The 144,179-nt window shown below is 44.0% G+C and overlaps 2 protein-coding genes and 1 pseudogene across 9 annotated transcripts; 1 reads left to right on the forward strand and 2 right to left on the reverse strand.

The window, feature by feature from the left end:
* Window positions 1-20,285: 20,285 nt before the first annotated feature.
* On the reverse strand, window positions 20,286-25,544 carry JMJD4 (jumonji domain containing 4). 4 transcript variants are annotated; one of them, XM_027096470.1, is made up of 6 exons: window positions 25,122-25,544; window positions 24,701-24,866; window positions 22,506-22,631; window positions 21,889-22,120; window positions 21,165-21,311; window positions 20,286-20,714 (listed from the first exon to the last, which is right to left on the reverse strand). In XM_027096470.1, exons 1-6 carry the CDS (start codon window positions 25,384-25,386, stop codon window positions 20,412-20,414), a joined length of 1,239 nt encoding a protein of 412 aa, XP_026952271.1. In that variant the 5' UTR covers window positions 25,387-25,544; the 3' UTR covers window positions 20,286-20,411. The 4 variants fall into 4 exon arrangements, with proteins under 4 accessions (XP_026952271.1, XP_026952272.1, XP_026952270.1 ...); XM_027096471.1 differs by having other exon boundaries at window positions 20,286-20,657; window positions 21,889-22,156; XM_027096469.1 differs by having other exon boundaries at window positions 21,889-22,156.
* On the forward strand, window positions 24,995-89,909 carry SNAP47 (synaptosome associated protein 47). Of its 5 annotated transcripts, none has more exons than XM_027096464.1 (6): window positions 25,114-25,223; window positions 25,630-25,998; window positions 36,397-36,941; window positions 60,535-61,025; window positions 68,237-68,361; window positions 85,919-89,900. In XM_027096464.1, the coding sequence occupies exons 2-6, from the start codon at window positions 25,840-25,842 to the stop codon at window positions 86,063-86,065; spliced, it is 1,467 nt and encodes a 488-aa protein (XP_026952265.1). In that variant the 5' UTR covers window positions 25,114-25,223; window positions 25,630-25,839; the 3' UTR covers window positions 86,066-89,900. The 5 variants fall into 5 exon arrangements, with proteins under 5 accessions (XP_026952268.1, XP_026952265.1, XP_026952267.1 ...); XM_027096466.1 differs by lacking the exon at window positions 85,919-89,900 and adding an exon at window positions 77,631-77,681; XM_027096465.1 differs by lacking the exon at window positions 85,919-89,900 and adding an exon at window positions 71,188-74,967.
* A 52,672-nt stretch (window positions 89,910-142,581) lies between these two features.
* On the reverse strand, window positions 142,582-143,736 carry LOC113614719 (RNA-binding motif, single-stranded-interacting protein 2 pseudogene; annotated as a pseudogene).
* Between the last annotated feature and the right edge of the window lie 443 nt (window positions 143,737-144,179).

Here is a 144,179-nt window from a genome sequence, read left to right on the forward strand (position 1 = left end):
TGTAAAAGCTTATAAGTTTGATTAGGTCCCATTTGTTTATTTTTTATTTTATTTCTATTGCCTTGGGAGACTGACCCAAGAAACTATTTGTACTATTTATGTCAGAGAATGTTTTGCCTGTGTTCTCATCTAGGAGTTTTATGGTGTCATGTCTTATATTTAAGTCTTTAAGCCATTTTGAATTTATTTTTGTATATGGTGTTAGGGAGTGTTCTACCTTCATTGATTTACATGTGGCTCTCCAGCTTTCCCAGCACCACTTGCTGAAGAGACTTTTCTCCTTTTATATTTTTGCCTCCTTTGTTGAAGATTAATTGACCATAGGTGTGTGGGTAATTGAGCATTATATATGGTTTCATTTTCTCGTTTCATAGCATTTCAGTAATACTTCTTTTTTTTTTTTTTTGTGCCGTATGCGGGCCTCTCACTGTTGTGGCCCTCCCATTGCAGAGCACAGGCTCCAGATGCGCAGGCTCAGCAGCCATGGCTCATGGGCCCAGCCGCTCTGCGGCATGTGGGATCTTCCCGGACTGGGGCACGAACCTGTGTTCCCTGCATCGGCAGGCGGACTCTCAACCACTGTGCCACCAGGGAAGCCCCGTAATACTTCTTTTATTATTTTCTTTAGTGGTTGCCCTGGAGTTTGCAATATACATTTACAACTAATACATGTCCACTTTCAAATAACACTTTCAAATAACCACTTCATAGGTTGTGTGAGTACCTTATAACAATAGCAAAATAATTCTAATTCCTCCCTCCTGTTCCATGTATCATTGCTGTCATTCATTTCACTTATATATAAGCATACAGAAGCATCTATCTGTCTTTTTATCTACCTATCTATATTATGTACACAAGCATACAAAATCAAATACATTGTTAATATTATTGTTTTGAAAAAGCTGTTATCTATTAGATCAATTAAGAATTAAAAAAACAAAAGTTTTAGTTTTATCTCTGCTTAATCCTTCTTCAATGCTTTTCCTTTCTTTATGTAGATCTGAGTTTTTGACTTATATTATTTTCCTTCTCTCTAAAGAAGTTCTTTTAACATTTCTTGAAAGACAGGTGTCCTGACAGCAAATTTTCTTAGTTTTGTTTGTCTGATAAAGTCTTTATTTCTCTTTCACTTCTTAAGGCTAGTTTGCAGGGCACAGAATTCTAGGTTGGTGGGTTTTTTCCTCAACACTCTAAATATTTCACTCTTCTCTCTTTTTGCCTGCATGGTTTCTGAAAATATGCTGTATGTATTCTTTGTTCCTCTAGGTAAGGTGTTTTTTCACCATGAAAGTTGCAGGGGCTCAGCTCTATTTGTAAAAGCTGGTTGATGTGAAAGCTTCTTCCCACAGAAGGGTAAAGACTGTTTCCCATAGAGAAAATGTATTTGTCTTACAGAGTGGTAAGACAAAAGTTTATACAGATTGTACTTTCATGGTACGGAACACGTCCATAGGATTTGGAGTAGCTAGGGCCATGTTTGAGACACCTGAAAACCAACATTTTGAAACATGGCATCAAAAGTGGCGAGATGGTCTGAGATTGTAGGCAAGATAAGAGTGAAATCTTTGCCGATTTCATGCCAAGGCCTGCTTAACCCTTAGTAAGAGTATTTGTTTTAAAAGACGGATGCAAAAATTTTTAGGGCACAGTGCTTTTTCAGGATGTGGAATGTACATCAAGTGAGTGAAGTGGGTAGTGATTTATTTCACAGTTGTCTATCACCACTGTTTCCAGGCTACTTTGAGTCTCTGCAAAACAGGTGTGAGAATGTAATCAATGGCCTTGTCAAGCTGCAAACCAAGAAGAGGCTCCTGAGCAACCGGAAGCCTTTTGGATCAGGCTACCAGCACAGAGTTTTTCCAGCAGTGTCTTCCCATCAAGGAGAGTTCTACCTTGTATGTGATAGAGGCAGACATGTGTCCCTGGAACTTGTAAATCTAGCCACTGTAATTGCTGAGTGAGGTTGCGCTCAGTTTAGAAGGTGGCTTCTAAAGCTGCAAGATGCTCAGTGGTCCTAGGCGGAATGAGAGTGAAATCCTTGCAGACTGCGTGCCTAGGCTTGTTTCACCTGTAGTAAAAGCATTTGTTTTCACAAGATAGATGCAAGAATTTTTAGGGACAGTGGTCTTTTGGTGTATGGAAGGTAACCGAAGTGACTGAAGAAGGTAGTGATTTATTTCACAGACTTACAAGATGAGTGTTTTTTTACAGACTACTTTGAGTCTTCCTCAAAACAGGTTTACTACCTGAGAATATAAGCAATGGCATCCTCAACCTGCATCCGATGAAGAGTTTCCCATGGTAACTATAATACTTCTTTTTGAGATATCCTTTAAAACTGTGCTCAGCTCTGAGTGTAAAGCACGTAAGTGTGAAGTAAGGAAAGTCCTGTTTCCCATAGAGATAATGTACATATCATACAGAGTAAAAGGAGCTGCTAGAGGCTCTGTGTTCAGAGGCAAAATGAGAGTGAAATTCTTCCAGACTTCATATGAGGGCTTGTTTCCTCCATAGTAAAAGTATGTGTTTTTCACAAGGTAGACGAAAGAATTTTTAGGCACAGTGTTCTTTCATTGTTCATAACTGACCTCGAGTGACTGAAGCAGGTAGTGTTTTATTTCACAGATAAGAATGCACTGTGTTTTTTTTATTGAGTGGAAGTTATATTTGTTTATGATGCATGAAGTATGTTGTTAAGAGATCTGTAATACTTCTCTTTGGAGAGGTACTTTAAAGCTGCTCTCAGCTCTCTGTGTAAACCCCAATAGGTGTGAAGTCCTTTCACACTGTGGAATTGTCCAGATTTCCATAAGAAAATGTACTTGTCATACACGTATGAGGACTAAGTTTTATACATATTTTTCTTCCAGTGTATGGAATTTTTACCCATGATTTGGAGTAGCTAGTGAAATGTTTCAGAGACTGACAAACCAATCCTTTGTATAGTTGCATGGAAAGCTGAGAGAAGCTCTGTGTTCAGAGGCGAAATGAGAGTGAAATTCTTGCAGATTACATGTCAAGGCTTCTTCCCCCTTCTACCCCCTTGTGTGATTTTCACAAGATGGACTAAGGAATTTTTGGCACACTGTTCTTACACTGTATGGAACTTACTGCAAGTGACTGAAGACAGTGGTAATTTAATTCTGAGACATATATAACAAGTGTTTTCCAGGGCACTTTGAGTCTTTCCTCAAAACAGGTTACTAACTGAGAATATAATCACTGGCCTTGTCAACCCACATGCAATGAAGAGTCTCCCATCACAACCAGAACTGCTTTGCACCAGGCTACCATACCAGTACAAAGTTTCTCCAACAGTGTTGTTTCCATGAAGGAAAATTATACCTTGTATGTGATACGGGCAGAGGTGTGTTCCCTGAACGTGTAAATTGGCAACTGTAATTGCTAAGTGAGGTTGAGCTCAACTAAGTGTGCTCAGTGCAATTGGAAGGTCAGGCCTTTCAGATGGCATAAACATGATTCTCACAGAAGGAATGTAGCCAATTGTTTCTGTTAAACTTCTATGCACTGTGGGTTTTTTTTTTTAAGAGAGTAGAAGATGTATTTGAAGTGTGATGCATGAATTGTATTGTTTAAGAGATGTAATACAGGTCTTTCGAGGGGTCATTTAAAGCTGCATTCAGCTTTGTTTTTATGCCAATAGCTGTGAAGGCCTTTCCCACGTAAGGAAAAGGACTGTTTCCCATAGAGAAAATATACGTGTCCTACAGTGTAGAAGGATGAAGTTTTATACACATTGATCTTTCAGTGTATGGAACATGTACCCAGGATTTGGAGTGAAATGTTTGAGAGACCTCAAACCACCCCTATGAAAAGTGGCATCAAAAACTGCAAGAAGCTCAGGGTTCAGAGGCAAAATGAGAGTGAAATCCTTGCAGACTGCATGCCAAGCCTTGTTTCTCTCATTGTAAAATATGTGTTTTTCACAAGATAGGTGAAAGAACTTTTAGGCACAGTGCCCTTTCAGTGTTTGCACCTTACCTCAAGTGCCCGAATCAGGTAGTGTTTTATTTCACAGCTGTCTTTAACACTATGGTTTTACAGGCTACCTTGAGTCTTTCCTCACAACAGGCTACTAAATGAGAATGTGATCAAGGGCCTCGTCAACCCTAATACAATGAAGAGTCTCCAGTTGCGACCAGAAGCATTTTGTGCCAGGCTACCAATACAGAGTTTCTCCAACAGTGTTCTTTCTCTAAAGTAAAGTTATACCTTGTATGTGATAGAGGCAGAGATGTGTTCCCTAAACCTGTAAATCTAGCAAATGTAGTTGCTAAGTGAGGTTGAGCTCAACTAAGTGTGCTCAATGCGATTGGAAGGTAAAGCCTTTCTTCAGAAGCCATAGTTAAACATGATTCTCATGGAAGGAATGTAGCCAACCGGTTTTTTACCATAAGAAAGAAATCCTATGCACTCCATTCTTTCATTGTGTGGAAGATATATATGAATTGTCATGCATGAAGTATATTGTTTAAGAGATCTGTAATACTGGTCTTTGGAGAGGTACTTTAAAGCTGTGGCAATTGGTGTGAAGGTCTTTCACACTGTGGAACAGGCCTGGTTTCTATATAGAAAATATATGTATCATACAGAGTAGAAGGACAAGGTTTTATACAGATTGTTCTTTCAGTGTTTGGAAATTGTTCTCAGGATTTGGAGTAGCTAGTTAAATGTTTGAGAGACCTGTAAACCAACCCTTTGAAAATTGGCATCAAAAGCTGCGAGATGCTCCATGTTCAGAGGCCAAATGAGAGTGAGACTGTATACCAAGGCCTCTTTCCCCCATAGTAAAAGTATGTGTTTTTCACAAGATAGAGGAAAGAACTCTTAGGCACAGTGTTCTTTCAGTGTTGGGAACTGACCCCAAGTGACTGAAGTAGGTAGTGTTTTATTTCATAGCTGTCTAACACTATTGTTTTACAGGTAATTTGAGCCTTTTCTCAATACAGGTTACTAACTGAGAATATAATCAATGGCCTTGTCAACATGCATACAAGGAAGAGCCTCCCATCACAACCAGAAGAACTTTGTACCTGGCTACCAGTATAAAATTTCTCTGACAGTGTTCTTTTCATGAAGGAACGTTATACCTTGTATGTGATAGAGGCAGAGATGTGTTCCCTAAACTTGTAAATCTAGCAACTTTATTTGCTAAGTCCTGTTGACCTCAACTAAGTGTGCTCAATATGATTGGAAGGTAAAGGCTTTCAGAGGGCAGAATTAAACGTGATTCTCACAGAAGGAATGTAGCCAATGTTTCTTACCATAGGAAGGAACTTCTGTGCATTGCATTCTTTTATTGAGTGGAAGATGTTTTTGAAGTGTGACGTATGAATTATATTGTTTAAGAGATCTATAATACTGCTCTTTTGAGATGTACTTTAAAGTTTTGCTCAGCTCTATGTGTATACGTCAATAGGTGTGATAACCTACAGTGGAAGAGAATGTAAAAAAATATGTGTGTGTGTAACTGAATCACTTTGCTGTACACCTGAAACTAACACAATATTGTAAATCAACTATATTTCAATAACTATTAAGCTAATAATAAAAACTAAAAAAATATAAAAGGATTAATAAAGAGTCAATACCTGTCCTTCTCAAACTATTCTTAAAAAATTGGAAAGAACATTTCCAAACTCATTCTATGAGGCCAACATTACGCTGATATCAAAACCCAAAACACTTCAAAAAAAGAAAATTACAGGTCAAACATAAATATAAAAATCCTCGACAAAATATTAACGATCTGAATTCAACAATATATTAAATGGATCTTACATCATGATTAAGTGGGATTTATTTCAGGATGCAAGGAAGGTGCAGTATCCTCAAATCAATCAATGTGATACACCACATTAGCACCCTGAAGCATGAAAATCATATCATCATCTAAATAGAAGCAGAAAACTATTTGATAAAGTTCAATATCCATTTATGGTAAAACCTATCAACAAAATGGGTATAGAGGGAACATAATAAGGGCCATTTGTGGCAAACCCAGAGCCAACATTATACTCAATAGTGAAAATCTGAAAAATATCCTGTAATGTCAGGAACAAGACAAGGATGTCCACTCCTATTTAACATAGTATTGGAAGACCTAGCCACAGCAATTAGACAAGAAAAAGAAATAAAAGGCATCCAAGTAGGAAGGGAAGAAGTAAAAATGTTACTGTTTGCAGATGCATAGGAAAAGAATAAAATGCATAGGAATAAATTTAACCAAGGAGGTGAAAGTACTGTTCTCTGAAAAATATAAGACACTGAAGCAAATTGAAGATGATACAAATAAATGGAAAGATATCTGTGTTCATGGATTGTAGGAATTAACATAGTTAAAATGTCCATACTATCCAAAGCAATCTACAAATTTAATGCATTTCCTATCAAAATACCCATGACATTTTTCTCAGAACTAGAACGAACAATCCAAAAATTTGTACCTAAATACAAAAGACCCCAGATAACCAAAGCAATCTTGAAAAAAGAATGCTCCCTGGCTTCAAACTATACTACAAAGCTAAGTAATCAAAATAGTATGGTACTGGCACACACACACACACACACACACACACACACACACACACACAACACACACACAGATCAGTGAAACAAAATAAACAACCTAGAAATAAACCCATGCATATATTGTCAGTTAATCTATGACAAAGGAGGCAAAAATATATAGTGAGGAAGAGACAGCCTCTTCAATAAATGTTGTTGGGAAAACCAGACAGCTACATGTAAAAGAATCAAACTGGACTACTTTCTCACATCATACACAAAAATAAACTCAAAATGAATGGAAGACTTAAATGTATGACCTGAAGCTCCAAGAAAAAAACATGGGCAATAATCTCTTTGACACTGGTCTTAGCAACATTTTTTGGATATGTCTCCTCAGGCTAGGACAACAAAAGCAAAAAAACAGGTGGGACCAAATCTAACTAAAAATGTTTTGCACAGTGAAGAAAACCATCAACAATTTGAAAAGTCAACCTATTGAATGGGAGAAGATATTTGCAAATGATATGTCAGATGAGGAATTAATATTCCAAAATATATAAAGAACTCATACAACTCAATATAAAAAAATCTGATTAAAAAATTGGGAAGATGACCTGAATAGGCATATTTTCAAAGAAGACCTACAGATGGCCAACAGGCACATGAAAAGATGATCAACATTTTACTGAACTTAGATTGGGTCTGCTCACCAAATGCACAGCAAAGCCAGTCTGCTGACACTGAGTTGTATTAAAGGAAGGTACAGCTTTTATTGTAAGGTGCCAAGCAAGGAGTTCAGGTCTTTTTTGAGCATGAGCTGCTGATTCTCCTTGCTTGGTTCCTTGCAATAAATGCTTTACTTTCCTTAACCACAACCCAGTGTCATAAGACTGACTTTGCTGAGTGTCAGGTGAGTGGACCCAAGTCCAGGTTCAGTAACAAATATCACTACTCATTAGGGAAATGCAAATCAAAACCACGGGATAGCACCTCATACCTGGTAGAATGTTATTGTCAAAAAAACTACAAGGGCTTCCCTGGTGGCGCAGTGGTTGAGAGTCCGCCTGCCGATGCAGGGGACATGGGTTCGTGCCCCGGTCTGGGAGGATCCCACATGCTGCAGAGTGGCTGGACCCGTGAGTCATGGCCGCTGAGCCTGTGCATCCGGCGCCTGTGCTCCACAACGGGAGAGGCCACAACAGTGAGAGGCCCACGTACTGCAAAACAACAACAACAACAACAAAAACAAAACAAAACAAAAACTACAAATAACAAGTGTTGAAGTGGATGTGGAGAAAAGGCACCCTAGTACACTGCGATGGGAATGTAAATTGGTACAGCCAATATGGAAAACTTCATGGCAGTTCCTCAAAAAATTAAAAATAGAACTACCATACAATCCAGCAATTACACTCCTGGGTATTTATTTGAAGAAAATGAAAACACTATTTCAAAAAGATATATGCACCTGAATGTTTACAGCAGTACAATACTCAAGATGTGGAAGCATCCTAAGTGTTCATCAACAGATAAATGGATAAAGAAAATGTGGTATGTATACACAATGGAATATTACTCAGCCTTAAAAAAGAATGAAATCTTGCCGTTTGTGACAACATGGATGAACCTGGAGGGTATAAGTCTTAGCGAAATAAATCAAAGACAAATACTGTATATTTTCACTTATATGTGGAATTTTAAAAAACCAAAGCAAATGAACAAATATAACAAGAGAGAAAATTACTCAGATATAGATAATAAACTACTGGTTGCCAGAGAGGAGGAGTGGGGGAAGAGGTAAAGTAGGTGAAGGGAATTAAGAAGTACAAACTACAAGTTATAAAGTAAATAAGTCAGTGGAATGTAATGTACAGCACAGGGACTATAGTCAATATTTTATAATAATTTTGTATGGTTCATAATCTATAAAAATATTGAATCACTGTGTTGTACACCTGAAACTAATATAATATTTTCGTGAACTACACTTCAATTTTAAAAAATTAAGTGAAATGGTAAGATACTTGTAATAAAAGGTGTTTCTAACAACCTGCTTGCCAGATGCATTCAGTAGAGTATTCTTTCAGTGAATGGAAATGATTCCTGTTCACTAAGGCATGTAGTGATATGGTTAGAATCTTGTAATAAAGGTATTTCTAACAAGCTACTTTGCATTATGCATTAAGTACAGAGTTCTTTCAGTGAAAGAAAGTGAAACCCACTATATAATGACTGTAAAGAATTGTGTCAAAAATTGAACTAAAGATTTTTCTATAGAGGTGTTCACAGGTGTGTTAACCATGGTACTCTTTCAGTATATGCAAGTGAAATCCATTCTTTAATTCATGTAGTATAGTGTTACCAAGACTTGTCATAGTTTCTAACAAGTTAATTGCAAGATGTGTTTGATACAGTGTTCTTTCCGTGATTGGAAGTGATAGTCATTCTGTAACGCATATACTGAATTGTTTACAATACTTGAAGTAAAGATGGTTATAACAAGCCACTTGCAAGTTGCACCACAAGCACAATTTGTTTTTCAGTTCATGGAAGTGATACTCATTCTGTAATGCATATCATGATTATTTAAGAGACATAATAAAAGTGTTCCTAAAAAGGTATTTGCATGCGATATTCAGCACAGTATTCATTCATTGAATAAATTGATATTCTTCCATAATGCATGGAGTGAAGTGTTTAAGAAACTTGTAGTCAAGGAGTTTCTAACAAGCTGCTTGCAAAATGCATTTGCTACGGTGTTTTTTCAGTGAATGAAACTGATACCTGTTGTGTATTGCATTTGAGAACTGTTTAGAGGACGTATAATAAAACTGTTTCTGAAAACACTTGCAAGCTGTGTTCAGTGCAGTTTCTTTCACTGAATGGACGTGATACTTATTCTGTAACACATGTAGTAAAGTGTTTATTTTTAAAAGTAATAAAGATGTTCCTTTCAGCCTACTAGCAAGCTTTGTTCAGCAGTTTCTTTCAGTGAATGGAAGTGATACCCATTCACTAAGGCATGCTGTGTGTGTTTTAAGTTCTTGTAAGAAAGGTGTTTCTAACAAGACACTTGCAAACCATGTTTATCACAGAGTTTATTCATTGGATAGGAGTGATATTTATTCTGTGATGCATTTAGTGAGGTGTTTAAGCGACTAGTAATGAAAGTTTTTCTAACAAACTATTTGCAAGCTGCTTTCAGCATGGTATTCTTTCAGGGATGGAAATGGATCCTGTAGTGCATGTAGTGAAGTATTTATGTGACTTGTAATAAAATTGTTTCTAACAAGGACTTGTAACAACAGTGTTTCTTAAAAGCCACTTGCAATATGTGTTCTGCATAATGTTCTCTTAATGAATGGAAATGATGTCCTTTCTGTAATACATGTACTAAAGTGTTTAATAAACCGTAATAAACGTGTTTCTAGCAAACTACTTGCAAGATGTGTTCAGTTTAGTTTTCTTTCAGTGAATGGAAGGGAATCCCATTCTTTACTGCATATTGTAAAGTGTTTAAGAGACTAATAACAGTGTTTCTAATAAGCCACTTAAAAACTGCATTCAGCAAGTGATACTATTCTGTAATGCATGTAGCAAAGTGTTTAAGAAATTTGTGGTTTCTAACAAGCTTCATGCAAGCTATATTTAGCACATTATTCAGTGAATTGATGTGATACCCATTCTGTAATGCATGTAATGAAATGTTTAAAGTCTTGTATAAAGGCATTTTTCTAACAGCAAGATATTTTCAGTAGTGTTCTTCAGTGAATGAAAGTGATACCCCATGTGTAATGCATGTTGTAATATGTATAAGAGACTTGTAAGAAATTATTTTCTAAAACACCACTTACAAGCTGCATACTGCACATTGTTCTTTCAGTGAATAAGACTGATAACCATTCTGTAATACATGTAGTAAAGTTTTTAACTTTACAGGCATGGGCTGTTTGGTTAACCAGCTCTTTGCCCTAGGCATTTGGACTTTCCCTCAGCACTGGACTGGTAAACCAGTTGTCCATCTGAAGCTTCCAGATCACCAAATTATTTGCCTTGAGTGCCAGGCTGCCTGGGTGACCAGCTTTTCTTCCAAGCCATCCCAAAGTTGACCATGGACTCCAGGGTGCCAGATGACCAGCAGTTCTTCCCAAGCATCCCAGACTTAGAGTTGACCAGCTGTCTGTCCCTGGTGTCATGTACTTGGCCTCAGATGCTATGCTTTTGAGTCGACCAATTGTCCATCCCAGTCTTGGCCTTCAATGTAGGATCACCAATTCAACCAGATGTCAATCTTGGGCATCCCTGAGTTGGCCTCAGTTGCCAGGCTGCTGTGTTGACGAGCCTACCATTTGGGGTGTCCTGGATTTGGCCTCAGAGAGTGCTGCTGGATTGACCAAGTGTCCATCCCTAGCATCCTGGACTTGAGCTGTGGCACCACGCTGCCGAGTAGACCACTTGTCCATCTTGGACTTGACCTCCAGTGTTGGGCTGCCAGGTCAACAGGGTGTCCTAGACTTGGCCTCCAGATTCAGGCTAATGAGTTGACCAACTGTCTATCTGAGGCATCCTGAGCTTGGCCTCAGAAGCCAGGAAGTCAGGCCAACCAGCTGTCCATCTTAGGTGTCCTGGAATTGGCCTCCAGTGTCAGGCTGCAATGTCAAATAGCTGTCTTTCCCAGGCTTCCCAGGCATCCAACACTTGGTCTTGAGCTCTGGACTTTTGGATCAACCAGCTGTCCATCCTGGAATCCTGGACTTGGTCTTAGGTGCCTGTTTCCAGGTTGACCAGCTGTCATTCTGGTACATCCTAGACTTGGCCTAATGTGCTAGGCTGCTGGATTGTCCATCTTGGATGTCCCAAACTTGGTTTCAGGTGTTGGGCTGGTAAGTCAACCAACTGTCTATCCCAAGTGTCCTGGTTTTGGCCATGTAAGCCAAGCTTCCAGGTCAACCAACTCTTTGTCTGATGCATTCTAATTTGGCCTTGTGCACTGGCTTTCTGGGTTAATGAGCTGTCCTTCCTCTCTGCCCCAGAATTGGCCTTCCTTAAGTGCCAAGCTGCTGCGTTGACCAGCTATCCATCCTGTTTCCTGGTCTTGGCCTCAGGAACCATGCTTCTGGGTTAACAAGCTGTTTGTCCCAGCTGTCAAAATCCTGGCCTCAGACATCATGCTTCCAAGTCAACCAGCTTTTTGTTCATCTCACATCTGGTCTCAGTGTTGGGATGCTGGGTTGACCTGGTGTCAATCTCAGGTGTCCTGGGCATCCCAGACTTGGCCTTGGGTGCCAGGATACTGGGACAACTTTGGGCACCAAGCTGCTGGGTAGTTCAGCTTTTTTTCAGGCATCCTGAACTTGGCCTCAGGCAGCAGGTCTGAGGTTGCCCAGCTTGGGCATTCCATAGTTGACCTCACCACCAGGTTACCAGGTAAACCAACTGTCTGTCCCAGCCTTCCTGGAAGTCTTGGACTTGGTCTATAGTGCCAGGCAGCTAAGCTCTCCAGCTCTGTGTCTCAAACATCCCCGGCTTGGCCTTTGGTGACAAGCTTGGGTTGACCAGCAGTTTGTCTCATGCATTTTGGAAATCCCAAACTTTGCCTCAGGCACCAGGCTGCCAGGCCAATGAGCTGTCCATTCTGGTGGTCCTACACTTGGCCTCTGCCTTCAGGCTGCTGGGTTGGACAGCTGTCTATCCTGGGCATCCTGGACAACTCTGAGTGGGCCTTAGGTGCCAGAGTGCCAGCATGACCAGATATCTTTCCTGGGCCTCCCAGACGTGGCCTCTGGCACTGAGCTACTGGGTCAGCAAGCACACAATACTGGGTATCCTGTGCGTCTGAGACTTGGCATCAGGTCAGGCTACTGGATTGACCAGCTGTCCTTTCAGGATGTCCTGGACTGTTTGAGAGTCCCAGACTTGGCCTTGAATGCTGAGCTGCCAGGTTGATCATCTGTGCATCCCATGGCATTCCAGACTTGGCCTCAGACCCTGGGCTGCCAAGTTGACCAGCTGTCCCTCAGAAGCATCACAGTCTTGGACTCCTGTATCGAGCTGCATTGACCAGTAGTCTGAGGTGCCCCGGACTGGGCCTCTGGTGCTGTTCTGTGGGGTTGATGAACTGTGAATTCTGTGGCATAGGGAACTTGGTCTCAGACACCCAGCTACCAGGTGAAACCAAGTTGTTTGTCCCAAGCATCACACACGTGGTACAGTGTTGGGCTGCTGGGTCAACCCGGTATCTATCTGGGGTGTCTCAGACGTGGCCTCAGATGTTGTGAAGAGTTGACCAGCTGTCAATTTGAAGTATCCCAGACTTGGCCTCCAGTGTTAGGCTGCCAGGTCGACAAGCTGTCCTTCCTGAGCACCCTAGTGTCCTGGATTTGGTTGGCAGTTTCACCAGCTCTTTGACCTGGGCATCCCAAACTTGGCCTCAGGTGCTGGTCTGCCAGGTAACTAGCTGTCCTGTTTGGGCATACTGGATTTGGCTTTAAGTGTCAAGTTTCTGGATCAACCACATGTCAATCCTGGGCATCCCTTGTATCCCTGACTTGGCGTTGGGTGCTAGACTGTCAGGTAAACCAGCTGACAATCCTAGGAGTCCTAGACTTGGCATCAGGCACTGGGCTGCTGGGTTGACTTGGGTGTCCTGTGTGTCTTGGAGGATCCCAGACTTGGCCTTGGGCACTGAGCTGCCAGATCGAGTTATCACTGGCATCTCAGGCTTCCTGAACTTGGCCTTGGATACTGTACTACTGGGTCAACCAGCCGTCCATCCCAAGTGTCCTGGACTTGGCCTCTAGTGCCTGACTTTAGTTGACCACCTGTATGTCCTGGGCCTCCCAGACTTAATCTTGGGTGCTGGGATACTGAATCATCCAGCTCTTTGTCCCATATGTCCTAGACTTGGCCTTGGGCACTGAGCTGCTGTGTCTACCAGCTGTTTTCCCTAGGCCTCCCAGACTTGGACTTGGGCGTTGGTCTTCTGGGTTGAAGAGCTGTTTGTCCTGGGCATCCCAGACTTGGCCTTGGTCACCACATTGCTGGGTCGGCCAGCTGTCTTTCCAGGGTGTCCCAGACTTGGCCTTTTGTGCCAGGCTGCCATGTCAACCAGCTGTCTGTCCCAGGCATCCTGGACTTGACCTCTAGTGCCAATGTGTGAGGAGACCACTGTCCTTTCTGGGAATCCTGGAGTTGGCCTCAGGCTTTAAGCTGTCGTGTTGACTTGTCTGACCCAATCATCCTAGATTTGGCCTCTAGCACCTGGCTGCCAGGTCAATCACCCATCTTTCCAAGGTGTCCCAGCCTTGGCCTTGGCCCTGGGCTGCCTGCTCAACCAACTTTTTGTCCCAGACTTGCCCTCTGGAATCAGGCTGCTGTTTTGACCAGTAGTTTGTCCCAGGCATCCCATATCTGGCATCAGGTGATGAGCATCCAGGTCAACCAGCTGCCTGGCACCCTGAACTTGCCTTAGGTAACAGGCTGCTGAATCAAACAGCTGTCTGTCCCAGGCATTCTGGATGTCTTGGACTTAGCCTCAGGCATGGGGCTGCCCAGTCAAACAGATATGTATCCTGGTCATTCAAAACTTTCCTTGGGTGAGTGTCTGCTGGGTAGACCACCTTTCTGGTCCCAGGAGTCACGAACTGGCCTCAGGCACTGAGATACCAGATGGACCAGCCATTCATTCTGATCTTGGACTTGGCCTGGGGCACTGGGTTGGCCAGTTGCCTGTTCTGAGTGTCCCTGTCTTGGCACTGGCACCAGACTGGGGGGCCAACAGTCATCCTGGAATTGGCCTCACAAGACAGGTTGCTGGTTTAACCAGCTGCTCATCCTGGGCATCCTAAAATTGACCTCAGGTGCTGGACTGCTGGGTTGAACACCTGTCCATTTGGGCATCCTGGACTTGGCCTTGGGCACCAGGATACCGGCCTGTCTAACCATCAATCTTGGGCATCCCAAACTTAGCCTCTGGATTCAGGTTGCCATGTCAACTAGTAGTTTGCTTTAGACATTCCATACTTGGCCTGGGGCTCTGGGTAACCAAGTCAACCAGCTGTCCATCCTGGGCCTTCTGAACTTTATGTCAAGTGCCAGGCTGCCAGGTCTACCAGCTGTTTGTTCTGGGTATCCTGGACTTGGCCAGAGTTTCCAGGCTGCTGAATAGACTGGGCTATTCATTCTGAGCCTCCTGGGTGTCCAAGACTTGGCCTTAGACTTCAGAGTCCTGGGTCAGCCAGCTGTCCACCCAGAGGATCCCACCTAGGGTGCTGGGCTGCTGGGTCAATCAGTTGTTTGTACCAGTTTTCCCAGACTTGGTCTTGGGCACTAGGCTGCTGGGTTGGCGAGTTATCCATCCTGAGCTCGGCCCTGGGTGCCAGGTTCCAAGTGACCAGCAGTCTGACGTGGGCTCCTGAGCATCCAAGACTTGGCCTCAGGCACTGGGCTGCCAGGTCAATCAGCTGTTTGTCTTGGACATCCTGGACTTGGCCTTGGGCACTGGTCTGCTGGGTTGACTAGCTGTATATCAGTCCAATTGCCTTCCAATTTTGATGAAGTCCATTTGTTTTATATTTTGTTGCTTGTACCTTTGGTGTCATGTTTAAGAAACCATTGCTAAATCAAAGGGCATAAAGATTGGCCTCTATGTTTGTTTGTTTGTTTTCTTTCCCCTAAGGGTTTTGGAATTTTAGCTCTTGGATCCATTTTGAGTTAATTTTTGCATATGGTGTGAGATAAGGTTCCAACTCCACTTGTTTGCATGTTGAAAACTGGGATATCCAGTTTTCCCAATGCTATTTGTAGAAAGACTGTTTTTCCTTCATTGGATGGTCTTAATGCCTTTGTTGAAAAATCCACTGGCATGGGTTTAATTTTTAAGTCTCAATTTCTATTCCATTGATCCTGCAGCTTGACTGAATTCGTTTGCTAGCTCTAACAGTTGTGTGTATGTGTGTGAATTTTTTAGGATTTTCTACATATAAACTTTTGTCATCTGTAAATAATTTTACCCCCTACTTTCCAATTTGGATGCTTTTTGCTTTGCTTGCCTAATTGCTCTGGCCAGAGCCTCCAATGAAATGAATGTTGAATAGAAGTGGTAAAGGTGGATGTCTTTGTCTTGTTTCTGATTTTAGGAAGAAAGCTTTCAGTCTTCCAAAACTGAACATGATGCTAGTTGTGGGGTTTTATACATGTCCTCTATCATGTTGAGGATGTTCCCTTTTATTTCTACTTATTGAGTTCTCTTATTCTGAAAGCGTGTTGGCTTTTGTCAAATGCCTTTTCTTCATCAGTTGAGATGATCGTGTGGATTTTTCCCCCCTTCATTTTACTAATGTGGTATAGATTGCATTTCATATATCGAGCAGTACTTTAACCCCTGGGATAAATCCCACTTGACCATGATGCATAATCCTTTAATATGCTGCTGGATTCTGTTTGCTAGTATTTATCAAGGATTTTTGCATCTATACTCAAGGGGGATATTGGTCTCTAGATTTTTCTTGTGAGATCTTTGTCTAGCTTTTGTATTAGTGTAATGTTGCTCTCACAGAAACCCTAAGTGTTCCCTCCTCTTTTACTTATTGGAAGAGTTTAAGAATTGGTGTTAGTTTTTAAATGTTTGGTAGGATTCACCGGTTTTGTAATTTGTGTGCTTGTTAGAATTTTCCCATTTCATCTAGAGTATGCAATTTGTAGGTGTATAATTGTTCACAGTTTCTTATAAACCCTTTTATTCCTGTGGGGTTGGTAGTGTTGTCCCAACTTTGTTTCTGACTTTAGTTACTTGAGTCTTCTCTACTTTTTTCTTAATCAGTCTAGCTAAAGGTTCATCAATTTTTTCATTTTTTCAGAGAAAAAACTTTTAGTTTGTTGATTTTCTCTATTGCTGTGTTGTTCCCTATTCTATTCATCTCGGCTCTAATATTTATTTTTTAGGTTTACTTTGCTCTTTTTCTGGTTCACAAAGGGCATCTTCTAACTGACTCCTGGCACTAGCTAGCCTCAGGATCACCCTCTCCAGGGTGAGCTAAAAACTTACAGACTGGAGTGGCCCAGGCCAGACAGGCACCGTGCTCCCAACGTGACAGCCCAGGCCACCTCCAGGCTTATTTCACCACTGAACCTCTTCTGGCTGGGTATGACACCTAACAGTTGACAGGCTGACCTGGACTCCTGTGGACCTTCTTACTGCCTTAGTTGCCTTCTGCTCTCTGGGAACCAGAAGGCTAGTTAAGTTTAGCTGAGGAGCACTACCAATGGGCACAGTGCCCTGCCTGCTGCCAGATATTGCCCTCTGTACACTTCTCTCATTGCTTCACAGGTACCAGTCGTTGTCATCTGTGCCCACAGGCATCCCAGAGCACTCACCCACCCAATGGGTCTGACAACTTCAGTTCTATCTTCATGACTTACAGCACCTGCCTGTTACCCTCCCAGGGGTCCTGGCCCTGCCTCCCACCGCGTTCTCAGGCTAGATTCCATCAAGGCCAACTGAGAGTGATGGACTTACCTACCCCCCTCCCCCAGTAGAGGAGAGACCCCACTTCACATACCTTGCTCTTCACCAGGTGAGGGGCAGCTGAGTTCCACTGATGTTGTCTGGTGTCACTGCAAGTGCCAGACACCAAGGACTTTATGAGACCACAGGAGATGGGGTCAGTGGGAAGGGAATAGTTCAGAGGAGGTGAGAGGGTGATTGATTTTTTTGTATAAAAGGTAAAAAAAAGGTTTACTATAGTTGTAAATAGCAAAAGCTGTACTGGAATATTATATTAAAATCCCATTTCTACTATAGCCTGGGAGTTGTGGTTTTGTTCTTTCATTTCTTGTGTTTCAAAAGAGATAGATACTCTCACTCTTCATTCAATAAGTCTTTAGGGCCATCAGTTTATTGTATGTGGGAGAAGTAGGAAGGGCCAGCTACCCTTCTCTGAAGGACATGCCCAAGTCCATCTTTCACAGAGATGTTTGTTTCAGTATCATTAAACTGGGCAAGGAGCTAAGAAAGCCCCTCAGAACTCAGGGGGCTTGGAGGGAGGTTGAAGGTACTTTCACAGGCATAGCAACAACCACTGAAAACTGGGCATCTTTAAAAGTAACTCTTGCCAGGACCATTTCCTGTCCCAGGACAATGGCTGCTTTTCTACACTCTAGCGAGAGCTTTTTGCTTCTCTCGCTGAGGTATCTTTTGACCACCAATTAGGAAACTGTAGGTCAAACTCTGGAATTCTATAAGCCCTAAGTGGGGAAAATGGTAAAAAAAAAAAAAAAAAAAAAAAAAAAAACATGGAAAGGAAAAAGCCAGAGGAAGATTATTTGCAAACAGACTGAGGGAGGCAGGATTTTTCATCATCCCTCCCCACCAAGGTCAGCACTTTACCTAAATTTGAATACTCCTCTGACTTCAGAATTCCTTTTCCTGCTTATTTCTTATCCAGGGGAAAGATTTGTGATGCAGAGTTTAGGCCTATAGCTGGGTGTCATTCTATAAGCATCCCTGCAATGCCCTGTATAATTGTTTTAACCCAGAAATGCCCTAGATGGCCCCCAGTCCACCATCAGGTACACTGATCAGTTACATCAGGTCACTCTTCTCTGGCTGGAGCCTGATGAATGTACTTTGGTTATGTCAAGGGGCTGTCAACCTTTCATGTCGTAAGGGCTAAAAGATGCAGCCTGATAAGCAAGTGACTGTTGAATGCAAGTGGGAGTGCAAGAAGCGGACACAGAATAGAGCAAAATGGAGCAAATGGTTGTTGAACTATAGATAGCGATTGCAAAGTTGATTATTGATGGCTTAGTGGAATTTGGATGGTGCAGAATGTGCAAGGAAAGATTGATAAGTTGACAGAAACATGCAAAATAGTTGTTTTGCAGTGAGTGCACAAGCACTGACTTAAATGGCACACAGTGGCTGTACAGGAGGGGAAGCTGGAAGAATAGTGAAGAGTAGTTGATAACATGGCCCCAGGGAGTATTCAGTGACTCTTGCAGTGGGTGCAACAAGACTTTGTTGAATAGCACACAGTGGGTGTGTGAGAATAGAAAATTTGATGGTGAGCATGGGAGGAGCAATTGTTAAATGCTGCAAGAGTGTGCTGGAGTGAAAGTGGGATGCACATGCATAGATTGGCTGTTGAACTGCACATGGCGAGTGTGTAAACACTGAATGGCAGAGGTGTGCAAAGTGTGAAGTCAAATGGAAATGACAGTCATTGGCTTTTGAATTGCACAGTGAGTGAGCAAGGAGACACTGGTCAATATCATAAGAAGTGGGCACTGGATGAAGCAGAGTGACCAGTGAATACGCGGGGAGTGATTACAATGGTGCATTTTATGTGCCAGTGTGGTCAGGTCATGGGGCACAGTTGTTTGACTAAATGCCAGTGTCTAGATGTTGCTGTGAACTCAACAGACTTTAAGCAGATTACCTTCCATAATGTGGGTGGGCCTCATGGAATCAGTTGAAGATCTTAAGAGCAAGGGACCTAGGTTTCCCAAAGAAGCACTTCTGCCTCTAGACTGCAACACAGAAACCATGCCTGAGTTTCCAGCCTTCAGACTCAAGACCGCAAGGTCAACTCTTCCCTGGGTCTCCAGCCTATCCTGCAGATTTAACCATCAACAGCCCTTAACCCCTCTCTTTCTACACATACCCTATTGGTTCCATTTCTCTGGAGAATCCTGAAACTCTGACTATTGGGTGTAATATAGGTGTGCAAGAAGTGGAAACTGGATAGTACATACAAGTGTAAAGAGTCTGCGATGACAAAAAATTCTGGACAGGGCAGAATGAGTGCACAAAGAGTCGTCGTTGAATCAAACACTGTTTGCAAAGTGACTTTAGATGGCGGATAGTGGGTGTTCAATGAGTTGAAGTAGTATGGTGCAGAACAGGTGTATGAAGTGTGGAAGAGGCCCAGGTTCCAGCTGGCCTTTTGGGCCCTACCTGGCCTGCAGGGAGACCTTGGGCAAGGCCCTCTCCCTCATTGGGTATGCAGCTGCTAGGGTTGGCTTAGTCTCTGAAGGGGAAAGGTGGTGCTGTAGCATGCAGGAGGGGGATGAACTCACTGGTGCTTTGCCTTGCCCTACTGGCAGCAGGGCCCAAGCGGCACGTCAGTGATGTACCTATGACACTTGGGGGGCTTGCATGAAGGACAGCACACGAGGCCTAGAGCCCTGACCAACAGACATCTTTGGCTCAGGATCCTGCTGGGGAGGAGGTGGGCACAGGTGGTTCTAGTGTGGGATAGAGACACAGGCCTTTGGTCTTGGGGCTGCCTTGGGGCCCAGACCCTCCCACTGATGGTCTTGCTCCAGTGGGAGATGTGTGGACTCATGCAGGGATGTGGTGCTACTGCAGAGGGGGCCCTGCCAGATGAGCCAGCTGCCCTGCACTGCTGAGGATGGGAGGCCTGTCAGCTTGGATGCTGGCCTTTGCTGAGGGAAGGCTGGGGGGTGGGGGAGAAGAAAACCTAGCCACATGCCACCCCCACTCCTGAGTCCCCAGCACATTTCCAGCCTCCTTGCTGTGGGTCCAAATGACCAACACCTCCCCATGCACCCCCCCTCACCGGATCCAGTTCCCAGTCCTGGCTGGGCCTCACGAGGACAAGGAGCCTGGACCCTCTGGACAGGCATTGGGGCCCCAGGGATGCCAAGAGACAGCCAGGACATATCAGACCCCAAAGAGCAGGAATTGTGCCTGGGACGCCGAGGTGACAGTTCAACAGGGAGGTGACACATCCCAGGCCACAAAGGAGGACAGAGCTTTATTTCCAGAAGGGACCCTTGCACAGGGTGACTGCCTTCCACACTGGTGCCTCCAGGGTCCCCCAAGGATGTGCTGCACCCGATCCTTGCAGCATGCACTAAAGGGATGTGGTGGTGGCCACGGCCTCCTCCAGCTGCTGTAGGAGCTCCTCTGGCCGTGGTGAGAATGCACTGGTGTCCACTCTCTGGAAGTCAGGGTGGGCCACGACGGACTCCAGCACCTCAGCTATGCGGCAAATGTCAAAAGCGGCCTGCTGGGGGCCCAGCCTGGTGCCCTTGTCGCCCTCCACCTTGCCAGGACCCATCCCCTTCGCCAGGAGGAGAAGCCTCCTTTCAGCAACGACCTTGAGGAAGTGATAAAATTCCTCGAAATTAATCCCGGAGCAGGACTTCATGATGACCTGGGCCAGAAAGAACAACCAGTGAGCTGCTGCTCACTCACAGCTCTAGGCAAGTTCTGCTGACCCTGCATCGAGTCTAGGCTACAAAGGGCCCTGAGACACAGTCCAGTCCTCGAGGATGGAGACACCTGGGGGCCAGCCAGTGATCAAATGGGTCTGAGTCCTGCAGCCTGAAAGCCCCAGAACCCTCACTCAAATAGGTAGGCCTGGTTGCCACCAGGCCCCCAAGACTACAGATCTGACCTTAGAGACCACACCCTCCCTTAAGACTGCAGGCTGTCCTGGGGCTTTTCCATACCCTCCCCACACTGACGCCCTGGGCCAGGTGAGCACCCTCTTGCCCTTGACTGTGGTCCTGGTTCAGGTGAGCCCCCTACCAATCCTCCCACTATAGATAGCCCTGGTGAGCCTCATCCTGTGCCCCCCTCCTGCTCAGACCCGTTGTCCCACCTGGCAGTGGTGGTGCCAGTCGGGCATGCTGTCCCTCCACTCAATGATCTCCTGCTGCACAGCACAGAGCTCCTGCTGCAGGAAGTGCCACATGTTGGCCAGGTTACAGCCGTTGACCCAGTTGTGGTTGATGGAGATGGTGTCCTCCTGGAAGGGGTAGGGCACAGGCTGTCCCCGTGAGCCCACAGGGGGCACCATCCCCTCCCCGTCCTGAGGTCCGCTCAGCTTTCCTCCGCTGGGAGGAGTTGCTTCCATCTCCCAATGGGAGCCAGCAGAGAAGAGGGAGCTGGGATCATTTGAATCCACAATTAGCCCAGAATGGGGCTCCGTAAGGGCTGGGACACCACAGTGTGTGGACCCCTTGCCCACTGTTGCCCAGGAAAGCAACATGGGAGGGAGGGAAAGAGGCTGGGGGCCCTCAGCAGTGCTGCGTGCAGGGAACCAATATAGCCACACGCAGTACCAGCCTTGCCCATGGCCTGCCCCATCCCATACCCAGGCTCTCCCAGAGGGACAGCCTGCCCACTCTATGGGATCAGGGCGGGTGGGCTCAGCCCTCTCTCTGCAGGAACGCATTTAGGAAGGTGCCGAGGGCAAGAAGAGCTGCTGAGCAGGCCAAGGGGCACAGGTGAACGGGGGTAAGAGTCAGCTCAGTGGAGCCCTGTGGCCTGTCTCCCTGACCCATCTGGGCCACAGCACATGGGGTAGGGAGTGCCCAGCATACCAGGTTGTGGACTTGATGGTGCCACCCACTGGGCACAAACACCATCTCGCCTGCCTCCTGTGTGACCTCCAGTGGGGGGCTACAGTGATCTCGCATGGGGTGTAGGCGGCTATCCAGGAGTGTGGGGGAGGTCACGTCGTAGGGCAGGCTACCGTGGCAATCCCGCAGGGCTTCTTCTTGCCCCGGTGGGAAGAAGAACCACTTTTTCCTCCCGCAGATGTTGACAGACCAGCTGAAGGAGCGGAAAATGTCAGCATGGAACGGCGACCTGTGCGAGAGCTTCTGTTGGTGCTGCGTGGCTTGGATGTGGGCTTTGCCTCTTCTGAGTAGACTGGCCAGGCTCAGTGGTCCCCAGCTCTCACACCTGGCCTGTGAGCCAGGTGGGAGGGCCAAGCCTCCCCCACCCCAGAACATCACACAGGAGGTGCACGAGCTCTTTCCACAGAGGAAAGAGGTAAGTGGGCTTAGAAATGCCAGACCTGGCAGCCGACTCCATTACGTGGCTAACAGGAATCTCTGAGAGGCTCTGGGCAAGAGCTGACACACCAGCAGGAAGGTTCAGGAGAGTGACCAGGGACGGGGTGTAGGATGGTGGGTGGGAGCAGACAGGCGGTTACCAGGTGCCGGTGGGCCCCATGTAGATGAAGCGGTAGTCATCCACGTCCAGGGCATCCCAGTACTCGTTGAGCCAGTCAGATGAGAAGTATATGGGCAGGGTGAACACGCCCTCCGCCGAGGAGTCCCTTTAGAAAGTGGCATGAAGCTACAGAAGTGGCTACAAGCCAACCTCCCGGCACCCACGTCCTGAGTGCATGAAATATCATGAGAGCTTTGAAATTATGTGAATGACCCCTGACCTGCCTTCTGGAGTCAGCACCAACCACCAGAAGTGGGGCCACCTCAGACCACCCAGCCATAGACCCGCCACCAGATGACCACAGCCCCAAGTAGCCCTAGCTGATCCCTGCCCAAATGACTGAACCAGAGTTGTAAGCAGATGAAATGGTTTTGGGGGTGCTGTGACACAGCCTAGACAACTTGTACAGGCAGTGACTAGATGTTCCTGGCCACTCCCACACCCATTCCAGGATTTCAGCTTCGGGCTGAGCTGGGGTTTAAATGCATCATCTGCATCATGCTGGTTTCCAGAATTTGGGGGCCTCCTCCACTCTTTTAACCACACCAGTGACCTTGATTCTGCTGAGAAGATTCAAAGCCACAGGCCCAGGCGTGAGGACAGCCCAGGTACACGGAGGTCCTTTTCAACCCCTCACTTCCCTGGATCCATCCCCACAACCCAACCAATGGGGTCCCAAACAGAGGAGCATTCTAAACCAGCCCAAGGGAGAGTGCAGTTCTACCAACAACATGGTCACACAACACTCTCGGTCAGAGCCCATGACAGGGGAGAGCCTTAGTAGTACCAAACCACCAGTAGTTCCCCAGAACACCATGCAGGTCCCTCCGCTGCCATGCCTTTGTACAGTGACAGTCTCCTGCTTATCGTTCAAAACCCTGCTCAGATATCACCTCCCATGTGGCTACCCCTGCGTGCCTGATCCAGGCCTTCCTTTGTTCTTTTTATTTTTGGGTTGCCAAGGAAAACGCAAGACACTTCCTCAAGACTGAATTTCAAATAAACAGTGAACAAGTTTCTAGGATAAGTATGCCCCTTGTAATACCTGGGACATACTTATACCCAAAAAACTACTCGTTGCTTATCTGAAGCACAAATTCACAGTGCACGAGTGTCTGAATCTATAAGTCCATCTGTGCTGTTGGAATATGAGTCCATGAAGTCTAGGACCAGAGTCTGGTTGCATCTTAGTGACTGTCTGCCGGGCCAGGTCTCTCTGACAAGTAAGAAGCTGTGTGGCAGACAGTACCAAGGGCAAACTTTGAGCAGGATGCTCGTGCCCTTCATGTACTCTTGGATTGCTCTTGGGAATCACAAGGGCCTGAATTTTTTTTTTCTTTTTTGAGTCTTAGTTCCTGCATCAGCAAAACAAGAATTCCACTGTTCACTCATTCATTAAATGAGCACCTGATCGGTGCCAGGGCCCTGTGCTAGATGGCGGGGGTCTGACTAGGACCTCCTCTCTGCTTGTGAAAAGCATACCCCTGGCAGGGGAAATGGCTACAAAACCTAAGGACCACCTCAGAGAGTGGGAAGGCCAGCAGAAGGGGTGGGGCTGCCTTCAAGAGCGAGGCGTTTCTCAGAGCACATCCTTTGAGCTCCCCAGGTGGAAGAAGCATATGGTAGTGGCAACAGATCTCGGAAGGCCTTGTTAAAGAGTTGGCATTGCTTGTTAGTGATGGAGATTTTAAATGGTTGGGGCACAGTCCTGCTTGAAAGCTCACTTGGACTTTAGCAGTGGGGTGCAGGACTTGAGGCGGGGCAGCTAGTCTGGAGACTGGCAACAGCCAAGGTGGATGATAACAGGCCTGACTTGGAGAAGTAGGTCTGGACAGGGGAGGCTGGTCCCAGGGGCATCTGAGAGAACAGGCAAAGGCTGGATGCTGCCAGTTAGATGGAGGTGAAGCTGACAAGCATGGTTCTGGGCAAATGTGACAAAGAAGAGGTGAGTAACCATAGCCCATCTGTGCCTCTGCCAGGCCCACATTCCTCATAGCAACCAAGCCTGTGCAGGCATGGTGAGATGGCCATGATTGGAGAGAATGACACTTCCAACCAGGCCGAGGAAAGTGGGTTAAATTCCCAACTGGGGAAAAGATGAGTTCCTCCGTGTGCAGCCAGGGCTCACTCAGAACTGAAAAGCAGTGCTGTGGCCAGTGCTCCAGGCTCCTTTACCTGCACAGATGCCAGTCTTTGAGATAGAGACAGCCCCGTGAAGAGGAGTAGTTTCCCTGAATGTACTCTTTCCAGTAGCTGATGTAGTCCCTGAGGGTCATGTGTTCTTTGGGGTTGGAGTTGTATTCCCGGACCCCACAATTTGCAACAGGTACAACCACGTCTCCTGAAAGAAAGGGTCAGGGACAAGACTTTTCTGAGTCCTCCAGCCTGTCAATCCTCCCTGACCCTGTCTGCCCTCCAACTCATTGCTACACCGTCTCCAGGTGAATTCTTCTGGGGAGTGACTCATGCCTTGCCTCCCTCAAGCCCTCTGTGGCTGTCCTCATTTGCGCCCTCCCTCACAGTCCGACCTAAGAGTCTAGTCCTGTGTTTGCACTCCATGCTGTTCTTGCCCGGGGCACTCGCGCTCAGTCCTTACCATAGTTCTGAAGCAGATAATCGAAGTTGGGCTTTCCACTGGGTGTCACCCAGAGCCTCCTGCTGCCCCAGCCCTCGGTGAAGGCGCTGGAGAAAACACAGGGTAAGTTAGGGAGCAGGTAACCCTTGAAAAAGTCGGCGTAGGAAAAGGAGTCCGGCTTCTCAATGAAGTCCACGCGGTCCAGTTTCGGGCAGACCCTGCGGGGGAGACACCCCTCAAGGCCTCGGAAGTGGCTCTCGGCGAACACGCGCGCCTCCCTGTCCATCCCGGGCCAGGTTCGCCGTCCCTGGCGTGCGGGATGAGTGGGGTGGGAGTCTGCCGGGGGGATCTGGAGGGCTGCCGGGAACAGGGCGGGGCTCGGGGGGGTGTCGGAGGAGCTGCAGGGCACAAGGAGGGCTGCGGGGCGGTCACAGAGGCTGCGCGGAGTCGGAGGAGCTGCTGGGGACGGAGTGCTCCTGGAGGCCCAGAATCCGGCTTCCGGCTTCCCACTTCTCTGCTCTTTAAACAGGGAGGTGAAAAAGGAAGTATTTGTTAAACCTGCTTCCGGAGTACACGCTCTGAGCACCCGCGCCTCACAGCCCCGCGCCGGCCAGAGCGAAAGCGGCGAGGTACAGACACTCATAGGCCGCGGTCGTCCCGGAGCACTCGAGCGGAACCTAGAGCCCGCGGTCTAAGTTCCTGGCCGAGCCTGAAACACGGCGAGCCAGTTCTTGGGCGCATGCTCGCTGCATTCTACGGCCCTCACCCGGCGCAGGCACAGGAGCGGCCCACAGCACGATCCTCCCAGCTCCAGGTTCCCCCGCCCCCGCGGCTTCAGAGATTGTTGAACGGTGTCGGCCCCCAGTCTTGTCGACTTCGCGCCTCCCCCGCGACTCAGGTAAGGCGTGTCTCCAGTCTGCAGCTGGGCCTGTGCTCTTCCGTCAGGGTCCCTCCTAACGCTACCGCCGAAGTGAGGACTCCTCCTCTTTTCAATGCTCCAAGGACTACGGAAGGTGGTGGGATGTGGGCTGGGCTACCAGAGAGGCACAAGGGCCAAAGGTAGTGTCCTGAGGGATGCTGGGTGTCTAAGGGGATGCTGGGGACCTGGAGGGGATGCTGGGGGACTAGGGCGATGATGGAGGCCTAGGGGGCTGATGGGGACTTGGAAGGAATGCTGTAACTTGCCGGTGATGGTGGGACCTGGTGGGGATGCTGGGAGACTAGGGAGGTTCTGAGGGCCTAGGGCGATGCTGGGGACCCGGAGGAAATGCTGTGGACCCGGAAGAAATGCTGTGGACTAGGAGAGGATGGTGGGACCTGAAGGGCATGGTGGGGACCTGGAGGCATGCTGGGGGACTAGGGCAATGGTGGGGACCCGGAGGGGTTGCTGGGGGAATAGGGTGGGTCTGAAGTGAAGGTGTGGGGGCATCAAGGGTGGGGATATGAGGCTGTGCACACCAGCAGACCTGAAATGGGGGACATCAAAGAGGAACTTGGGTGGGGGTGACACGTCAGGGTCTCAGCATGTTGGAGAAATAGATGTCTTTCCTACCCATATCAATATGGAAAGGAAGAAAACAGTTTCATTACTGTATGAGCAGATTACATGCATGTAAGGCATCTTCAAGAGAGTACAGAGCTGGGCAGAACGTCACACATTTTATACACAAGGAAGTAGAAGAATGAACTGTTAAGACCTCTCTCATCTCCTTGAGAGAAAAATAGATGCACCAGTGTAGTCTGCAGCTGATGAGTGACTCCTGCCTCAGTTCTGGAGGTCCGTGTTTACTGCTCTGAGTCAGCAGGTGGTGACTGTGCCCTGTAAAATCTGAACACTGAGTTTGTTTCATTCTTGACTAAAGGAAACACTCAAAGGGCAGGGAAGGGGCAACTTCTTCCCCTTTGTTAAACAGTGAAGATGTAATCTTGTTTATTTACCCTTATAGATGGCATAAGTGAGATTCTGGGGATATGAGGGCTCTGAGCTTTGGAGCGGGGCTTGAGGGGGGACTCTTTCCAAGGAGTATGAAGCTTATGCAGAAGGTGAACAGCGAGGACCAGAAGTGGGGAAAGGCAGAGAAGGGGAGGACTAGGAAAAAGTGAGTTAGGGAGAGTCTGAAGTCCAGGTATAGGAGGGGTCTAAAGTGGGAGCTGAGAACATGGGCAAGATGTTGGAGTGGAGAGTTCGTTGCAACCAGAGCAGTGTGAGGGGTTGTGTGATTCTGTGTGCACTGTGCTCCCTTCCCAGTCTGTCTCATTGTACCTCACATGGTCAAGCTGTGGAATTCTTCATTGGGCCAGTGTTGGGCAGAAAGTTAGAATGCACTGGGAAGTTAAAATGGAGAAAAAGAGTCACCCTTAATTCCATCCAGAGATGAGCAGCTTTTGTTTCTTGATATAGAGTTATCCTTCCAGGCATGCACTCATTCATTCATTTTTTTTCTCTTTGTCCCTCCCTGTACACACACACACACACACACGCACACACACGCGCGTGCGCACGCGCGCGCACATACACAAAGACACAGTCTCTCTTTCTATTTTATATGTATGTAAGTTTATATATATAAGCTTTTGCTGCTTTTAACTTTTTTAAAAAGATTAACAGATGTCAATTTCTTGCCACATATTGACCAGATGTTCCTTAATTATTTGGTTTTAGTTGTGGTGAGTGCAGATCATGGAAGGCAAATAGAAAAAGTGTGGGAAGCAGAATGTTCATAATTGTCTAAAGAACTGAGAAATATGGCTCAAAGTTTGCCTCACAGGGGAAATATGAAATTCAGATAGACATTGCCTGGGAAGAATCCCAGGATTCTAGCTTCTGAAGCTCTGTGGTTGAGACTAAGTTTCATGAGAAAGGGGACGCTTTAGGCCAGCAGGTCCACATGCTCCCCAGGATTGTTGGGGCAACTGAACCAGTAACTCAGGGTAGGAAAGAAGGTCTCCTTTCTTGAGCATTTGCCCTGGGCCAGGCATTTTGTCCTGTATTTCCCCTAGTTCACATGATGGCTCGCTGGTGTTGACAGTATTATCACAACTATACGCATGAGGCCCTGACATAACTAGTGAGAACAGGGGACTGGAACACAGGTCTGTGTCCCTCCAAGGCCACTAGACGGCAGCCCTGGCATCACCTGGGAACTGGTGGGAAATGCACATTCTTGGGCCCCACCCAGACCTGACTCAGAATCTGGGAGCAGGGTACTGCTCTAAGCCTTGTCACATCTCAGTGACACACCCCACAGAGGGCCAGAAAGAAAAATGGCAGGAGTGGAGTTTAAAAGTTAGCATTTTGTAGGAGATGCAGTGGGAATAACATAAAATCCTAGTTGTCTGCTCTGAGAGGTTAGAAAGATAGCACGTACCATGTGAATAGGCTATGTTATTGTAATGAAACGAACACCTGCAAACCTCCCCGGTTGAAAGTGAGAGCCTCTGAGGAGCAGGAGGTGAAGGTAATGGAAAAGACTGGCCACTGGTGCCTGGAGACACTGCTCCCAGTGTTCTGACTCTAAGCCTTCTTGTGGTCAGGAGTTATTGGAAGGTGTATAAAATGTTGCTTAGTCTGTTACTTTGGAAATTAACTAAAAATAGGATGTTTACTTGATACTGAGTCTACTCCAGAACACAGGTCTGATGGAAGTGCTAAGAGAGATCCATTATACTAATTGCAGTGTGTTAATTAGTTCAGTCCCTGTGACCATTCATTTCTTCCCCAGGAGCATCACTGTGTGGATTAGTCTCAAAGACTCTTGAGGTACCTTGCCATGACCTCTTCTCCCTAATTCAGCAGGCATGTTGTGTTTTCACTGGAAGATGTGGGTTCCAGTTTACAGCAGGTGAGGACCAAATAAGGACTCTGTGAACTTAGCATAGAGTGAAGACCTAGTTCAGCAGATAGATGGAAGAAAACTGTCCACAGTGGACACAGTTAATGTTTTCACATCATATGATTTGTGGTTCACTCAACACGTATTTAATGGGTTCCTATGATGCACCAGCATTGTGCACAAGGCACCCTCCTTGTAATGTTTGCCTTCTCCATTGTTTTGACTGAGTTGGTCAACGTGTAAGCACATTCACAGGCTTTTTGGAATTATGGTGAGTACTGTGGTTGGTGAGTGCTGTGGTTGGTGAAGGGGCAAGGATGCCACTGGAGCAGAGGCCTGGAGAGTGAGGTAGAGTTGGCTGTTCAGAGTCCCAGGAGCAGCAGGTGGGGAGCCTGAGACAGGAACAGAGCAGAGCAGAGAGAGGGTACGGGCTGGTCGGTGAGGCTGTAGTTAGTAAAGCCTACATGACTTGGGTGGCGACTTTGGACTTTACTCGAGGTACATGGGGAAGGGTTTCAGCAGAAGAATGATATTTTCTAATTTTGTTTTATGACTGTCACATTGGCTGCTGGCTAGAGAACCGGTAGTGGGAGGCAGAGTGAAACAAGGAGGTCAGGTGGGAAGTTGTCCAGGAGAGTAATGACAGTGTTGCATAGTCGTGTGGCTGTGGGGATGGGGGGCGGTGCAGACGGCAGATGTGAGATACAACTGCCAAAACTTGCTGACAGATTGAGAGGGATGAGGAAGAGGGGATCCAGGAGAACTCACCTGGCAGTGCCTTCACTGAAATGCAGGAGCAGAAGGAGGGGCTTGCTAAATTGCAGATGCCTGTTAGATGGTCATGTGGAGACGCCCAGGCAATACTCAAGTCTCAGAGAGTCTGGGCTGGAGAGGAAAGTTTGGCAGGCCAGGCAACAGCTGGAAGGTGATATTTAATGCTGTGAAACTGTGTTGACTCACTTAGAGAGTATTGATTAAGAGGACCAAGGTTGTGACCTGGTCATTCCAGCATTTAGCAGTCAGGTGGAAGAGGAAGAATCAGCAGAGGAGACTGAAGACAGGCCCCAGGGAGTGGGAGACCAGGGGAGCATGGTATCCGGGAAACCAAGACGTGATGTGTCTCAGGAGATGGGCAGGTGTGTTGGACAGAGGTTAGAACAGATGTGGGCATTGGATTTGGCCACCTGGAGGCCTGGACAGAGAAGTGTCAGCTAGTGGCGGGGACAGGAGCCTGTCTGGAGGGGGAGATTCCTGGCTGGTGGCTGGGGGGCAAGCACAGGGAAGCATTTGGAGTCTCTTGGAGGAGCAGTAAGTGGAGAGGACTGCGGGGATGTGGGGAGGGTGTCTGTTTTAAGATGGTCTTAGAGCGTGAGTGTAAACTGATGAGATGATCTAGGACAGGTTGGTAAACTATGGCCCATGGGCCAAGTCTGGCTGCCACCTGTTTTATAAGTGAAGTTTTATTGGAACAGCCACACCCCTTTGTTTCTGTATTGTCGCTGGCTGCTTCTACTCTACAATGGCAGAATAGTTTAAGGGAGACCATGTGCTCACAAAGCCTAAAATATTTACTACCTGGCCTTTAGGGGAAAAAAAGCATGCCCTTTCCTAGTGTCGAAGGGATGGAGACCAGACTAGAATCTGGTCTTTGAGGGAGGGAGCGGGGACACTGCTTCCCGCAAACTGTGCATGGAGACCAGAGGAAAGGCAGGACACCCAGGAACAGGTGTGGTATCAGAATCCTCAGCTGAGGGAGAGGGAGGGTGTGGGTGGGGTCATTCTAATGCACACGGGAATGTTGTTCTCACTTTGGCCCTTCCACTTAATCCTCATTTATTTTGGTCTGTTGGGAAAGCTGCCATGGAAATCTGTGGTAGGAAAAGTTGTGGCCACAGGTTTTTCCTTTTGCTTTTTCCTTGGTATTTGTCAAACCTGAGTACTTTTCTCATATTTCTTGTATTAGTACAATCATGAGAAGTGTTTCTGTTCTTCTCTTAAATTTTCTTTCCTCTAACTTTTCTCTCTTTTTGAATTTTAGAATAATTTAGAGCTGATATTGCCCTTAGGTCTTTTAGTTATTTTCATGGTTAAACAGAGGCCCAGAAGATGAAATAGCTTTTCCACAGTCATAAAGTTTGTGGCAGAGCTGGAGTTGGAACTACAGCATGGTTCCTTGGATGCTGCAATGCCAGACTCAGTAATTCTTTGGGGAATTTGTGCATAATCTCACTCAGTGCTTAGGGAATACCTCTCAGAGTACACACTCAGGAATGACAGCTCGGGTCAGGCAATTGTTAATATAAATTCAATTTTCATGCTAAATCAAAGTCTCAAAGTATAGGGAATAGCGGTAAACAAGATATGGCCCCTCCTCGACTCTCTTGGGGGTGGTTTATGGCAGACAGGGGGTGGCCAAGTGGCAGGAGGCTCTTTTCAGCCAGGAGGACCAGAGTCTAGCTGGTTTCAGGGGCTGACCCGAGCTGTGAGCACATTGCAGTGACTGAGGCCAGAGGTACCTTGCCTCTGACATTTGTTTTGGACGTGGAAACACTGAAAACCATGGTTGATGGGGTTAGTAGTCCCTAATGCTGAGAGTAAAAACTTTTCTATTATTCACATCTGAATAACTGCCGAGTGGCCTCATGGCAGGACAGTGCTAGCAGGTTGTGCCGGTGGCTCGCCGGGGACCTCACAGCTCATGGGGGACTGTAGGTGTGTCAGTCACAAAAGCTGAAGGTCTACACACCCTTGCTTCCCTGTCCTGTGAGAAGCCCTAGTCCAGTGACACTCTGTAGTCTGTTTTATGTCTGTTTCAGAGTGCTCAGGTGAGTGTCCTTCTTACTAGGGAGAAAGGTCTGATGAAGACACTTTGGCTTTACAGTTCCTTTTGTCCAGAGTGAACCACTGTTAAAGAGGAAAGGCACCCTCCCAGCTGCTCTGCCCCACGCAGGGAGCTTCCACACAGTCCCACTGTGTGCAGGGAGCTCACAGATAAAGCCCCTAAAGAAGACACCAGTCTTCTGTACAGGAGGTCAGGAGTTTTAAACACCTGAGATCTTCGTTAGCTTTCCAGCGACATAAGAGCATGGGTTTCCTGGATCCTTTACAGAGCCCTGCTGAGTTGGGAGTATGAGATTGTTTGTAGTGTGGAGATTCCCCTTGGTCTGGCATTCATCATCATGTTGCCTAAGAAGATGGATTCTTGGGTTTGTGTCTCCTTGGGGAAGTTTCTGACCCCATAAGCCTCAGGCTCCTCTGTGTCTCAGAATGGTCATTCCTACTGACGCACAAGAAGGTGGCACCAGACCTGAGAGTGGAAAGTCTCTGCTTCTTCCTGCTCCAGCCCTGCTACATTCTTCAAGTAGGAGGCTTGCCTTCCTTATAGTCTTAATCTGCAGTAGTCTCTTCTAGAACGTTCTTTACCACTTACTGTTTTTGCAGTTCAGTGCAAGTATCTGCAGTCTAATTGTTGCTTATCTTTAACTGTATATGTTCTGTCTCCTTACCCCTGTACCCTCTGGTCCCTGCACTGTATTGTATCTCCTTAAATATGTAGGTCCTAAGGCTATTGCTTTTTCAGAATTGACACTCAGAGAAAACACTTGAAGATGCTAATACTCCTGAAAGAGTATTAGCCAAGCTATCAGTGGACTTTTGGAGCTTCTGCCATGATAGAGTTGTGCTCATTCATTTGTTGAATGAAGTGAGTTGGAGATGATCTCTGTGGTCCCTCCAGCCCTGACATCATTTTGTCGTGATGACAAAATTCTCATGCTTAATATGGCAGCTTTCTTTTAGATTTGTCCTAATTTCAGGTATTAGTAATTAGCAGAGCTGGTAGACTGGACTGATTTGTAGTACTGAGTAACAGGGGTTGATTGGCACATACGCATATCTGGGAAGTTTGGGTCAGCCCTTGCTACTGTGATTAAGAGAAGTTCTAGAGTATACTTGGGAAGTACTTCAATCTGATTAACATAGGAGTTAAATTTATTTCTCTTATAATGGAATCAAGTTGTTTGGCACTTTAATTTTGTGTACACTAGGCACATTCTTCCTTCTTTCTTTCTCCTCTTTTTCACTGTCATGTTTGTTTTTGTGGCCAGGTGCTGTCTATAGCCAACTCTGATCAGGTGGTGAAAACTAATGAGACCAAATAACAGATTCTGGGTATGGTGATGTTTTAGCAGTCATTAAAGAAATGGAATCAAGAGTAGACTCTTCACATTCCTAATAGATGAGCTGAGTTAGTTCTGTAGATACTTTGTAGTATTCACAATGATTGTAATAACACCTATAGCATATATTAGGTGCCAAGTACTCTTCTAAGCACCTTTCACATTATCAGTTCAGTTAAGCCTTACAGCTGCAGTGTGGGATAGGTACAATTATTATCCCATTGACAGATCAGGAAGTGGAGGCAGCGGGGCTGAGTAGCCAGGGGTCACACACAGATGAGTGGGAATACCTGCCATTGTCCATATGAAAGGTTTGTGCTGTAGTCTTCCAGCTGTGCTGCTACCTAAGGCAGTGATTTCAGATGTTTTTGAAATTGTAATGCCCAGCTGAAATTTAGTTTTGGTATATCTTTCATATGTACATTTATTATTAATTTTTAATAAAATTTTATATTATTACTAAATATTTAGTAAATCCTTCATTGAAGTATTAATGAAGAAAAGTGAACAAATCATAAGAACCGAAAATGCACAAATCTTGAATTATCAGAAAATTAATACACCCAGGGCAAGAAATAGAACATTACCAGCACCACAGAGTCAAGGCCTCCTTTCTCCCCAGTTATAACCACCATTCTGACTCCTGTTTCTGAACTTTTCATGTACTTATTTTTAAAATGAATTAAAGGTTGGGGAAAGTTTTAATTCCCATAAGTCAAATAAAAACATCCTAGGGTGTTATGAATCGATAGAGTCGATTTGTAGAGTTTGCTTCCTAAATATTTAGCTTAATAGAGATTCTCATATGAAGAACCCATACCCAAAGTAGAATGATCTTTGTGTTGCACATTACTGTTGGGGATTGTGAAGGGTCTGAGACTTTATTGCGGGTTGAAGAGTGAGCCTGCCATAGTTTTGTAGATGTGGCAGAAGAGAGGAGGCCCTCTGTCAGAAAGGGCCTGTTACGCATGGCACAGCAGGATTCATGTGTGCATCTGTTCCCCTTGCCCCCTACATTCTGAGGGTACAGGTGGATGCTGCATATACCATGGGTTTGTGTCACAGCTTATGAGGGGGCTGCTAGCAAATCTGCCCAACACTTGCCTCCAAGGGGAAACTGACCTATTATCCTGGTCAGGAAACAGATCTTCTTTCAACCAGCAGGGAGACACTGTCCACAGTTACAAGGAAGATAGCCTGGGACAGTTTTTGGTACATAAAATTTTATGTCAGTTTTTGACATAAAATGTGGAGAAGCACCGTGAAGAATTGCCTCCATAATGTCCATACCTTGTATGTGCAGTATTTAATTAAGCAGTAGGATGAGACCAGCCTGAGCATTGACCTCAGCTATGCTGAGAGTCACAGATGGACAGATACCATAAACCACGAGTGTCAGTTCCATTTATTCAGTCACAAATTGTTTCCTGAGTTAGGATTATGAATAAAATATGGTCATTGCCCTTTGAGAGCTTGCAGTCAAATAACAAGTGGTCATCCTACCATTTAACAGGTACAGTAAGTGTGCGTAAGTTCCATACAGCCCCACAAGGGAGAGGGAGGGTGGGAGAGGCCGAGGGCTGGATGGGGCCTCTCTTACTGTGGAAAGAAAATTGCAGTGGCAGTGGGGGGGGGGTATTTTGGAGTACCAAAGGCAGGAGACCAATTAGACTGCCACTGTAGTCCACTTAAGACTTCCTTACATTCCGTATCATGCCTACAACCCTATGAGCTTTGGGGTTTTGTTTACATTAACATATTTCATATTTCAAATATTTCATATTTGATGATACATTGCCTAATCTCAAATCACTTGATTTCTTCATAATTAGGAATCTCAATTCAATTCAGTTTCTTCAGGTGCAGGTACTGCCTTTTTCTTTTGCTGTCCAGGCTTGTGCTGCTTGATGTGGAGTCTAGTACAGTAATTTCATTGAAGAGTCTGAGTCTTTAGAATATAACTCAATGAGGAAGTTTATAGAATTCCAGTGGACTCTAAGCTCCATGAACCAAGGACTTTGTCATTGTTGTTTCTTTTGTACTTGCAGCCCAGCATGGCATGGTGGGGGCTTAAAACTTGTTAACCAAATGCAGAGTATCCCTGTACCATTCTGTAAAAGTCCACACGTTTCAACATTTTTAGGGATAATATTATGTCTTCTCCTGTTTTTATAAGTGAAATCATGTCATAATTAAACTCGTGTGTGTGTGTGTGCGCACGTGCGCGTGCGTGCGTGCATGCAAGAGAGAGAGAACGAGGATTTGAGGAAGGAGGGAAGGAAGGAAAGAAAGAAGGAAAGAAGGAGGAGAAAGGAAAGAAGAAACGCCATATTACAGGTGGACCTCTAATTGGAAGAGCATTGGACTAGGCATTACCCTGCCTAGTTCTAGCCATGTTAATATCATGAACTTGTGGTTTGACCTTGTACAAAGTCCTCATCTTTTCTTGGCCTTATATTCTTTATCTGTACAATGAGAAGGTTGGACTAAGTGTTCTACAAGGGTTGTTTCAAATCTGTCATTCATGACTTTAAAATGCATCCACAGGGAATTCCATGGCAGTCCAGTGGTTAGGACTCCACACTCTCACTGCCGAGGGCCTGGGTTCAGTCTCTGGTCGGGGAACTAAGATCACACAAGCCGTGCAGCGTGTCAAAAAAAAAAAAAATGTATTGATAAGTGCAAATGGTGAATAGTACACCTTTGTTATGTATAACTATATATAAAATATATACATATAATTATATAATTATGTAGAACCCTATAAAATTAGTTGGGATTACAAGAATGGAAACGGTTGTCTGTAAGATTATTTTCTATATGAAACTAAGTAAATTTATAAAAATTTCAAAAGGAGAATGTTAGTTTGGAAACTTGTAGAGTGTGTAGTTGATAGGGGTCATCACAGCTGATGGTGTTCCTATGAAGAATCCTTGGGTGGTCTTTTCCAGTGATTTTCTTCTTTTGGTCACATCAGCTGTGGACCCTGGTCCCAATGTGGGTGCTCTGGTGAGTGAAGAGCCCCTGGGGACCTTGATGCTTTGGGTCAAGCACAAGTCTGGCCCCAGCCCTTACCTCTCTGCTGAGTAGGGCAAGGTCTTCATCCTGCCTATCACAGGTAGTGTGAGAGTCCTTGCTAGGTGAGGGCTTGGCCATGTGCTGGAGTCTCCAGTGTGCTTGGAATCCAGACCATATCCTTGCTGTCAGTGTCCTAGTATCTCTAGTCCAAGTGTGATGTCCTATTTTAGGCTCATCTATCCACTAATTTGTCCCCCTCTCCTTCAGAGGCAGAGTGATCTTGGCCGTAGTACAAACCGACCTAGGAACCAGATGAGCAGAGACATCTGCGTCCACACCTGGCCATGCTCCTATTATTTAGAACTTGAGAAGCAATGGGTCCCTGGAAAACTTTCATTAACTTCTCTCTCACTAAAATTTATGACTGATAAAACTAGAGAAATTCTTGTCAACTTTCCTCTTTCTAGTATAATTGAGATCAAGAAAGAAGCTTCTTATTTTATCTTCAGTTCTATTACCATCCTGGAAAAGGACCACAACAAGCACTGGTTCAGTTCCTTGCAGCCTAGTCGAAATGTCGTTTTCAGCATCATCGAGCATTTCTGGAGAGAGATGCTGTTTTCCCAGTCAGGAGCTGCTGTTGAGGAATCATCCTCCCCCATGACCAAGGGGAAGGAGTTGACTGGTCTGATGGCCTGTACCCAGAAGCGTCTGGAAGACACAGCCAGAGTCCTTCACCATCAGGGCGAGCAGCTTGACAGTATCTCGAGAGGCCTGGACAAGATGGAATCTGACCTGGATGTGGCTGACAGGTAAACAAACACTGTAATCATAACCTGACCTTTGGATGGCTGAGGTATGGTATCTTTTCCATCATCCCGTGTTTATTACACATTCAGCCTTCTGAAAACACATGCTGTGCCCCTGTTGTGGACAGTTACACTGGGCTGACTGCTGTGGGCATGCAAGTAATGAGGGCCAGTGTTCACTAAGTGTGCAGTATGTGCCAAGGACAGTTTCAAGTGTTGAAGGGGGATTACCTCACTGAATCAGCAGACAAGTCAAGAAGAGTGTGTTGTTCTTCATTTTACCCATGGGGAAACTGACGCTGAGAGGCCGGGTAATTTGTTCAAGATCACACACACTAAGTTCGTTAGTGTAGTTTATCTTAATTTCTTTTCCATAGCTGTAGAGCAGCAAGGTTTGAGCCAAAGCATTTTGGCTTCAGAAGCTGCCATCTTAGCCACTGCACTAGCCACTCTCAAACCTTCAGTCTTGGGGGCCACTCCACCCACCTTAAAAACTGAGGACCCAAAGAACTTTTGTTGATGTGGGTTATATATACCGATATGTACCATATTTTTTTAAAACTAAAATTAAATAATTATTTATTTAAAAAGTACAATGATAAATCCATGACCTAGTAACATAAATAACATTTTTTTAATGAAAAATAACTTTTATAAAGCAAAACATGTAGTGAGAAGAGTGGCACTGTTTGAGATTTTTGTACCTCTCTTTAAAGTAAAGCTTAGCAGAAAACAGCTGGATTCTCATGCCTGCTTCTGCAGTCAGTCTGCTGTGATTATCACAGGTCACATGGTCTCTGGAAACTCCACTCTACACTCATGAGAGAATGAGAGTAAAAAGCCAAATAGCCAATTAGTGTTGTGGTATTGTATGAGGTGACTTTGATCTCCCAGACTCCTTTGGAGGGTCTCAAAGACCACACTTTGAGAAGCACTGCACTGACTATAAGACATATAAGGTAAGTCAGGGATCTTAGAGTCTAGTAGGAATAACCTCTCCCCCATGTCTGGAATGGTTGCTTGAGAGCTCAGGATGAGGTGGCAGCCTCTCAGTGATGGGCCCTGAGTGTGGGCCCCCTGTCTCAGACCAGGGCTGCATGGCTGCTGTTTGTGAGACCCCTTGCCTCTGAGTGACCCCACTCTACAGTTACCACCTGTTGCTATTTCTAAGCACTATGTGGTTAAGGGCATCGTGCTAGAGCTACAGGGAACAGGGCCCTGCATCTTATTCTTAGAAGGGGTGCTTATGGTGGTTGAGATGTAAGATCACCAGACCTTTGTGAGTTTTCCTCATGGGAACATGGCTAGACATTTTTCCACCCTCCCTTGCAGTTTGGGGTTTATATGACTGAGTTGTGGCAGAAGTGATGTAGGTCACTTGCAGGCCTAGTCTCTAAAAGCCCTGCTACCCAATCTCTAGTACTGTCTTCCCCTTTACCTGCTGGAATCCTCCAGGACTCGAAGGCCCTAGGACAGAAACATTAGTTAGACAGAGTTTAGGGCCTCAAATGGCTTCCCAGAGCAGAACGCTGACCCCAGCCCTCAATTGGACTACAGTGTGAACAGGAAATAATCCTCTATTGGGGCTAGGCCCTTAAGATTTCGGGAGTTGTTATAGCAGTCAGCCCTCGCAGAATAACACAAAATTCCTGTAGGAAATTGAGACACCTATTAAATATCTTCAATACATAACAGGACATAGAGACCAGAGATTTAGAAGAATGTTCATTTGCACTGGAAATCAAAGAAATGCACACTAAAATAATGGAAATCTAGGTTTTAATGATCAAATTAGTAACAATTAAAAGTAAGAATACACCATACCAACTGAGGATAGTGAATAAGCATTTTCATACACTGCTTATTAGGAATGACAATTGGTATAATCCTTTTGGAGAACAATTGGGTGGTTTGTAAATCATCTTTTGACAAACAACAAAGTGAAAGGATGAACCTGAGGCTGGGAGAAAGTATTTGTGATACCTACCCATATCCCAACAAAGGATTAATACCCAGCTAGTTAAAGGCAAAATGAGAAAAAGGCAATTCAGCAGAAAAGTTAGTAAAGGCCGTTGACTGGAGTTTAGGCTAAGAAGCTACTATAACAGAGATCCAAAAATATTGTGGTTGAAATAAGCTAGACCTCCATATAATGATCCAGAGGAAGGTAGTTATCCCAGGCAGATAGAAAACTCTGCTTTAGGCCTTCACCTCTGGCTGCATGTTGGCTAGAAGGTCTCCTGTCTTATCACATGGCACCATCACTACATCAAAAGTTGCTGGTATCACTCATTCGCAGCCAATGGGAAAGGGGAACAAAGAGGGAGGCCAGGGAACACAGGCTTGTCTTTAAGAACGTGACCCCAAAGTTGCACATATTACTTCTGCTCATATCCTACTGGTAGGACTTAATCTCATAGTTACACCTAGGAACAAAGAAGCAGGGTAGTTGTGAGAGATTACTCAGGTATTCCATTATGGAAGGAAGAACAGGCAAATGGGTACTAGGGATCATTAGTTGTCTCTGCCACAGTGTCTCACAAATGAGAAATCCCAGAAGACAAATGAAAAGGGAGTTTAGCATCCCTAGTGATTAGGGAAAGGTAAATTAAACCAACACATGTATTAGTTGGGTAGCACCAGCTGTTGGTTAAGATGTGGGGTGATAAGAACTCTAATGTTTTTGTCAATAATATGAAATGGTTCAGCCACTTAGGAGAGCAGTTGTCAATACCTAGTGAAGCCAGAGGTGCACAGACCCCATGACTGTGACCTTGCTCTTTCAGATGTGTATCTTAGGGAAACATTGGCACTTGTGCACAGCATGTGTGGACATGAACTTTCATTAAAGGATTGTGGATGGAAGCGAGCGATTGCAGTCAGTTGCTTCTCAAGGGGGATTGGGTATATAAGCTATGTTTTAGTCACAAAATAGACTAATTATTTCATGGTAACTGTTATATGTTAGATCTATACATATCAGCTTGAATAAATCCCAAAGCAGTATTAAAAAAACAAAGCAAGTTGCAGAGAGATGTGTACAGCAGGATACCATTTATAAGGCTTTTTTTTTTTTTTTTTTTTTGTGGTACGCGGGCCTCTCACTTTTGTGGTCTCTCCCGTTGTGGAGCACAGGCTCCAGACACGCAGGCTCAGCAGCCATGGCTCACGGGCCCAGCCGCTCTGCGGCATGTGGGATCTTCCCGGACCGGGACACGAACCCGTGTCCCCTGCATTGGCAGGCGGACTCTCAACCACTGCGCCACCAGGGAAGCCCTATAAGGTTTTTTTTTTTAATATGCCAAATAATACTACAGGAAAAACATTGAGTTAATATATGAAAACCTGAACAGGAAGGGTGCATGCAGGGCACCATACTGTGTAGCTCTGTGGTTAGTTATCCAGAGAGCAGCTGACTGGTGTTCCTGGAGTGGTCTTGGGGTTCACGATGCTCTTTGGCGTGGGTCCTTTCAAGCCGATTGTGGTAGGCCCTCAGTGAGCTCTCTAATTTGTCCATCAGAGCTGGGGAAATTTCCTGTATTATTTCTTTGATAATTTTTCCCCCTCAGTTTTTAAAATGTGTTCCTTTTGGAACTTCTCCTTTTTTTGTTATCTGACTTCCTGAACTGATCTTCTAATATTGTTCTCATTTTTCATTCTCCTCATCCTTTTGTTCTGCTTTTATTTCTTGAATTTTATCTTCCTACCTTCTATTTCTGTTATCATGTTTGTAATTTCCAAGACTTATTTTTTGTTTTCCAATGTTCCTTTTGAATAGCAGCCTATTATTGTTTCATGGACGCCCTATTCTCTTATCTCTTGGGTTGTTATGGATAGCCTTGTCTTAGTATGTTATGTCTTGCATGGGAAGGCCTGGGTGGACTGTGAAATTTTTGGTTCTGCTGAAAAGGGCTGTGGTCACCGTGTTTGAGAGCAGTGTTCTGTGGTCTGAGAATATCTGGTCTCTCTTCCCATGACAGTCCTAGATTTATGCAGTTACAGTGTTTTCAGTAGTCTTCACAAAATGTGGTCTCTTCTCTTTCTCTCTCTCTCTCTGTTTCTCTGTCCCTATGTCCCTCCTTCCCTCTCTGTCTCCCTTTCTATCTCCCTGGCCCCCTCCCTCTTTCTCTTTCTGTACTGAAGGGTGAGTTTTATGAATTCTAAGGTTTTTGGAATCTCTAATCTGATTAGATTTAAAGCGACTAATAACTCTTATTTCAAGTGGTATAGAAGGCACTGATGATGTGGCAATGGTGATATGTAAAATAATCATCATGGGATACTCGTAATCAAATATTTTAAAAAGGCTCTGAGTGACCATGTATTTGATACCTAATAACATTTTTGTCAAGCTAATGAGTAATGAGATTGGCTGGCTGCTCTAACTCTACTGGACAAAGTGTGGAAAGGAAAGGATGAGTTCAGAGTAACCAATAATGACCTGAACATTTCTATATCTGCCTTGAAAGAAAACCTTAGGTCCCGTAGCAGCAGCACTGAGATTTCTGAAATTCAGATCCGGAGTGTCATCCTGTGAGTGACTAAATTACAATGTAAATTGAAATCTCAACTTTGCATGGTGTCTGCTGTTAAACTGAGGGTATTGATAGGGGAGAAATGGGATCCTGAAAATTGGAATGTAGACATATGGGAAGATCCTGATGAAACTGAGAAAATAGAACCCCTAAATTCTGATGAGTCTTCTTTGCCAGTAGAAGCAGCCCTTCCTCCCCTATCTGAGGTGATTAACCACACTTTGCCTGAGGAAGCTGTAATGGCCTCCCCTGAGATAATTGCTTTGCAAGACGGTGCAGATTTCTTTCAAGACCCACCCCCACCACCCCCCTTTGCTTCCAGGTATATTGTTAGAGTTAAGTCTCAGCACAGCCCAGAAGATGAGGCATAAAGTGTGGCCCATGAAGAGGTGCACTGCACTCTGAAAGAACTGCATGATTTTTCCAATTTATACAGACAGAAATCCTGTGGGAATGGATATCTTGGGTGTGGGGTGATGGTGAGAGGAATATGAAGTTGGATGGGGTTGACTTTACTGAAATGGACCCACTAAGCAGAGATCATGGATTTGGTACCATGGCTCGAGGAGTTAGAAGGGCTCTAACAGTTTGGTTGGTTGGCTGAGATGTGGACTAAAAGGTGGCTTACTCTAAATGGAGTCTGAAATGTCAGAACTGCCTTGGTATACTCCAGAGGAAGGATCCAAGACTGAGGAAGATTGGAATGGTAGAATAGATTTATTATGTGAGATCTCCTCACCCATCCTGGCAGGGTCCAAGAAGACATACTTTTTACCATGACAGTGAGAAATAAATTTTTAAGGGGAGCCCCAGCATCCTTGAGCTGTGTGGTTGCTCTTCTCTGTAGGCCAGAAATTACAGTGGGAAGTGGCTGGGATCTGAGCTGGGAAGCCACTGAGCTGGGATCCTTAAATGCAGCAGGGATAGTTGGATCCTGGGGTGGTAGGGCTAAGTGGTAGCACTTAATCACCAAAGACAATTGGGGTTGGTTACCGTAATGGACAGCAGAGTCAAAGCAGCAATCAGAATAGTCTGACTCCCAGAGACCTATGGCATTAGCTAGTTGGTCATGTGCCCCTAGAAGAGAAATAGTTGGGCAGTCTGCTCAATTCTTACTTGATCTGTTAAGCAGAAGAGTTCTAGGTCATGTGAACAAGCATCTAACCTGAATTTTTTAAAAAAAGTCACGGTTCCTTAATTGATTTCTAGATTTGACCCGGTTTACACACCCAGAACACCTTGAATGACGGGGAAGGTGGGTCCCCTTGTGGAAGGACCTCAGTATGCTACCAAATTTTGTACTGTTAATCTTTCTCCCAGCCTTTCCCAGAGAGACATACGGCATTTTACCAGGGTGACTGTGCATTGGGGAAAAGGAAATCAGATTTTTCAGGGACTACTGGACACTGGCTCCAAACTGACACTGATTCTAGGAGACCCAAAACATCACTGTGGCTCACCTAGGGGCTTATGGAGGTCGTGATCAGTAGAGTTTTAGCTCAGGTTCATCTCACAGTGAGATGGCCCCTGAACCCATCGTATGGTAATTTTTCCTAATTCTGGAGCATATAATTGGAATAGACATACTCAGTAACTGGCAGAATCCCCACACTGGTTCCCTGACCTCTGGAATGAGAGAGATTCTGGTGGGAAAGACCAAGTATAAGTCACTAGAACTGCTTCTACCTAGAAAAATAGTATACCAAAAGCAATTTTGCATTCCTGGAGGGATTATAGAGATTAGTACCACCTTCAAGGACTTGAAGGATGCATGGATAGTGAGTCCTACCCCATCTCCATTCAGCTCACTTATTTGTGCAGAAAAAAGATGGATCTTTCAGGACAGTGGATTATCTTAAACTTAACCAGGTGGTGACTATAATTGCAGTTGCTATTCCAGATGTAGTTTTACTGCTTGAGCAAATTAACACATCCTCTGGTACCTGGTATGCAGCACCTGCTCTGGTAAATGCTTTTTTTTCCATCCCTGTTAGTAAAGACCACCAGAAGCAGTTTCTATCAGCTGACAAGGCCAGCAATACACCTTCACTGTCCTACTTCAAGGGTATACCAACTTTTCAGCCCTATGTCATAATATAGTTCACAAAGATCTTGATGCCTTTCTCTTCCACAAGATAGCATGCTATTAATGCTGATTGGACTGAGTAAGAAGTAGCAACTACTCTAGACTCATAAGACATTTGCATGTCAGAGGATGGGAAATCTGACAAATTCAAGGGCCTTCTACTTCAGTGAAATTTTTAGAAGTCCAATGGTGTATGGCTCATTGGAGTATCTCTTCTATAGTGAAGGTTAAGTTGTTGCATCTGGCTCTTCCTACAACCAGAAAGGAGGCACAATGCTTCTTAGTGTTTTGGAAGCAACATATTCCTCATTTGGGTGTGTTACTCTGGCACATTTACCAAGTGACTCGAAAGCTGCCAGTTTTGAGTAGGGCCTAGAGCAAGAGAAGGCTCTGAAACAGGTCCAGATTGCCACAGAGCTGCTCTGTCACTTGGGCCGTATGATCCAGTGGTATATGATGGGTCAGTGGCAGATAGGGGTGCTCTTTGGAGCCTTTTGCAGACCTCTATAGGGAATCACAGTGCTCACCCTTAGGATTTTGGAGCAAAGCCCTGCTATCCTCTGCAGATAACTACTTTCCTTTTGAGAAACAGTTCTTGGCCTGCTACTAGGCCTTAGTAGAGACTGAACACTTTGGACTTTTCAGCTTCCAGAACTGTAAGAAATATTTGTTGCTTAAGCTACCCAGTCTGTGGCAGCCCAAGCTGACTGATAATACTCTGGAAATCTAATTCTCCTATGCCTCAGGGGTTGCTGGGTTTTGCTTGCTGAGGGTTGGAACTGACTTTTTGTGACTTTTCCAAATTATTTTTTCAAAGCGTGTATTCCTTGTTAAGTGTGGTCACAATTTCCGAAGAAGGAAAAAGTAAATAGGTCTTGTTTCTCTCAATTCCCTCCTGGCTGGGAAGCCACTTCAGCTCATGGTGGTAGAAAACTCTGTGCCAACCTCTCAGCAATCAGAAGCCCCAATCAGACTCACAGTCCCAGTTTTTGGAGGAAAGGTCTTTATTGCCCACCCTGGCTTCAACAGGCCATACTAAGAGTACTTGCGGCTGTCCCACAGCTGCCAGTTATGGATTTGTGGGATGGGGGTTGGTAGCTGCTACTGCTTGAAAGCAGAAGTTGATTGAAATTTATTGGTCTCTCCATCAAACTCACTGCTGGATGCTGCAGATGTTCTCCTTGACCTAGAGTTCCAAAATAGTTGCTTCAGGCAGTTCTGCCAGTTCCTTCATTTTGCTGGAGGGACAGATTCCTGCAGCTTCCTATTCCACCATCTTCCCTGCTGCCACTACCTATATGGCTTTCATGAATAGATGCCGCCCTTCATGTACCATTTCATTCTGGGGCAGATTTCATGGAGGTTTGCTGTTTTTCTGTATTTAGCAGTTTTCAAGGTAATGACTTTGTTCTTTATCCTCAAAAGATGTTCAGTTATTATTTTTAAAATCCTTTTGAATCCCTGGATTTAAAAATATTTGAGTTTCAATCCGTTGCAATTAGTATCTTATTGAACTTTAAACTTCCATCTTTGAGCATGTTGTGACATTTTTAATCCAATAATTTAGCAAGGAGTAATGTCTAGGATTGTAAACCTTAAATTATATAATATCATGGGTTCCTGGACAGTTCCTGTGACCATTTTTTACACTTTAAATATAACTATGTTGGGTGAATGGGCAGACAAATACCAGGTAAAGTCCACATTACAGAGCAGAAGCAAGGGGTGGCACAGAACGTCAGAGTGACTGGAGCAAGTCTTGTCAGTGAGGTTGGCATCCAGAGGCTTTATTTGCAGCTGCCTCTTGGGAGGGAGTTAAGAGCCCTGGTTCCCTAATGCTCATTCAACAGCCATGCCATTCTTTAATCAGATCTTCACCACTTCTTCACATTCTGTGGTAAAATAAGGACTACATAGTGAATTTTTAGAAAACAAAGTTTATTTACATATATTAAAATTCTGGATTAGACACTTCCTACTTTTTGGTATTATGTATGTCAACCGAGAAAAGAGGCACAGCTAAAATAAAAGAATTTATTTGGTGTCTTAGAACCATCACCTCAGTTGTTTGTCAAGAATTGTGATTGGAAGATATAATTACAATTTACATTTCATTGGGTTTCTAAGCACTTTGCATAGGATACTAGGAAATCTATTGTTGGAGTGTCCAGATTTTATCTTGGAAATGTGGCCATAGCAGTCATGTGGTCAACCATCTGCCTTTGCCCAGTACAAGAGTAAAATTTGGTTCATGCTATATCAGCATAAGGTGGAGGTCAAATCCAAAATGCAGTCTGTTCTGTTCAGTTAAGCACACAGGTTCACACATGTCTCTTTAAATGAAACGAGGACGTGTTACTAACGCAGACTTGATCGCAGTTTGCTGGAATCTACTTGGTGAAATAATTGGTCTGATTCTGTTTTCACTGGGGTTTGTGAGTAAGTAGTATTGTCCCAGTCTTTATATGTTGGAAAATGCCTTTATTTTACTGACACTCTGAATGATAATTTGGCTCTTCACAGTTGAGCCAAATTTAGCTCAACGTTTTGAAGATGTTTTTCCATTGTCCTCTTTGCGTATGTTATTGCTAAAGAGAATTTACTGTTTCTTTGTGACTAATGTTTTTTTTTCCCTATTTTAGATGTTTTTTTACTCCATTGTGTCTGTGTAGATATTTTAGAACAGCTTTCTAATTTACATACCACAAAATTCACTCATTTTATATGAACAATGATTTTTAATAAATTTACAGAGTTGGACAAACATCACTATAGTTCAATTTTAGGACATTTCCATCACTCCCAAAAGTTGCCTCAAGCCCATTTGCTGTCACTCTCTGTTCTCACCCTAGCCCAGGTCACCACTAATCTATCTATTCTCTTTTCTCTATTGTATAGGGTATTATCTTATGGGACTCTGGACATTATATTCTGTTTTAGCAGATCTTTCTTTGACACATTGCCCCGGGGAGCAAGAAGCTGATTCTTCTTACTGCCATGTGGGGATGAGAGTCCAGATTCTTCTCTTGGCCCTAGTTTATGCCTTGGGATGGAAAAGGACACCTGTTGCTACTGACTGGGAGTGGAATTTCAGGTTTCCCCATAGACCTCTGCTAATACCACCCTGATTGGGAGAATGAGGGCTGTCTTGTTACCCCCTCCTGGCCTATGTTGACCTGTAAGGTTTCCCTCATTACTGCTGGCTCCTCACATGGCCTTCTCTGACACTACCCCAGTTAGGAAGAACTACCCCTCAGTGCAGGTAGGAGAGGGTTCATGTCTAGGCTCCTCATGTGGTGTTTGCTAATGAGGGTGGGAGTGGGCTGCACTTCTTTCTGGGGAGTTTGGCTGGAGTAGAGCTGTTATTGACTAAAAGTTCTCTGTCTTGTCAGCTTCCCCTTTTCTATAGGGTAGGGAGAGTAGGCTTTCTTTTATTTATTTATTTATTGTCTGTTTATCCAGGTTTCTGGCTTCTTCAGGACTCAGTTCAGAATATAGTAAATAAAAAGAAAACTCGCTTCCTCAGAGTTTCTGAAGTCCTGAGACCTACCAGCCTGACTTTTTCTCTCCACTCTCCATAATCTTATGTGTGTTTCATATATAATATCCAGGGTTTTAAGCTGTATTTAGTGGGGAGAACAGGGAGAAGCGTATCTACTCTATCTAGTCCTTGAATTGGAAGGCCTTCAATAGATCTTGTCTTGTATCCAGCCAACTTTCTGAATTCGTTTATTAGTCCTAGTGGCTTCTGTGTGGATCTGTAGGATTTTCCACCTGCAGAATCATGTCTTCTGTGAATAAAGATTGTTTTACTTTTTTGCTTCTAATCTTGATGCCTTTTATTTCTATTTCTTACCTAATTGTACTATCTAGAATTTGTAATACAGTGTTGGCTGGAAGTGGTGAGTGCAGACATCCTTTACTTGTTCCCAGTATTAGGGGAGAAAGCATTCAGTCTTTCACTGTTAAGTTTGATGTTGCCTGTAGGTTTCTGATATCAGATTGAGGAAGTTCACTTCTATATCTGGTTCATTTAGTGTTTTTGTTAAGAATGAATATTGGGTTTTATCAAAAGCATTTTCACCATCTATTGAGATGGTCATGTGGTTTTTGTCCTTGATTCTGTTAATACAGTGTAGTATCTTAATTGATTTTTAGATACTAAACATTTCAGATATTTTTGTTCTTGTGATAAGTCCCACTTGGTCATGGTACATAGTCCTTTTGGGTTTGGTTTGGTAACTTTGTTGGGGATTTTGTGTCTGTAGTCATGAGGTTTATTGGTCTGTAGTTCTCTTTCTTGTGATGTGTTTATCTAAATTTGGTTTGGGTAATACTGTCCCTCATCTGTAGTTTCTGGAGAAATTTGTGAAGGATTGGTATTATTTCTTCTTTAAATCTTAATAGAATTTACCACTGATGCCAACTGGGCCTGAGTTTTTTATGTGTGTGGAATATAATTACCAATTCATTTCTTTACTTGAATAGGTATATTCAAATTTTCCTTTTCTTCTTGAGTCAGTTTAGTAGTTTGTGTTGTTCTAGGAATTTTAAAATGTTATCTAAATTGTCTAATGTTGTAGCGTAAAGTTGCTTGTGGCTTCCTTTATAATCCCTTTCATTTATGTAAGGTCTGTATTAATGTTCTGCTTTCATTCCCAATTTTAGTAATTTTTTAAAAGATTATTTATTTATTTTGGCTGTGCTGGGTCTTAGTTGTGGCATGCAGGATCTTCATTGTGGCGTGTGGGATCTTTTAGTTGCGGCATGAGGGCTTCTTGTTGCCACATGTGAACTCTTAGTTGTGGCATGCATGTGGAATCTAGTCCCCCAACCAGGGGTCAAACCTGGGGCCTCTGCATTGGGAGCGTGGAGTCTTACCTACAGGACCACCAGGGAAGTCCTGATTTTAGTAATTTTTGTGTTCTTTCTTCTTAGTTGGTCCAACTGAACAGTTTGTCAATTTTGTTGATATTTTCTAATAATTAATTTTTGTTTAAAATGATTTTTCTTTTATATTTCTCTTTTCCATTTCATTGATTTCCTCCCCTCTTTAATTTGCTCTTCTATTTTCTTGTTTCTTAATGTGAAAGCTTATGGTTTTGATTTGAGATCTTCTTTTGTAATACAGGTTTTATGGTTATAAATTTCCCTCTAATTACTGCTTTAGCTGCATCCCATAAACTTTGGTATGCAGTATTTTTATTTTTATGTAGCTCAGACCATTTTCTAATTGTCCTCAGGATTCTTTCTTTAACCTATTGGTTATTTGGAAGTGGGTTAATTTCCAAATATTTGTGGTCTTCTGAAATTCCGTTCTGTTGATTTCTATTTCATTCCATCATGGTCAGGGAACAAAGATACTTTGCATTATCTAAATCTTTTTGAATTTATTGAGACCTGTTTTATGACTTAGCAAGGAGCTGGCAAATGACAGCGGACTAAATTCATCCCACCTCCTATTTTTACAAATGAAGTTTTATTGGGACACAGCCATGCCCATTCATTTGTGGTTGTTTTCCTGGTCTAATGGAAGAGTTGAATATTTGTAACAGAGACAGTTGGTCCTCAAAGCCTAAAATATTTATTGTTTGGCCCTTTGTATAAAAAGTTTTCTGACCCATGGTCTAGCATAGCATCTATGTGGGAGAATGTTCCATTTATACTTGAGAAGAGTGTACATCCCAGTGTTGTCGGATGAAGCGTTACTTAGATACCAGTTAGATGGAATTGGTTGATAATGTTCAAGTGTTCTGTATCTTTGATGGTTTTTTCAGTCCATTTTGAGAGTAGGGCATTGAAGTCTCCAACTATTATTGTTGAATTGTCTATTTCTCCTTCAATTCTGTCAATGTTTTCATAATGTCTTTTGTGATTCTATTGTTAGGTATGTATATATTCATAATTATTGTTTCTTCATAATGAATTGACCCTTTTATCATTATAAAATGACTCTCTTCATCTGTGTTAATTTTTAAAAAATTTTTATTTTGTCTAATAACAATAGTATAACTCTATACCTCCCTTAGGATCACTGTTTGTGTGGTGTATCTTTTCTCTTTTTACTTGCAGTCTATATCTTTGAATTTAAAATGTGTCACTTATGAACAACATATAGTCTGATCTTTTTTTTTAATCCAGAGTGACAACTTCTGCCTTTTGATTACAGTGTTATTCATTTACATTTATTCTAATTATTGGTATGGTTGGATTTACTTCTGTGACTTTGCTATGTGTTTTTGCTATGTGTTTTCTACTTCTGTGACTTTGCTATGTGTTTTTCTTTCTGTTTCTCCTTTACCACCTCTGTGTGTGCATTCGATTTTTTTCTAGTGTACTATTTAAATTATTTCATTAGTATTTTAAAAATTATTTTCTTAATTGTTATGTTAGATATTACAATGTACATCTTATGATCTATTTCAGATTAATGCCAATTTAATGTACTCCATTATAGCTTCATTCCCTCCCCTACCTTTGTGCCATTGTCATATATAGTACATCTATATATATTTTAAATGCAATAAAGCAGTACTATAATTATTACTTTGTACAGTCTTGTATATTTTAAAGAAATTAAGAGAAGAAAGAAAAATATAGAATATTTTATTCTAATACAAAAACTGCTTTCAGTACACATCATTTCTACCTGTGGACCTGAGTTACAATCTGTTGTCACACTCCTAACCCCCTTTTATGCCATTATTTTTCATATATATTATATCTTTATATGTTATAAGCCTCAGTATAATTTAAAATTATTATTTTATGCAATTATCTTTTAAATCAGTTAGGAAAAGTAAACAAAATACTTATATTCTCTAATTACCTGCATGATCTCATTACCAGTGCTTTTTGTTTCTTGTGTGGATTTGAGTTTCCTTCTGGGGGTGTCTTTTATTTTCAGCCCAAGGAACATCCTTTAGTCTTTTTTTCAGGAAACAGGCTTGCTAGCAGTGAAGTTTCTCAGCATTTATGTGTTTGGTAATGTATTTTCCCTGATAGTTTTGCTGTTGTAGAATTCTCTACTGGCAGTTTTATTTCTCTCAGAACTTGGCTTTTGTCATCCCATTACCTTCTGGTGCTCATTGTTTATGATAGAGGTCAACCGTTAATATTATTATGATTCCCTTATTAATGATAAATCATTTTTCTGTTGCTGCTTTCACAGTTTTCTCTCTGTCTTTGGTTTTCAGTGGTTTAACTAGGATGTATCTTACTATTGTTTTAATTTAAGAAATTCCATTTGGTTCTTTTTTATATAATTTCTCTCTCTGATTTGATAGTCTCTGATGAATCATTGTCACTATACTTTTCTTTACTCTTCTTAACATGGTTTTCTTTAACTCTTGAACATTTATAATTACTTCTTTGACATCTTCACCTCTTAAGTCCAGTATATGAGTGCTCTCAGAAATGGATTCTGTTGACTTTTTTTTCTACTCCTGTGTATGAGTCACAATTTTCTGTTTCCTTGCATATCTAATACTTCTTTGTAGAAAACTTGGCATTTTAAATAATACATTGTTGCAACTCTGGATTCTGATCTCCCTCCTTGCCACAGGATGGTGGTGTTTGTGGTTGTTTTTATTTGTTTACTCATTTTAGTAATTTGCCTGAACTAACTCTGTGGAGTGTGTTTCCACTGTCATGTGCAGCTTTTTTATTTTTGTTTTTTTTTATGTTTTAATTTTTAAGCATGGCTTGGTTCCTGGTGGTTGTCCCTGCATCAGCATAGCTTAGTGGTCAGCCATTGATTAGTCAGAGGTTATGTTTAAGTGCCTTGTGCTGACAAGGCTCTACCCTTTGCCATTGGATCTCTGTGTAGATTTGGGGAATACTTTCAAAATTCAGATACTTTAGAAGTCTGCCCATTTTTTAAAATTTGTTTCTGATCTTAAACAGAAGACATTGATTTTTTCAACATGAGGCATACAGTTACATGTACGTTTTTTTATAGATACATACATGTATGCTTTTATAGATGTCCTTTATCAGATTGAAGAAATTTCCTTCTAGCTTGCTGGGGTTTTAACATGAATGAGTACTGAATTGCATCAGAATCTGTTTTTGCATCTTTTGTGATGATCATACAGTTTTCCTTTTGTTTTTCTACAAAATGAAATAAGTTGCGGTGATTAATTTTCAAATGTTAAACCAACTTCAGCTTCCTGGGATTAATATCACTTAATCATGATATTATATTCTTTTTTTTATATATTATTAGATTTGACTTAATATTTTCACGGAACTCTATCTGTGTTACTGAAGGATATTGTTATGTACGTATTTCCTTGTAATGTCCTCATCAGGTTTACGTATAGGAGTTATATTGGTCTTGTGAACTAAATGGGCAAAACATTCACTCTTGTTCTATTCTTTGAAAGAGTTGGTATACAGTTATGATGATTTCCTCTCTATATATTTGGCAGAATTCATCAGTGAAGCCACTTGGACCACAGTTTTCTCTATGGCAAGATTTTAAATTACAGATTCAATTTCCTTGTGAGGCTATTCTTATTATTAAACTATTTCTTGCCTCAGTTTTGAAATTTTGGGTTTTTCAAGTGTTTTGTGTATTTCATGTAAGTTGTCCCATTTATAGGTATAGAGTTGAGTATAAAATTCCCCATAAACCTTTCAAAGGCTAAATGATCTGTGGTGATGCCCCTTTTTTTATTCCTGATATTGGTAATTTGCATTTTCTTTATTTTTTTCTTTATTATTTCTTGCTAGGTGTTTAATTTTTAAAATTACTTCAAAGAAGCAGCTTCTGGCTTTGTTAATATTTTGTATTTTTTCTGTTTTCCATTTCATTGAGTTTTTAAAAAATAAATTTATTTATTTATTTATTTTTGGCTGCATTGGGTCTTTGTTGCTGCACACGGGCTTTCTCTAGTTGCAGCGAATGGGAGCTACTCTTCATTGCGGTGTGTGGGCTTCTCATTGTGGTGGCTTGTCTTGTTGCGGAGCATGGGCTCTAGGTGCGTGGGCTTCAGTAGTTGTGGCACATGGGCTCAGTAGTTGTGGCTCATGAGCTCCAGAGCGCAGGCTCAGTAGTTGTGGCGCACGCAGGCATAGTTGCTCCGTGGCATGTGGGATATTCCCAGACCAGGGTTCAAACCCGTGTCCCCTGCCTTGGCAGGCAGATTCTTAACCACTGTGCCACCAGGGAAGCCCCCATTTCATTGATTCCTACTTTTCCTTTCTTCTACTTACTCTGGGTATAATCTGTAACTTTTTGAGGTAGAGACTTAGATCACTGATTTTAAACCTTCCTAAGAAGTTTTCAAATATATGCCTTGAGAGATATGAGTTTCCCTCTTATGACTGCTCTATTTGCATCCCCCTGTTTTTTTGTGTATCATGTTTTTAGTTTCATTCACTTCAAATATTTTCTAATTTCCTTTATTTTAGAATTGTGTTTAGTTTCCAAATATTTGAGGATTTTCTAGTTAACTTTTTGTTATTGATTTCTAGTTTCATTTCTTTGAGGACAAAGGATGTGCTCTATATAATTTCAATACTTGAAATTTATTGAGACTTGTTATACTCTTTTTTTTTTCTTACAGTGTTATTGAGATATAACTGCCCTACCATACAGTGTAAGTTTGATGTCCAGTATAATGATTTGACTTACATACATTATGAAATGATTACCACAGTAAGTTTAGTGAACATCCATTGTCTCTGATAGATACAAAATAGAACAGAAATTTTTTTTTTCCCTTGGGATAAGAACTTAACAGGATTTACTCTCTTATCAACTTTCATGTATAACATACATCAGTGTTAATTAAATTAATCATGTTGTATACATTACATTCCTAGTACTTAATCTTATTATTGGAAGTTTGTACCTTTTGACTACCTTCATCCAATTTCCCCTTCCCCCAGTCTCCACCTCCAGTAACCACGAAACTGATCTCCTTTTTTATTAGTTTGTTTCTGTTTTTTTTCTTTTTAAAGATTTTTATTTATTTTAATTGAAGTATAATTGATTTACAATGTTTCAGGTGTATAGCAAAGTGATTCAGTTATACATATATATGTGTATGTATATTCTTTTTCAGATTCTTTTCCATTACAGATTATTACAAGATACTGAATATAGTTCCCTGTGCTATACAGTAGGTCCTTGTTGGTTATCTGTTTTATATATGGTAGTGTGTATCTTTTAATCCCAAATTCCTAATCTTTCCGCTCCACCTTCCCCTTAGGTAACCAAAAATTTGTTCTCTTTTGTCTGTGATGCTGTTTCTGTTTTGTAAATAAGTTCATCTGTATCATTTTTTGAAGTGTAATTTACCTACAGCACTATATTAGTTCCAGGTGCACAACATAAGTGTTTTGAAATTTCTGTACATTACAAAACAATCGCCATGATAAGTCTAGTTACTGTCTGTCACCATTCAAAGATATTACATTATTACTGACTATATTCCCCATGCTGAATTCATCCCTTTGACTCATTTATTTTGTGCCTGGAACTTTGTACCTCTTAATCTTCCTCACCTGTTTACTCATCCTCCTCTCCCTTCTGGCAACCACCTGCGTGTTCTCTGTATCTTTGACTCTGTTTCTGATTTGTTATGTTTGTTCATTTGTTTTGTTTTAGATTCCACATATAAGTGAAATCATACAGTATTTGTCTTTCTCTGACTTATTTCACATTGCATAGTACCCTTCAAGTCCATCCATGTTGTTGAAAATGGCAAGATTTCAATCTTTTTTTATGGTTTCCATTCTATATATATACCACATATTTATGCATTCATCTGTCAATGGGCACTTAGGTTGCTTCTGTAATTTGGCTATTGTGATTAATGCTTCATTGAAAATAGAGGTGCATATATCTTTTTGAATTAGTGGTTTTGTTTTCCTCAGAAAAATACCCAGGAGTGGAGTTGCTGGAACGCATGGTAGTTCTAGTTTTAATTTTTTGAGGAATTTCCATAATGTTTTCCATAGTTTTCTGTAGCTGTACCAATTTACATTCCCGCCAACAGTGTTCCAGAGTTCCCCTTTATCCATTTCTTTGCCAGCATTTCCTATTTGTTGTCTTTTTGATAATAGCCAACTGACAGATGTGAAGTGATATCTCATTGTAATTTTGATTTGCATTTCCCTGATAATTAGTGATATTGAGCATCTTTTCATGTGTACGTTGGCCATCTGTATGTCTTCTTTGGAAAAAATGCCTGTTCAGGTCCTCTGCCCATTTTTTTAATTGGGTTGTTTAGTTTTTTTTGATGTTGAGTTGTATGAGGTCTTTGTATATTTTAGATAGTAACCCTGTACATGTATATTGTTTGCAAGTGTCTTATTTTTCTTATGTTTCCCTTGCCTGCGGAGACATATCCAAAAAATATTGCTAAGACTGATGTCAAAGGGCGTACTGCCTGTGTTTTCTTATAGGAGTTTTATGGTTTCAGATCTTAAATTTAACTCTTTAATCCATTTTGCGTCTATTTTTGTGTATGGTGTGAGAAAGTAGTCCAGTTTGATTCTTTTGCATGTAGCTGTCCAGTTTTCCCAACACTATTTATTGAAGAGGCTGTCTTTTCCGGGTTGTATATTCTTACCTTCTTTATTGTAGATTAATGGACCATATAAGTGTGACTTCATTTCTGGGCTATCTGTTCTGTTCCATTGATCTTTGTGTCTGTTTTTGTGCCAGTAGCTTACTTTTTTGATTACTGTAGCTTTGTAGTATAGTTTGAAATCAGAGCATGATACCTCCCGCTTTGTTCTTCTTTCTCAGGATTGCTTTAGCTATTTCTGCGTCTTTTGTGTTTCCATACAAATTTTAGGATTTTTTTTTCTAGTTTTGCGAAAAATGCCATTGGTATTTTGATAAGAATTGCTTTGAATCTGTAGATTGCCTTGGATAGTATGGTCATTTTAATAATATTAATTCTTCCAATCCATAAGCATGGTATCTTTCGATTTGTTTTTGTCACCTTTGATTTCTTTCATCAGTGTCTTATAGTTTTCCAAATATAGGTCTTTAACTGCCTTAGTTAGATTTATTCCTAGGTATTTCATTCTTTTTGATGTAATTGTTAATGGGATTATTTTTTAATTTCTCTGATAGTTTGTTATTAGTGTATAGAAATGCAACATTTCTATACACTAATAACAAACTATCAGAGAAATTAAAAAATAATCCCATTAACAATTAATGCAATGTATCCTGAAATTTTACTGAATTCATTGATGAGTCCTAGTAGTTTTTTGGTGGCATCTTTTGGATTTTCTACATATAGTATCGTGACATTTACAAACAGTGGCAGTTTTAATTTTTCCTTTCCAATCTGGATTCCTCTTATTTCTCTTTCTTGTCTAATTGCTATGAGTTGGACTTCCAATACTATGTTGCATAAAAGTGGTAAGAGTGGGCATTTTTGTCTTATTCCTGATTTTAAAGAAAATGCTTTCAGCTTTTCACTGTTGAGTATGATGTTGGCTGTAGGTTTGTCATGTGTGGTGTTTATTATGTTGAGGTATGTTCCCTCTAGACCCAATGTTGAACATTTTTATCATAAATCGATGTTGAATTTTATCAGAAGCTTTTTCTGCATCTTTTGAGATCATATAATTCTTATTCTTCAGTTTGTTAATGTGGTGTATCACATTGATTGCTATGCAGATATTGAGCCATTCTTGCATCCCTGGGATAGATCCCACCTGATCATGGTGTGTGGTCCTTTTAATGTATTGTTGAATTTGCTTTGCAGATATTTTGTGGAGGAGTTTTGCTTCTGTGTTCATCAGTGATGTTTGCCTGTAATTTTCTTTTTTTGTAGTGTCTGTCTGGTTTGGTATCAAGGTGATGCTGGCCTTGTAGAATGAGTTGGGAAGCATTCTTTCCTGTTTAATTTTTTGGAATACTTTGAGAAGGATAGGCATTAGTTCCTTTTTAAATGTTCTGTGGAATTCACCTGTGAAGCCCACTCGTCCTGGAATTTTGTTTGTTGGGAGTTTTTAAATTAATAAAATTAGTCTGTTCGTATTTCTTCCTGACTCAATCTTGGTAGATTGTACATTTCTAGGAATTTATCCATTTCTTCTAGATTGTCCGTCTTATTGGCATGTAATTGTTTGTAGTAATCTCTTACAGTCCTCTGTATTTCTGAGGTTTCATTTGTAACTTCCTTTTCATTTCTGATTTTGTGTATTTGGCTCCTCTCTCTTTTTTTCCTTGATGAGTCTGGCTAAAGATTTATCTTTTCAAAGAACCAGCTCTAAGTTTCATCGATCTTTTCTATTTTTTTTTTAGTCTCTATTTCATTAATTTCCACTCTGATCTTTATGACTTCTTTCCTTCTAACTTTGGGTTTTGTTTGTTTTTCATTTTCTACTTCCTTCAGGTGTAAGGTTAGGTTGTTTATTTGAGATTTTTCTTGTTTCCTGAGGTAGGCATATATCACTATAAATTTCCTTCTTAGCACTGCTTTTGCTGTGTCTTACAGATTTTGGATTGTATGTTTCCATTTTCTTTTGTCTCCAAGTATTTTTTTATTTCCTCTTTGATTTCTTCTATGACCCCATTGGGTTTTACTAGCATATTGTTTAGCCTCCATGTGTTTGTGTTTTTTGCAGTTTTTTTCTTATAGCTGATTTCTTGTCTCATAGTACTGTGATATAAGACTAGAGTTATCTTAAACTGTCCTCATTTTAAAAAATTTCTCTTTCTTTTTTCTGTTCAACTTGGGTGATTTCAACTACTCTGTCTTCCAGATCACCTGTCTGTTCCTCTGTATCATCTAATCTATTGATTCCTTCTAGTGTATTTTTTAGTTTCAGTTACTATTTGGTTCTTCTTTATATTTTCTATCTCTTCTTAAACTTCTCACTGTGGCCATTCATTCTTTCCCTAAGTTTGTTGAGCTTCTTTATGATCATTACCTTGAACCCTACTGGGTACGTTGCTTATCTCCACTTCAGTTAGTTCTCCTGGGATTTTATCTTTTCCTTCGTTTGGAACATGCTTCTTTGTCACCTCCTTTTGTTTACCTAATTTTCTGTGTTTATTTCTATGAATTAGGTAGGTTGGTTATGTTTTTGATCTTGGAGAAGTAGGCTTGTGTAGGAGACATCCTATGGTGCCCAGCAGCACCAGAGTTATATGATCTAGGGATGCCCCTGTGGGCATGTTGGTAGGCAGGGCTGTCCCTGTCCCAGTTGGCTACCAGGCCTTGCTTCATGCAGAGGCTGTTGGCCACTGGTGGGCAAGGCTAGGTCCCAGAGCGGCCAACTGAGTGGCCCTGGGGTTTCCTGAGGCATATCTCAGCCTGCTGGTGGGTGGTGCCTGGTCCCAGTGCAGTTGACTTTGGGGCCTGGGGGGCCTTGGACTTCTGTCTGCAGGTGCTGACAAGTCCCGGTACTGGTACCGGCTTGCTAGTATGTGGAGCAAGGGCCTTGAAACTCCTGGGGCTGGTGCCAGCCTGCTTGTGGGCAGAGCTGTGTCCCAGTATGGTCGGCTATAGGGCCTGAGGTCCTGGGGCTGGCTCCAGTCTATTGGTGGGTGGTGCCAGGTCCTTGTGTGGCTGACTACAGGGCCGTGGGTCCAGGACTGGTCTCAGCCTGCTGGTAGTCAGGGTCATTTCCTCATGTAACTGGCTTGTCAGTGTGGGAGGTCCCAGGACTGTGGCCAACCTGCTGGTGGGTGGGACCATGTCCTGGTGCAGATAGTCTAGACACCAAAATGGCCCTTGCCAGCACCAGTGTCCTCATGGTAGAACCTAAATGGCCCCCATAAATGGCTGCCACCAGCATCTATGTCCCCAGGGGGAGTTCTGGTGGCCTCCTCCCTCTCTGGCAGCCTTCTCCAAGTTCAACAAGTGGGACTGACCTAGGCTTCTTTCAGATTACTCCCTCTGTGGTGGGTCTAAGAGCATGTGAGATTTTGCTTGTGGTTTTTTTTTTTTTTTTTTTTTTGCGGTACGCGGACCCCTCACTGTTGTGGCCTCTCCCGTTGTGGAGCACAGGCTCCGGACACGCAGGCTCAGCGGCCATGGCTCACGGGCCCAGGCTCTCCGCGGCATGTGGGATCTTCCTGGACTGGGGCACGAACCCGCGTCCCCTGCATCGGCAGGCGGACACTCAACCACTGCGCCACCAGGGAAGCCTGCTTGTGTTGTTTAAGAGCAGAGTTTCTGTTTTCTACAGCCCTCTAGCTCTGTCTTATGTAAGTCCCACTGGCCTTCAAAGTCAGATGTTATGGGGGCTTATCTTCTGTGTAATACTGGGCTGGGGAGCCCAGTGTGAGGCTTGGACCCATCACTCCTTGGGGAGAACCTCTGCAATTGTGATTGTCCTCCCTTTTGTATGTCACCTACCTGGGGATGTGGGTCTTAACTATACTGTGTCTCTGCCCCTTCTACCCATCTCATTGTAGTTCCTTCTTGATAACTTTAGTTGTGGAAAATTTTTTCTTTCTAGTCTTCAGGTCCTTCTCATCGTTAGTTCCTCTGTAAGTAGTTGTAAGTTTGGTATACCTGTGGGAGGAGGTGAGCTCCAGGTGTTTCTTCTCTGCCATGTTGACCACTCTGTTATATATAATCTTTTTGTTGTTATTGTTTATATTCTGAATATACTTAACAGAGTGCATTCAGCATTTGGATGATGTTTCTGTAAATATCAGGTTTGAGATGGTTGAATAGTGTTGTTCAAAATGTCTATATTCTTATTAATTACTTTTGTCTTCTTGCTGTATCAGTTGTGGAGAGCAGTTTGTTAAAATCTACAACTACAGGTATGATTGTCTATTTCTTCTTTTAGTTTTGCCAGTTTTTGCTTAATGAATTTTGAAGTTCCGTTATTAGATGCACACATATTTACTATCATTAAGTCTCTCTTTTGGATTGATCCTCTTATTATTATGCATTGTCCCTCTTTTTCCCCAGTAACACTCCTTGTCTTAAAGTTTACTTTTGGCATGATTCTTTTTACTTTACTTTTCCAATCCCTTTACTTTCAGTGTATCTGTATCTTTATATTTCACATTGCTTCTTGTCGACAAGATATAACTGTGTCTTGTTATAGACTGACCCTCTGCCTTTAAAGGCTGACAATCTGCCTTTTAATTAGAGAATTTAGTCCACTTACATTTAGTATGATTACTAATATGGTTGTGATAATTCCACCATCTTGTTATTTGTTTTCTGTTTATTCCATTTGATCTTTGTTCCTTTGCTTTTCCTTTCCTGCTTCTACTGTTTTCCTCTCTTATTGTCTTTTTAGATATATCTCTGGATATTATTAGTGGTTAATTTAGAGTTGTCCAATATGGTAGCCACTAGCCACATTAAAATTAAGTTTAGGGCTTCCCTGGTGGCTCAGTGGTTGAGAGTCCGCCTGCCGATGCAGGGGACACAGGTTCGTGCCCCGGTCTGGGAAGATCCCACATGCCGCGGAGCGGCTGGGCCCGTAAGCCATGGCTGCTGAGTCTGCACGTCCGGACCCTGTGCTCCACAACGGGAGAGGCCACAACAGTGAGAGGCCCGCGTACCGCAAAAAAAAAAAAAAAAGTTTAAAATTCAATTCATCATTGCATTAGCTGCATTTCAGGTGCCCAGTAGCCACATGTCCCCATTACTGGATTAGGCAATACAGATTACTGAAGAAAGTTCTATTAGACAGCTCTCTAGAGATTATGATCAGGATTTATTTTGGTCAAAATTACACCAGGTCAAGTGTGAAAAGAGCAATATTCTAGTCACAAGATGTGTGTTTTTGTTGTGTGTCTACTTCTGGTTAGTTTTGTATCTGTAGGCAAATGTCCCACTGCTCTTAGCCTCAGTTTTCTTTTCTAAAATGTGGGGATAATAATGCCTGCTTTTTCTGCTTCATGGAGTGCTTGTGGAAAAGAAAACTATAAAATGGTAACATTCTTTATAAAAGTCAAAACAGTTTTCAAAAAAAAAAATTAACTCATTGACTACTTTCTGTGTTGTGTTTGCTTTTTTAGGCTGCTGACAGAACTGGAGTCTCCTTCTTGGTGGCCCTTTAGCTTCAAGCTTTGGAAGATGCCATCAGAAACAAAGCCCAAGTGGGATGCCTCAATGGCTAGTTCCAAAGCTTTTGGAAAAGAAGGGATAGTGATCAAAATTCCTGCTGTTATTTCCCAAAAAACAGAATCTCATGTTAAACCAGGAAGGCTCACCGTCTTTGTTTCTGGGTTGGAAATCCACAACTCAGATTCTTTGCTCATGCACAGATTTGAAAGAGAAGAAGTAGATGACATCAAGGTTCATACACCTTATGAAATTAGCATCCGCCAGCGGTTCATTGGGAAGCCAGATATAGCTTATCGTTTGATATCTGCCAAGATGCCAGAGGTTATCCCCATTTTGGAAGTGCAGTTCAGCAAGAAGATCGAGTTTTTAGAAGATGCCTTGATGCTCAGAAGCACTAGAACCTCTCCCCTAGCAGAGAAGGGCTACTCAGTCTGGCATGCAGGTGAGTGATCATCAAAACAATCCGTGCGCAAGACCTCTAAAGTCACAGTCAAACTCAACACACCCATGGTGCGTTGCCGTGATGCATCACATAGAGCAACTGCCAGTTTCAGCTCATTAGTGACTACCTATTTGTTTGTAAATAAAAATAATTTCAGACCATTTTCCTTAGTACTTGCCACCTGAATCTCAAATCACTCAGGTTTATCATGTACTTGAGAGCTGTGCCTTTTCAAATAGGTCAGAAATGGTTTTGGTGATGCTTTCAGAACAAAGGAAAACTCCAAGTTAGATGTTTTCACCTCTTTCCTCTGTTTGATTTGAGAACCAACACTTTAGGGTCTTAACTAGCATCATCCCCACCTGCTCTGGTGTGTCTCCAGTCCCTTCCCCTGACCCAGCATCACACTCGGTTTTCTTGGCACTTAATTGAGGTATTCCCAGCCCACCTTCCAGATGGGCATTTGGATATCAGAATTTTTGAAAATTACGCAGCGTAGTTTCTGTGTGTTTTTTTTTTTTTAGCATCCCAGAAGTATTGTGAAACCCTTGCTTTTCTTGGCATTATGGCTGCAGTATCCTCTTTTAGGTCTCTGTGGGGCATAGAGGGTATAGCTGAGTTTGGCCTGAGGTTCTACTGTGGGTGGCAGGACATGTGGATATGTCCCCAGGTCCCAGCCTCCTCCCTAGCATAGAATAACTTGGTGGTATCTGACTTCTCGGTTTTGCCATTCTGACTGATGTCAGGTGGTATCTTAAAGGTTATTTTTATTTTTTTGATTGATTGTGAGGTGGAGCATCTGATGCCTTTTAGTTGCTTTTTGGTCCCACAGATTTTGCTCTGTGGGTTGCTTGTTCTGGTTTTTTTTTTTTTTTTTTTTTTTCCCTACTGGACTTTTTTTTTTCCCTCTCTGATTTGCAGTAGTTCATTATTCATTCTAGATATTCATCCCTTGTTGACTTTAGAAGCTACCAATACTTCTCCTAGATTGTCATCTTCCATTACGGAAATCTTTAATTTTGCTATGGTCCGATTTACCATTTTTCCCCTTAAGTTTATTTTTGAGCCCTGCTTAAGGAATCCCAAAGTCATAAAATATTCTAATACTAGCATTATAGGTGACATTACTTCTATGTTATAGTGATTTTTCTAACAAGTAATAGTCTTTTCTTATTAACTTCGATTGCTAGAGTTTGTTTAAAGTAAGAGATATGGGCTTCCCTCGTGGCGCAGTGGTTGAGAGTCCGCCTGCCAATGCAGGGGACATGGGTTCGTGCCCCAGTCCGGGAAGATCCCACATGCCGCGGAGCGCCTGGGCCCGTGCGTCCGGAGCCTGTGCTCTGCAGCGGGAGAGGCCACAACAGTGAGAGGCCCGCGTACCACAAAGAAAAACCAAAACCAAAAACAAAAAATAAAGTAAGAGATATGTTTGTTACTATTCCAGTTCCTTTTCTTTTTTCCTCTTAAGTGATTGATTTCAGTTCCAATATGTAATGTTTCCCTAACATATGAATATTTTGATGTTATTCTAGATGACTTCAAGTTTCAAAAAGAAATTGCTTGATAATAGATCTGGTCCCATAAGTATCAAAATGTTGGAAATGTTAATGTAAAAACTTAATTTAGAAACTTACTTTCCTCAGCAGTGAGAGGAGGGAGGAGGCCCTGGCTGGTGGGACCAGATGCAGAGCACCGTGGGCTGTTGGTTCTGACAGTGCTGTTGGAGAATCCCTCTGTGCCAGGCATGGTGCCAGGTACCTACAGTCCTGAAAACAATCCTTCTTCTTATGGAGCTCTACCATATTCGTGGGTTTTATGTTAGGCATGGTGGCTTCAGAGAGAGAACACAACATAGAATGTTACAAATGAGATGGCAGATGCGAGCATGTCACGTGTGTCACAGAAAGTCACACTGTACAAGTGAGAAGGGTGCAAGCTTGCTGTGCCTTGCTGTCATGGAGGGTGGGTCCCGAGGAAGATGGGATGGTAAGCTCTGACTCCAAGCATACAGGTGGCAGATGGGCCTAGAGAGGAGGGAGTGAGTGCCAGGGCCTCTGCAGCCATAATCAGACTGCAGGAAGCTGAGTGAGTGCAAATTCTGCAGGGCCACCCATCAGGAAGGGGAAAATGAACCTCTTGTGCACAAGCTGAGGCTGCTGACCAGAGGCTGAACGTCTTTCTCCTCAAGGAAGCTGCAGATATACTTTTAAGGTTTTTCAGCTGATTGAACCAGGCCCACCAGATTGTCTAGGACAGGCTCCCTTCACTAAAGTCAACTGACTGAGAGCCTTCACCACATCTACAAATACCTTCCCAGTAACACCTAGATTAGGGTTGGATTGAATAACTGGGGACTATGGCCTCACCCATCACAGTAACGGATTGTATATGTATGGAATGAGCTGAGCCGCATCCACGGTGACAGATGGGTTTTCATCTCAGTGCTAACTTTAGCCTGTGGGTAGGATCCCTACAGTGTGTCTGAGTCTGGACTGAGCATGAAGTCCCATCCTCCCCTGGTGAAGCCTCCCTGCGTAGGTGAGGCAGGTGTACCTTACAGCTGTGGATTTGGAGAGGTACAGGTGACAAGGAGTTATGTTTGGAAGAAGCCGGCATGCTGAGTTCAATAAGCAAGATGGTATCTCATTTGCTTGGAACTTCACAGTAATCCTGCGCAAGCCCAGCAATGAGAACTTACTTCTCATTGTTACCTCTCTTGTTGTTGCATCTGTCAGCACCTCTGTTTTTACTGTTCTGCACTGGAAACTACAGAAACAGTGGAGGTAGAAACCATGACTTTGACCTCTCAGAAACAATTTCTCTCCTCGATGAGCTATTTTGGTAAATTGTGTGTGGCCAGAAGGTGGCGGTCTAGTAACAGGGCACCAGTGTCCTAGAAGAACTTTCCAGAGACCTCTGTAGTAATGTATAGAGTAGACAGGTTGAGGGCCTGGGGTGGCCAGGCCAGGACTGGGGGAGGAAGAGAGTTTCCTGGGCTTCAAGGGCTGGAAATGATACAGGTGGGCAGATCCCACCTTAAGGAAGAGCAGTTGCAAATTGCTGTTTTTCTGCATAGTATCTTTAAAATAATCTTTTAAATTTTAGAATAGTTTCAGACTTGAGAAAAAGTTGTGAGGATAGTACAGAGAGTTCCCATGTCTCCCACACCCAGTTTTCCCTATTCTTGTCATCTTACATTAGTATCGTTCATTGTCACAACTAATGAGCCTGTACTGATACACCTTTATTCACTAAAGTCCATATTTTATTCAGATTTCCTTATGTTTTACTGTTCCAGAATCCCATCCAGGATCCCACATGATATTTCGGCATTTCATCTCCTTGGACTCTTCTTGACTGTTACAGTTTCTCAGACTCTCTTTGCTTTGATGATCTTGATGGTCTTCAGGAGTAGTGGTCAGGTTTTTGTAGACTCCCCTAGTTGGACTTTGTGTCATTGTTGTCTCATGATCCACTGGGGTGATGGGTTTTTGGAGGAAGCCCACAAAGCTCTTATCATATAAGAGCAAGGTCCGTGCATAGCATTTTTAAAGAGTTTTTTTGGTACTGATTTTTGTTTTCACTGTTTGCGAACTGTTGCCTTCTGAGAGGGACCTTCTCTGACCACCTAATTTAAGAGGACTAGTTTCCCATTCACTGATCCTATAGAAATCTTGCCTAGCACTTGCCCTCTGGTGCTGGTACCCTCTGGTTTGCTGTTCAACTTCCCACACTGGGATGTGTGCTCCAGAATCAGACACAAGTCTGTCTTTTCTCACCCCATCTCCAGCACCCAGGACAGGCCCAGGTAACCAGAAGGCACACGCATCTCTGTGTAATGATAAATGAACTTCTGAGGCATTGAAGTCTCTGCATAGGGTCATTAATTTAAGATCATCTTTTGAAATAGTAAAGTTCTGACCCTGGGACACAGCACCATGCTGACCACCAACAGACCCCTCCATGTGGTCACTAGGACACAAGCACTGCACTGACTTCAGACAAGCCCCATGTTATTAGTTTATTAGGACATGGTGACCCCCTGACTATCGACAGACCCCCGGAGAGCTGCTTGGCCCTCACCCACTTGATCCCTTCCAAGGACCCATGAGTCAGTTGAGACTGCTGTCTCTCCATTTCAGTTTTCTCTCTGTTACACTTCCTGTTGTATTGAGGACATGGGGCGTTTTGTGTTTTTTTTCTGAAAGGGCTTCCCACCCCAGTTATATAAGCTGCTGTATCCATCCCTGGGTAGAGTAGGCATTTTCCTGTGTCATCAGTGAGGCGTATGGGGCCCAGAGACAGGGAGAAAGATTTGCTCAAGGCTGGACAGGCTTGGAGCGGTTTTTCTGCTCCCAGGTCAGGCCCTGGTAGTCTTTGGTCTGAACTTGCAATGAGGTCAGGAGTCTATGTCTGATGCACAAAGGAGACTGGCGTCCCAGTGCTGCCCCTGCCAGCGCAGTCCTTACTCAGGGTTTCCCTCGATGCCTCCTTGTTCTTGGAAAGTGGAATCATCTGTAAGGTAGCATGTAGCTTGAACAATTTGTGATTATTTTGTTTAACTGAGATAACTAATGACTTTTGAGACAAAAACCATCTTATACTGAACTAAATTAATTTTTTCAGAAGATATTTCAAAGCATTGAAGTAACTGAGTCAGCAACCCAAGTCTCAACACAAAGTTCACGGGGGTGGCCGAGTTTTGTATTAGGCAGGATCCTGCTGATCCCACAGCTCGTTGTGAAAAACATCTCTTATTAGTATGTTCCAGGAAGAAAAATCCTCAGTTTTGGTTTTCTGGTTGTTTAAGTAATCCCATTTGTTAAACATTCAAAAATAGTATGTCTCTAACTGTAATATAGCTGTAGGTGTTGAAATGGAAACCAGAGTGACAGTGCAGGAGCACAGTGCTGGGCACAAGTGTGAATTAGACATGGGCCGTGCTCTCAGAGAAGCTAGCTGGGGAGATCCCAGTTTGAAAAGATGCTGAAAAAGATAAATAGCAGTGCAGTACCAAGCAAGTGACTGTCAAAGGTGTGTAAACTGAATGGTACCAGGACAGATGAGGGAAGATTGCTGCTAAAGGAAGGGCTGAGTGGAGAACATGTCTCCATACTTGGGCTAGGGGACATCTGTCTGCATGACATGTGCAGAGCGGGGGCAAGGTGGGCAGGAATAGCATGCTGGGGCCAGGGTGCCGGGGTGGCTGGAACAGGAGTCTGCAGGATCAGGAGCAGACTAGGAAGGAGGAGGGTGTAGGCTGAATGGGGAGTTTGCTTCCACCCATTAGGCCATAGAACCACTGTTAACATAGACAAGTGAAGTGCGCTTTGCCATCATGTTATCACTGATAATGTTTTAACGTCAGGTGTGTTAGTTGGCCTTTCCTTTAGGCTAATAGTATCTAGTAAAACATGTCCTCTGTTGTCTAGTTTAGCTCTGATGGTGTTCTATTGCTGTTTTAGAAAAGTGCTTTTCATTATGTAACATGTTAGTGACATTTAGATCATGCAAGACCAACCGACAGTGAGTTGTATGCTATGGAAAGTTCTGTGCTAATTAATAAGCCCTTAGGATGTTGAAGTAGTGGCACTTTGGAGATTCCAGGACACAGGTTGTAAAATCAATTTGGTTGGTTGCAACCAGCTTTTATATGAAGAATAGAATAGAAAAGCACATCTGAGTACATGGTGTGTACTAAGGTTTTTGTCTTGTGAAACTTTTTCAGACCTCCAAGGTGCTTGTACGGGTGTTGCAGTTCTGTGTAGGAAGCACTTCGCACAGTGGTGCACAGTTAAAGGGCACGAAGACTCTCACAAAGGGCCTCCTTCCCAGTGGAGATGGGCCCGGGGAGAGCTCAGGCCCACAGTGTGGAACCCTTGGGTCTTGCCTTCATGCAGGTTTTGCTTCGCATCAACTGGTTCCTGAACTCACTCCATCTGGCCAAGACCCTTTTCCTCTCTAGGATCCCAAGAAACATGCTTTCTTGTCATCATGTCTTCTTTGCTCAGCTAGGTAATCTCAGGGAGTGTTAATTTGTAAGAAATTTTTTGAGAAATAAGAATACGGGGATGTTTGTGTACCTGTTGGAGGTGGCTGGTCTCTCCCTGGGGAGGAGGGGCTTGTGCAGTTGGTGTGTCCTGGATTCACCACCTGGGTTCCTGCTGTTCAGGCCCAGCAAGACCTTTACCCCAAGATGGATTTCCTTTCCTAACAATGCATTTATCAGTTGCTCCAGGCTGCTGGGATGAAAGGCAGCTCTGCTGACTGCCACTAGGGTCCTAGGAAGGAAGTGGGGTGTCCTGCTTTTGCCCTCCCATTTTGCTGAAGCAGAGAAATCTGCTCAAAGGAGTTGGTGCTGGAATCCACACTGCTGGTTCTCACCCCAGAATGCTTTCCAGCATCCTAATAAATAAACATGGCTATATTGACACATCTGAGGTGGTCTGTATTATGGAGAAAAGCAGGTGACAGACTCTAAGCTATGCTCTTATCTGGGCCTTACAGTGCCAGGGTTGCAGATGGAGGCAGCTCTTTAAATAAAGGATTTTCACTGTTCCTTGCCAAGCTGCTCTTCTGCTTCTTAGCAAGACTACCCAGGCATAGATGTGTGAATGGAAACACCCCTGAGCAATGCCTTGCCACGTGCAGCAGTCTGGCTCACCCCTACCTCAGTACAGCTCCACATTCAACTTTGCTTGACCTGACTAGCTGACCATTTCATGTGCTCTCTAGAACCACAGTGTTTTGTGGGGTAATCAGATGGTAATGCAGTTCCTAGTAGTGTATTTCATGTACATTTCACCAGGGCTCAACAAGTATTATGTTTCATACTCCAATCTATTGTCCTCTCAAAAAGAAAAAAATCACTCCTGGATAAAGCATCTTTCTTCTAAAAGCCAGTTATAGAACTAGATCCTGAGTATTTACAGTGTTGCACACTCTGATCAGTGTGGGGTAAGGAAGCAGCCCTGGATTGGGTAGAAGGCAAGGCTCAGGTGGGTCCCATATTCAGTCAGCTCAGCAGAGGTTCAGAGAGGTGGACTCACCGCTCCCGCAAACACAGAAGCTCTAAACAGTAAATGCCTGGGAAAACACTTCGTCAACCGAAAGAGCTCTGACGGTCTTAAACACTTTTTGTAAAGTTCTGAATGCCCTTGCGTTGTTCACACCTTCTAGAAGATGCCACTCTGTTTGACTTTCCATTTCAGCATCTGGGCTTTTGGACCGAGCCATGCACTGTGAGCCCTCCTCAGGGAACCAGGAAGGGAGGCCACTTCAGCTACAGATGAGCGAACCGTTAATTTCCGAGGGGGACAGCCAGGAACTGAGACAGGTAACATGCATTCGTAGTGTCATGTCCTCCCCTGCAGGCAACTCACTTCTCTTTCTTGCCTAAAAACAACTCTCCACTGATTTATGCTTGTCTGTCACCTGCACGGAAATGCTGGGACATCCACCTGATTTGCTCAGCTCCCTATAGCTTGAGGAAGGGCGGTGCCCATTCTGAGTCCTTGCGTTTTGTGGCATGCAGACACACATAGCATTCCTGTGCACACACAGTGGTCTTGGCAGCTGCCTATGTCTGTTGTATGTGTGTGTATGTCTGTATATGTGGGCTCAGATGCACATGTAGGCTGTGTATGTGCACGATGTGTGTGTCCAGGTGGGCTCTGTACACGTACGTGTATGCATGTGTGGCGTGTGTACTGTGTGCACACGTGTGCAGCACCTGTATGTGTGTGCCATCTGTGTGTGCGCTACCTGGGCATGTACAGTTGAGGGCACTTGCTCTCAAGTGCTCAACACAGGTTCTTGCGGAGGCTTGCCACTTTTTGTCCAGGAAGTTGAAATTTAAACAATGTTTGATAGAAATACTTGCAACTTATCTTCCTGTGTTAATGCTGGACAACACAGTGGCCTTTTCTTTTTCCTTTTTTAATAATTATGTAGCAAATACCTAGACGTTATATCATTTCATTCATAAATATTTCAGTATGTAGCTTTAAAAGATAAGAACCGTTTTAAAAAATCAGCACAATACCATACTCACCTTAAAAAAGTAAAAAGTAAATTCCTTGGTATCATCAGACATCAAGCCAGTGCTCACACTTCCCTAGTTACCTCATTTAGGAAAATGTGTTACATGTTTATTCAGATCAGGATCCTCATGAGGCCCGTGTGTTGCATTTAGTGAAGTGCCTTTAATGCATAGCTTTCTTTCCTCTGTCATCTTTTTCCTTTGAAGTTTATTTGATGAAAAAACTAAATTGTTCCTCTGTCAAGATTTTGCAGCTTGTATCTTCCTGACTTGGTTTCCCCAGCTCCCAGCAGGTGGTGAACTGCCTGCTCTCTGCCCTGGTACTCTTGTAGGTCGGTTTGTACCTCTAGAGGCTCCACCAGATTCAGGCTCCATTTTGGAGAGACTGTTTCATTGGTGGCATCCCACACTTAACATCAAGGCATACAAGAGACTGTATGTCTTTTAAACCTGTTTTTAAATAATTTTGTTCTGTGTGTCTACATAGGCATAGACTCCTTTAAGCTCAGCCTTTTCCATTTTGGGAAAAAAGTGTTCATCTTTTGCTATGGGATATTTTAAATATACATGATTTGTCACTTTTTCCTTCTGGTCTAACTTTTAATACCTTTAAGTAATGACACAGAGACATGCCACTTTCTAGCTGCAACTAGGAAATTCTGCAGGTTACTAATCACTTCTTTTGATAGGCTTAGTGACTCCAGAACACTGCAGATCTTGTCTGCCTTGGGGCTTGAGAAACCCTCATACTATAAAGGCAAACTTAACCTGTTCTCATGAAAGTGGGTAAGATTGCATATAGGCCTCAGGATCAGTAGGATCTGAGACCCTCCTCTCCCATCCTCCAATGAAGGTGTCTGTGGCTGAGATGAGCTCTTCTATGTCCCACAGTTGTGCTGAGGCTGAAGCAAGAACATGGGTTTTGTAGGACATGGGAAATGTAGGAATTTTATCTGTTAATTCTAGTGGTGGCCATGTAGTTTGAGAGGGCCCTTGCAATTTCAAATAACCAATCGCTACTACCATGTATATACAACGTGCCCTTCCCCTAAAAGCTGTGATAGAATGGGAGAGGTCAGGATGAATGCACCAACAGCTGTGAGTAGAATAAAATTCCTCAGTGACCACTGAGGTCACCATTCTTTCCCATGAAAGTGTGTTTCTTATGTGGTTGGTCCTGACTGTCATCAACAAGTCTTAGTGAGCCCTGTGGCGTCCATGCTGGGAACAGCAGATGCCATGGTCATGAATCAGGAGGCTGGCTTGGGGGCAGAGGACACGGTGATCCCTGAGCAGTTAGGCTGGGAAGACCCACCCACAGGAGGGGCAGGGCTTTGTGCTAGTTAGCTGCCTCATTCTCCTTCCCTGCAGGGAGAACCTAATTTCATAAGAGATTGTCCTTTTGAGGTAAAACACATGTTTCATATTTAGAGAAGAATTCTGAGCTGTGTAGTTGAAGCTCAAGCATAGGTAGGAATGAGTTAAATTTCTGGGGAAAACGAAAATGCAAGAAAATCTCCCTCCATTCATCTGTGGTTTCTGTTGCAGATGCTATTAAAGTCATTACGTGGAAATGGGTTTTGGTGACTTAAACTGCAGTTGGGGTGCTAGAGAGAGGATTTGCCGTGATTTCCTCAGGGAGCAGCCGTGCTTAGTGCAGTGTGCCAGCTCCCTCTGTACTGGGCCCCTGGAGCGGGCATGTGGGCTGCGGTTAGGCCCCATCTGCTGCGTAGCTGTGGCCGTCCACCATCCGCTGTGGGAGGGCACGTGGTGGAGGAGGCTGGGAGAGGAATCAGAGTCCCTCAGATGGGTTTGGCAGAGTCCCTCAAATCATTTCCAGTGTCTGATGTGCTAACCTTTCCTGCCTCAGAACTCCTGCTCTTTCGTTACTAAGTCTGTGGCTACCATATATTTGATACAACATTTGGAAGTGATAAAACAAAAAGCAGCATGGCTCTGTCCTGAGGACATTGCAGTTTTACATAAAGTTTCTTCATAACTTCTTAATCTGCACTTCTCTGTCTTGTCCTGCGTTTGGTGTTTTTTCATCCCGCCTCCCTCTTTCACCAAGAAGGAATCAGAATGAAAAGCTGACCCAGGTCTGGTCTCATGGTTTATCAGGCTCTGCAACAGCCCTGGCACTGGGAACAGCAGTGAAGGAAGACTTGCACTGGATGTTCTCATCATTTCCAATAAAGAGGGATGCACAGAGTGTGGATTCATGGCAAGTTTTTAGGTCATAGTTTTGAACTTTCTGTTTGATTATATTCGGCATTTAGTCTGCCTACTGTATGTGGTATCTTTATAAACAGTAAATGCAAAACACGAAAATTAAAAACTGAGGTGATTAATTCAGTTCAGTCAGAAAGTTCGTTTACTGGAAAACCTAGCTAGTCAGCTGGCGTGAGGAGAAGAGTTTATTGAAAAGGCAGCCCTGCGGATGCCTGTGCTGGGGAGATGAGTGAGGCCCAGGGCTTTTGTCTCTGTGTTGCTTAGCAGAGCCAAGTTCCACATGTATCTGCACTGGCAATTCACTGGATCTTTCCTGAAATAATTCTAGGCCGGAAAGGATGCTGTGGTTCTCTACTTGCTGTGAAACTATCTTAAGAAATTAATGTCCTTCTTTTCTTTTTTTTTTTTTTAACAGATACATATATTCATTTTTACATTCTTTTCCATTATGGTTTATTATAAAATAATCTTATTTTCTTTTTTTAGAAATTATAGAATACATTTCATCTTCAGTAACTCCACCATTCTGGTCTTTTCCCCTGTACTTTGTTCCCAGTTATTTAAATTTGTCCCAATTCATCTGTCTCCTCTCCTACTAGTCAGGGGAAAAAAAAAAAAAAAAATCTCATTTCTTGCATACCTAATCTATGTAAAAGAATTGTGTTTAGCAAGTGTTCTTCAGCCTAAATTAAATGTCTGAATCAGTGAATTATTTAGCTGTGGCTTCAGTGAGTTATTTGGAGAAGACAACAGATCTGGGTTTCCTTGGATAATTGTCAGGACAAAGTCATGAGATAATGAGCAAGGGGTGATATCCATGATGCTTCTCATCAGTTGTGGCAATGGACTAGACCACACTTCTGGAATGCAGATTCCAGAACTGATACTGCTTAGGAAGGAGGGGATGGCTAAACTGGTGGGCCCTCAAAAGTAGAAAGGCAAGGGCAATGCACTCCAGCTATAGGACCACCGAACAGTGCTGGGACGGTGTGCAGACACCTTTGTTGGAGTGAGCTCTGTGGAGGGGTCTGGGGACAGAGAGCTGGACATGTCCACTTATCAATACCTTCATTTGGTCTGGGTTTTGTCCTGTAAGCAGTTTGGAATCACTGAAGATTTTTAAGCAAGGAGTCATGAGATAATTTCAGATTTTTACCCATTCTCCTCAGGTTCTCCTATTGTCCTCTGCTGCCTTCTGAATCTTTCAGACTGTATCATTTCATTCGTTAATTATGGGGCACAGTTAGATGGTTAGTGTTTTTATTTGTGGCTTTGATACCAGCCTGGATATTAGCAATGAGCTAGGCCGTTTATTTAAATATGTGTTACTCTAATTGTGACTTATTAATAAATGTTTCTGACATCATATCCTATGTCACTTCTAAACGTTAAACCATAAGAAGAGCCTTGGTAACCAGGAAAACATACCTAGTAACTTTTGATGTCCACACACAGTGGACATTTCAATAAGAGGTCATATGTCTTAGGATGAGCCCTGGCCTAGGAACCTGGCATCCTGGCGCTGGTCCCAGCCCCTCCCTGTCAGCTCTGTAGTCCTGGGAAGGCTGGTTTGCTTCCCTGTCCTCAGTCTCCAGCTCTGAAAAGGGCACTGACTTGTAGCGTATTCCAGTATCTACCGTCTAATGTAGAATCCACCGCAATGAAATGAAAGCTGAGTTACAGAAAAATGTCACGCCTTACTTTTAAATATTCGTTCATGGTTTTCCTGTCTGCTCTGTTGGTTAACTAGGTCACTGGTAACGATGAGCATTACTTTGACAGACAGGAGACAGACACGCGGTGCCCCCACCGCTAGCCCAGCCCTGCCTGCTGTGGTTTCATGTGCCTCCCACTGCTGCCTTCTGTAATTGCCTGGGACAACCAGCTCTTCTCCACAGCAGCCTTCAGAACTCCCATTATGTTGGATGTGGTCACCACTCTAGCAGAGGCCCATGTTGTCTGTGGCAGTGGTTGTTCGGAGTGGGAGGACCTGTCAAAGCGTGTGGCTGTGTGTCCTCTGCAGTTGACAGAGAAGGCTATGTGGGCACACCGGACCTCCCTCACATAGAGGCCATGGTGTAAACGTGAGCTGCATGGAGGTGGCATCTGCCCTTCAGGTCCAAATACCCATGCAGATGAATCTTGGGGGTGTATTCTGTCCCTTCCACTGCCCCTGGGAACTGTGGACAGGGAGGAAGCTGCCAAATAAGGAACTCTAAGATACTGTGCCAAGGGCAGGATTCCAGAATGTACCAGCATCTCAGCGAACAAATTCTAGAGCAGCTGCTTGGCTGTGCAGAAGGTAGAATGCCAAGGAGCAAGAAACAGATGCTCAGGCATTTAGACTGGGAGGATGACTTGTTCCCCCTTTGGAACATTTTCCTGTGCTCTTGGTCAGCTTTCAAATGAACCTCAAGTCTTAAAATCAAGTGTTTGATTATATTGTTATTGAGTGCTTGGCTATGGAAGGTTTCATATATTATAACCATGTTTTTTATTGTGGTAAAATATATAGAATAAAATCTTGCCATTTTAACTATTTTAAGTGTATAATTTAATATCATTAATTACATTCAAAATATTGTGCAACCATCACTGCTATCTATTTTATTTTCAAAGCTCATTTATCACCCCAACAGAAACTCTGTTACCATGAAGCAGTAACTTCACATTTTGCCTCCCCCCAGTCCCTGGTAACCTCTAATCTTCTCTCTGTCTCTATGAATTTGCCTATTCTGGGAACCTCCTATAAGTGTAATCCTTTTGCATCTGGCTTTTTTCACTTAGCATAATGTTTTCAAGGCTGATCCATCTTGTAGCATGAATTGGTACTTCTTTCCTTTTTATAGGTGAATAATATTCTGTTGTATGGTTAAAACATACTTGGTTTATCCATTCATCACCGATGGACACTTGGATTATTTCCACCTTTCAGTTCTTTTGGACATATACCTAAGAGTAGAATTGCTTGGTTATAGGATAATTCTGTGTTTAACTTTTTGATGAGCTGCCAAATTATCTCCTTAGCAGCTACACCATTTTACACTCTCACCAGCAATGTATGAGGATTCCAGTTTTTCCACATCCCTGCCAACACTTATATTCTTTTTTGAAAATTTTAAAATTATTCTAACTATCAAATAGAATAGATAAGGAGGTAAGTGTTGGAGGTAAGGGTCCAACTTCATTCTTTTGCATGTGGCTGTCTAGTTGTCCCAGCACCACTTGTTGAACAGACTATCCTTTCTCCATTGAGTAGACTTGGCACCCTTGTCAAAAATCTGTTGATCTGAGGACTCTTTATTCCATTAGTCTATTCTTATGCCAGTACCAAGCTGTTTTTATTACTATAACTTTGGTTTTAAAATCGGGAAGTGTGAGTTTAATTTCATTCTTCTTTTTCAACTTGTTTTTACTATTCAGGGTTCCTTGCAATTCTATATGAATTTGAGGATTAGCTTTTCCATTTCCGAGTAGGGGGGCTGTTGGAAATTTGATAGGGATTACATTGAATCTGTATATCAGTTTGAGGAGTATTGCCCTCTTGCCAATATTGTCTTCCAGTCTAGGAACACAAGATGTCTTTTATTTATTTAGGTAGTCTTTATTCCAGCATGATTTTATAATTTTTAGTCTTTCACCTGCATGGTTCTTTTTTCCTAGGTATTTTATTCTTTTGGATGCTATTATAAATGGGATTATTTTCTTAATTTCTTTTTCTGATTCTTCATTGCTGCTGTATAGAAACAACTGATTTTTGTGTGTTGCTCTTATATACCGTAACTTTGCTAAATTTGTTAATTAGTTCTTCTAGTTTTCTTGTGGATTCTTTGGGATATTCTATATATATAGGGTCATGTCATATGAAAATAGAGATAGTTTTACTTCTTCTTTTCCAGTTTGGATACCTTTTATTTCTTTTTCTTGCCTACTTGCTCTGTCTAGGACTTCCAGTGCATAGCAGTACTGTGTAGCAGTGGTGAAAGTAGGCATTCTTATCTTTTTCTGATCTTAGGGCTTTCAGTCTTTCCCCATTGAGTATCCTATTAGCTGAATTTTTCATAAGTCCCCCCCTTTTTTTAAAAGTGTTTTAAGTTTTTACTTTATTACAGGCTTTTCTATTTCTAATCATTACAAATGTTTTCAACATTTCATTTATCTGCTCCATTGTATTCCATTTATATTTCTTTATGATTCCCATCTGTCTATCAAATATTCAAGTTATGTCTACTATTTTCTTTTTTTTTAATTTTTATTTTATACTGGAGCATAGTTGATTAATAATATTGTATTAGTCTCAGGTGTACAGCAAAGTGATTCAGTTATACATATACATGTATCTATTCTTTTATAAATTCTTTTCCCATTTAGGTTATTAGAGAATTTTGAGCAGCGTTCCCTGTGCTATATAGTAGGGGTTTGTTGGTTATTTTAAATATAGTAGTGTGTACATGTCAATCCCAAACTCCCAGTCTATCCCTCCCTCCCACCCTTCCCCTCTGGTAACTATAAGTTCATTCTCTAAGTGTGTGAGTCTGTTTCTGTTTTGTAAAAAGTTCCTTTTATCATTTGGGGGGGGGGTTCTGCATATAAGCGATATCGTATGATATTTGTCTTTCTCTGTCTGACTTACTTCACTTAGTATGATAATCTCCAGGTTCATCCATTTTGCTGCAAATGGCATTATTTCATTCTTTGCAATGGCTGAGTAATATTTCATTGTATTATTTCATAGTAATATTTCATTTCATTGTACCACATCTTCTTTATCCATTCCTCTGTCGATGGACATTTAGGTTGCTTCCACATCCTGACTATTGTAAATAGTTCTGCAATGAATGGTGTGCATGTATCTTTTAAATTATGGTTTTTTCCGGATATATGCCCAGGAGTGAGATTGCTGGATCATATGGTAGCTCTATTTTTAGTTTTTTAAGGAACCTCCATACTGTTCTCCATAGTGGTTGTAGCAATTTACGTTCCCACTAACAGTGCAGGAGGGTTCCCTTTTCTCCACACACTCTCCAGCATTATTGTTTGTAGATTTTTTAATGATGGCCATTCTGACCAGTGTGAGGTGATATCTCACTGTAGTTTTGATTTACATTTCTCTAATAAATAGTGATGTTGAGCATCTTTTCATGTGCCTCTTGGCCATCTGTATGTCTTCTTTGGGAAATGTCTATTTAGGTCTTCCGTCCATTTTTGGGTTGGGTTTTTGATTTTTTTTTTTTGATATTGAGCCACATGAGCTGTTGTTTGTAAATTTTGGAGACTAATTCCTTGTCAGTCACATTGTTTGCAAATATTTTCTCCTATTCTATGGGTTTTTTTCGTTTTGTCTATGGTTTCCTTTGTTGTGCAAAACTTTTGAGTTTCATTAGGTCCCATTTGTTTATTTTTGGTTTTTTTCCCATTATTCTAGGAGACGGCTCAAAAAAGATATTGCTGCAATTTATGTCAAACAGTGTTTTGCCTATGTTTTCTGAGTTATTTTTGTGTATGGTGTTAAATAATGTTCTAATTTCACATGTAGCTGACCAGTTTTCCCAGCACCATTTACTGAAGAGACTCTCTTCTCTGCATTGTAGAGTCCTGCTTCCTTTGTCATAGATTAATTGACCATAGGTGTGTGGGTTTAGTTCTGGGTTTTCTATCCTGTTCACGCATCGGTCTATATTTCTCTTTTTGTGCCAGTACCATACTGTTTTGATGACTGTAGCTTTGTAGTATAGTCTGAAGTCAGGGAGCCTGATTCCTCCAGCTCCATCTTTCTTTCTCAGGATTGCTTTTGCTATTTGGGGTCTTTTGTGTTTCCATACAAATTGTAAAATATTTTGTTCTAGTTCTGTGAAAAATGCCGTTGGTAATTTGATAGGGATTGCATTGAATCTGCAGGTTGCCTAGGGTAGTATAGTCATTTTGACAATATTGATTCTTCCAATCCAAGAACATGGTATATCTTTCTGTTTGTATCATCTTTGATTTCTTTCATCAGTGTTGTATAGTTTTCAGAGTACAGGTCTTTTGTCTCCTTAGGTAGGTTTATTCCTAGGTATTTTATTCTTTTTGATGTGATGATAAATGGGATTGTTTCCTTAATTTCTCTTTCTGATATTTCGTTGTTAGTGTATAGGAATGTGAGAGATTTTCGTGTATTTTATAACCTGAAACTTTACCAAATTCATTGATGAGCACTAGTAATTTTCTGGTAGCTGTTTAGGATTTGTTATGTATAGTATTATCTCATCTGCAAACAGTGACAGTTTTACTTATTCTTTTCTAATTTGGATTCCTTCTATTTCTTTTTTTTTTTTCTTTGCGGTACGCAGGCCTCTCACTGATGTGACCTCTCCTGTTGCGGAGCACAGGCTCCGGACACGCAGGCCCAGCGGCCATGGCTCACGGGCCCAGCCACTCCGCGGCACGCGGGATCCTCCCGGACCGGGGCATGAACCCACATCCCCTGCATTGGCAGGCGGACTCTCAACCACTGCGCCACCAGGGAAGCCCGATTCCTTCTATTTCTTTTTCTTCTTTGATTGCTGTGGCTAGGACTTCCAAAACTATGTTCAGTTAAGAGTGGCGAGAGTGGACATCTTTGTCTTTTTCCTGATCTTAGAGAAAATGCTTTCAGCTTTTCACTGTTGTGTATGATGTTAGCTGTAGGTTTGTCATATATAGCCTCTATTATGTTGAGGTTTGTTCCCTCTATGCCCACTTCCTGGAGAGTTTTATCATGAATGCGTGTTGAATTTTGTCAAAAACTTTTTCTGCATCTATTGAGATGATCATATGGTTTTTATTCTTCAATTTGTTGATATGGTGTATCACACTGATTGATTTGAGGCAGTGAAAAATCCTTGCATCCCTGGGATAAATTCCACTTGATCATGGTGCATGATCCTTTTAATGTATTGTTGGATTCAGTTTGCTAGTATTTTGTTGAGGGTTTTTGCGTCTATGTTCATCAGTGATATTGGTCTGTAATTTTCTTTTGTGGTATCTTTGTCTGGTTTTGGTATCAGGGTGATGGTGGCCTCATAGAATTAGTTTGGGGATATTCCTACCTCTGCAGTTTTTTGGAATAGTTTCAGAAGGATAGGTTAGGTGCCTTTTATCATGTTGAAGAAGTTCTCTTCTAGTCCCAGTTTTCTGAATTTTTATCGTGAAAGAGTGTTGGGTTTGTCGTTGCCATTTCTCCATCAATTGAGTTGATTGTGTTTTTTTCCTCTCTGTTCTAATAATGTGGTATATTGCATTAACTGATTTTCTAAGGGTGAACCACCCTTGTATTCTGAGATAAATCCTTCTTGGATTCAGTTTGCTAGTATTTTAGTATGTTGTGGTTTTGTTTTCATTTGTCTCAAAGAATTTACTAATTTCCCTCTTTGACCCACTGGTTGTTTAAGTGTGTTGTTTGATTTCTACATACTTGTGACTTTTTTAGTTGTCCAGATTTCCAGTTTCATTTCACTGTGAAGGTACTTTCTATTACTTCAATCTTAAGTTTGAGGTTTATTTTGAGGCCTACCATGTGGTCTGTCCTGGAGGATGTTCTGTGTGCACTTGAGAAGAATGTGGGTTCTGCTGATTCGGATGGAGTATTTCGTGTATGTCTGTTGGGTCCAGATGTTCTATAGTGTTGTTCAAGTCTTCTGTTTCCTTATTGATCTTCTATCTGGGTGCCTTATCCATTACCAACATCTTTTTATTAACTTTTAAAAATAGTTAACAAGTATTAGACGGTTTTTGGGTTCAGCCTGGGAAGTTGGTTTTGTGCAGTTTTTAAATGTGAAATTGGACTGTATGCATGAACACAGTGTTGAGTAGGCTGTGTGGCCTTGGGCAGCATATGTCTGTCCATCCCATCTGTGGCATAGGGCTGGGGACTGATTGTTGGAAACATGGTTTCTCGTAGCCAATAAGTACCTTTGCCATGTTAGCCATGTGGCCTTCAGCAGGCTTCACATTTCCCTGAAAAAGTACTATTATCACTTTTTACACAACAGGGTCCTGCCTTAAGGCTTGCATGGGTTTGAAGTGAGGATGAGGCCTGTACTATATGAAGCAGAATTCTAGCACACATTGAGTTCTAAATAAATGTATCAGTGGGACCCCAACTGTCTTTGACCTAGTCAACTCTGAAGAGCCCCAAACTTAATGCATTTTCTGTCTGTTTCATATTCTGAGAATGTCCCTGCTGAGGCATTTACTTCCGCATGTAAGATGAACCTTCAGTTTATTGAGCATTTCACTTGGTAGGGATTCCATTGCTCTCTTAAAAACGTGGTTCTCATCATGGGAAGCTCTGATAGCAGCTTGGCTCTCAGGACCCCTCTCTAGTCCTGGGAAGTGCTTTCCCTGCCCAGACCTTGAGTTACAGGGGCCATCTTTGCTGTGGGCCATTGGGGCCATTTGTAACTGGAGGCCAGTCAGCAGACTTCAAGTGAGGGCTAATAGATCCCTGAAGACTCAGCTCTGAGTCTTGCTACACAGACACAGCCATGGTGCCTAAGGCAGGTTTGTGCTCCTCCACCCTCTGCACTGAGAGGGGGTCGTGAGGAAGGGAGCACCGTGGTGGGGGAGCTCCTTAAAAGAGAACCCTGTGCTGCCCCTGTTCATCCACAGAGCATCCTCAGGTCCTCAAGGAATGCAGCGCAGAGGACAGGGTGGGATGCGGGGGGTGGTCTGTGAGTGCTGAATGTGACAGGTTGCAGCTTAGGGTATTCTTTACAGCCTCCAGAGCTTTGGCTGAGAGGGAGCCAATTTTTCCCTCTTTACCTTCTTTACAGCATGTTCTACCCCAACTGGTAGAATTGCAGACAACTTGATTTATCCCAGCTCTATTCTTAAATGGTTGCTAGTTTCTCACTGCAAGAAAATTCAGTTTTTCAGTGGTTCAGTTTAATAACAAGATCAAGGCAAACAGTCTAGCTAATACTAACTCACTTTAGGTGCTTAATATTAATATACTAATACTCTAAATCCTGGAGTTCTGTCATGAGGTAGAGCAAAACATTTTTTTTCAGACTATAAGTTGAAGGCAACAACTAGCATATTGTAGACATTTTAGAAATATTAAGGCCCATACTTGTATGTACCATGTCCTTACACAGTGAAAGCACAAGCTTGGTTGTTTCAGGACCCCCTTGGGGGCACAGCTTACAGCAGAGCTTGGGGCCTCTGATTCCCAGACTTGCACACCTTGATAGCTGGCATGAGGCATACAGTTAAATACATCTGTTTTGATAAGTGAACCTCCTCTACTGGATGAGCTATTTTTCCATAATTTATTTTCTGTTTTTATAAACAAAATGGAAATGGTTGGAAGGCTAAAATGTCTCCATATCAGCTCTTATATCAACCCAGACGGTGTCTGTGCCACCTTTCTGAGGTCTGTGGTATTGCAGAGATGGAGGTCACTGTAGCATGTGACCAAAGCAGAAGGTCTTCCTCTTCCAGAGAGGACAATAACTTCTTCTCTGCCCTGGGGACCATGTGGTGCCTCCCACTTCCTGCCTGAGTCATCTCGGCTATCCCCCTTGCCGGTTACTGACGCTGTGAGTGAGCCCAGCATCCTGCCTGTGGGAACCAAGCCTCCTGCTCTGGCTTTGTTGAGCGCCTGTGACCCCTGAGCTGAAGAGCACTGAGTGTTTCTCTGGGCTTTATTTCCAAGATACTGCTCCCAGAGGTATTGGCATGTATGTTTTTATGTCTTAACTTGTGGTTATGTGCATTATATATTTCTTTGGAGTTAGTTTCTCCTACAACTCAATGTACTATTAATCAGGTAATTTCTGTGTAGGTACAAATGTGGCTGGAAAGATGGCTGGCTGCTGGGTTTATTTATTAGTGGAGCAGAAACTTGGGGAAAAGTCCATTTTGACCCTGGTCTTTGACTCAGAGCCCAGCGAAGTCTCATCTGAGAGGCCAGTTGATATTCCAGAGGCTGGCAACATCATACATTGATGACTAGACAGCTTGTCATCCTGGGCCACAGAAGTAACAACTGTTTTTAAGGTTTGGCCAGACTTCATATTCTCCATTCTTTCCATCCCATGTTATATGGAATGCACACGATGCCATTTAATTACTTCAGTCCCTTTCTTAAAGGAAAAAGACACTGGACCAATATTCCAGCGGTACTAGTAGTTTGAAAGTTTACTCAGTAATTTTCTTTGCAGACTTAGTAGCTGTAAAGATCTCGTTTATATTTTTGTGGTATTAATTAATTTCAAGTGCAGTTTTGGCAGACCAACCAAGGGTCTCAACAGGCTGCATAGAATGGGTGCTATTTTTAAGGCCATCATCTCAGTGAAGCTTTTTCCAAATGAAATTCAACAGGAACCAGCCTTTATTTGGACTGTACACTCAGTAAAATGCTCAACGTTTGTAGGCATGTCAGCAGTTCTTACAAAATAAGTTGTATGTGCCTTTTATTACTGTGCTTATTAAGTGTAGACTCAGGAATGTAGGTGTTCTTGCTTTTGCCACTGTTTCATTTTGGAAAGAGGCAGTTGATTCATTCTCTAGAGAAAGATGGCCATGGAAACGTAGGACACATAAGGTCAGTCACACAAAGTGGCCCTTGGTGGAAGTGCTATCATGTGGTGATGTGGTCCTGTGCTACCTGGCACAGTAGCCACTGGCTACTAAGCACTTAAAAAGCAGTTGGTCCATGATTTCCCTGGTGGCACAGTGGTTAAGAATCTGCCTGCTAATGCAGGGGACACAGGTTCGAGCCCTGGTCCGGGAGGATCCCACATGCTGCAGAGCAACTAAGCCCGTGCACCACAACTACTGAGCCTGTACTCTAGAGCCCATGAGCCACAGCTACTGAGCCTGCCTGCCACAACTACTGAAGCCCACGTACCTAGAACCTGTGCTCTGCAACGAGAGAAGCGACCGCAGTGAGAAGCCCGCACACCACAATGAAGAGTAGTCCCCACTTGCTACAACTAGAGAAAGCCTGTGTGCAGCAATGAAGACCCAACACAACCAAAAATAAATAAATAAATAAAATACATTTATTTAAAAAAAGCAGTTGGGGCTTCCCTGGTGGCGCAGTGGTTGAGAGTCCGCCTGCCGATGCAGGGGACGCGGGTTCGTGCCCCGGACCGGGAAGATCCCACATGCCGCAGAGCGGCTGGGCCCGTGAGCCATGGCCGCTGAGCCTGCGCGTCTGGAGCCTGTGCTCCGCAACGGGAGAGGCCACAACTGAGAGGCCCGCGTACCGCAAAAAAAAAAAAAAAAGCAGTTGGTCCAAGTTCATACTAGCTTGCTAGGACTTCATATAAAAAAAGAATATAAAATATCTCATTAATAATTGTTTATATTGACTTCATGTTGAAATGATAATGTTTGGGGTTGATGGGTTTAAATAAAATATATTATTAAAATTAATTACTATTTACTTTTTATTAGAAAATTTGAAATTACAGGTATGGCTCTCCCCTAACTGGACATCTTGCCACAGTTGCTCAGGGCTCTAAGAGCTGGCACAGGTTCTGGGGTGTGTGAATGGACTGCCTATTCCTGGTGGGAGCCCTTTTGCCATTTTTTAAGGGTCTTAGGCAATTTCTTTCAGTGTCTCGGTGATGTGACCTCTGAGTCATGGCCATGACATCTATTGTCCACTCAACGGTCATGTCAGGGCTGCTCCGGGAGCTGGACCCCAAGAGCTTGAGCAAGTCACCCACCCTTCTCAACCTCATCTGTGAAACAGAGTTAGATCGAGGATCAACAGGGAATAATTAGGGCACATTGCAGGGGTCTCATATCTCCTATCCTTATTTAGGATAACTGGAGGATGAGGAAACAGAAAACAAAACCATGTATATATATATATACTTTAGTCCCCAGTTTTTCTTTTCTCTGAAAGTGTACGGATGTTGGGATGAGAAAGCAAGATGAAAAGGCCACACAATATTATCAGCAGTGCTTATCTGATAGGCAGTAATTTGCGTTTGAATTTTGGAGGAATTTTATTTTCTCCTCTAAGTTCTGTTTCCTGGTTTTCTATGTGCACTGTAATTATCGGAACAGAACAGGACAGTTGACTATCTGTGTGCACTAAAGGGAATACATGGCTGCCTTGCTGAAAGCCCATCTCCTGCCATCAGTGCACGTGCAAACACTGATTGTTTACAGTTCAGAATCTGGTGGTCCTGAAAGACAGTTCAATTGAAAATAAACTTGACCACATTTTGATATGATTGACAAGGATGTAGAGGTAGCAAAGAGAGCCGCAAGGTCTGTGCGGGCTGATCACTCAACATAGGAGAGAGATTTGACACCCTCCTCGAGGGTGTCAAATCGGATGCAGGTGTGTGACAAAGGGGACATTTTATGCAAGTTCCTGGTAGAACGGCCTTATTATCACACTAAAATGGAGGTAATGAGGAAGGAATAGTTGACCAGAGAGAACAGCATGGAAGGACCTGCCTAACATAGTGATGAGTGGTGACTTTTTTATTATGCTCTCTGGGCCTCAGCCATATGAGATCATAGAAATGAGAGATGGAAAAGACCTCCTGTATTAGGTCATCCAGCCCATCCCCTCCAGAGCTGACTGACCCCACAGTGTACTTTCCAGAGCTCCGTCCAGTTTTTCAAGTGACTCAACTGATGGAGTTTCCACCAGCTCCCAGAAGGTGCAGAAAGGTGGTGTCTGAGACAGCTAACTTGGATCTGGATTTATTCTTTCTCATGACGAAGATCCCAGCGATGATGCTTTGTTCAAAGAGAGATGTGGGGGTGAATCCCACCTCTGTCACTAACTTGCGGATGACTGCGGATGACCCCTGCTCACCTCATCTCCACATCCCCCTCCAAAAGTGGGGGTGCTTTGCTGGGCTCCTTCAGTCTGAGTGTTCTAAGACTTGGCGGCGGCACCTTACATAGCACTTCATGGTTTTCACAGCTTGTTCACATTTGTGATCTCATTTGAGCCTCACCATTCTTAGGGCAGGAGTTGATCTTATTATCCTCCTGGCCATCGCCCTGCCTTTATGGTTTCTTGTTAATCAGATGAAGCAGTTCTCCCAGGCAGTGGGTGCTGGGCCAGGTGGTCAGGAATTCCTTTTGATTCTAAGCACAGAGCTGCTTCCATTTGACCTCACGGGTACCATTATACCTTCTGAGACACCACACGGGTACAGTTTACTCTCCTTGAGGTGTGGCCTCCTTTCTCGGCAGTAGCACTGCTCAGGATTGTCCCAGGCCTCCTGTGGAACCTAGAGCTTTCTTGCCTGTGTCACCTGGTGGGACCTCTGGGAGCAGGGGGCAGGATTTCAGTGTGGAGTATGATATAGTATCAATAGATTGCACTTGGGGTCCTCTGAGGTGGTCACCCAGGCTGTTCACTAGTAACATCCATCCCTGTGTGATAAAGGACTTTGAATGGATCTGTAGGCAGGTTCATCCACTGGGAGTTAGTAAGCAGGGCACCAAGGGCTCATCTTAATAATTCAGATTTCTGCAGTTCCTTTTTCTTGACCTAACCAATGATCTGAAACTTTCCCTAAAAGAAAAGAGGTATTAACATTTACTGCAAGTAGTTGGTCATTAAGATTTCTCTTAAAATCATTACTTTTTGTTTCGGCTTGGGGATATTAAATTTTTAAACCAAGGTTCAGTAAGTATGTAATTAAAGTACATTTCACAATGCAACTAGTCCCAATAGAATTGTAATACAGTGCTGCTCTTAACTAGTTTATGAAACTGTATGAAGTATGACATGAGTCACAGAAATGGGGACGAGGAGCTGCCATCCAGCCTGGTCGACTCCCTTGGTCTAGCCATGCTGGAGCAGCCCTCCACGCTGTGGGCGCCATCCTCACCTGTGGCATCACTGTGTGTTTATGGCATTTCTGAGTGTCCTCCACGTGTCTGCGCCCACAGATATCCTTTTTGCCTCTCCACAGAACCCTGCCATCTCCCAGTTTTTCTCAGTAGGCCCACGGGGTTATGTTGTGTAACTGCTTCATCACCTTGGGTTATTTGTGCTGTGTTTTGTTCTGCCTTTTGTATTTGTATGTGAAATATTTCAAACATATAGACAAAGTGTTTTGCCTTTCTTCTTAAATTTTGTTTTTCCAGCTTCAGTCTGCAGTTAGGCACTTGGATGCAGAAAGGTAATGAAAACAATGATTGGGTGAGAGCTGGAACTCAGATCTGAGTTGTAGGATCCAGATCCCTGGTTCTGCCCTGTGCTGCTACTGTTTGCAGGAATTCCACGTGGATGTGGTAACATTCCCAGCAAGGCTGTCAGGGTTGGTGAAACAGCAAACCGTGGGTTGGAAACAGCAGTGCCGCAGGGGTGCATCTCCTGGGGCTGTGTGGTCAATCTCCTTGCTTATGGCTTGGAGCAGGGCCAGAGAGCAAATACATCATCTTCCAACAGCTCTACCTCGCTGAAGGTCAGTGCCAGAAAGTGGCAGAGCTGAGACCCAAACCCAGGGTCAGAGCTGCAAGCTCTGGCTCTGCTCAGAGTGTTCATCATTCCCATTGACTTACAAATTTTCTTAAGTACTGTAAAAATAACAGAAAGAAATATTGTCTGTTTTTGAGAGTATAAGAAAAGGCACCCCTCCTATCATTTGTGCTTCCCTTGCAGATCCTGAGGAAACTAAAAGATCTCGCGTTGGATGCCGAATCAGAGCTGGAGAGACAGGATGAGGCCTTGGATGGCATCACTGCAGCTGTGGACCGGACAACCTTAACCATTGACAAGCATAATCGACGAGTGAAAAAACTGACCTAGAAGGACAAGAAAGCATAGAGGTGACTGCTTTTGTTGAGAATCACTTCTCTGAGTACGTTGTTCTCAACTCCTGCATGCTTCTTTTGAGATGAAGACCCCAGGAAGTCATTCCAAGAGCCCTGCCCCAGGAGGTGCACAGCTGCCTCAGGGTGAAGGGCTGCTGTTGACAGCTGTGAGCAGCTTAGCTTGGGGTGATTGTGGCTTCCACCAAGGGATTCCCTTGCAAGGAGCTGAAAGTGCAGCTGAAGGAGAGGAGTTCTGCCTGCAAATACAGCGAGCCGCTTCCTCCCAAGGCCCTCTCGGGCTGCTTGTGGAGTCAGGAGCACACACGCATTCAAACATGGGCTGAGCCCTATTGAGGTGGCCACGACAGCAAGGCGGCTCTTCATTCTGAGGGTGGGCTGCACCCAGCACTCAGGGACCACTTTGCTTGGCCACAATCCCAGGTCTCCAGTGGCACAACTAGCTGCATTTTCATCCTTTCTCCATTCTTGATAAGCATAAAAAGGTTGGTTTAAGTCTCTGTGAAAGAAATCTACTTATTTCTAACCCTCTGCCTATCTGAACACTCTAGGCATATCCTATGTCAGCAAAATCTCTTCTCCAGGATCACATTCAGGTCTGAGCCTGCCTCTCCTACATGGGCTGCTCAGCACAGACCCCACTGCCTTCACTTTGTTCCATTTTTCTTTGGTGAACAGGTCAGTTTCTTTTTGGTTGTATTATAATTTCGAACCAAAGCTGAGTCTAGTATACCTCAAGGTCATCCTATAAGCACCTGAAATATTTTCACTGCTCAGTTTTTAGTCAAACATGAAAATAGTACATACTGCACCTATTTTAAAAAGTGTTAATTTTTGCTTTTTTGCCCCATTTCTACCCGGAAACAAAAGAGAAATGCTTGCTTTAGAATATTTTTTGAAGCTATGCATTGATGCTGCTTTTTGCTTGGTTTTGGGTATCTTAGTGTGTCCCTGGGAGAGCCCCTCATGGGGAGACAAGAGGAAAGTAGAGAAGTGGGTGACCTCCCCCGATTCTCACAACAAGCCACCTCCAGACTGCTTTGAAATAGCATCCCAAAGAACCTTGCACAGAGAGGCTCATTTAGACCTTGTAGAGATGTTACTTTGAAGCGCCTTTCCTACAGCCCTCCTGGGATGGCGCTCGCAAGCCCTGTGCTGCCTTGCTGCACCACTCCACTTGCATACTAAGTCCTGGATCGTTTTAAGAATTAATTCACAGAGGCAGTGTAAGTTTTCTGGGGCTGCCCCAACAAAGTACCACAAACAAGAGGCTTACAACAATAGGAATGCACTTCCGGAGGCCAGAAGTCCAGGATCGAGGTGTAGGCAGGCTGTGCTCCTTCTGGAGACTCTAGGAGAGGATCATTCCTGCCACTTCTAGTTGCTGGTACCTCCATGTATCCCTGAGCTTATGGCCACATCACCCCAGTCTCTGCCTCCATCGTCATGTGGCCATCTTCCTGTGTTTCTGTGTCTCAAATCTCCCTCTCCTCTCTCTTATAAGGATCCATCCTAATCCAAGGTCATCTTATCTTGAGATCCTTACCTTGATGACATCTACAGAGACCGCATTTCCAGATAAGGTCACATTCAGAGGTTCCCAGTGAGTATGAATTTCGGGTCACCTAGGGATGCCCAGCCTTGTCATAGCTGACCCATTCCAAAAAGACATGGAAAGTAGCACTTTTAGAAAGTAATGTTCATAGGGGTCTTTCAGTTCTTTACTGTTTTGCAATTTGGTGTATTATATTCCTAGTCTCTGTTTGTCTTACTTGGTTAGTACTTACTAACCTCCAAAATGACAGGTGGACCTGTTCTGTCAAGGTTTCTCACGCTAATGCAGCATGTGAGCAGTTTGCTCTTGACCTTTCCTGGCACATCAAGTGATGGAGCTCTTGGAGCTCATGGTCATTCCAGGGGGTCTGAGCCCCATGCAGCCCCTTCTAGTGCTTGATGACAGGGAGGTCGGGGAGGACACGGCAGGTGTGAAGATGTGTCAACAAGGACAGTTATTGAGAGCTCATGCCTAGAGGCAGCGGCAGCTGGATCACGTCCCTAGGGAACTTGGAGGAATGCTGGAGGAAAGGCAGCTCGTGCCCTGGGCACAGGGCAAGTGCAGGTGTGCAGGCTGCGCCCAAATACTGTAGCTTCTCACAGCAGCCCATGAAGAGGGAGTTCCCCTGAGGTAGAGTATGTGGTTCTCACCGTGGCCACACACTAGGCTCATGCCAGGAACTCAGAAGATACAAACACACGCACACACGCGTGCACTGACCCCAGACCCCTCAGTCAGAATCTCTGAGGGTATATACATTACCCAGATGTTTCTAATGAGCAGAAGGGGAAGATCCACAGGCCAGGTGACTTACTGCCACTAGACCTGCTCTCTCTCTACATCTAGCTCTAGAGAGCCCTGAACAGCTGAAATGAAAACGAATCTGTCCCACTCATGATGCTCTTCTGAATCCAGGTGGGCACTGCTCAAGAGTTCCCAGTGCAGCCTCCAGCGGCCAGCCAGCCTCTGCTTGTCCTGAATACAGATACCACCCAGCACTCATGTGGCATCAGGGCTGTACACACCTCGGCTGCTAACAGGCCTCTGGAAAGCAGGGGGCCAGGACTCCTGGTGATCCCTCGCCAGGAGCAAGCCCTGAGCTCTCTGGGCCTCACGCTCTCCTAATCCATCACCTGGGGATGCCTAAAGCCCAGACACTCTGGGCATGAAGGTGTGTGGTACAGAAGACATTGTACTGTTAGAGGATTATTCTCCAGGCCTTTTCTCTCCCATGAATAGTTAAATTGATAGAGACTATGGTCTGTTTATGTGGAGACTTAACAGTGTAAAAAAAAAAAAAAGGCCATCAGGGGCCATTTTATGCTATTTTTTTTAACCTTGGCCCTAGAGTTAACTTTTTTAACCTTAACCCCTTCCAGTAGCAGAAAATCCATGTGCCAAACTGTTAGTCACCAAGGCTGAAACAAAATTGCCAGGAACCGTATAACACCAGGCATTGATTCCCACGGCACACTGATTCCCCACCCCAGTTGCGCTAATTCCACCTCCCATTGCTCCCTCAACTTATGGTGCACTGACTCTGCCTCCACACTTCAGACATGGGAAGGACACGAGGGGGAACAGATATTATGATGCTCCTAGAAGCAGTACCAGGGGAAGGAGATGAGCAGGTAGGCTGGTGATCTCTCCTGCCATCCTCAGGCAGCCCAGGTGGTAAGTGCCATGATGCTTAGAACCAAGTGGATCCCATCAGGTGAGTAGACCCTCTGGAGAGTGGCAGGAAGGGCACACTGAGCCTGTTGGCATCATCATCGCTGGTGTTTGGATCAGGACCTATTGTGTGTCCTGTTTTGTTTTTTACTTTCCTGATGTGGAGTATGTCCTCTAACATTGACATTGGGTTTATGTGTGGGGTCAGGCTCACCCACATGAGTACCAAACTCTATTTGCCGCTGTTTAGCCTGTGACTGAGGGAATTATGAGGGGATTATGTTAGTTTGTTGTCACCCCGTAAGGTGTTTGTACTTCCTAAAACATGTAACACTTTGAGCTCAGTTTTACACTCTGTAGAGGTGGGCAGAATACAAGACCCACGTCTGATGCAGCTGTGAGACCAATATTGAGCTGAAATGAAACTGCTTTGACATTTCATCAAAAATGGCTGATCCTTTTGTTTGTTTTGTTTCTATATAAGGGTCAGGTAGAAAATACTTCATCTTTCAAGCCATATGGTGTCTGTTGTGAACAAATGGCCATGCTATGTTCCAGTAAAACTACCTGTGAGATTAGAATTTCATATATGTCATGTGTCCTGAAATGTTATTCTTGTTTTGATTTTCTTCGTTCAACCATTTGAAAATTCAGACGTGTCCTTAGCTTGCAGACCATAGGAGAACAGACCGCAGGGCTTTGTAGTCACCTGCCCAGGTGGGTGTGTTCCTTTTGAGGTTTCACATAAAGTTGTCCAGCATTGTCTGTCCTGGAGGGCAACTTACTTCCCTCCTCAGCCCCAAACTCAAGCATGGCCTGAGCTCTTCACATGCCACTGCTGCTGGTGGCCAAAGCTGAGCCTGGGGTTGCGGCTGGGAGGGTTCTGGGTATTTTTGCCATAAAAAATAAAAAGGGCATAATGAAAAAGACAAAAATGGCATAATGAAACATGAAAAATTAATGACAAAATCTTTAAAAGATTTTATTGTGGAAAAATGAAAATACTAAAAATATTTTAATACAATTAAAATGTGTGTAGATTCATGGTTATAGTTGTATTTGGGTATAACTTAGAGGAAGTGATGATACTTCCTTTCTCAAAGTCAGTCATTAGGGATTCAGGATCTAATGTCAATTGTAAATAAGTTCTTTACGATATAAAAAAATCTGTTGTCTCTTCAGGTTTTTCTGGAAGTAAAATAACAGATGAAGGATGCTATTTCTTATCAATATATTTCTTGTGTATAACTGGTAGTACATATCTGGACTACATTTAAATGTTCCATCACATGTCCAGTTCTTATATTTAACCAAATCATCTAAGCAAGATCTGTGCCAAATGCCAAAATTCTGGTTACATCACGTACTCCGCTATCAAATAGCAAAAACGTTTCACCATTTTCAAGAAACTTATGCCCATCAGGAATCACGTAACCATTTATTTTTGTGAGGGATAGGAGGTCCTAGATTCTTCTTTTCCCTCCGACTTCTAATATTGCATAAGTTTGGTAAAGAAAGCATTAGAGAACAAGCTGCCATATCTAAATTAGCTAAAGAATCGATAATGCTCTTAAAGACTGTTGTGAATTAGTTACTTTATCTTTTATGGCACAATTGCCATACAGCCAATTAGTTGTGTGACCGAAATGCTTGCAGCAAAGATGCTTACAGCAAACATACCGGTCATAGGCTGGGAGACCCCTACCACCTTGTTTCTTGACTGTGCTCGGCTGTTCAGAGCCTCAAAGCCTGCACTGATGGCACAAAGTCAGTCCTGTTCCTTTTAAAGGCAGAAACCGGAAACTGTAGAGAGAGGGGAGTGAGATGGGAAATGGCAGGTACTGGTTTCCACAAGTGATCTTCTCTGGAGCCCCCAAATCAGCACACACACAAATTTTAGGAGAGAGGAAAAAACAAAAGTCAATCCTTGAGGGCTTCCCTGGTGGCGCAGTGGTTGAGAGTCCGCCTGCCAATGCAGGGGACACGGGTTCGTGCCCCGGTCTGGGAAGATCCCACATGCCGCGGAGCAGCTGGGCCTGTGAGCCATGGCCGCTGAGCCTGCGCGTCCGGAGCCTGTGCTCTGCAACGGGAGAGGCCACAACAGTGAGAGGCCCGCGTACCGCAAAAAAAAAAAAAAAAAAAATCCTTGAGACATTTTCAAATAACACAGGAAACTCAACTATATGCAGTCGGTTGGGGTGGGGGCTTTGGTTTTGGGTTTGATGAAATGGCCTCTTGGAGACACTTCTATTGATTGGGGCCTCAACCCTGGCATGAGACCACACGACAAGCAGGTGCCTCCAAGGCCCCACTGGCCTCACCTGTGAGGAGCCCTCTCCCCTTTCACTGCTCCCAGTTTAATTATTAGCTATGGGTTTGAATAAAACTTGAAACACTTGCAAATTGTAATCAGTTTTCACATTTGCAACTGATTTCCACAGCCACATAATATCTCAAGCTTTTGGCACCCATCTGGAAACTAAGAACAGCAGTGGGTTTGCTCAGGAGGTAATTTTCCCTGATTCATTTTGAAAGTGAAAAGTCACAGGGTTGGTCCTTCAGCTAGGGTGGTCCTGCTTCCCAAAAGGACTGCTCAGTCTCATCCCTCAGCTTCCTCAGTGAGAAGTAGACTGGCATGGGCAGAGTGGGGAAGGCATAGATTCAGAGACAGCAGGAGCTGCTCGCCAGCCCAGGAGAGCCATTCAGGGGCCACATGCAGTGTCCAGGTGAGGAGACCCAGGCTGCAGGGCTGGGGAGCTATGAGCAGGACCATGGTCAAGGCTGTGTTCTGTGGGCCTGACTCATGTCCTGGGCTCTCGCTGGTTAGGCAACCAAGTCCAGGCCATCCCATCATGAGTGGCTACTGTCCTGGGGGGCACTGGTGCCACACTAACTGTCCAACATGTTCTCCCACCAGGTCTGAAGCAGCACTTGTTCCTCAGAGCCCTCTGGATTTTACTCTTATCACCTATCACAACCTCTGCCCCTTTGTCTCACCCTGGGGAGGCAAGTGTGAGCTAGGGAATGGGCAACTCACTTCCCCCATCTATCCCTTCTGGAGGTCGGAGGGTTAGGGAGATCTAGGGCATGTTTCCTAGAATGAGTAAAGGGCAGGGTGCAGAAACCCAGCTGTACATGAAGGAGGGTCAGGGCCTCACAGGTGTCCCAGGATGCCTCTTCCTCCACACTCTTAGGCTGCTTCCACCCATCAGCAGTGGCTGTTCTGTTCCCACGCCTGGCCCATGGAGCTGGTGCTGAGAGATTAATGAGGCTGGCTGTTTTTTAGAGGCTCAGGGCAGATGCCTTGGAAAGGGGTGGGAGGTGAGGTGCAGCCATTGGGCTCCCACACCATGGAAGGTGAGGAAAAACAGAGAATGCACAGCCTTGTGAAGTCCCTTGGGTGTAGTTGTTTGGACCTTGCGCTGCATTTTCCAATGGAAATGACGCTCTAGAGGGCAGTCTGTTTCCTAATGTGATGGCAGCATTGAGATGCGCAGCATGGGAATGAAGATGATAGGGATGGGTCAAAGGGCAAGGCCAGGGATCCCATTCCCAAGTGCCCAGTAAGTGGGTCATCTGTGAATCAAACACTCAACTCTGCTCATGTGTGCTTGCCTTGCTCTGAGTGCTTACCTTGCTCTGAGTGCTTACAGAAGCTCCCCAGAGGGGAGCTCTGTTTACCTTTCTTATGGGCAAGGAAACAAACACCTAACTCCCACCCAGGGTCGGCACTCAAGCCTCTGGGGGCTGCTGAGATCCTGACTGCCCAACAGGAGCAAACCCACAGGAAGGACTGTGGGGAGAAGGGAAAGTGTCCCAGGTCGTGGGTGTGGTCTGGATGAGCCAAGGTTACTTACAGATCCAAACCCACCCATTTATGCCCCATCTCATAGAAAACTGGTTTCTTTTTGGAAGCAGTAGCTGCCTGCTAAACTTTCAGACCACCTTTCTTACCAATTGGCTTGTTCATGTAGGACATTTCCTTGGTGCAGGAGGGTCACAGAGAGGGGTTGAAGCAGTAGCTGGGGAGGCGGTGAGATGCCCTCTGGGACACTCACTGTCCTGATCCCTCCAGCTTAACCCCAAGTCAGGAGGTGCCTGAACCTGGAGCCTCACTCGCTCTGTGTGCTTGCTGGAGTGTGCGGTCATGAGGAAAGACACCATTGCATCTCGTTCAAGCCCACTCTGACCTCTGGGTCCTATGAAGTAAGCACTCTGCTCTCTTGGCATCATAAGCTAGCCTGAGGCTGCTCACAGCTCCACCCACTCTTGCTTGCTTAGCTCTCCCTTGTCACACTGCCCAGCACAGGAACATCATCATGGGTGGGGTCTCCGTGTTACTCTGCCCTCAGGGTCCACAGACTTCAGCATGGGTGGGTTCTCCCCATCACCTGGCCTGGCTGCAAACTGTACAAAAGAGCAGAAGGTGTATGATCTTCCTGGGGCTGCTATAACAAAATACCATGAACTGGGTGTCTTGAAACACCAGAATTTAAGCTCTCACAATTCTGGAGGTCAGAATTCTGAAATCAAGGTGTCGGCAGGGCCCTGCTCTCCTCAGAGGCTCTAGGGGAGAATTCTTCCGCCTTTCCACCTTCTGAGGCTACGTCTCTCCATTTCCACTGCATCTTCGCATTGCCTCTTCCTCTTCTGTGTGTCTGTCTCAAAATTCCCACTGCCTCTTTCCTATAAGGACACTTGTCAGTGGATTTAGCATCCACCAGGCAATCCCGCATGATCTGCTCATCTTAAGATTCTTAACCTAACTGCATATGTAGAGACACATTTTCCAAGTAGGTCATATTTACAGGTTCCTGGAATTAGGATTGGACATATCTTTTGAGGGCAACAGTTCAGCCTATTATAGTCTGCCCGCTGTTCCTCCTAAATTCACATTCATCCCGCATACAAAATACATTCACTCCATCCCAACATCTCCAAAAGTCTCAACCCATTATATAAGAGCTCTTCATCCAAAATCTCATCTAAATATCATCAGCTCTGATCTCATCATCTGAATCATCTAAATCTAGTATTGGTGAGACTCTTGGTATGGTCCATCTGGGGCAAAATTCCTCTCCATCTCTGATCTGTGAAACCAGAAAACAAATTATCTGCTTCCAAAATACAGTGGTGGGACAAGCATGTGATACATGACAGACTGTTCCTACTCCAAAAGGTTGGGGGAGGAGAGGGGGAGTGGAAGTTAGGAAGGGTCACCAGAGTTGCTTGTTTCCTGTCTGGCATATGAGGAGCTGGGAAGTCGCTACTCCATCCTAACAACAATTTAAAAACCGAACAGACTGAAAATGAACAACCCTTCTTGGATCCATTAAAGAAGTGAGTTCACAGGGCAAACTTCCTAACTCATTCTAGGAGGCCAGCATTTCCTTAATACAAAAAGGCATTACAAGAAAACTACAGACCAATATTTCTCATGACCATAGATGCAAAAACCCTCAACAAAATATTAGCAAACCAAATCAACAATGCATAAAATGATTACACACAATGACCAAGTGGGATTTATCCCATGTTTGCAAGGCTAGTTTAACATTCAAAAAACAATCAATATAGTCCATCACATCAACAAAGAAGGAAAATCACATGATCATATCAGTAGATATAGAAAAAGCATATGATAAAATCCAGTACTCATTCATGATAAAAACAGCAAACTAGGAACAGAGGGGAGATTTCTCAACTTCATAAGGAACATCTACAAAAAAATCTACAGCAAATATCATAATGGTGAAAAACTAGATGTTTTCCTGCTAGAATCAGGAACAAGACCAAGGTGTTCCTTCTCACCCTTCCTTTTCAACATTGTACTGAAAGCTAATGCAATAAGATAAAAAAAAAAAGTATACTGATTGGGAAGGAAAAAATAAAACTTTATGCTTGCAGAGAATATGGTTGTCTATGTAGAAAATCTGATAGAATTGACCAAAAAAACCCAAACAACCTGCTGGAACTAATAAACCGTTATAGCAAATTTGCAGGATACAATGTTAATATACAAAAGTCACTTTCCTATATACTGTTGATGAACATGTGTAATTTGAAATTAAAAACAATGTCATTTGCATTAGCACCCCTCCAAATGAAATACTTAGGTAGAAATCTAACAAAATATGTACAAGATCTCTATGAGAAAAACTACAAAATACTAATGAAAGAAATCAAAGAAGAGCTAAATAGATATTCTATGTTCATGGATAGGAAGACTCAATATTGTCAAGATGTCAGTATTTCCCAACTAGATCTATAAATTCAATGCAATTCCAATCAAAATCCCAGTAAATCATTGTGTGGATGTCAACAAACTGATTCTAAAGTTTATCTGGAGAGGCAAAAGACTCAGAATAGGTGACTTAATATTGAATGAGAAGAACAGAGTCAGAGCATAACCTGACTTCAAGACTACTATAATGCTATAGTAATCAAGACAGTGTGGTATTGGTGAAAAAATAGACAAATAAGTGAAACAGAATAGAGAGCCCAGAAGTAGACTCACATGAATATAGTCAATGGATCTTTGATAAAAGGGCAAAGGCAATACAATGGAGCAAATATAGTCTTTTCAACAAATGGTGCTGGAACAACTGGACATCCACATGCAAAAAATAAAAAATATGAATCTAGGCACATACCTTACATCCTTCACAAAAATTAACTCAAAATGGATCATAGGCCTAAATGTAAAACATGAAACTATATCTAGAAGATAACATAGGAGAAAACCTAGATGACCTTGGGTATAGTGTTGCCTTTTAGATACAACACCAAAGTCATGATCCATGGAAGAAATAACTGATAAGTTGGACTTCATTAAAATTTAAATTGTCTGCTCTGTGAAAGATAACTGTCAAGAGAATGACAAGTCAAGCCACAGAATGGGAGAAAATATTTGCAAAAGACATACCTGATAAGGACTGTTATCCAAAGGACTGAATGAACAAACTGTGGAGCATCTAGACAATGGAATGTTAGCACTAAAAAGAAATGAGCTATCAAGTCATGAAAAGACATGGAAGACCCTTAAATGTGTATTACTAAGTGAAAGAAAACAATATGAGAAGGCTACATACTATACGATTCCAACAATATGATGTTCTGGAAAAGTCAAGACCGTGGAGACAGTAAGAAGACCAATGGTTTCCAGGGATTTCAGGGAGAAAGGGATGGATAGGCAGAGCACAGAGGGTTTTTAGGGCAGTGAAACTACTCTGTATGATACAAACATAATAATGGTTATATTTGTCAAAACCCATAGAATATAACACCAAGAGTGAACCCTAATGTAAACTATGGACTTTGGGTGATAATGATGTGTCAGTGTAAGCTTATCGATTATAACATATGTACCCTTCTGTTGTGGGATTTTGGTAGTGGGAGACACTCTGTGTATGTAGGGACAGGGAGTACCATCTCTATACCTTGCACTCAATTTTGCTGCATAAATCTGCTCTAAGAAAGAAAGACTACTTAAAAAAAACAACAACAGGGAAAGGAGGGAAGGAGAGAGGGAGGTAAAGGAAGGAATGAAAGCAGTCTCCAGTCCCAAGCAATACTAAAATCCAGCAAAGTCCTTTCAGTTTCAAGACCTGAGAATAATCCTCTGTGATTCAAGGCTTTGCCCTCTGGGCCCAACTCCATTCTTGGAGTCATTCTTCCTTTTTCTTGAAGGATAGAACATGTCAACAGCTCAGTAGTTCTATCAGCCTGTTTGCTGCCTGTAGAATTTCAGAAGTCCAACAGCCCTTTTTTCGCTCCATCCCTTTCAGTTTAAGCTGTCAGTGTTTCTGCTGATTAACATTCTCAAAAAACTTGTGGGTTGCCTGTGTTTGTCATGGGGATCCACACCATAGACAAGAAGATCCTCCATAGATCCTTCCTGGGTAACACCATCTCTATTCCTGGCTTCTGCTGAGATGGTTGAGTGCATCCATGAGGTCACACCCTTAATCTCTTCAGCCACACTGTTGGCTTTCTCACCAGTGCACACTTTCCCAACCATGAATCTCCTAATTTTAGCCTCTTTTGCTATCTGAACAGGCTGAGAATTTCCCAAACCATCAGGTGCTCATCATTTCTGTTAGTTCCTTCCTCAATTTATCTCTTCCCTCTAAAATGTTACTATAAACAGCCAGGAGGTACCAGGCTACATCTTCAAAACTTTGCTTAGAAATCTATCTCTTCATGTTCATTTACAAGTTGTGCTTTCCACCCAACAGTAGAATACAGTTCAGCTGAGTTCTCTGCCACTTTATAATAAGTTTCCTCCAGTTTCCAATAACATGTTACTCATTTCCTTCTGAGCACTCACTGGCAGGGTTTTTAACATCCATATTTCTACTAATAGTCTATTCAAGGCAGTTTAGGCTTTTTCTATCACGTGTCTCAAAACTTTTCAAGGCATTACCTAATTCTAAAGCCACTTCCTTATTTTTAGGTATTTGTTGCAGTGGCACCCCACTCCTGGGTAATAGAATCTGTATTTGTTTCCCGGGACCATAACAAAGTGTTACGAACTGGGTGGCTTGAAACAACAGAAAGTTACTCTCATAGTTTCGGAGGCCAGAATTCTGAAATCAGGGTGTTGGCTGGGCTGCGTCCTCATCTGGGCTCATCTGGGGCTCCAAGCTCATCCAGGTTGTTGGCAGAATTCAGCTCCTTGCAGCAGTGAGACTGAGGTCCTCATTTCCTTTCTGGCTGTCAGCTGGGCCGCTCTGAGCCCTTGGAGGTCACCCATGTTCCTTGCCACATGGCCCCTCCATCTTCACACTAGCAGCAGAGGCCAAATCCTTCTCATGCTGTGAGCCTAGGACTCTCCCTTTGCAACCAGCTGGAGAAAACTACTTTTAAAGGAAGTCATGTGATTAGGTCAGGCCCACCTGGATACCTTCCTATCTTAAGGTCCACTGATCTGGGACTTTGATTCTATATATCTGCAAAATCCCTTTGCAACAGCACCTTATTAGTGTTTGATCAAATAACTGGGAGAGGCTGTGTGTACACCAGGGCAGGAATTTTGAGGGTATCTTAGGATCTGCCCCTCTCTGTTTCCAGTATCCAGGAAAGCTGTGGCCCGGCCCTCATTCCTCACCCACAAGGAGTAGACGCATCGACCCACAGTGCTGGCTCTCCTTGCTGACTGTAGGACTTCAGTAAGTTACCTCCCACCTTTGAAGATTCATTTCTGCACCTATAACAGGTGGATTCTGAAGATCCACTGTCACAACCAGGCAGAGCCCCTGGCCCAGGCTTACTTCCTCTCTGCTTCTCTGTGAGACGCCCCCACCCCTGACGGCTGTGAGATGTCCTCACACTGGCTTCAGGAGCTAGGAGAGAGTGAAGAAAGGGCTTTATGAAGCCATTCCTGTTCCAGGAGGCTGTTAGTGCCGAGGGCCTGGGAGAAGTCCCCTTCCTCTCCTTCACACGTTTGAGAGACGGAAGGAGCACAATGAAGCCAATCATGAGGGCTGCAGCTGTGGGGAAGAAACCCCCTCACCCTCTTGGCCTGGAGGGCGAGGTAACCAGGTGCCTTTGTCGTCTCAAAAGGAACCTCTTGCTATGGTTCTAGCAGGCTGTTTTCAGGGTGACAGCCAGACCAGAACCTGCAGCGGGCCAGGGAGGTACAGCTGGGGACTTCCAATGAAAATGGCCAGCTGGACACCAGCCCCATCCACAGAAATGTTCCTATTTGTTCCACATGTTCGGCATGTTTTTAGTTTAATGGTTTCTATTGTGCACAGTGTTTCCAGCAATAAAGTCAGGACAGACAGGAGGTAACTGTGGGCCCAGGATCCCCATATAGCGAGTAGGGCACTGCCCAGTTGCCAGTGACCAGGGGTGTGAGTAAGGGTCTGAGAGGGGACATCGTGGTTTGCTGCTGTTTGTGGGTACAGCTCACACCAAGAGAAGGGCAGTGCAAAGGGAGAGCAGGAAGAGATGCAGGCCTGAGGGGTGAGGCCTCCACGGAGCTCACTCTGCTCCATGTGGGGTCCCTCAGCGCTCTGCATGCTGTGGATGGATTGGCGAGACAGTGTTTCTGATGGGAAACTGGCTCTGCCTGATTGGAGAGCAAGTCCAGAGCCCCCTGCCCTCTGGGGCTTGAACCTTGTCTGTTTGAAAGCAGGATCCCCTTGAATTTAGTTCCTTCCCACAGCATTTCAGTGCAGTAGACATCAAGCATTTCTGACAGTCATCGAGCACAGGTGGTGAGCTCCTATCACTGGAGGTGTTCCAGGAACCAGGGCACTCTCGAACAGTGACTGTACTTCTTTTGGAGAAACTGCCACAGGGACCTGTCCATCATGTAACATCATGTAATGCTGTGGTTCAAAAACCCGCCTTCCTACCTGCTTGTTACAAGAGGGTCACTAACTCAAATTGCTCGTGTTTGGGCCTGAGACAAGTCTGGCCCTCCTGGTCAGCACTGAGATCAGCACTTTGTTCAACACCCTCAACAAACACCCCTCAGCTTCTGGGAGGGAAGAGAGGCAGTCCCTGCCTTGGAAGGGCTCAGCATCCATGGAGAGAGGGGCCGAGGCCCAAAGTGGGGCAGGGATCTTCTGATAGCACCCAGGGCACTAGGAGGCTCCCTCTGATTGAAACAGAATGGGGAGAACTAGCCAGGGCGTCTGAAGTTCTGGGTGAAGTTCTCAGTGCTGTTGACAGATCTTGTGATGAATTGACTGACTGCACGGAACAGAGCTCACCTGTCCAGTGCCTGGGAACCTTTCTGGAAATTGCCATGGAGTGATTCTCTGGGAGACAGAGATGCAGATTCTCCAGGTAGCAGCCCCTTGGGACTACCGTCTTCGCTCTCCTCTTTGCACCAGGGCTGCAGGAACCCTGTGGGGAGGGACCCACCTGTAGGAGGGTGCTTGGCAGAGGAAGCAGAGACAAGGCCCCAGTCTGTGCTCTCTGGCTTTGGCCCCCACTCCCCCTGGGGAGATAGGGCAGGTGGCTGCAGCATGCTGGCATTCAGGGTGAGCCCTAAGCAGGCCCAGAGGTGATACTGGAGCCCCCATTAGGGTCTAGGTGCATCACCTATACCCACGTGCAGCTGGGTTCCTCCACCCTTCCAGTGGGGCCTGCCAGGGGTCAAGTGGGCACATTTATACCCATAAGGGCATTCCTGGCACACAGTTGGCATCAAACCCCATTTAGGGTCATGGCTACATGAAGTCCAGTTGGATGGCATAGGGGAGGGCTCCTGATGTGTATGCCGCTGGGAAAAGCTATTTTTATTGCCCTAAACCTCAGCCTCCAGCTTGGGTGTGTCTCTGAGCAGGGGAGTGGTGAGCATGGGTGGTGGGAGTGAGGAAGCAGAAAGCAGAGGGCCTGGGCAGCGTCCTGGGGAGAGGGAGGGGTGGGCGTTCCTAAGGCCCCTTCCTGTAAAGAAGAAGGCCCCATTGCTTGGGACAAGCACAGTCCTGCAGGAGGGTGTCGGCGGTCCCTGTGGAAGGACTCCACACTTGGCATCCGCCTCTGACCAGTCTCTGATTTTAGAAAGAGGGCCGGACATTTTGTGCATTTGTATGACTGAAGTTGCTGTGTGCTTGGCATGACTAAATCGCAGACTCTCACCAAAAGCAGATGTTTATCTCCAGATGCCATCCCAGCGAGCACATGGCCTGAATAAATAAATAAATTACTCTGCAATTTCAGAAGTAAAGCATGCCTGTCAGTATTGGCTTTCAGTAATTTTCAAGGGAGAAAGTTCCAAAACAAAAGTCTGCTTGGATTTGGAAATGATACCTCCTTCAAAGCTTAATTCTTTCCTTATGTTCAGAGTCTGATAAAAATGAGATACAGATTGAGGCCTATTTTAATACAGTCCTGCTATCTGTACAGTGCTAAGGGATCAAGATAAAATTTTGTGCGGGAAGTATTTTGCTCATTCATTTGTTGAGCACACTCACCTCTGAGTGTGGGCTTGCCTGGACCCCCGCTTCAGGACCCCTGGGAAGATGTGAGAGTGAGCTTATAGCCACAGCGAGGCAGAAGTGGGCTGGGCAATGGTCAGATGGCAGGGAATTTGGACACGGGCAGGGGGAGGGCATCCAAGTGGAGGGGACAGGCGATGGAAGGGGCAGGGTGCAGCTGGTGCAGAGCTCAGGTGGCATCTCCCAGCAGCTGGAATCTGGGGTGTATGGAAGGTGGGAAGGGGTGGACTGTGATGAGCTGCTTGTCTTTGGTAAAGCGTCAGGGTGGGGGGAGCAAAGGACCCACACCCTCCAGGCACCAAGCCTAGAGAGGGAGACGGTGAAACCCTGATGGGTGTTCTGAAAACAATAACTGAGCTGATACAGTGGTACCTGCACACACCATGGAGCCTTCCGGACAAGTGTTTCTGCACGTAGGCTGCCCTCAGCTTGGGCAGACATCAGCAGACCACGGGAGGCTCCCTGCTCCTTGATGAGCGTCCCACCTGTTTTTTTTAAAACTTTTAATTTTACATTGGAGTATCGCCGATTAACAGCGTTGTGATAGTTTCAGGTGCACAGCCAGGCAGCTCAGCCATATGTATACATGTATCCATTCTCCCCCAAACTCCCCTCCCATCCAGGCTGCTACATAACATTGAGCAGAGTTTCCTGTGCTGTACGATAGATCCTTAGGATCTCACTTTCTGACCAGACCCCTGGCCTCCTCAATCCCTAACCTTCAGCTCCTCAGGCCTTGGTCACCAGGGTTTGCACAGGATACTAACCAGGAGCCCTGCCCAGGGCCGGCCTCTCTCCCTCCCGATTCCAGAGCTGGGTTTGGTCAGGGGATGCATGCCTGGGGTGTCCAAGGGTGCAGCAGGAACAGCCTTGTGGGGTGGAAGAGAGAGGGCTAGCCTGGCTCTAGGGCAGAGGAGCCAGTGGGAGAGAGTATTCTGACCTGTAGCCCACCAGGCTCCCTCGGTGCTGTTGCTGTCAGTGTTCCTGAGCCTGGGTGAAGACACATCACGGGACAATCGTGTGTGTACGTGAGTGTGTGTGTGTGTGTGTGTGTGTGTATTGGGTGTGGGGTCAGGTGTGTGTGATGGAGGGTATGTGGGTGGATTTAGAGGTGTGTGTGTATGGGTATGTGTGTAGGTTTCAGTGTGCATGAGTGTGTATGTGCATGGGTGTGTGTATATGTGTGTGCGCATGTGGTTTTAGGATTTGTGTGAGTGTGTGGATGTGAATGAATGTGTGCATGAGTATGTATATGGATTTGGGTGTGGGACCTATGTGCACATGAAGGGGTTGGGGTGTGAGTGTGTGTGCATGGGTGTGTGAGAGGATCTGGGTGGGTTGGGAGCCTGGACCAGGGTGCCCTGTGGCAGGACAAGGAATTCTGCTTCCTAATAGCCGAGGTCAGCCATGTTCTGTTCTGTCGTCGGGCAGTAGCTGCCAAAGAAGCTGTGCAGCCCTGGGCAAGGGTGGATCTGAGGCTGTCTGCTCCAGACTTTCCCCTCTACCACCCACAGTACGTTAGTTGCAACATCTGAATTAGGAAATGTGAGTATTCTCAGCCACGGCGGTTGAGGGAATGGTGCTCGTTTGGGTGGCGTGCCAAAGATACTTAGCAGCCACTACTGTCAGCTGCACAGTGGTGTCCCTTAGGGAGATGGAAACCTGTGTCTGGGGCAGAAGTGTTGTCGTCTCAGAGGGACTTGAGTTTGGTCTCCACGTGTGTGGTCAACCCTTGCTCCTTGCCCACTCCAGATCCAGCGTGTGATACCTGTGCTCTGTGTGGGCTCTGGCTTCCCATCCAGGTGTGTGGTCCTTCCAGCTGATGTTGAAGCCTTCCTATTGGTGACAGCCAGGTTGTACTGGCACTAGTTTTTCATACTCTGTGCACTCCCCATGCAACAGTTAACTAGTACCACCTCAGCACAGAGCACAGCAGTCCTTGGACTACATCACTCCATCTGAGTGGCCCACCAGTGTGAGTCACAGGTCACAGCACCCAGTAACTATGGAAGACCAGCAATCTGTGCCCTATCCAGTGGACACCAAACAGTACTGCTTTCATCAAGTTTTGGGGCCACCATACAAACTTTTTACTCTTCTCCCAGTCTTCTGCTTCAGTCACAGACCCTGGACCTTTCACACCCCAGGGAGGAGTTTCCCAGGATGTGGGACTTTGGCATGAACACTAGGATGTCACTTCCCTGTCCTGGGACCTGAGGAACCCTAGTGAATGCAGGGTCCACATGGTCCCTCTGAAAAGGCACAGCGGTAAAGAAATTCATTAGCCAAAGTGGCTTCACAGCGCTAAAACCTCCCACCTGTGTTTCTCAAATAAGCAAGGCACACACATCCTTTGTGGGGGCATACTACACTAGTTTCCTGTGCTCTCCCATCTCCACCTCCACTGCTTCCTCCCTCCATGCGAGAGGGACCACATGCTCATCAGAGCACTCCAAGGACTAGCTGGGAAGGGCACAGGATGTGCACAGCCACGGGGCTCCCTTCGGCCCATCTGCTGCTGGCTTTGAGTGGCCCAACGCCCCACCGGACACCAAGGGCCCTGTTCTTAATGCACCACCCAGGGAAACTTGGGTCGAGCTCTGGACTCTGGGAAGGCTGAGGAAGCTGGGTCAGACATAGAATTTCTCTTGGAAGGACAGGAGTTGTGGCACCCCAAGTTCTCTGCAGACCAGCAGAGAATGGTATCACCATCTTCCCTGGTATCACCCCACCCTCCTGCCCCCCTGGGCGGGGTGCCACTCCTAGCTGGCCAGGCTTTGGCTCCTGGCCAGCTGAGAGCCAAGGATGGGAGAAGGAAATGTGCATGAGACAGCTACGCCAGCTCACCTAGGCCCAGGCTCCAGACAGTGATGGTGACCCCTGCGGGTGGGCCCACACCCAGCTTCTCACTCCAAGGGGAAGTAGGACCCTCATGGCCTCATCTCTTGGACCCCATCCTCCCTGAGTGCTGTCAGTTCCTCCCCAGTTGCTGTTGGTCCCACTCCCCACTGCAGTGTACGCAGTGCCTTGTTACAGCCAAAGGAAGCCTTTGGGCCAACTTTCCACTGAGGAAAGGGAGGCTGCTGTCCAACCTCCCTTCCTAAGCCTGGCTCATCTTCTCCTTGAGTGACGGACAATACTGCACAGAGCTCAAGGAGAGGCAGCTGAGGAGGGTTTAGGAGGAAGAGAGGCTCCTGGTTTAATCTCTACCCCCTGACAAAGGGAAGGGAAGCTGAGGCTCTGCAGAAGGAGAGTGGACCATCCCCTAGGCAGCTCAGGGCCCCGCTGTGGTGAGAGCCAAAAACAGTATTACCCTGAGAAGGAGCATAGGGCAGACAACCTCTGAGTCCACCCTCTGGGCCAAACCATCCTGCCCAGGAGGTCAGGTGTTTCTCCCCAATTCTAGTCCTGTATTTTCAGATCTTCACTGAAAGAGGCCAAATGAGTTTCAAAAGTTTTAAGGAAATCAAAATTAAAAAGTAGAAAAATTCACAAATACAGAATCTGCAAATAATGAGGGTCAACTAATTAATGGTTTGTGTTTACTTTCTCTCAGAAAGGATCATGCTGGCTTAAAATAAAAACATGTATATGGAATGCTTAAAACTGGAAAAAAGCTTAGGAAACTCTGGCTTGTGGAGGAGGAAACAAACCAGGATACTGGGTGGAGTCACCTCGGGAGGCTAGGCCAAGGCCAAACGGGCATGTAAATACCTACTTTTGTCATATCTCTGGATGAATGTGGGCAAGCTGAAGAGTTCACGGCAGAAATAGGTTTTTCCCACACGCCACCTTCCATGCAGAGCCGTCTGGGGTCCTTCTTTAAGGTACTAGCTGCATGCTGCAGTTCTGGAACCCTCCTGGTTCTTCCGTGACCCACAGACATTGGAACTAAATGTCTGCATAGATTAGGGACGGCCCCAGCGTCCTTGCAAGTGTTGGGTGCTTCTTACTGACTTTTCTAATTTATGATTAAAAATGCAAGCATCTGTGTGGAGCTTTGCAACACAAGTTTGCCTTCCCTGGAGCTTCTGGATCAGTGTCTTGACATTGCAAGGCAAACTTAAAAACAAAACATTAAATTTCCTGTAAAACCAACAAAATAAATTGTAGCTGAGACTGCCCATAAAACAGCCTCTTCCTTGACTACCGTGGTAAAAGTCACAGTTTAAACACATAGTAGTAAGTGTATCATTAGACTGATTTGAAATCAAGCTTTAAATCCATGATCTTCTCTCTGGGATTGTTCTTCAATTGCAATTCTCATCTTATTTATGGATTGACCATTAAACATTAATTCCTATGATAATAACTGGTCCTGAAGAACTGTTTGCAGTAGTAACTGTGCAGACACATTTTCACCAGGTGCCCTGCAGGGTGGGAGCCTGTGCACCTCCCCTCCAGACTGATGGTTGCTTTTTAGTACACCTTGTGGTGATATTCTCAAAACTATTTTAGCAGATATTCTTTGTGAGAGGAAAGAAGAGGGGAAATTTATGCTGGAAAAATAGTTTTCTTCCCTAGTTACTTTTTAATCTACATAAGGAAAAGGAGGTTATTTTCAGGTAAAACTCTGACTTGCAGACACAGCTAGAGTGTTTGACTCTGGAAGCCCATGCTCCAAGGGCCATCAGAAGAACTTTCTGGCCACGCATGCCCTGAGGAGCAGTGCCAACCATGAGCTGCTGTCAAGTTTCGTGTCTTCCTATGATGTCAGGTACATTTGTAATGTTATGCAATGTTTCTATACATTCAAGATTTTGTCACACAAACTTCTTTCCCATGGAACTGGGCCCAGAAGGAGGAGGTTGTATCTCCATCACCTTTGGGGGCCACTCCATGGAAGCAAGCCTTCCATCACATGGGCTCCTGGAGCATGTGCTAATCCACTAAAACCAATGTGGGGGAGCTGTTCTGGGACTTCATCCCCCACCAACTCAGAGGTAATTATGCAGTTATTTATTCATACGTCCCTGTGTGTGCACACACAGAGGCATACACACACACAGACACATATGTGCAGACAGACTCAGGCACATGATGCTCATGGAGACACACAGGCATGAGGAGACCTGCAGTCCCACACAGAAACATGCAGACACACAGACACATGGAAACGTGCAGGCACATGCAGACAGGCACACACACAGCGTATACTCAATGTACCTTGTTCCAAAAGTTTTTAGAGCAGCTTCTAAAGGATGCATAAAATATCTCAGAAAATAGATTAGTTACAAGAAAGAAACTTTGGGAAAAGGATAGTGACTTCAGATGGAGGTAGGAATAAAAGCTAACAGAAAGCATAACGATGCTGATGCAGTGACAGCTAGCTCTCCTACATCACTCACCATGTGCCTGGGCTGAGGCATGGGTGATTATCCTGCATCTCCCAGGTGAGAAGCTGCATGTCCAGCCACCTCTTCTGGCATCTTTTGATGGTGTCGTCATGTGAAGCACAGAACCATCCATCAGGAACCCCTCTGAGCCACGTCTGTGACCAGCGCCAGGCAATGCCTCGCACAGGTCGGTGCCTCTTGGTGACAGAACGGGAGTCCCTCCTGAGGTCTCTGTGTGTGTGCTCTGCTCCCGCAGCCTGTGTCTGGCATCTCTCATGCCCCAGATGAATGCTGTGGCTTTGGCATTTACAAAGGCCATTGCTGGAGCATTGTGGGCTGTTCTCTTGGGCCCAAATATGGTTTGGAGTCAGAGAAGATATTTTAAGGAGGGGTGGGGGGGCTCATGTTTGGACAACCCCTGTGTCATCATCTCTGTCCTTTTTGTTCAGGGGAATGATTGGCAGCCAAGAGACCTGTCCCAGCTGTACGGCCATGTGGTCCCAGGCATTTCCTTCCCTCTCCAGGCCTTTCCAGGTTGGCCACCTGGTCAGTAAGGGCCTGCTGCTTCTTGGGCCCTTTATTTATTTATTTTTTGAGGCAAGGAATACGACTTTATTCGGAAAGCTGGTAGATCAAGAAATGGCAGACTAGTGTCTCTGAAAAACCATCTTCGGGCCCTTTAAATGAGCTTGTTTTTCTGGTAAGACTAGACTCTGCACTCACATGATGGGAATAGAAACCACAGGCAGGACCTCAGAACAGAACAGGTGCAAATTCTCAACTGATAGATACCATCTGGCAGCCTGGAAAAGCTAGAGTGGAAGAGAAGCAAAAACTCAGGTAAAACCCCACCAAGTGAACAGGATCCTCATGGGGCAGGTGCATGGTCAGGATCCTGCCAGAGTCTTTGTAGCACTCATACTGTCTGAAGCTCTCCTGTGTGTTTAAATCCTTATCTGTCCCCACCCAACAACTGTGGTGTAAGACCCATAAGACCTGGGACTTTATCCAAAATTATTGATGAGTTGGAGGTTCCATCTCAGGTGCACATCGGGCCTCATTGGCAGCCTGAGTGAGGTGGAGCAGCCCAGGCGAAGGAGAGCAGGTATTGAGACAGAGGCCTCAAGAGAGGAGAAGGTCCAAGGCCTGCACATGTGTACTTCACTCTCTGAGCAACAGCATGCTGGAGTTGAGTCACAGCTATAGCCCCCCAGGGGACAGTTTGAAGGGTGCTCAGCTGTCATACTTGGTTGTTTCTGTCCAAGCCTCATCAACCATGCAGTTTCCTTTAATGAGGACAGGAGCACATCGTGTACATCTTTCCCATCCTCCCCAGTGGTCCCCGGTGGCTTTAATCTAGCTGATTATGGTCTCTGTTACAACTAGGTACTTAACTCTGCCATTGTAGAGTAGAAGCAGCCAGCGACAATATAGAAACAAAGGGGTGTGGCTGTTCCAATAAAACTTCATTTATGAAACAGGTGGCAGTCAGACTTGGCCCACGGGCCATAGTTTACCAACCCGTCCTAGATCATCTCATCAGTTTACACTCACGCTCTAAGACCATCTTAAAACAGACACCCTCCCCACATCCCCGCAGTCCTCTCCACTTACTGCTCCTCCAAGAGACTCCAAATGCTTCCCTATGCTTGCCCCCCAGCCACCAGCTGGGAATCTCCCCCTCCAGACAGGCTCCTGTCCCTGCCACTCATTGATACTTAACATCTACCTGTGAGGTGCTTGGAGGGTACCACCTATGAATTCTATCTGTGATGTCCTGGGAGGGGACTGAGCAATGGGATACAGGGTGGCCTCACCACTGTAGAGAGGCCCACAGTGAGTGGGGAGCTCCATGCACACTCACAGTCAGGTTTTTTGCAGTGAGGAAAGGGAGACCTGGGGTCTCCTGACAAGAGTGGGACTCTGGGTGCTGACCAAGGGGTGCTCTAATTCACAAACCGTGCAGCCCTGGATGCCCATGGATTGTTGACGAACTGTTGGGATGTAACGGGGTTTGCAGGGGGTGGCAGAGGGGCCTTGGCTCAGGAGGACATGCTGGAACTTCCCTAGTCAGAGACAGCAGGGGAGGCCAGGCCCAGGGTCCAGGAAGCCGCTCTGAATCCCAGTTCCTCTTGGCAGAATCTAGACTCAGGTCCCCAGATGCTGGAGAGACACTCGGTGGGCTCTGTGGGGCAAAGCAGTAGGGGTGGGATGTCTGGGCTGCAGTCTGGAGGAGAGAGGGAAGGGACCAGCTCCTGGCCTGTCCCTCAAGGCTGCCTCTGACCCATGTGATGGACCGGAAACGTAATTTAGAAAATCCTCATGGCATCACCGGAACTAGACTGGCCTGCTGCTTCCAGGAAGGGTGGAACCGCCCTCTTGTTCCCTGGAGTGGGCCAGGACCAGTGGGGCCACCAAGATGACTCACAGGAGGGCCAAAGGCCCACAGCCAATCCCAGCCTTGAGTTTCTGGTGTCTTAGGCCCACAGGTATATGCTCTCTCCTGGGCAATCAGGCCTGGGCTCTGCACTCAAGGTTTTCCTTGTGCTTAGGCAACCCCTGGGTTGGCTGGGACTGACGTACACATCACCTCCTTTAACCTGCCCCCTATTGCCCTTGGAGGTATAGGTATAGGTATAGGTATAGGTATAGGTCCCTATACCCCAGGCTGGCTGCACTCTCTGAGTAGGGATGGACCTCCTGAATGAATGAGAGGGTGATGCATGAAAGAGAGCTGTACAGGCAGGAGAGAGGCCCGAACTTGCCCTGGGTGGCTAAGAGCTGGGATCTCCCAGGTACCCCCAGCATCTGGTCCTCAGGCCAAGCGGGTCTTGCAGCCCCAGCTTGGCCACCATGTCCCACCCAGGCCCCGCCCCGCTCTTGCCTGGGCTCCCCACCCCAAGGACGCTAAGCTCATCAGTCCCCTCCTGGCCCTGCCCCAACTCCCCAGAGACCCCTCCCAGGCAGGGGCTTTACCTCTCTCTGCCAGCAGTTCCCGGCACCCTGCTCCTGCTCTCTCCTGCTGCACAAGCTTGGCCAAGACCCCAGCTTACCGGGATAGTATAGTTCCTTCTCTCAGAGCTCAGCACAGGCTGTTTCTCCACATAGCATCCTGGCCCGCTGGACCCCAGAGCGTCATCCCTCAGAAGGGCTAAAAGAGGTGGGCTGCTGCCCAGGGTCTCACCCACTGCTGCTGCCTCTGGCCCTGCATTGTCTCCTGAAAGTTTTGGAAAGTCCTGAATGGTGAGATACTCAGAATATCTGATTTCACACATACTCGACAGACTTCAAGAACAGGAGTGGGGCTTCCCTGGTGGCGCAGTGGTTGAGAATCTGCCTGCCAATGCAGGGGACATGGGTTCGAGCCCTGGTCTGGGAAGATCCCACATGCCGCGGAGAAACTAGGCCCGTGAACCACAACTACTGAGCCTGCGCATCTGGAGCCTGTGCTCTGCAACAAGAGGGGCCACGATAGTGAGGGGTCCGCGCACCGCGATGAAGAGTGGCCCCCGCTCGCTGCAACTAGAGAAAGCCCTCGCGCAGAAACGAAGACCCAACACAGCCATAAATAAATAAACAATAAAAATGAAGGAATTCCTTAAAAAAAAAAAAGGAGTGGCTGGGATCTCTGCTTCCTTCTCTGGAGTTAGCCTGTCTTAGCATCCGGAGTGTGGGCTTCTTGAGGGCCGTGTTGGTTTTCTGGGTGTCCTCCCCTCAGAGAGCCAGTTGAAGGAGGAGCCTCAGCTGTAGCACCCAGCACATCAGTGGAGTTGCTGGGTCACCGAGGGAAGGGGCTTCAGGGATGCAGCTGAGTTGGGCAGGGGAAGGGGTGACACCCTCCAGCACCTGAGGCTCACTCCTTCAGGGTCTGTAGGGCTCTGACCCCTCCCTGCCTCACCTGGGTTTCAAGGTACAAATACAAATTCCTGAGCCCCACAACAGGCCAGGACCAGAACCCTAGGGAGCCCAGAGATCTGCATTTGTAGCCTAATGACTCTGAAGCCTGTGGCGTGTGAACCCCTTTCTCCAGAAGCGATAGTACCCAGTTAGTAAGACCCCTCCCCTGAAAAAAGTCTGACGGAAGTACTCCTTGTTCCACATGACCCACACAGCCAGGGAGTGGTCACCCATCATGGCAGTGTGCCCTGGCCGTGGGCTCCATGACTGGGGTTAGGGTAGAGTAGGCTAGAGGGCTCACCTGTGGTAGGGTCTGGAGGGTGTGGCCCAGGGCCTGGGGGTGCAGTAGAGGGGCCAAGGGAGACTGCTGAGAAGGCCGCAGGGTGGCCAGGGCCCTGGGAGGGGAGGGAGCCTCAGTGTGGACACCTCTGAGCTTTCCCTGAGGGGCGGCCCAGAGGCACTAAGACAGGTATCACTGAACTTGTATGGACCAGCTGGCCTGCCTGTGGTGGGAGATGGCTCCCTGCAGGCCCAGGGTGGGCTATGATGCTAGGTACATGGGCCAGCGGCTTCCAAGTCCTGGGCCCCACCCTCAGGCAGCAGTCTGGTGTCCACTGGGGGAAGCCAACACTACAGGCATGTTTGCTGACCCCCCATGGCCGTCTACCCTAGGCAGGTGTGGCTTGGCCCTGTCTGACTCTCCTTTCCCTTGCCTGTCTTGAGTCAGCACAGGGGCCTGGGGTGCAGAGGTGTTGATGAGGCTGAGGTGCTATGGGAGAGGTCCCACCTTTCCTGGGACTCCCCAGTCCACACTGAGCGGGCTGTCAACAGTCTCTGAGAAGACACCACTGGTGGTCCCCTCATCCCTACAGGACAGAGTCTCTGCTCCTGTCCTACTGCACTCTCTCTCTGTGCACCATGTCCTGGTCACCCCCAACTACCCCACCTGCCCTTATACTTTTTATTGAGGTGAAATTTGCATAACATGCAAGTAACCATTTTTAAGTAACCTTATTTATTTATTTATTTATTTATTTATTTATTTATTTATTTATTTATTTTGTGATACACGGGCCTTTCACTGCTGCGGCCTCTCCCGCTGAGGAGCACAGGCTCCGGTCGCACAGGCTCAGCGGCCATGGCTCACGGGCCCAGCCGCTCCGCGGCATGTGGGATCTTCCCGGACCGGGGCACGAACCTGTGTCCCCTGCATCGGCAGGCGGACTCCCAACCAGTGTGCCACCAGGGAAGCCCTCTAAGTAACCATTTTAAGTTCAGTGGTATTTGGTGCATTCACAATGTTGTGAAGCCACCATCTTTATCTAGTTCCAGAACATTTTGTTACCCCCAAATAAAATGCCAATAAACAGTTTCTCCCCATTCCTTTCCCCCTGACCCCTAGCAACCGCCAACTTGCTTTCTGTCTCTGTGAATTTGCCTGCTCTGGACATTTCATATAAATGGAATCAAATAAAATGTGGCCTTTTGTGTCTGTCTTCTTTAACTTAGCACAATATTCTTGAGATTCATCCATGTTGTGGCATGTGTCAGTACTTCATTCCTTTTTATGGCTGAATGATCCATTGGTGAATATTGGGCTGTTTTCATTTTTTTGACTATTGTGAATAGTGCTGCTGTGAATATGGGTGTACATGTATTTGCTCGACTCCCTGTTTTCGGTCCTAGGGACTCCATTACCTAGGAGTGAAGTTGCTGGGTCATATGGTAATTCTATATTTGATTAACCATCATTCTGTTTTCCACAGTGGATGTACCACTTTACATTCTCACCAGCAGTGTACACAGATTCCAATTTCTACACATCCTTGCTGACAGTTGTTATTCCCCCCCACACACACCCTTTTTCTTGTATCTCAGCATGTGTAAAGTAGTATTTTGTTGTGGTTTTAATTTGCATGACCCTAATGACTGATCATAATGAACATCTTATCATGTGCTTGCTGACCGTTTGTATATTGTCTTTAAAATGTCTATTAGTCCTTTGCCCATTTTAACTGGGTTGTTTGTCCTTTTGTTGGTGAGTTGAAAGAATTCCTTATATATTCTGTATACTAAACTCTTTTCAGATATATGATTTGCAAAATTTTTCTCCTGTACATTGTCTTTCACTTTATTAATAATGTCCTCTGATACACAAAAGTTTTTAATTTTGATGAAGTCTGTTTTTCTTTTATTGCTTGTAGTGTCATATCTAAGAATTCATTGCCAAATCCCAGATCATGATTTGTCCCTGTGTTTTCTTCTATGAGTTTTATAGTTTTACATCTAGGACCCATTTTGATTAATTGACGTGGGGGGTTAATTTGAGCTAGGGGTCCAACTCCATCTTTTGTGTGTGGCTATACCCAATTGTCCCAGCATCATTTGTTGATGGGATTCTTCTTTCCCCAAATGGTCTTTGTACTCCTGGTGAAATCCACTGGCCACAGATGCTTGATGTGTCCCTGTACTCCCAGCTCCATCCCATTGGTCCTATGTCTATCCCTGCGCAACAACCTGCCTTGCATTTGAACCATCACTGTTCCCTCAGCTTCACCAGGACTCACATTCTTCCTGGGTACCTGGGTCCTGAGCCTCTTCCCAGCTTTACCTCTGATTTACTGTCCCTGCCTGAAGGGGGGTTAGACATGCTTCACACTAAGTCTACTCCAGCTGTGGCCTGTGGGTACCTGTGCTGGCCCTTCTCCACCACTGTTACCTGTGTCCATCCTGGGTAGTGCCCCACTAATGAGGAGGGCAGTGGGTCCTTCTCACCCAATTCTCACCCTCCTCCCCTCCTTCCACCTCCATGCCGTTGGCCCTTTCCTGAGCGGGGCTGGACCTGGGTCCCTGCTCCATGTTCAAGTCTCAGAGCAGAGGTCCAGCACCCCTCATCCATGAGCCATCCTGGTCGGGAGTGTGGCCCCATCAAAACCCTAGGGCTATGGGGAAGCCCCAGATCTGGGAATTCAGGACTTGTTGGTGATCCTGTGTATGTACATGTAAAGGCCCAGTTCTGACACCCACGCCCATGGGCTCAGCTCCCAGCTCGATCACGTCCATGGTCTGAACCTGGACTGGCTGCCCACCCTGTAGTAGACAGTGACCTAGTGCCGTGAGGGGCTGAGCCCATCTTTTCTACCTCTGCTTGGGCCTGAGCCTTCAGAGCCCCTGGGAAGACTGCAGCCAGGGTGAGTCACTGCTGATTAAACCAGGCAGGAATTTCCTGGGTGGGGTTATGTTCCTGGAACAGTCCTGCCCTCAAGAAGCATGTGGGAACAGATTACCACTGCTCAGGTATAGGATTATAGATAACCATCTGAGAGGCTTGGCATTGCAGAGTGGAAGCCTGTAGGAACTGGACCCTGAGGGCGGACCACAAGCTGACCAGATAGAGGGAACAGGGAGGGTGTGGGGGGCAACTGAAACTCAAAGTCCAGAGAAGAAAAGAGGATGGCTTGTATGGGTGAAGGTGGGCACAGCTGGTGTGACCAGAGCACATGTGAACCTGAATTCTTATGAGTTCTTATGAGTGTCATCACATGTGTGCAAGTGTATCTGTGCATGTGCAAATGTGTGCATATACGTACAAGTGTGCATACATGCAAGTGTTTGTGTGTGTGACTGCATGGGTGTGGGTGTAATGTATACATGTGATTGCATGTGTGCAAGCATGCCAGAGTGTGTGCAATGTGTTCATGTATGTGAATGCATGTGTGAAATTGCTCATGTGTGTACGTGTATATTGTGTTCATGTGACTGCATGTATGCCAGTGTGCTCGTGCATGCAAGTATACTAGTGTGAGTGTATGCATGTGTGAATACAAGTGTGTGAGTGTGTTATGCAAGTGCACCTACAAGTGCATGTGTGTGCATATGCAAGTGTTCATTTGTATGTTTGCCCATGTGAGTACAAATGTGTGTGCGTGTGCACAGTGCATATGTACGAGTATGTGTGTGCACGTGTGCATTCCAGAGTACCTGTTTGTGTGTCCAGTATGGACCAATGCCCTAGATGGTTGATAAAGGGCAGGGGCTCCAGCAACACCCTCCAGGTGGACATCCTGCAGCATCAGTGAGGCCTCCTAGGGTGTGGAGCAGAATTGCTATAGATTGGTGCAGACAGGCTCCTAGAACCCAGGTGGTGAGGACCAGGGTCAGATGGAGGCTGAGAGCTATGGTCCAAACAGTAAGAGGGACAAGCCCAGAGCACAAGTGAAATGGACAGATAGGTGGGTACCCAAGGGAAGTGGTGATCCTCAGTTGAGAGTAAAGAGGTCTCAGGACTTGGAAGCAAGAGACCCTGTCCTGCCAGATTCCAGGTAATCTGGAATCACAGACCCCCATAGCCGGGTTGGACATGGGCCTGAAGGGTCGCACTCAAGGACGGGTCTGGCTGGCTCCCAGACTGTGGAGCAGGGTCAGCTCCACCTCCTGAGTCCCTGTTGGTCTCAGCTAAGGTTTGGACCACTCCTCCAGCACAGCCTGGCTGGCACTTGTCCCCAGGGTCCTGAGCCCCATGACCAGGATCTCCCAGGGCCACCAGCTACCCAACCTGTGCTGCCTCAGGGCCTCCCCTACAGCTGCGAGAGCCCTGGTACCTGAAGGCAAAGGGTCCCAGGACCTAGAACAGTCTCTAGCTTTCTCCTCAGTGAGACACAGTGAAACCCCAGGAGGCCCCTGGGGTCAAGAAGCCCTAGGGGAACATGCCCCAGGGCAGGTGGGGAATAAGGAGAAGTGGACACTGGGCATGAGACCCAGCCTAGAACAGGAGCTCAGTGCCCCCTGCCCCACCTGCCCTTCTCCCAGCAGGCCCCACCAAGAGGCCACAGGGTCAGGAATAAGACCAGGTCTGAGAAGAAGGGCAGCATGTTTGGCCAGGGGCAAGCCTCATTTCCTGTTCTAGAGAATGAAGACTCATGGCAGCTTCCCTCGTGGGCCTCAGGGACAGTGGCTGAGGCCTCTGCTCTCCGGAGGGACATGCCAGTGTGAATCTCCCCTGTCACCAGGGCCAGGCTGGGGGCTAAGAACCAGGGGCACCAATGGCCCCTTCATGATGCCCCCAAGAAAAGTGCACAGGACACAACCCCTGTACCCACACATGGCACCCACACACAGCTCCACACGTGTGCACAGCCAGGCCACAATCCCTGCTGTGCATGCATGGCATGTCCTAAGGATCAGCTTCCCTGGGGTCAGGCCTTCCCCATCCCTTTAACCTTCATCTGTACAATGCCAAGGAGCCCCCACAGTGGTGTGGGGAGGACGTAGCAACCTCCAGGCAGGTGGGGCAGGGAGCTCTGCAGCAAGCAAGGACACTGGACCCTGGTCATTCCAGCTTGGGTCTCCTGGACAAGGGACGATGCCCTATGGCTTGGCCTGTCTGGGGGCAGACACAGGCCAGGCGGACAGAATGGGGAAAGAAGACAGGCTGGGGCAGGTGGAGATGTGGGCCCACAGCACAACTTATGCAGTGCTCAGAGTTTTGACTCCACAGGCACAAGCAGGGTGGGCTTCTGGGGGTCCTGGGGCAGCTTCTTTCCTTCCTTCTCACTGGGTAGGCCCTCGCAGGGTAAGGGGATCTCTCTCACATCAGAGGACAAGGGTGGTGTTTGGTCCTGGAAGTGGGGCAAGCAGCCCAGCCTCCCTCAGGGATGTAAAAAAAAAATTAATGAACAGAAACCCCAATTAAAATTAATGAACAGAAACCCCCAATTAAATGGAGACCAGAAGGGGGAGCTCTCACACCCTGCAACTCCTCTTCTTTCCTGGCAAGGACTCAGCCAATGAAAGGTCATAGACTCTTTGTTTACTGTAGCCCTCCCAACTTCCTTTTCCCCTCTATAAAAGTGTTCTCCTACCCTAGCCACACAAGGACTTGCCTGTGGCTCACCATGGTTGCAGACCCCAAAATGCAATTCTCTGCTGGAGTAATAACTGGCAGTCTCCAGTTATTTCACATTTTTGCTGGAGAAATAACTGGCAGTCTGTTTTAGGTCAACATTTTGGTGGCCCATATGGGGGGTCAGAGAAGGTTCCAGAGCTGGTAATCAAACAGGTGTGAGACCCCACTGTCACTCACTGCTTTTCTTGCTGACCCTGGGATTTGAAGGTACATCTTTCTCCTGGATCTGAGCTCATGTTCTCTTTGCATTTTGAAGCTCTCCAGGTTTTACTTGGGATCAATTTAAAGTTTCATCCTTTCTGGTTAAGGCCTTGTTTTGTATGTGAGTACTCATTTGGCATTCTGTGTTAACCTTCAGCAAATTCCCTTTGGAACAGGAGCTGTTTCTCCTGGAAGTGGCTAGTCTTCAACCCATTCCTTTGGAAATGGGGTAGGGGGTGAGGGGGAGGCTGGTTTATTGGAGCTGTGCCAGTTCAGCCTTTGGCCCATTCCTTTGAAATAGGGGTTGTCCTATGGGAACTGGGCTGAGCCTTCGGCCTGGCTCCTCCAGGACCAAGCTGTTTCCTTAGAACTGGCTGGTATTAGGCCTGCAGGCTGTTTGAGTTTCAAGCCTCCAGAGCTATCTGAGCTCTTTAAACTGTTTCAACTGTAAACTGTTTGAGCTGTAAGCTGTTTAGGCCATTTGAAAATTATTCTTCCACTCTAGAGAAGAAACCCTGATAAACGGGATCCTAGTTACCTAAATATTTTGAGGTTACCCCCCGACACAGGGACTTTGCGCTGACTTTATGTTTAAAAACCACAGCCCTTCCTCATGCACAATTCTAACTAAATGGACCAACCTAACCAAAGGCAATTTAGAAAGTTAATGACCATTATGGGAAAGTTTGAAATCCCCAAATTTAATTTTCTTAAAACCAAATTAGACTACCATAGCTCTAAAATTTCCCAAACTGAATGGAATGCCTATTTTGATTGGTATTTTGAGGCTATACTCTCAATTCCCCTATCTTATTTCTGTCACCAAATTTCCCTTTTCTCTGAAACTCTCTCCACTCCCCTTTCCTCTGAATTTGTTAGAATCTGTTCCTTTAAAATTAAGTCTTCTAAGGATCCAGAGGCTAAATCTTTAATTTCTTATATGCCCTACACTAAAGCTGAACTGTGAGTCATAGTCAAGGAATTTCCCAAAATAACCAAAGATCCTCAGATATTTTCTGAGGAATTTAATACAGTCATTCAAACTTATCAACCTGGTTTCTCTGACTTACATCAGCTAGTTCATATGCTTGTCACTGAAGGCCAGGCCCAGCATTGGATGAAAACCGATAACTGGGAAAACCTTGAAAGGTCTCTAGTATTACAACCAGGAGATCAGCCTGCTAACTTATTATATGATTAGGTTTAGGCAATCACTACACAACTTCATTGGACAATTCCTAGGGCTTTTCCAAAGGTTGTTGATTGGGACAAAAGTCAGACTTGCACACAAAAATCTGAAGAACATGTTCATCACTATTATAATTGACTTCGGATTATTTTTAAAGAAAATTCTGGTCTTCCTTCAGATATTGATTCCACCAAGGTAGCTTTTAACTCTATGTTTATTAATGGACTGAATCAGGGCCTTACCTTTCTAGTAAAAAGGACCAGGATGGAATGGGAAACTGTGTCTACTCCACATTTAGTTAATCTGGCAAACAAACTTTCTAAATGAGTCACCTAAAAGGAAGACTGCTAAAATGCTTAATCTTCAACTCCAGCAAATGAGGGCCCCTAAGGGAAACCAAAACTCTTCTTGTTTCTGCTGTTACTGCAAAACAATGATATTGGAAAAGAGATTGTTACAAATTTAAGTGCTTTAGGCACCTGCAGCCCTTTGACCAACTTTTCCCAATGTCCATCCAGTTCTCAATGATGAGGCTCAAAGGAACAACAGAGGCTCTTCCCAATATTCCCTCTTAATCATCTTGGAGAAACACTTCTCCAGATTAGGGTTGGGTCTCTTCCAGTACTAACTGACAAGAGAGCCATACTCTAGTACCAGAATGTTTAAATAGTGGGGATCTCTAATGAACCTCAACAGATTCCTGTTTCTGAACCTATTCTGTTTTTCTTAGGCTCTCTGAGAGATCCACACCCTTTTCTCTTTAGTTCCTCTGCCCCTATCCATTTATTAGGCCAAGATTTCTTAAAGAAGTATTATGCTGGAATTTTCTCCAAAAAGAGTAAATAATTCTAGAATTTGACAGTAGTCATCAAAGTAACCAATCAGGTGAATTAAATGACCTTTTGACACCTTTTATTTGCTCTGTCTCTGATAGCAGAGCTGATTCTGGAAACACTGATAATTTGTCCATATTGAATTAGCTACCATCCTCCTTTGGGCAAAATCTCCAACTGATTTTGGCAAAATTCACATGTACCTCTCATCAAGATTCAAATATATCCTTCAAAGCCTCTTCCCAGAATGTATATATATAGTAATATAAGTAAAGAAGCCCTTTAAGGCACAAGGCCCATAATAGAAGATTACAAAGTTCAAGATCTTATTATCCTTCAGACTAGCCCCGGTAGCACTCCCATTTTATCAATGATAAAACCTAAGGGCCAAGGGTGGAGGTTTGTCCAGGACCCCCAAGCAATAAACAACATTGTTATCCCTCGACACCCTGCTGTTCCTAACCCTTGTACTAACATCCATTCCCACCAGAACTGCTTTGTGCAGTGCATTCTTCATACTCCAGTTGATAGAGCTAGCCGATACCTTTTGCCCTCACTTGGGAAGAAAAACAATTCACCTGGACAGTATTGCCTCAGGGTTTTACTGGGAGTCTCACAAATCCTGAAGGCTGATTTGGATGACATTAGGTTCCCTAGAGGGTCTACTCTGTTGCAGTATGTGGATAATTTGCTTCTTTGCTCTCCTTCTCAAGCCTCCTCACGGAAAGGCACCTTCCACTTGCTAAAACTTTTAGCCTTAAAGGAATATAAGGTCACTAAAGAAAAACTGCAGTTTGACCAGACCCAGGTTTGATATTTAGGGCATCTGATATCAGAACAAGGGCTATATCTAGATCCAGATATGCTTCATTGTGACCTAAGTTTCCCAAAACCCAAGAATAAGTGCCAACTGCAAGGTTTTCTTAGGTTAGTCAGTTATTGGTGAAATTGGATTCCAAATTTATCTCTTATGGCCAAATCTCTGTATTTATTTATTTTTTTTAACTAGAGAATAAGAACCCCAACCCAATTTTATGGGCAGAACCCAATAATACAACTTTTAAGGCCTTGAAGGAGAGTGTGATGAACACACCTGCCCTTGGGCATCATAATTATCAGATTCCATTTTTCTTTTTTGTATGTGAAAAGAGAGGGAATGCCCTTGGGGTACTCACCCAAACACAAGGGAACCACCATCAACCCACAGAGCATTATAACCAGAAGCTGGGCCCTGTGGCATGTGGATGACTCACTTTGCCTTAGGGCCATTACTGCCACTGTCTTTTTGGTGAAGGTCACCGAGAAAATCACTGTGGGATCTTCTTTAACTATTTTTGTACCTTGTACAGTAGAAGCTCTCCTGAATTTTCATCCCACCCAATATTTCTCAGCCAGCTGCCTCACCTCCTGTGAAGTCCTTTTGTTAACTGTTCCTCATGTAATGCTTTTGCATTGTGGTAACTTTAACCCTGTTACTCTTCTTCAACTGCTTAATGCTGATGGACCACCTCCTGACTCCTTGTGATGAAGCTCCTCTGTGTAATGCTGAGTCTCATGGTTCACTGATGGTTCTTATTTAAAAGGTAACAATGGTCACCACAGAGCATTGAGTAGAGTTCCCTGTGCTATAGAGTAGGTTCTCATTAGTTATCAATTTTATACATAGTAGTGTATATATGCCAATCCCAATCTCCCAATTCATCCCACCACCCCCTTCTCCCCTTGGTATACATATGTTTGTTTTCTACATCTGTGTCTCTATTTCTGCTTTGCAAATAGGTTCACCTGTACCATTTTTCTAGATTCCACATATAAGTAATATTATACAATATTTGCTTTTCTCTTTCTGATTTACTTCACTCTGTATGACAGTCTCTAGGTCCATCCGCATCTCTGCAAATGGCACAATTTCTTTCCTTTATATGGCTGAGTAATATACCATTGTATATATGTACCACATCTTCTTTATCCATTCCTCTGGACACTTAGGTTGCTTCCATGTCCTGGCTATTGTAAATAGTGCTGCAATGAACATTGGGGTACATGTATCTTTCTGAATTATGGTTTTCTCCTGGTATATGTCCAGGAGTGAGATTGAAGGAAATTCAGAAAAGAGGGGATATATGTTTATGTATAGCTGATTCACTTTGCTGTACAGCAGAAACTAACACAACATTGTAAAGCAACTATACACCAATAAAAATTAATAAAAAAAGAAATTAAAAAATGAGGTTTAATATCATCTTAGAAGTAATATCACCATATTATAATCCAGATAGTCATCATGTTTATGTATTTTTCTTTTACCTTTCTAGGGATAATCACATAATTCAGGATTAAAATGTAGCAGCCATTTATAAGAAAATAAATAAAAGGTAACAATGGTAAATATTGTGCTGGGAATGATGTTGCAACCCCTTTTGATGCTGTTGAGGCAGCATCTTTACCTGTGGCTACCTCAGCCCGATACATTCTTACATAGGCTTACCCTTTAGCCAAGGACAAAACGGACAATATTTATGTTGATAGTAAATATGCTTTCAGATAGCCCACGATTTTGGGATATGGTGGAAGCAATGTGTCTTCCTTACTTCCAGCAGAAATAAAGTTTAAAATGACCCCTATGTTCAGGAATTATTGGATACGATATTTTACCTGATGCTTTAGCTATTAGTAAGATTCTGGGGTATCCTATACTTGACTTTCTGGAAGCTAAGGGAAATCACCTTGCTGAAATTTCTGCAAGGAATGCTGCCTTTAAAGGAACCAACAGCAGCCAAACCTCTGTCGTGGTCCAAAGGAATATTTCCCCCAAAGGATAACTTAGAAAAACTGGCTAGAGAAGCCCAACAACTGGCCTCAGAAAAGGAAAAATAAGATCGGAAATCCAAGAATTGTTGGTTCCATAAAAAGAGAAAGCTCTGGTTCAGACCAAATAATTTGGTTCAGACCAAATAACAGCCCAGTCCTACTGGAGACTCTAAAATTCCCACTCCTCACCACGGTACATGCCTCAATTGCAGTGGTCCACTGAAAAAAGATAGCCTTCATGAATCAATATTGATGGGGAAACATTAACAAGGCTACAAAAAGTTCCTACCTCACTTGCCCTGCTGGTCCAAGTCACAGCCCAAGGAGGCCTACTTGTACTGCTCCTGGACGTTTTAAACTGCCTAATGGACCATTTGAGTTCTGGCAAATGGATTTCATACAACTTTCTCTGTCTAGTGGATATAAATATGTTTTAGTCATGGTATGCATGTTTTCACACTGGATTGAAGCCTTCCCTTGCAGACAGGCTACTGCCTCTTTTGCGGCTAAAGCCCTTTTGGAAAAAATTATCCCTATCTGCAGAATTCCTCTTGAATTCATAGTGATCAAGGAACCCATTTTATTGGTCAGGTACTTCAACACGTCTCTACAGGTTGGCTGATTTTACGACTCTTTTATTGCACTTACCACCCTCAATACTCTGGTTAGTCGAAGGCACTAATGGCACTATTAACACTCAATTGGCAAAATTCATAGAGACTCTCCAAATATCTTGACCAAAAGCATTTCAGAACTCATAAACTCTCACCCACTGAGATAGTCAGAGGATGCCCAACGTACTTACCTCCTGTCTCTTTTTACCCACTACTGATAAAAGGAGAGAGACTCCAATATTGCAAAGATCTAATTGCTTCTATTTAAAATTACCATGTTTTGGTTGAACAATCTTTTCACAGTGCACTCTCAAGAGATGAAGACCTTAAGCATCATACCGTGAAACCTGGATACTTTGTCTATTGGAAAAGATACCTCCAGAAAGACTCTCTTCAACCTCACTAAAAAGTGTCCATCAAATACTTCTAAGCAACTGTTGTGCCACCAATCTCCAGGGAATAAACCTTTGAATTCACATGACACATCTAAAGAAAGCACCAAACTCTGACTGGACCTGCACATCATCTGGTGACCTGAAAGTACAGATTTCCTAGAATTAAAGCAGATGACATCTGATGAGACAACTTTCCTAAGATATCCAGACCAAGCCTTGGTATGATCTTGATAACATATGGACTTTAGATAAAAAGTGCCTGAGAGTTCTCCCTCCTACCCCTCCTTGTTACTGAAATGTAACTTCAATAGGTTTCCAATCTGTGTACTTACCCTCCAACATAGGACACTACACCCAGGAAAGGTCCTTCTTGGCTCTGAGAGAAAAAAAGCTGCTGAAACCGGAAAACCTGACTCTTGATCTGCAATGCTTTCAGAGATCAAAAAGAGAGAAATGTAAAAAACTAATAAACAGAAACCTCAATTAAATAGAGTTGGGACACTAGAAAGGGGAGCTCTCACTCCCTGTGTCAATAACACAGCCCAATAGGAAGAAGAAAGACTCCTCTTTTTTTCTGGCAAGGACTCAGCCAATGAAAAGCCATAGACTCCTTGTTTACTGTAGCCCTCCCAACTTTCTTTTCCCCTCTATAAAAGAGTTCTCCTTTCCTTGCTGTGCAAGAGCTTGCACATGGCTTGCCATGGTGGCTGACCCTGAATTTCAATCCTCTGCTGATCCCGAATAAACCCATAGTCGCTGGAGAAATAGCTGGCAGTCTATTTGTTTTAGGTCAACAGGACTCAAGCCAAAAGCCAGTGGCCCCAGAAGCTAGGCCACAAGAAGGCGGCTCTCCAAATAGCTCTCTTGTTGGAATGGGCCACATCCAGGGCTCCTCTTCCTGGGAGTCCCTGCCTGCCCTCTGTAGCCAGTTGAGAATAAAGGTCCAGGAGGGCAGGGTTGAGGAGACAGGAGCATGCTGCTCCGCCTGCTCCCAAGGCTGGAATGTGGAATGAGAGAAGGATCAGGTTTCCTCATTTGCTTGACAAGTTCACTTAACCAGTGGGATCTGAGCCCTGTTCTAATGGGAACCAGCTGTGGGAGGGGGAAGCTGTGTCTGGAAGGAGCACAGGCCACGTACTCCCTGCTCAAGTCATCTCCCAGGGAAGACTTGGTATAACACTTCTTTTGCAGCTGGGGAAACTGAGGCCCAGGGAGGTGGGCCACAATAGACCCATGTCCAGGGCTCCTCCACACAGACTGCAGCTGGCGATCCTTGAGCCAGGCCTCCATATGGCTTCTCCTTGAGGTCACTGCCCAGGGGGACTGTCCTCAGGCCCAGGCAAAGCTCGCCAACAGGGTTGGCCCAGCTCCTGGTCTGTGTGCCTCCCACCCAGCCCTCCTTGACCAGAACCTGCCTGTCTGGTTTCCATGCTCCCCAGGGTGAGACTTGCATGTTCTGGCTTGCTCTTGTTTGCTTTGCTTCCCTTTAGTACCCTCACAGCTTCCCCTCAGGTTAGGGCACTCAGGAGTGAGGAGCGTTTCTTCCCACACCAGGTCTTGGGGGCACACAGGCTTTGTACATTGGGAATAATTCACAGATCCGTCAGCTTAGGGTTGTTTCTGGGAAGGGTAATAGCCATGGTGTGGGGAGTGTAACCCCAGCAGCCTGCCACTGGCAGTAGGAGAATCCAGGCTTATCCCAGCTGCCTGATCTTACCCCACCACATGATCTTCAGCCCTAGACATCCTCAAATTCAGCTCTTACTACCTCTTACTATGTATCAGTTAGTTTTTGCTGCATAACAGACCATTCCCAAACTTGATGGCTTAGGACGACAGATATGTCTCATTTCTCATGACTCTGTGGGCTTCCCAAGTGGCTGGCTGGAGCTGAGTGTTATGATGTCTTCACACAGGTGTCTGGAGGGCCACAGGGTTCAGAGGCTGGATGGCACTGGAGTTACAGCTCATTGGGGCTTCCAGTTTGGTTGAGCCCTCCTGGAAAGGGCTAGGGACAGGGGTGGGGAACTGCAGTGGAGTGAGAGGTAGAGTGAGGAGGATGCCCATGGCCTGGTTTAGGCCTGGCAGAGGCTCCCAGGCAGGAGGCAGGTGGGAGCTACTTGGCCCAGCCCCTCGGTCTAGGCTCTGAGCAGAGGGACATGGATCAGACCTATGTCAGGCCTGAGGATAAATGATGACCACACCTGGGGTTGATGCCTGGACCCAGGACCCCATGCCACTCGCAGGCACTCAGGACCTATTGCAGGGCCAGGCCTCTCCTTCCTGGCCTCCTAGGTATGTCCTGGGTCTGTCTGGCATGGAGTTCATGGGGGTGAAGAGTGGGTAGAGAACACTGAGGGCATGAACCAAGGTGTGGGTGGGCTGGTCCCCGGGCAGGAGCCCAGTATCGTTCCTGATATTTTCCTGCTATGCTGGCCTCAGATAGCAACTCCAGGGAATCAGAGGCAGCCTGGTCTGAGCCCATCTTGCAGCTCATCCACCCCACCGACCCTGACTAAGGCCCATGAGGCCCAACATGTGGGGTGGGGAATCCTCAGAATCGATCCTGGGAGAGGTTGCCCCACAGAAAGCCCCCACAAGGGCAGGTTCCCAGGGATAGCCTGAGTCCTCCCACCCAGGGGCATCATCCATGCCAGCTGAAGGGCAGCATGGCTCTGCAGAAACAGGCCCATGAAGTGGAAAGTGCAGTCAGGAGGGTCTGGGGGGCCACAGTGGACTCCTGGGTCAAGATGAACAGAGGAAGAGCCATATCGCAGGGATGGGAAGTACTAGTAGTGGACAGCCTGGGGTGGAGGGAGCAGGTCTCCCTCCCCATGGGGGACACATGGGTGGGGCAGGAGGGAACATGGAGGATGGAAGGAGTAGGACTGTGGGGGACAGTCGGAGGTATAGAGGGGGACATGAGCGTAGAAGGAGCAGGTCTGTGGGAGGACAGCCCCAGGAGGACAGAAGGAGACCTGAAGGATGCAGGAGGGGACTTGGGATGGTGGGGAGGAATAGGCCTGTGGGGAACAGTTAGTGGGAAGGGAAAGAGAAGACATGGGGGGTGGAAAAGCAGGCCTGTGGTAAGGACAGTCAGGAGCTGCAGTAGGGGACATGGGGATGGCAGGAGCAGCCTTTACGTGGGGACCCACACTCACAAACAACAGTGAATTCCCATGGTTTTCATGAGCTGTGTCAGGGGTCAGCAAACTTTTTCTCTGAAGGGCCAGAGGCCTGGGCCCTACAGTCCCATCCCTTACCTCTGTGGCTGTCTCAGAAAAGCAGCCAGGATGACCCATAAATGATTGAGCATGACTAGGTTTCAATAAGACCTTATTCATGCACACTGAAATTTGAATTTCATATAATTTTCACGTTATGATATATTTTACTTCTTTTTTCCATTCATTTAAAAACATAAAATCACTCTTAGATGGCAGGCAATCCCAAAGCAGGTATAAACCAGAGTGTTAAGTTGAGCTAGAATGGCAAAGCTTTTAAGAATTATAACATGAAAATACAATAATATGCAATACTCAGCTGGCCGTGGAGATGGGCAACTGTGTGTACTGCTGGTAAATGCTGTCAAGCAGCCCAGATTCTCCTAGGAAACTCCTTGGCAGTGTATTGGTGGGAGTTTAAGCTAGTACAGTCTTTTCAGGGGAATTTGACCGTGCCCACCAACTTTTAAATATGCTGACCTTCCAACCAGCAATTGCATTTAAAAGAAAATCCATCCCACAGGAATACATGTTGAGAGTGCAAGAATGTGGCATTATCTGTAAGACTGGAAAACTGTGATTTTTACTAGGGGGTTATTGAGATAGTTAACATCTGTGAAAGGATGTGTTGGTTACATGGAACATACTTCTGTATGTTAAGTGGGTTCACATCCATTTCCACCTGTGTCTACACATTATCCCCTAGTGATGGTCGTGAGGATTGGGGCCTCTCCCTGGTCGTGGAGGAGCTGGGACAGTCTTCGTTGAGAGGCGGTGGAGCTGGAGCAGCAGAGGGGAGGGGGCCTCACCCGTGGCTGCCCTAGCTGGGGCGGGAGGCGGATTAGAGAACATTCCGCAGATGCCGCTGCCGGGCCTTCCTCGCCTGCCTGGCGGCAGCCTTTTGAGGCCTCTGGCTGACCCGGCTCCTGGCTCCTCCTCGGAAGGCAGCCCGAAGTTCCTGTCAATGTGCACCTGGCCAGGCCCCTCCTCATGATGCGATGCTCATCTCTGAACGCCTTCGGGGAGGAACCCTGCCAGGTGAGGGAACCCTGCCAGGTGAGGGGTCAGAGGGGGGAGGGGGAGGAACCTCTTCGGGTCATGGGTGGCTGGATAGCATATATCTGTGTGGCCCCTGGGGACAGTGGTCACTGACAGTTCCCTGAACAGCTGTCGGGTGTCCTGGGTGAGGGCACAGGCCAGCACAGCGCGCAGAACCCAACCTTAAGGCCCTAGCAAGTGCAACAGCCTCTCGGCTCCCTCTGCCAGCCCCCAAAGTAGGAGATGCCCTTGCAATCACACTGTGGTAGTGGTTTTTTTTCATCACTGCAGCTCAGTCCCAACCCCCAGGGCTCATGGAAGCTCCAAACACTGGTGGTGAAAGTGCCAGGAAGAGGTCAGCGTGGCCAGCCACCAGCCCTCACTATCCCACCATCAGACGCTTTTCTGACTGTAGGAATCTGCCTCCCGTTTTCCCAAGTTCAAAGGCAGATGGCTGATCTGGGTGTGTCTGTCCCTGCTGCTTCCAGCTCCCAGGTCTTGTCGCATTAGCCAGGGAGGCAGGGGCTCTGCTCTGATTGAAGGCCTCTGACCCACAGAAGTGCTGCAGGAGCCCTCTGACTGGGGCCCCAGCAGCAGACTTGATTTAGGTGCTGGGCTGGTTGGAGCAGCACTGGCTCAGCTGGTCGCCAGTACATGGTGCTCTGTACTGACTCAGCTCCTGGCTGACCCACATTTAGGGCCTCTGAGCTCTCAGAGCTTCTCAGCAGATTCTCCCATAACCTCTGTGCTAACCTAAAGTTCAGAGTGCAGGCCTCCACAGTCCTGCTCACACATGGTCCCCTCACCAGTAAAAGGATATTTACGAGGTGTCCCCACATGGCAGGTACAAGGAGGGCCTACCAGTCTGTGAGCTTGGGTGGTCTGCACTTCTCCCACCTCTTACCTTAGCTCTGAGTTTGAGCCTAATAAAAGCCCTTGCTGCCTCCCAGGCAAGTTCAGAGCTCCCTGCCACCCCCAGGCCTGTGCTAGGACTCCCTGTCTCTCCCAAGCTATCCTAGAACTCTCAGCCTCAATCAGGCCAAAAGGTGGAAACAACCTAAGTGCCCATCAATGGATGAATGGATAAACAAAATGTGGTATATCCATACGATGGAATATTATTCAGCCTTAAATAGAGATAAAATTCTGATACATGCTACAGCGTGGAAAGTCCTTGAAAACATTAAGCTAAATGAAATAAGCCAGACAAAAAGGACAAATATTGTATTATCCCACTTACATGAAGTTTCTAGAAGAGGCAAATTCATAGACATGAAAGGAGAAGAGAGGTTACCAGGGATTGGGAGGAGGAGGGTAACAGGAAATAATTTAATGTGTACACAGTTTCTATTTGGTGTGATGAAAAAGTTTTGGAAATAAATGGTGGTGATAGTTGCACAGCATTGTGAATGTGCAACTTAATGCCACTGAATTGTACGCTCATAAATTGTTAAAATGATAAATATTATGTTATGTATATTTTACTATAATAAGAAGACATATGATAAGAAAATTCACTAAAACATTATTTGTAGTAGCGAAATAGTAAACTAAATATCAATCAATAAACTATGGAAAAACATGCAGTGGGACATTGAACATTAAAGAGGAAGGAAAGCTAAAAACATTTGCCATCTCTGATGACATTTATGGCTCAACATTCTTTATACCCCAACATGTCACGATTTCTGTTATTATTGGCACTTCAGTCCTAATCATTTTTTCCAACTTTATGGATTAATTTAGTTCTTGAAATTAAGCACAAGTTTTTACACACACTTCAGGTTAATCTTTTCCCCCTATGTGTTTATGAACCAAAGTCAAAACTGCTCATTTTATGTACTGCTTGCACATATGTAGGTAACATGCAGGTTTGAGTAATGGCACGACAGATTAGTTTTTTATTTTTATTTTTTGCAGTACGCGGGCCACTCACTGTTGTGGCCTCTCCCGTTGCGGAGCACAGGCTCTGGACGTGCAGGCTCAGCAGCCATGGCTCACGGGCCCAGCCGCTCCGTGGCACGTGGGACCCTCCCGGACCGGGTCACGAACCCGTGTCCACTGCACCAGCAGGCGGACTGTCAACCACTGCGCCCCCAGGGAAGCCCCAGATTATTTTTTACTCTGAAGTCCATCCAAATCCTATTATAATCCCATGAATAGTATGAGCTTTAATTTACGCCACTTTATGAGCTTTAAATATTTTGGAAATTTTAAAATTACCCTTTTTACTTACTTTTTTATTTTCTTGCTTTCTGATAATACAGGCATTTTAAAAGTGCTTCTTTTGGGAAAGATATTTGTTTCTTTTCTTAACTTTTTATTGTGAAATGATTATAGATTTATAGGAAGCTGCAGTTATAGTACAAAGTGACCCAGGTAACTTTCATCCAAGACTGACATCTTTTACAAGTGTAGCATAATGTCAAAACCAGAAAATTGACATTGATACAATACAGGGAACTAGAATACAGACCTTAGTCAATTTTCACCTTTTTAAAAACCTACGTTCATGTGTGTGTGCATGCATGTGTGCATGTGTCTAGTTCCTTGCAATTGGATCTCATTAATAACCACCATCAAGGTACAGAACTGCTCTGTCACCACAGAGGAGCTCTAATACTGCCCCTTTAGACTTACACTGCCCCGAAAACCCACTTCTCCATAAAGCAACATCAAAAGTTGTCAAAACCAACTTTCTCAGTACTCTGGAAACTAATCAAAAATTTGCCACAACCCGAGGAGCATTTAATAAAGAAAAATACATAAAAAGGATTATATACCATGACGAGGTGTGATTTATATCACATTTAAGAAAACATTGGCTAACCCAAAGTCATGAAGATTTACTTTATGTTCTCATCTAAAAGTTTTAGCTCTTACATTCAGGTTTTTATGATCATTTTGAGCTAATTTTTATGTGTAATATCCTTATGCCAACACCACACTGTCTTTGTGTAATTTTGCAGCTTTAAAATCAGGAAGTGTGAGTCTTCCAACTTTGGGTTTTGGGTTGTTTTTTTTTTTTCAAAATTGTTTTGGCAATTCTGAATCCTTGAATTTTCATATAAATTTTAGGATCAGTTTGTTGAATTATGAAAAAACTAGGCACCTGGAATTTTGATAGGAATTTTATTGACTCTGTAGATCAATCTGGGGAATATTGCCATCTTAACAATATTAAGTCTTCTGATCCATGAACATTGAATGTCTTTCTGTTTATTTAGATATTCTTTAAACTCTTTCTAGAAGGCTTTATGGTTTTCAGTGTACATAGCTTCCACTTCTTCTATTTAAGTATTTTATTCTTTTTGATGCTATTGTAAATGGAATTGCTTTATTAATTTCATTTCAATTGTTCAGTACTTCTTATTTTCCAATCTGGATACTTTTTATTTCTTTTCTTGTCTGATTTCCTTGGCTCCAGCAAAATGCTGAATAGAAGTGGTGAGAACAGACATCTTTGTCTTGTTCCTCATCTTATGGAGAAAGCATCCAGTCATTCACTATTAAGTATGATGTTAGCCGTGGAGGTTTTGCAGACACTCTTGATCACATTAAGGAAGTCCTTTATATTCCCAGTTTGTTGAGTGTTTTATTGTGAAAGGGTGTTGAATTTTTTCAAATGCTTTTACTGCATCTATTGAGATTATCAATAGATAATGTAGATATGTAGACTTTGTTCTTAATCTATTAATGTAGTTTATTACATTAATTGATTTTGGGGTGTTAATCCAACCTTGCATTTCTGGCATGAATCCCACTTAGTCATGGTGTATAATTCCTTTCATTTGTTGCTAGATTCGGTTTGATAGTATTTTACTGAGAATATTTATGTCTACATTATATGAGATAATAGTCTGTAGTTTTCTTGTGATGGTGTTGTTTGTCTTTGGATCAGGGAAACACTGGCTTCAGAGAATGAGTTGAGAAGTGTTCCCTCTTCTATTTTCAGAGGAGTTTGTGAATGAATGACATTAATTCTTTAAATTATTGGTAGAATTCACCATTGAAGTCATCTAGTCCAAGGCTTTTCTTTGTGGAAAGTCTTAAAAATTACTAATCCAATCTTTGTAATAGCTCTATTCAGATACTCTCTTTCTACTTGAGTCTAGGTTGTTTGTGCTTTTTTAGGAACCTCTCCATTTCATCTAAATTATCTCATTTGTTGGCATACAGTTGTTCATAGTATTCCCTCATAAAACTTTTTTTTTGGTAAATCATTCCTGATTATAGTAATTTGAGTCCTTTTTTTCGTTGTCAGTCTAATTAAGATGTTGATCAATTTTGTTGCTCTTTACAAAGAACAAATTTTTGGTTTTGTTGATTTTCTCTATTTTGTATTCTATTTTTTTTATTTCATTGATTCACTCTAATCTTTATCAACTCCTTCCTTTTGTTTGCTTTGGGTTTAGTTTCTGCTCCTTCTTATTACTTAAGGTCGTTATTGATTTGAGAACTTTCTTTTCTTCATGTAGGCATTTGAAGCTATAAAGTTACTCTTAAGACTTGGTTTAGCTACATCTGATGTTTTGATGTGTTATGATGCTGTGCTTTATTTTCATTTATCTAATAGTATTTTCTAACTTACCTTGTCATATTTTCTTTGACCCATTGGTTATTTAGAGGTGTGTTATTTACTTCCCATATATTCGTGAATTTCTCAGATTTTATTCTATTATTCATTTCAGACAATTCCATTTTGGCTAAAGGACATAAGTGGTATGATTTTAATCCTTTAAATTTATTGAGGTTATTTTTTTTGACCTCGCATGCAGTCTATTCTAGAGAACATCCCATGGTTCCAGAGAAGAATTCGTATCTTGCTGTTGTTGGGTGAAGCATTCTATAGATCTTAGGTCTAGTTGGTTTATGGTATTGTTCCAGTACTGTTCATCATTGTTTATCTTCAACTTTTGTTTTATCTATTATTGAAATGTGTTATTAAAGTATTCATCTTGACATTAATTGTCTATTTCTCCCTTCAATTCTGTCAATTCTTGCTACATGAATTTTGGACTCTGTTTTAGATGCATATATGTTTATAATTATGGTATCTTCATGATGAATTGACCCTTTTATAATTTTTTATATCTTTATTGAAGGATAATTGCTTTACAATGTTGTGTTAGTTTCTGCTGTATAACAAAGTGGATCAGCTATATGTACACATATATCCTCGCTCTTGAGTCTCCCCCCCACCCTCCCTATCCCACCCCTCTAGGTCGTCACAAAGCATCGAGCTGATCTCTAGCAGCTTCCCACTAGCCATCCATTTTACATTTGGTAGTGTATATATGTCAGTGCTACTCTCTCACTTAGTCCCAGCTTCCCCTTCCCCCACTGTGTCCTCAAGTCTGTTCTCTATATCTGTGACTTTATTCCTGCCCTGCCACTAGGTTCATCAGTACCATTTTTTTTAGATTCCATATATGTGGATTAGCACCCAGTATTTGTTTTTCTCTTTCTGACTTACTTCACTCTGTATGACAGACTCTAGGTCCATCCACCTCATTACAAATAACTCAATTTCATTCCTTTTTATGGCTGAGTAATATTCCATTGTATATATGTGCCATATCTTCTTTATCCGCTCATCTGTTGATGGACACTTAGGTTGCTTCCATGTCCTGGCTATTGTAAGTAGACCTGCAATGAACACTGTGGTACATGTATCTTTTTGTTTTTTTAACATCTTTATTGGAGTATAATTGTTTTACAATGGTGTGTTAGTTTCTGCTTTATAACAAAGTGACTCAGCTATACATATATCCCCATATCTCCTCCCTCTTGCATCTCCCTCCCACCCTCCCTATCCCACCCCTTAAGGTGGTCACAAAGCAGTGAGCTGATCTCCCTGTGCTATGCGGCTGCTTCCCACTAGTTATCTATTTTACATTTGGTAGTGTATATATGTCCATGCCACTCCCTGATTTCATCCTAGCTTACCCTTCCCCCTCCCTGTGTCCTCAAGTCCATTATCTACATCTGCATCTTTATTTCTGTCCTGCCCCTAGGCTCTTCAGACAATTTTCTTTTTTTTTTAGATTCCATATATATGTGTTAGCATACAGTATTTGTTTTTCTCTTTCTGACTTACTTCACTCTGTATGACAGACTCTAGGTCCATCCACCTCACTACAAATAACTCAATTTCATTTCTTTTTATGGCTGAGTAATATTCCATTGTATATATGTGCCACATCTTTTCTTTTTTTTTACATCTTTATTGGAGTATAATTGCTTTACAATGGTGTGTTAGTTTTTGCTTTATAACAAAGTGATTCAGTTATACATATACATATGTTCCCATATCTCTTCCCTCTTGCATCTCCCTCCCTCCCACTCTCCCTATCCCACCCCTCCAGGCGGTCACAAAGCACCGAGCTGATCTCCCTGTGCTATGCGGCTGCCTCCTACTAGCTATCTACCTTACATTTGGTAGTGTATATATGTCCATGCCTCTCTCTTGCTTTGTCACAGCTTACCCTTCCCCCTCCCCATATCCTCAAGTCCATTCTCTAGTAGGTCTGTGTCTTTATTCCTGTCTTACCCCTACGTTCTTCATGACATTTTTTTTCTTAAATTCCATACATATGTGTTAGCATACGGTATTTGTCTTTCTCTTTCTGACTTACTTCATTCTGTATGACAGACTGTAGGTCTATCCACCTCATTACAAATAGCTCAATTTCGTTTCTTTTTATGGCTGAGTAATATTCCATTGTATATATGTGCCACATCTTCTTTATGCATTCATCTGTCAATGGACACTTAGGTTGCTTCTATGTCCTGGCTATTGTAAATAGAACTGCAATGAATACTGTGGGACATGACTTTTTGAATTATGGTTTTCTCAGGGTATATATCCAGCAGTGGAATTGCTGAGTCATCTGGTAGTTCTATTTTTAGTTTTTTAAGGAATCTCCATACTGTTCTCCATAGTGGCTGTATCAATTTACATTCCCAACAACAGTACAAGAGGGTTCCCTTTTCTCCACACCCTCTCCAGCATTTATTGTTTGTAGATTTTTTTTTGATGATGGCCATTCTGACTGGTGTGAGGTAATACCTCATTGTAGTTTTGATTTGCATTTCTATGATGATTAGTGATGTTGAGCATCTTTTCATGTGTTTGTTGGCAATCTGTATGTTTACTTTGGAGAAATGTCTATTTAGGTCTTCCACCCATTCTTGGAATGGGATCTTTGTTTTTTTGATATTGAGCTGCATGATCTGTTTGTATATTTTGGAGATTAATCCTTTGTCAGTTGCTTTGTTGGCAAATATTTTCTCCCATTCTGAGGATTGTTTTTTTTGTCTTATTTATAGTTTCCTTTGCTGTGCAAAAGCTTTTAAGTTTCATAAGGTCCCATTTGTTTATTTTTTATTTTATTTCCATTATTCTAGGAGGTGGTTCAAATAGGATCTTGCTATGATTTATGTCATAGAGTGTTCTGCCTATATTTTCCTGTAAGAGTTTTATAGTGTCTGGCCTTACATTTAGGTCTTTGATCCATTTGGAGTTTATTTTTGTGTATGGTGTTAGGAAGTATTCTAATTTCATTCTTTTACATGTAGCTGTCCAGTTTTCCCAGCACCACTTATTTAAGAGGCTATCTTTTCTCCATTGTATATTCTTGCCTCCTTTGTCAAAAATAAGGTGACCATATGTGTTTGGGTTTATCTATGGGCTTTCTATCCTGTTCCATTGATCTGTATTTCTATTTTTGTGCCAGTTCCATACTGTCTTGATTACCATAGCTTTGTAGTATAGTCTGAAGTCAGGGAACCTGATTCCTCCATCTCCCTTTTTCTTTCTCAAGATTGCTTTGGTTATTCGAGGTCTTTTGTGTTTCCATACAAATTTTAAAATTGTTTGTTTTAGTTCTGTGAAAAATGCCATTGGTAAATTTGATAGGGATTGCATTGAATCTGTAGAATGCTTTGGGTAGTATAGTCATTTTCACAGTGTTGATTCTTCCAATCCAAGAACATGGCATATCTTTCCATCTGTTTGTACTTTTATAATTTTTAAATGTCCTTCTTTATCTCTAGTAATATTTTTATTTTAACATCCATTTTGTCTGGTATTGGTATAGCTACTTCAGTTCTTCTGTGGTGTTCATGGTATATTTTTTTACAACCTTTTCTTTTGGCCTATTTGTATCTTTGTGTCATTTGTGGACAACAAATAGTAGGATCTTTGTTTTATTTTGTTTTATCCAGTCTCATATTTTCTACATTTTGATTGGATATTTTAATCCATTCATAGTTAATGTTATTGTTGCTATTGTTGCATACATGTCTACCTTTTGATTTTTGTTTTCTATATGTCTCATACCTATTTTGTTCTGCTTTTTGTTTTCTATATGTCTCATACTTATTTTGTTTCCCCTTACTGCTTTCTTTTGCATTATTTTTAACATTTTCTGGTGTAACATTTTAATTAATTTAATAATATTTAACTGTATGTTTTGTGTGATTTTCTTAGTGATTGCTAAGGCTTACAATACAGCCATACCTTGAAGATATTGCAGATTTGGTTCCACACCATTGCCATAAAACAAATATTGCAATAAAGCAAGTCACATAAATTTTTTTTGTTTCCTAGTGTGTATGAAAGGTATGTTGACACTATATTGTAGTCTGTTAAGTGTGCAATAGCATTATGTCTAAAAATACAATGTACAGACCTTAATTTAAAAATATTTTATTGCTAAAACATGCTAAGCATCATCTGAGCCTTCAGCAAGTCATAATCTTTTTGTTGGTGAAGGGGTTGAAATATTGCAAAAATTACCATGACACAGAGAGGTGAAATGAGCAAATGCTGCTGGAAAAATGGCACCAATAGATTTGCTTGATACAGGGTTGCTGCAAACCTTCAATTTGTAAAAAAGTGCAGTATTTGCAAAACATAATAAAGTGAAGCACAGTAAAATGAGATGTGCCTGTATAAATCTTAACTTATCAAAGTTGACTCCAGATTTATATTAACTTAAATCAAGGATATGTAGAAACTTTACTCCTTTATAGTTTTACTTTTCCCCCCTTTTGTTGTATTACTATACATATTTTACTTGTATGTGTGTGTGTGTTACAAACACAATAATACATTACTATAATTATTAATTTACCTAATTTTATGTCTCTTTAAGTAATCCGAGGGAAGAAAGAAGAGCAAGCATACAGTTATAGAGTTTATGTTAACTTTCTCATTTGTCATCTCTGTCTATCTTCATGTCTTCCTGTGAATTTGTGTTGCCATCTAATGTGACTTCCTTACCCAACCACCACCTTTGTGCTCTTATTATCATTATCAAATGTATTACATTTATATGTTAATGACCCCCAAATACAATTATATACATATAGCTTTATGAAATTGCTCTTAAAATAAGTTAAAGGAAGAAAAGAGAGGGTGTATACATTATACTGTCTTTTGTAATTACCTATATAATTACCTTTACCAGAACTCTTCATTTTTTCATATGGATTCAAATTGCCATCTGTGGTCACTTGCTTCCAGCCCAAAGAATTTCTTTAATAAATTTGTGAAGAAAGTCTGCAAGCAGAAAATTCTCTTATCTGGGAATGTTTTTACTATGCCTTCATTTTTTTTTTTTTTTTTTGGTACGCGGGCCTATCACTGTTGTGACCTTTCCCGTTGCGGAGCACAGGCTCCAGATGTGCAGGCTCAGGGGCCATGGCTCACGGGCCCAACCGCTCCGCCGCATGTGGGATCCTCCCGGACCGGGGCATGAACCCATGTCCCCTGCATCGGCAGGCGAACTCTCAACCACTGCGCCACCAGGGAAGCCCCATATGCCTTCATTTTTTAAAGATAGTTTTACTATATAAGATTCTTAGTTGATGGTTTTTGCTTTCAGCATTTTGAATATGTTATCCACTGCCGTCTGGTTACCATTGTTTCTGATGAGAAGTCTGTTGTTAATATTTTGGAGTTCCCTTTTGATGATTCATTTTTCTTTTTCTGGTTTCAAGATTTTTCTCTTTGTCTTTGTCTTTCAATATTTCGACTATGATGTGTCTGGGTGTGTATCTCTTTGAATTTCTTCTACTTGAAGTTCTTGAGCTTCTTGGATGTTGTGTTAGCTTCCTATTGCTGCTGTAACAAATTACCACAGATTTAGGACTTAAAACAATACAAATTTATTCTCTTATTGTTCTGGATGTCAGAAGTCAGAAATGAGTCTTACAGGGCTAAAATTAAGATACCATCAGGGCTAGTTCCTTCTGGATGCTCCTGGGAAGAATCTGTTCCCTGTCTCCTCTAACTTCTGGGGGCTGCTGATATTCCCTGGTTTATGGCCACAGTAATCCAATCTCTTGCTACTGTCATATCTCCTACTACTCACACTGACCCTCCTGCCTCCCTCTTATAAAGACCCTTGTCATTACATTGGGCCCACCCAAATAATCCAGGATAAGTCTCCCTTTCTCAAGATCTTTAATTTAATCATTTCTGCAAAGTCTCTTTGCCATACAAGATAATGTTCTCTGAGAATTAGGGTGAGGACATAGTTGGGGAGGCCATTCTTCAGCTTACAACAGGTATGTCAATTACTATTTTTCACCTAATGTGGAAAATGTTCAACAATGATTTCTTCTAACATTTGTTCTGTTCCTTCCTCCTTACCTTCTGGTATTCATGTTATGCATATGTTGCCCTTAATGGTGTCTAACATTTCTTGGAGGCTCTGTCAGTTTTTCTTCACTCTTTTTTCTTTATTCCTTCAGATTGCACAACTCTCTTCAAGATTGATGATTATTCTTCTACTTCAAATCTACTGTTGACTTCTCTAGTAAATTTTTCTTTTTGGTTATTGTTCCTTTTAGGTCCATAACTTTATTTGATTCTTTTTCATGATTTTTATCTCTATTGATATTATCTGTTTGGCCAGACATTGTCATCAGTTCTTTGAACATATTATAATAGCTTCTTTGACATCTTTGTTTACCAGAATGTTAGTGGCTTAAATATACAGGCTCTTTCACAGGCAGTTTCTATCACCTGTTTTTTTTTTTTTCTTGTGTATCAGTCACACTTTACTGTTTATTTATATAGATTTTGTTAAAACAGGACATTTCAGATAATATATTGTAGTAACTTTGAATACTGCCCCCTCCCCCAGAAATGGGGCTTGTTGTACTGTTTGCTTGTTCAGTTGTTTAGAGCCCTGGCTGGTCTAGTTCTGTGAAATCCATTTCCCCTGCAATGTAGCCTCTGGTGTTGCTCCACAGAGTTAACAGTCTTGGGAATGTGTGCAGTCTCCCTGTCCACCAGGATGACTGTGGTTTTAGCTGGCTCTCTTTGTCTCTGTGTCCAGTCTCCCCATCAAGTTTTTGGCTGGTCTGCCTCTACTGGTATCACACCCAGCTGTTAGCCTCCACTAACTGCTAGCTGACTCCTCCAATGTTTATAACAACCCTGTGATATAAATTGCCCCACAGTCTGATCCAGTTAAAGTCAAACTGCTTGGTAGGGGCAAGGGTGTTGCCAGTCTTTGAGGCTTGCTCCACCCATCCCCTAGGAAGTACTTTTGTGCTATGGAATAGGAGTTGTGTGTAGGGGCGGTGCGCAGGAGCAGGTATTGCTTTCCAGTTCCTGACACTACCCACTATGGAGCTTCCACAGCTCAGAGCCAGGAAGGAGGGGATCTGCATATGTTCACTGGCTGTTGAATCTACCCAGAATAGTTCTTCTGCCCCAAGAAGCTGGTGGAGATGGGAGTTGCAACTCTGCTGCTAAGAACACCAAAGTAGCTTCCCCAGTACACAAAGCTGTTTTGGAAAGAGTTTCTGCACTCTTCACCAGGCACCCACCCAGATCCTCCCTACATGGTGGAAGCTGAGGGTGGGAAGATGGATGTTGCCTGGCTGCCACCACCCACTCAAGATAGGCCTTCTGTAGCATTGAGCAATGGAAGATAACATCTGCTGATGTTCACTGGCTGCCAGACCCATCCTGAATAGCTCTTCTATACCATGGAACTTGAAGAGATGGGAAATGCAACCTGGCTGCCTACTGAACTGAAAGAGCAAGACAGAGATGTGAGGGAATGGATGCAGTCCCTAGCTTGAACGCCACAGTCTCCCATTTATTGAGTTTCTATAGACTTTTTTTTTTTTCTTTTTTTTTTTTTTGCGGTACGCAGGCCTCTCACTGTTGTGACCTCTCTCGTTGTGGAGCACAGGCTCCGGATGCGCAGGCTCAGCGGCCATGGCTTACAGGCCTAGCCGCTCCATGGCATGTGGGATCTTCCCGGACCGGGGCATCGGCAGGCGGATTCTCAACCACTGCACCACCAGGGAAGCCCCCATAGATTTTTTAAAATAAATATTTCTCAATGTGTTGTAAGCCCTTTGATCAATACCTAGTCTTTAAATGTTTGTATCTGCAAATTTTGGCCAGGCTAATAGATGTCTCTCCAGGGGAGATGTTTCCTTAAGCTCTTCACACCACCATTCTTGAAATCTTACCACATTCTTTTTATTGCTGAGTAGTATTCTTTTGTATGGATGTACTAGAATTTGTACAATCATTCACCCATTGAAGGACATTTAGATTATTTCCAGTTTTTTGCTATTATGAGTAAAGCTGCTATAGACATTCACATATAGATTTTTGTGTGAACAAAAATGCTCATTTCTCTGAAATACATGTGCAAGAGTGCAATTGCTGGCTTGTATGGTAAGTGCTTGTTTAATTTGGGAAGAAACTGCCAAACTATTTGCCAGAGAGCCTGTGCCATTTTACATTCTCACTAGCAATCTTTGAGAGGCCTAGATTCTCAATATCCTCACCAACATTTGGTATTGTCACTATTTTTTAAAATTTTACCTGTTATATTAAGTGTGTAGTGATATCTTATTCCCCTAATAGCTAATGATGTTGAACAGCTTTTCATTTGCTATTTACCATCAACTTTACCATCCCTTTGATAAAATGTCTGTTCATGTCTTCTGCCCATTTATAATCAGATTGTTTGTTTACTGTTGAGTTTTGAGTGTTCTTCATATAGTCTAGGTGTGAGTCTTGTGTCAGATATATAATTTGTAAATGTTTTCTCCAACTCTTTATCTTGTCTCTTTATCCTCTTGGCATGGTATGTCATAGAGCAAAAGCTTTTAATTTTGATTATGTATAATTTATTAATTTTTTCTTTTATGGATCATACTTTTGGTGTCTCATCTATGAACTGTTCACCTAGCTTTAGGCCCTGGAGATTTTTCTCCTAATTTTTTTTTAGCTTTTAAAATTTATTCATAAACCCATGGTCAATTTTGAAATAATTTTTTATGAAGTATAGAGTTTGGTTTACACTTTTTTACCTTATGTATGTCTAATTGCTCCAGCATCATTTGTTGAAAGACTATATTTACCCATATTTAAATGCTTTTCTGCCTTTGTCAGAAATTAGTTGGGCTTATTTCATTGGTATATTTCTGTTTGTCTATTTTATTCTAGTGATCTATGTGTCTTCCCTCCACTAATATCACACTGTCTTGATTATTGCAGATATTGTAGTAGGCCTTAACATCAGATAGAGTAATTCCTCTCACTTTATTCTTCTTTAAAATTTTTTTTTGGTATGCAAAAGAACCATTGCCTTTCCATATAAATTTTAGAAGAAGCTTATTTAGGTCTACAAAAATTTTTTTTTCTGGTATTTTGATAAGAATGGTGTTAAATCTATAAATCATGTCCAAAATAATCCCTGGGGCTTAGGTTTTATGGATTTTACTCCCATGATTATTTATGTTATATGGCACAGTTGACCTTAAGATAGGAAGATTATCCTGAGTCTGACCTAATCACATGAACCCTTGAAAAGCAGAGAGCTTTTCCCAGCTGATAGCAGAAGGAAAAGTCAGAGAGATGCAAAACACAAGAAGGATTTGATGCACTGCAGCTGACTTGAAGATGGAGGAGCCATATGATGAGGAATGTCGGTGACCTCTAGGAGCTGGAAGTAGCCCCTGGTTGACAGACAGCAGGTAAACAAGGACCTCAGTTATACAGATTCAAGAAATTGAATACTGCTAACAAGAATAAGCTTGAAAGTGAGTTTTTGCCCAGAGCCTCCACATGAGAACTCAGTCTGGCTGACAAGTTGATTTTGGCTTTGTGCAGAGAATTCAGCCACAGCATTCTGCACTTCTGACCTAATGAAACTGAGATAATATATATATGCTTTTATTTAAGCTGATAGGTTTGTGATAATTTGTTATGCAGCAATAGAAAACAAATACAGATTTTGGTACCAAGCATGAGCTGGTGCCTTAATAAGTACCTAAATGTGGGGTGGGTTTGAAATCTGGCAGTGGGTGGTGGCTGGAAATATTTTGTAGAGTATAATGGGAAAAGACTAGATTGTATAGAAGAAAATGATAGTAGCAAAGTGGATGTTGAGAATGCTGCAGGTGACTGGAAGAAGGAGGATCCTTGTTATGCAGTGGAAGAATGCTTAGCAAAAATTGTTTCCAAACTTCAAGAGGAGGCCTGGTTTCTACTTATTGCTACAGGAAAAATGCAAAAGGAGAGATAAATTGAGGGAAGATCTGTTAAACAAAAAGACACCAGGGCTTGATGATTTTGAAAATTCTCATCCATGCTGTTGCTTTTATCAGCAGTTTTCCCTTTACATTGCACAGTAGTATTCTGTCATATCAGTGTACCACAGTTTGTTCATGCATCTGTCAGTTATAGGACATTTGGATTGTTTACTCTTTTGGCAATTAGGAATAAAGCTATAAACATTTATGTACAGGTTTTGAACAAACACAAGCTTCCATTTCCTTTGCATAGATAACTAGATGTGGGGTTGCTGGGTCATATGGCAAATGCACATCTAACTTTACAGAAGATTATCAACTGATTTCAAAGTGGCAGTACCATTTTGCATTCCCACCAACAATAGTTCAGAGTTCCAGTTGCTCCACATCCTTGCCAGCACTTGGTAATATCAATGGTGTTGTATGTATAGCAGTATCACATTGTTGTTTTAATATGCATTTTCCTAATAACTAATGATGTTGAGTTTCTTTTCACATGCTTAATTGCTATACATATATTTGATGAAGTGTCTTGAAATATTTTGCCAATATTTTTGTTATTTTCTTATATTAAGTTTTGAGATTTTTATATATTCTGGATATGTCACCTATCTGACATGTGTTTTGCAATTACCCCTACCCTCATGGATCATCTTTTCATCATTTTGCCAATTTCTACGAAAAAAAAAAGCTTGCTGGGATTTTTATGAAGATTGTGTTGAATCTATAGGTCAATTTAGGGGAAGCAGCTATTCTTAAGCAATATTGAATCTTCTAGTCCATGAATGTGGTATATCTCTACATTTATTTAGGTCTTCTTTGACTTCCTTTATTATACACATCATTCAGCATTTAGATATTACACACTTTTCTATATTTATGCCTCTGTACCTTATGATTTTTAGTTATTATTACAAGTAGCATTTTTAAAACGTTCAGTTTCCAATTGCTCATTGCTATTATGTAGAAATACAGCTGATACTTGTGTACTGACGTTGTATCCTGCAACCTTGCAAACTCATTATTTCTAGTGGCTTTTTTTTTCTTAAAAGTTTTTCTGATCTCCTTGACTGTAGCACACACAAAAAGTGACAGTTCTCCCAGGCTCCACCAGGAGTAGAGGAAGAGCAGAGGACAAGAGTGCAGAGATTTCTTTTTCCAGGCCTAGGCTTGTGAAAAACGATGGCCAAGTGTTAGTCCTCAGCAGGGCCCACAGAGGGGCTGTATTCCTAGTCAGCCCTCTTGAGTCTGGAGCATCAGCATCTCCAAGAATTCATTTATATTCAAGAAATATGGGGAGGGAAATCCACTGTTACTTGTTGAACTGGAAAGAATAGACCCCATGGTCTGAGGGAGCATCCACAGTCACTTGATTTTGCTGGCCGCTGCTCTCCTCAACTGAAAAAGAGGAAGGCACAGGGGTGTATTGGGAGATGTAAGCTCCTTGCGTAGCTGCAGCTGTTGGCATATATATGCCCTTGCTGCTCAGGGAAAGGTGGCCCGGTTGCTGGGTAAGAGACCCCATCATGGAGGCAGGCTGGAGAGAAATGGGATGATACATTCCTGGTGTCAGAACTGAACCTGAAGGCTACATGAGATATGACTGGTGGTGCATCCAAGATGGGTTAGATACTTATAAGAGGAGATTTCTGAGTTACTCTCTGATATGAAGACACAGGAGATGGAAGATATGGGGACAGTGCAGACTGAGCAAGCATCTTGTTGGGGGTGATGTTATAAAGAGCCAAGTAAAACCCATTCTGAAGAGCTGTGGTGGGGTCATAGGTCAAGGCCATACCACGCATGTCTGCATTCCTTGGCCAGGCTTTCCATTTTGCATAAAATTTCCTTGGTTCTGTCATTTCTTTGGACCCCCATCAGCAAATTTGCAAAGCAAGGGATCAGATGGGGCTGGTACACCAGGAGGTGCCTTAATATATTTTCCAAAGTGATGATAGTTTTACACTTCTCTGTGGGGGCTCCATCCTTGCAAAGCCAACCCCTCTGCTGGTTCCACTGGTATCTCGAAGGATTCGAGTGGAGATAACCTGACCAAAGGACTTTAGCATTCCTTCCAGTTTTGGCTCATCCGTTGACAATGGGAGGTTTGAGATGTATAAATTTGTGGGGTTCTGCTCCAGTTGCTTTGCCATCTGTGCTTGTACACCACTGGTTTTCAGTGCTTTTACAGCTTTCTGTGCTGCTGAAGGGCTGTCAAAGTCCACAAAGCCATAGCACTTGCACTTGTTTGTGGTCTTGCCTAGTATGGCCTTAGTGGAGACAAACTTGCCGTATGGCTGACACAACTTGACTAGGTCCTGGTCAGTAGTGCTTGGCTGCAACGCCCTGATGTAGAAGTTGATTTCACTCAGCTGGTCATTTACAGGTACTCTCACTGCTGCTCTTAGGGGTACTGTTGACTGGACTTGGTGGTGCCATTTGCTAAGACAATGGCACATATGACCAACCTGAAATTTATGCCCAAGCCGAAGTTCACAGAGTTGGGATGTTTGTTCAAACTGTCTCTGAGCAAAACCGCATGCTGGAGTCTAGGTGTTTGTTCGACCTCCATGCCGCACTGTGAGGTGGGGTACTGAGGGCCGCATCTGGCCTTCGAACGTCGAAGCTCACTAAGAGACTTCTTGAACAGAGCTCACTCTTATCTGAGTGTAGAGAGGGACCGCTCTCCCCTCTCTCCGAGAATTCCATCATTCTGACGCTTCCGCGTCCTCAGCCTTTGCAACTGTCCCACCTCAGCGTTCCCGCCCTCAGCCTCTAGTAGCTTTTTGATAAATTATTTGGAATTTTCTACATGGGCAACCATGTGAATAGAAATGGATTCACTCCTTACTTTCTCTTTTTATAAACCTCTTTTTATTTCT

This window comes from Aethalodelphis obliquidens, unplaced genomic scaffold (assembly GCF_003676395.1).
Source record: "Aethalodelphis obliquidens isolate GAN/ISIS:26980383/991018 unplaced genomic scaffold, ASM367639v1 scaffold102, whole genome shotgun sequence".
In the NCBI taxonomy this organism is placed as follows: Eukaryota; Metazoa; Chordata; class Mammalia; order Artiodactyla; family Delphinidae; genus Aethalodelphis; species Aethalodelphis obliquidens.

Coding starts and splice junctions, on each gene's coding strand:
- JMJD4 (XM_027096469.1), bottom strand. CDS start 25,386: ATGGACAGGGAGGCGCGCGTGTTCGCCGAGAGCCACTTCCGAGGCCTT. Junction 22,632..24,700: donor AAAGACTGGCATCTGTGCAG/GTAAAGGAGCCT, acceptor CACTTTCTAAAG/GGACTCCTCGGCGGAGGGCG. Junction 21,312..21,888: donor ACCATCAAGTCCACAACCTG/GTATGCTGGGCA, acceptor TACCCCTTCCAG/GAGGACACCATCTCCATCAA.
- SNAP47 (XM_027096464.1), top strand. CDS start 25,840: ATGCTCGCTGCATTCTACGGCCCTCACCCGGCGCAGGCACAGGAGCGG. Junction 36,942..60,534: donor GACCTGGATGTGGCTGACAG/GTAAACAAACAC, acceptor TTGCTTTTTTAG/GCTGCTGACAGAACTGGAGT. Junction 68,362..85,918: donor ACAGCCAGGAACTGAGACAG/GTAACATGCATT, acceptor CTTCCCTTGCAG/ATCCTGAGGAAACTAAAAGA.